This window comes from Alnus glutinosa, chromosome 14, assembly GCF_958979055.1.
Source record: "Alnus glutinosa chromosome 14, dhAlnGlut1.1, whole genome shotgun sequence".
Lineage (NCBI taxonomy): Eukaryota > Viridiplantae > Streptophyta > Magnoliopsida > Fagales > Betulaceae > Alnus > Alnus glutinosa.
In genome coordinates, this window is record NC_084899.1 from 15,857,237 (window position 1) to 16,001,415 (window position 144,179).

Below are 144,179 nucleotides of genomic sequence, written 5' to 3' on the forward strand. Positions count from 1 at the left end.
TGTCTCTATCACTAGGATGGTAATCATAAATTTTTTCCCTTAAGCAATGATCGATTGGTAGATTTGCTAAATCTACCTCAATATGAACTCGTTTAGAATTTGATTGTAGCTCAATTAAATTATTGTTCTCCATAATCTCAGGCAACTACAATTATATACTTTATACAATTAATATATGAAACAAAAACTATATATATTCATAAACAATTAAATATAAAAACAATTACATTAAAAAAAAAAAAAGAAAAAAAAAAAGCAATCTAAATATAAAAGAACAATAAATTGAAAAGAACAATTCAAAAATAAAAGCTTAAATCTTAATCAAAATGAAAGTTTATTACATACTAGTAGGATGATACTGAAAGGCTGGATTTTGTTTAGAAATTAATTTGATCAGTTGAAATTTGAAGGTTTATTTGAATGGTTGAATGCTTTGAGTTGGAAGAAATACCTAAGAACAAATCGTACATAGCAAATTCTTCTACTTCTCTGATCTCAGACTTTAGTGATTTGTAAAATAACACTCGAATCTGAAAGGAATAGGAAAACAAAAAAAAAAAATAACACTTGTGTTAAGTTGAACCCAAAGCTCGAAGCCTCGAAGTCTAAAAAATTCTGACTAAGATTTGACATTATGATTGAATGACACACGCACACGGCTCTAAACTCACTCAAGTCAAGATAACCCGAGATGACACACTATCACACACGCACACTGACTGAGATTTTTTTTCCAAGCCACAAGATATCATGTACGGCAGCTGGCATGCATGTTCCTTGTAGGCTATAGCTATAGAGTTGTAGGCTCGGTTTGAACTTTGGCAAGCAACTTTCATTAAACTCATTTGGCTTTTTTCACATCAAGCCACGACTTGTCAAGACTCAAGTTAGTCAAAACTCAAGACTAACTTTATAGGTTGATAACATGCAGGGCAACAGGTGTCGTGTGGCAGCTAGCTGGGCACTAGGCTGAACCTAGGCTAAGGCCACTTATTTCTTCATTCTTCTCTTGGTCTAACATGTGCCAACTCTCATCTGGACTCAAGTCATCCAACTTTTAAACAGTGCGTTTTGGAGAAAGAAAAAAAAAAATAGTTGCCATGTCTTCCACCTTCGTCCCTTCTTCAACCTCTGAACTCTTGAACTCTGTAATTTTATTTTTTTTTTGACCTAGTAGAAATGAGAAACTTCTATGACAGACAGAAGGGAAAAAAAAAAAAAAAAAAAAAAAAAAAAAAAAAAAGAAAAAGAAAAAAACAACCACGACAAAGGGTAGGTGGGGGGGCATTCCAAGGGTATAAGAAAAAAATTGGCTACATCTTTCCTTCATAATATGATTTGAGTGTAATGCTCTATATATAGAGCTTTACAGATGTTTGAATAATTTCAAAGGTTAAATACTTTTTTGCCCCTTGTGGTTTAACGACTCTATTTTTTGCCCATGTACTTCATTTTGTATCGTAGATGGAACCTCATTTATGGCTAAAGATGGAGATGGTACCTCCATCCAGCTTCCGTACAAAAATAGATGAAAATCCATGTCACATGCCTTAAAAAAATTGAAACGTATCCCTATGCATAATTAAAAAAAAACTCAAAAATTAAAAATTAAAAACTTTAAAAAATAAAAAATAAAAGAAAAATAGGGGTGGCTGAGCCACTCCATGACCGATCTGGGGGTGGCCAAACCCTAATAAGAGTTTTTTTTTTTTTTTTTTTTCATTTTGGGCTACCACCTCCAAGAGCCATGGGGGTGGTTCGGCCATTGCTAGATGGTCCGATCTACGATGGCCGAACCCAACCCCAGGCCAAACAGGGGCAGCCGAGCCACCCCTAAGGCTCTTGGGGGTGGTTTCGACCAACCCCATTTTACTTTTAAGGGTGGCCGAACCACCCCCCTTGGCAGGTCATGGAGCCACCCCTCTTTAGTTTCTTTTTTTTTTTTTTCAAAAAGTTTGTTTTTTATTTTTTTTAAAGTTTTTATTATTTTTAACTTTTTAGTTTTTTTTTTTAATTATACATAGGGACAAGTGTCGATTTTTTAAGGCCTATGATGTGGACTTCCATCAATTTTTGGACAGAGGTACCATATCTGTTTTTAGGCATAAATGAGGTACCATATACGATACAAAATGAACCACAGTGGACAAAAAATAAAATAGTTAAACCACAGGGGGGTCAGACGTATTTAACCATAATTTCAAATACAAATCAAATCCCTTAATTTCAGATAATTAAATTATGTAAATCCCTTAATTTATGGGATACAAATCAACAATTATCTCAAAGGATTTGTAGCCTTTAACATGCCCCCGCAAGTTGAAAGGTCTGTTATCTAGAACATTGAATGACTACTATGGCCTGAGTTGGAATATCAGTTGCTATGACAGGAACTTTGACTTCGCAACTTTGGCAGGCATCGGTTACTTTGTCCAGAATTTGGACTTCGGCGACTGTTTGGCCAGCATCGACTACTTTGGCAGAAATTTGAACACCGACTTAATTTGGCCAAAACGGGGCCAACTATGGGCCTAAAATAGGCTATATGGGCCACACATATGCCTTTTCTGCTTTTTTTTCCAACCAATTTTTTTTTTCTTTTTGGTTTCTTTATTTTCCTTCTTCTTTTTTTCTTTTTCTTCTTCTGCCTCTCTCTCTCTCTCTCTCTCTCTCTCCATCTTTTTCTCTCCAGATTTACAATGGAAGAGAATGGCATAACCTTTTCCATGTCATACCTCTTGTTTCCACCACTGAAATGCAAAGATCTTTCATAATCAAAGCTTCAACATTTATTGGTGGGAAAGGCAAGATCCAAGAATGCCACACAGTGTGAGGACTAACAAGATGTGGAGTTGTTTTCACCCGCAACCCAATACTTTTGGACATCAAACAATTTCTTCTTCGACTAATGAGAATGAATAGAAAACGAGCACCATCGGAGAATAATCACAGTAGGCTAAAAATGGACTTTTATAGATAGTTTTTTCCTCAGATACCAAAAGAAAATTAGAAACAAAATGATGAGAGGAGAAAATAAAGAACATTAAAAAAATAAATAAAATCCACGGGATTGCAAACTAGAATATCCTATAGCTCTGATACCATATTAAACCACCACTTATCCCAAAAGCTTAAGCTGATAGGAGAGGTAAATTTAATCACTTAATCAATACTTCAACATGTTAGTTTTTGGCCTCATTTTGTGTTTGGACAAAAATACTTGTTTGTAAAAGATGCTTCACAGGGATTCAACTATTCAGAAGTGCTTCAGAGTCAGAAGATTTCCGGTTCCCTGTCAGCCGTCCGGACGATGTGTCATCCCGTCCGGACGCCCATCTATCACTGTTCCATCCGTCCGGACGACATGCCATACCGTCCGGACGCCAGACAGACCAAACATCATTCGTTCGGACGACGTACATTTCCGTCCAGACCATCCAGTGTGTCGAGAAGGTTCTATCCAACTTGCATCCGTCCAGACGTCTCAGCAGCCCGTTAGGACGCCTCTCTGTACTCGAACAGTTTCAGATTCTTTCCAAGTTCCAATAAAGGGAAGATCAATCAACCGTCCGGATGATGTGGTATCCCGTCCGGACGTGCGTCTCCATAAGGCAAGAATCGCAATTCAAATACACCCGTCCGGACGTCAGACAGCCTTGGTCCGGACGGGCGTTCATCAAAGAAGGAAATTGCCGATTCGACTTCAACCATCCGGACGACTGCCTATCATGGTTCGGACGCGCGCACATCAGTTATGAAAATTGCGTGTTGAAGATCAGCCGTCCGGACGTTCATCCCCCATGGTCCGGACGCGCGAAGCCTTATATGGAAAATACTTGTAGCGGACGTACAACCGTCCGGACGACTGTGTCTTCCGTCCGGACGCGGCTCTTAAACAGGAAAGATTTTTAGCGAAATTTTTGGAAAATCCTGTCGCACAGTTGCCCGTCTGGACAGCCATGACCACCGTCCGGACGGCACCCGCATATATTTCAACAGTCGCCCATTCTACACCTTAGCCTATAAATAGAGGCCCCTAGGCATTGAGAACTGCAAGAATTCGGCATTGAATTCCATTAGAGCTCAGAGAAGTATTAGCTGTTCAAGTTTCCTCTGAAGCCATTACAAGTGTGCTGTTGCTGCGCTACATCTGAAGACCCCTTTAGGTAGGTGACCTGGTTGGGAAGCATTCGTGTTGGGTTACACGTCAGAGAACAAGGTACTACCACTGCATCGGGTACATGTGAGTGTTACTATCTTGTATCTAGCTTCATCTTCTGAATAGTGGAATTCCTGGGTTTGGCTGCCCCGGAGTGGTTTTTCTCTTGATTGAGTTTCCACTTCGTCAACAAAAATCTGTGTGTTATTTTTATTTCCGCATTGATATTTTTGTTGAACACTTTGCACACACTTGCATTTTATTTAGAAGTCATTTTCAATTTTCAATTGGTATCAGAGCAGGCACACTCCGTTGAAAGGATTTATTTCCTGAGTGTGATCTTCATCTCTTGTGACTTCTATTTTTTTTATTACACCTTCTATCATGGATTTCTCTCAGTTATCTGAATAAAATCATGATATTGAGCTCTCTAAAGTTTTTGCTAAAATAGATAAAATTGTTTCTCCAAAAGAGCTCAAAAAGGTGAAGTAAGAAAAAGAGTCTTTGATTGTTCAGTTATCTGAATCACATGCTTTGATTGACTCTTTGAGATCTGAGAATACCATGCTATTTAACATTATTGATACACTTGAGAATAAATTAAAAGAATCTGAGGACCTCTTGAATAAATTCTCAAGTGATAATTTGAAAAGCATGCTTTGTATTCATTCAGATATTTCTAACAAGCCTGCTTCAATTGTTGATGATATGAGTACGTCTACTTCACATGCTTCTGATTCTGAAATAGATTCTATTGATATTAAACCTGTGATAGTAGATACAGCTTGTTTAGAAAATTCTTGCTTAACTAATCATGTGATGCCAAAATCCAAAGATACAGGTACACAAGCTCATGGTAAGTTTGTCCCTACTTGTCATAATTGTGGGAAGATTGGTCATATTAGGCCAAATTGTTATTTGTTGAAATCCCACAGGCCTTGGATTAAGCAGGATGATCTGAGGAAAAGTGAAGTTGAAGATTCTTCCTCAGCAAAATATGTCCTTCCGCATAGGAGACATATAAAAAGTAAGGGCAATGTTATTTGTAAGAATGCTAACTATAATTCTGCAGAGAATGTCAAGAAGCATTCAAGAAAAAGAAGCTTGCCCACCTGCCATCACTGCAGCATCACTGGTCACATCCGACTCAAGTGTCCACAGCTCCAGGCTCAAAAGCCAAAGAAGCTGCCAACAAGAGCTACATCAGGCACTCTACCTCCTACGACACTTCAGGCTTCACGGCATCAGCAGCAGTTTGTTCTTGCCTATCAAAGTGGCAAATCAAAGAAGAACAAACCAAGGCTCTACAAGAGAAAACCGTAGAAGCCCACTAGCAACAATGGCTATGAAGGATTGCTGAGCCTGATGCAAGATATGCTAAGGAGTATGGCCAATATGGACATGACCCGCAAACCATCTCCACGGGTTAAGCAGGAATGGGTCAAGAAAGATGAGACCATTCACCCCATGAGGGGGAATGAACGCACCTAGCAGGAGAATGTGTTCATGCCTAGGATTCGGTTCCTAATCCTAAGGCATCAGGTTTGGTTGCTTGCACTTTTACTTGTTATATTTGTGTGCTTACTATGCAATCGAGGAACCAGTTTGTTATGCCCCCTATTCTCTTGAGAGAGCATTGTAGGTACTTGTTGGGGAAGACAGAAAAAGCAGGTCGAGCGACTGTTTCTCTATATTGGCATCATCAGGTTTGGTCTTGCCTTGCATATGATGTCTTTTCCATATTGTATTTTTTTTTTTAAGTTAAAAAAAAAAAATTTGGGGAGAATTTGCAGGATATTTTTTCTCTTGGCATATCAGATAATTGCATGTATTTTCTCCTGATTTCTCAATTCTTTGGGTATTAATTTATTTTGCTTAGATATAATTGAGAGTTTCTGACTATAATTTGCCAAGTGTTTTCCTGTATATGCAAAAATTGGATAGCTTCTTTTCTCATGCGATGAAAAATGTGCACTATCCACGACTCCCCTAAAGGTACATCTTTTCTTCTTTGACTTTTTGTTTCTAGAAATTCTGGATAAGAGAAGAGGTTTTTGATAAGATGGCCAAATTGACCACATGCTAGTTGAACCTAGAACCTAAAAACTCTAGCATTCCCTTTAGACATGACAGACAATTGTGCAATCGACTTTACAAATTTGCTTGAAATTCTTTCCTGAATAGGGCCGCATCCGGACGGTATTGCCTTAGCGTCCGGACGGTTGCACTTCTGCTGCACACAATTTCCATATTAAGGCCTGAGCGTCCAGACCATGGAGTCTGACTTCCGGACGGTTGAACTCTTCTGCACGACTTGCCTTATCAAGGATAGTGTCCAGACGGAATAGCCATGTCGTCTGGATGGTTGCAGCTGTTGTCCCATATCTGTGTTTTGGAAAGAAATCTTTTAACTTGTTGAACACCGAAAGGTGTTCGGACGTGTTGCTGAAACGTCCGGACGGATGCAACCGAGAATAGTTCGAAGCTTCTGGACATAGAAGGACGTCCGGACGGAAAGTTCTTGTCGTCCGGACGGATGATGCTTTGATAGATGAGCGTCAGGACGGAATACCACATCGTCTGGACGCATGCAAGGGAACTGAGCTACACTGTTTTGAATTTTGCACAAAGTCTTCTTGAAGCTCATAACTGAAGTGTAGACTCTGAATAATACATCATCCCTATATAATAAGCATCATTACATAGAAGTGATTTTGTCCAACAGAATGCAACCAATTACAAACTAACAAACTCCCCCTTTGGCCATTTTGGGACACAAATCACTTGACCGGTTAAAAATACAATCCCGGTCCAAATAAAAAAAATACTTCCCCTTTTTGTCTCAAAAGGACAAAAGGTAAAACAGAGTATAAAAAACCACAAAATAATTACTCCCCCTCAATGTCTCAGCAGGACAAGGGTAAACAGAGTAAATAAAACCAATCCCATAAACAATTCTAAAAACCAAAGAAACTGTTAAAAAAAATCATGAGAAAAACATATTGCTGAAAAGGGAAAGAAAAACAACAAGGTTAGTTCCTTCACAAGTAGAGCAGCACACGCATGTATCCAATTCTGAGAAATCAGCCAAATAGCATGTCAGAGTTACACAAACATAGAGTTGAGATACAAGAAATGGATAAGCAAAAATTTCCCTGCAAACAGAATAATTAATATAGCTTGCTCAACTCATGTAATGTGTGTGTGTGTGTGAAGGCTTTCTCAATAAGGTTTTGAAGTTCACTGATATGACTTAAAGCAACTGAATTTTCTAAACAAGAGAGAAAATTAATGAAGATCAGTCAAAAATCAAACCTCATTTTACTAGGGCCTAGCAACCCTTATCTGATACGCTCCCCCTAAGATGCAGCACCTAATTATTTTACTTGCACTATGAACAACAAGATAAAATTTTTACTTGCACCATGAAGGACAAGATATAAAGCTGTTTTAGCACAGAAGCAGTGAATTTATGCATACAACAAAGAACTCAGAAGTATAACTGCTTGTTTCTTTTTGGTTCTGCAACCTAGAGAGAATGCTAGAATTTTTAGGCTGTAGGTTCAACTAGCATGTTGGTCAATTTGACCATCTTAACAAAAAAAAAAAAAAAAATCTCTCTTATCAGAATTTCCAGGAACAAGAAGTTAGAGAAAAAAAAAAAAAAAAGGATGTACCTTAGGAGAGCCTTGGATAGTGCATAAAATCATCACATGAGGACAGCAACTATCAAGCACAAAAAGTGAGCAGGAAAACTTTGCAAATGTCAGACTTATGATCTCAACCACATGTGAGCATAATTCATCAAAGCATAATGAACCACTAAAACAGAATAAGAGACATGAGATAGCTGACAAATTTGAAAAAGAACAACCCTGCTACCAAACTCCCCAAAATATTTATTATTATTATTATTATTAAAACATCATGCTTTCAGATGACAAGACTTAAGAAACACAAAGAAGTCTAATCCTAGTATGGAAAAAACATGTCTAGGACATGTCACAAACACCAATGGCTTTTCGAAGAGACTCAAACCTGCTACCATCCAGAGGTTTGGTAAGAATGTTAGCCAATTGGTTATTAGAGGGAATGAAGGAGAGAGATACTACCTGGGATTCCACAAGATCACGTAAGAAGTGATGTCTGATGTCAATGTGCTTGGTCCGAGAGTACTGAACAGGATTCTTGGAAATATTTATGGCACTAGTATTATCATAATTGATAATCATGGAATCCTGAGTGAATCCATAATCAAATAGCAGCTTCTTCATCCACAGCAATTGGGTACAATAGCTTCCTGCAGCAATATACTCAGCCTCAGTAGTGGAGAGGAAAATCGAAGATTGTTTCCTACTCATCCAAGCCACAAGATTATTTCCCAATAGAAGCATCCTCCCGAGGTGCTTTTTCTATCATTAGCATTGTCAGCCCAGTCTACATCAAAGTAACCTGCAACAATAAGATTTGTTTCCCTGGAATACCAGATGCCATAGAGAATAGTATCATTTACATACTTGATGATACGCTTGACTACAATGAAGTGAGATTCTTTAGGATTTGCCTGAAAATGAGCACAAATTCCCACACTGAAGGCGATATCTGGTCGACTGGCTGTGAGGTAGAGAAGACTCCTTATCATACTTCTATAGACAGTAGGATCAACTGGTTTCCTTGTAAGATTAATGCTTATCTTGACACTTGTGCTCATGGGAGTACGGGCATGACTCTTCCCATCTAGGCCGAAACATTTAACCAGATCCTTAGCATACTTGGATTGAGAAATGAAGATGCCTTCAGAAGTTTGTTTGACTTGAAGACCCAGAAAGTAGTTCAACTCACCAATCATGCTTATCTCTAATTCCTGCTTCATCTCTTTAGAAAATTCATGGGCTAGGGAATCTAGAGTAGCTCCAAATATGATATCATTAACATAGATTTGAGCAATGAGCTTGTGTGTACCTTGATTTCTGACGAACAAGGTCCAATCAGCCTGTCCCCTTGTAAACCCCTTAGCCAAATGATGTGGTTAGATGATCATACCACGCTTGATGAGCCTGCTTAAGACCATACAGAGCTTTCTTTAGCTTGTAGACATGATGGGGATGATAAGGATCTTGAAATCCTTTTGGCTGTTCTACATAAACTTCTTCCTGAATAATGCCGTTCAAAAAGGCACTCTTTACATCCATCTGATAAAGCTTAAATCCAAGATGGCAAGCGATGGAGAGAAGAATTCTGATGGATTCTAACCTGGCAACCGAATCAAAGGTTTCATCAAAGTCTATCCCCTCAATCTGTGTGTACCCTTGAGCAACAAGGCGTGCCTTATTCCTGACCACTGTACCATGATCATCTGATTTGTTCTTGAAAATCCATTTGGTGCCAATGATGTTATGATCAGTAGGTCTGGGAACCAGAGTTCATACATCATTTCTGGTAAACTGATGTAACTCATCATGCATGGCAGAGACCCAACTTTCATCTCGTATGGCTTCGTAAACTTTCTTAGGCTCTGTCTGTACAAGGTAGCAGCTGTAGGATACTTGATTAGCTACTTCACTCGAGGGTTAGATCACTCTGTTTCTTAGCCGACACCCTTCTTCAAGAGTCCCAATGAGCTGCAGAGGGGGATGATTATGCTTTACCCATGACCGCTTATGAGGATTTATTGGAATATCCTCATCTTCAGAAGCACTGATAGTAGTATCAGAAGTTGTAGGAACAGGAAGAGATTTAGCAGCTGGAGACATACCTGAGGTTTCTTGAGGTGAAGTAGAAGGCTTGATCATGTCAGTTGGAGGAATAGGCAGCTCTGTAGGAATGGGCTAAATTTCCTCCCCCTTGCTAGATGCCTCAATTTCTTCATCATCAATGATCACATTGATTGACTCCATTACAGTTTCTGTTCTTTTATTAAAAACCATGTATGCATGACTGTTGGTGGAGTACCCCAAGAATATACCTTCATCACTTTTGGGATCAAATTTTCCAAGATTTTCCCTATCTCGAAGAATATAGCATTTACTTCCAAAAGTTCTGAAGTACTTAACTGTGGGCTTCTTTCCTCACCAAATCTCATAGGGAGTCTTGTTTGTTTCAGGCCTCAAGTAGACTCTGTTGATAATATGGCAAGCAGTTTTGACAGCTTCTCCCCAAAAATGTTGAGCAAGATTTTTTGAGTGGATCATTACACAAGCCATCTCTTGAATCACCATGTTCTTCCTTTCTACAACCCCATTCTGTTGATGAGTGATAGGGGATGAAAATTCCTACTGGATCCCATACGAAAGGAAAAACTCTTCAAACTTGGCATTCTCAAATTCTCTTCCATGATCACTGCGGATTCTCATTCTGTGGCAGTTTTGCTCAATTTGAATTTTCTTGAATAACTGTTGAGCTGCATCAAAAGCATCAAACTTTTCCCAGAGAAGAATAGCCCATGTGTATCGAGAAAAGTCATATACCACTACCAATATATACTTCCTTCCACCTAGACTAGCAGTTCTACTGGGACCCATGAGATCCATATGCAGCAATTCTAAATTTCTAGAAGTGAGAATACCTGAAGTCTTCTTATGAGCCGTTCGAGTCTGCTTCCCTAGGTGACATGGACCATAAACTCATTTCCCAGTTTTCTCTATTTTAGGAAGATCTTTGAAAATTTCTTTGCTAGCTATCTTCAGCATATCTGTGAAATTCAAGTGCCCCAACCTTTAATGCCATAATTCACTGTCATCTACAGTTGCCTTATTGCAGATAATTTGAGGATCTCAAGTGAGACCAGGGAGGCCATAGCAATTGTCAGCAGTCCTTTCTCCTCTCATTAGCCACTTGTCATTACTATCAAAGATATTACACTCCTTTTTGGAGAATTGAACCACCAAATCATTGTCACAGAATTGGCTGATGCTGAGAAGATTTGCCTTGAGTCCTTCCACATACAAGGCTTCCTGAGATGCTCCGAGTCCTGGAATGTCGATGATCCCTTTTCCAATTACCTTGGATTGACTTCCATCTTCATAGGTGATTCTTCCTCCTTTGCCCATCTGAACTTCTTTTAATAGAGTCTTATCACATGTCATGTGTTTAGAGCAGTCACTATCCAAATACCACAAACAAGTATCAAGAATTTTTAAGGCAGTATGAGCAACTAAACACGGGTTGTCCTCTTTCTTAACCCAGACTTGTTTGGAAGTTTTCTCCTTATTATTAGTCAAGACAGATTTCTTTTCATTAGGAGTGAGGCTTCCTATCTTTTCACTATTGAGTTTAACCTGATCACTTAAATTCTTGACTTGGTTCTCAAAACCTGGTTCACCTTCCCTAGGTACATGCAATTTATCCCAAGGTTTCTGAGAACGAATCTGAAAGCAATTAGGGCGGATATGACCACTAATGCCACAATGATGACAAGTAGGGATAGAATTGAAGTTTTTATCACTAGCCCCTTTATCCCCACAAGTAGACTGAGTATGATTATGAGACATGCTAGGTTTAATAAACATAGTTCTATGAGTAGACATATCATGTGAAACAGAAGCAATATTATCAATACTCAAGCCAGAATTAAAAAGTTTATCCAAAGGAAGTTTTGAATTCATTAGATCATCTTCTAAAGACTTAATTTTTTCAATAAACACATCTTTTCCAACTTCAAAATTTTTAAGTCTTTGTAAGTGATCAATGCTAGATTTTTTGAAATCTTCAAATTGTTTAAACAATTCGACACACATCCTTTGGAGTTCACCTTTTTCCATCAAATCAAAATTGACAGACATGATAAAAAATAAAAGTCAAACAAAATAACACTCAAGAAATTAATTTTCAGAGTGTACTAAACTCTTATACCAAATGAAAAATAAAGATGACATCTATTTTACCAAGTGTGTGATAGTGTGCAACAAAATATTTATATTGCAGAATTTAAATGATACAAATATTTTGTTGACAAAGTGGAAACTCAATTAAGAGAAAAATCAATCCGGTGCAGCCAAACCCAGAATATCCACTATTCAGAAGACAAAGCTAGTTACAAAGTAGTAGCACTCACATACCCTTATGCAGTGGTTATACCTTGAACTCTGTCGTGTAACCCAACACGAACGCTTCCCAACCAAGTCACCTATTTGAAAGGGTCTTCAATGGAATCCTTTGCCTTAGGGCCAACCCCTAAGATAGACTTCAGTTTCAGCACAGCAATAGCACTTGGCAACGGCTTGAGAGTGAGTGGATCAGCACAATAACTCCTAAAATATTCTCTCTAAGCACTATGGAAATCATTACCGAATTCTTACAAATTACATGCCTACAGGCCTCTATTTATAGGCTACAGAAACCTAAATTGCGTCTGATACGATTTTCCTAGGCGGCATCCGAACAGTAGCTAAGGGTGTCCAGACGAACAATTGTGCAATCAGCTTTCCAAATTTGCTTGAAATTCTTTCCTGAATAGGGTCGCATCCGGACGGTGTTGCCCTAGCGTCAGGACGGTTGCACTTCTGCTGCACACAATTTCCATATTAAGGCCTGAGCCTCCGGACCATGGAGTCTGACTTCCAGATGGTTGAACTTCTTCTGCCTGACTTGCCTTATCAAGGATAGTGTCTGGAAGGAATAGCCACGTCATCCGAACTGTTGCAACTGTCTTCCCATATCTGTGCTTTTGAAAGAAATCTTTTAACTTGTCGAATACTGAAAGGCATCTAGACGTGTTGCTGAAACGTCCGAACGGATGCAACCGAGAACAGTTCGAAGCTTTTGGACACAGAGGGACGTCTAGAAAAAAAGTTCTCGTCATCCGGATGGATGATGCTTTGACAGATGAGCGTCCAGACGAAATACCACATCGTCTGAACGGATGCAAGGGAACTGAACTACACTGTTTTGAATCTTGCACAGAGTCTTCTTGAAGCTCACAACTGAAGTGTAGACTCTAAATAAAATATCATCCCTGTATAATAAGCATCATTACATAGAAGTGATTTTGTCCAACAAATGCAGCCAATCACAAACTAACACTTTTAATAGGTGAGGCCCAACACGTGGAATATAATTGAAATGTGTTGAATGACGGAGTCAAGATTCAAAATCAAAACCTTTGGCTCTGATACCATGTAGAAACTAATAATAAACTAAAGAGAGATAAAGGAAAGAGAGAGAATACAGAGATTAAGGTGGTTCGGCCTATGGCCTACATTCACACATTAAAGCTTTATAGGCTACATCTTTTCTTCGTAATAGGATTTGAGTACAATGCTTTATTTATCAAAACCGACACTGATTCCTTGCCCAATCTTTTCTCCAGATGTATTTTTGCTAGGATCTTTTGGAGGGAATCTTTTTGGCCTCTTGACTCTTTAACCTAGTACCATCTCAGTTTGGTGGATTGGCTTAAGAGTATTCTTAGCCCTTCTATTTCTTTTGGAATTCCGTCCAAGGATTCTCATCTTTTTCATATTTTTGATGTTATGTTATGCGATCTCATTTGGTTTCACAAGAATAAGGCAGTGCATGATGGTGTGAAGCCTGATATTTTGGTTGTGGCTAGCTCTATTAAGAAGCTGTTTTTTGGAACACTTCACTGCATGGAACTCCCTCTCCTCTTCTGTGATCGAGAAATGGTCTCCTCCTATGGATGGATAGTTCAAAATTAATTTTGATACAGTTATTAGGGAGTCCTTCTCAGCTTAAGTTGTCGTGTGCCATGATTCCAATGGTATTATCATCAAAGCTTCTTCTTAGATTAGCCGTCCTTATGACCCTAACTATGGGGAGGCCTTGCTTTGCTTGCCGCCTCCTTGCTTGTCTCTCTCGATATTGTCCAAGATTGGAAAATTGTTGATTTGATTTTAGATTCCATCTCCATTATTCCAACATCTTCCACTTGAAAAGCTAACAAAAATCCATAAAAGTCCTAACTTCTTGTTAGGAAATAACTTCTATTTCCAAGACCCGTGAGATGCGACAATGAAGAAAGCAGAATGCAAGATAAACTTGCAATCACGAAAGAACACAATATTTATGTGGTTCACCGCTAAGGGCTACGTCCACAAAGTTGCATCAGATTTCACTATAATGGAGAAAATAATACAAGAGACTTTTAAAATCTAGAGACATTGATTAAACTATTAAACTCTCAAAATCCTCTATAGAAAACCTAGAAAATACCTATTTGTGTTTCCACAATTTTCTCATCCCAACAGAGTCTCATAACAGGTCTTTAAATAGAAAACCAAAGTTTTCATGCGGCTATGTCAGGACGCCCCTAGGGTTCCGTAGCTTACTACCTCGCGTGTCTGGACACACCATCACATTGTCTGGACAGACACCAAAAAAGTCACTCTCTGAACTCCCGTCCAGATAGGCTGTTTACCCTATTTGGATGGGCTCTAAAAAATGCAACCCATGGAGTTCATGTCCGGCCAAAGTGTGATGCTTATTTGGACCAGGCTCCACTACATAATAATATCCCACTTGGAGACTCGCCCAACCACCAACATCATGCTTCACATTCCTCCATACATTAGGCACTGTTGCTACAACTCTTCCTCATGTCCTCATCCTCGAAGACCACTAAAGATGCGCACAACTTCAATTTCTCAATAGTTACACCTTTTGTCAACATGTTTGCCGAATTCTTAGTTCCATGAATCTTCTTAAGGATCAATTATTAACTTTCTAAAAGAGAGCAAATGAAGTGATACCTTAAATGAATGTGCTTCGTTCTTGAATGATATGCCGAGTTCTTCGCAAGAAAGATGGCACTATGTCTATCATTGTGTAGAACGTCATTCTTATCCTTCTTATCCAACTCATCTAGGAAACCCTGTAGCCAAACTATCTCCGTTTTGGCTTTTGGCACGACTACATATTCAGCTTATGTTGTGAAAAGAGCAACAATTTTTTGCAACTTTGAAGCCCAACACACAGCAGTACCACCCAAGGTATTTACAAACCCAAATAGTACTTTTCCTGCTATCAACATCCACATAACCCTACAGCTTCAAATTTGTTCTTGTGAAGCAAAAGGATATATCTGAAGTGCCTTTCAGATATCTCAAAATGCACTTGATTGCTTCCCAATGTTGCTTAACTAGATTACGAATGTATTTGCTCACTACTCCCATTGCATGCGCAATGTCCAGTCTTGTACACATCATGGTGTACATCATACTACCGATAGCTGAGGCGTAAGGTACATTGATCATGTAGATCTTCTTCCAATCTATCTTTGGTGACTGATCCTTGGTTTGTCTAAAATGACTTCCCAAGGGTGTACTCATCGATTTAGCTCTATCCATGCTAAATCTATTGAGAACTTTCTACACATACTATGCCTGTGAAAGCTTCATCTTACCATTGGCCTTGTCTCTGATGATTCTCATACCCAGGATTTGTTTAGCAGCTCTCAAATCCTTCATTGAAAACTGATTTTTTGATAGTTATTTCTTCACATTGTTAATCTCCCCAATATTGGACCCTACAACGAGCATATCACCCATAACAAAAGTAGGATAATATAAGAGTTCTCAAAACTCTTAACATAGCAGTAGTGATTTGCACTGCACCTCGTAAACCTGATATTGCACATGAAGCTGTCAAACTTCTTGTACCATTGTCATTGAGCTTGTTTCAGGCCATATAAGCTCCTCCTCAGTTTGCACACCAGATTCTTCTTTCCCTAAACTACGACTCCCTGCGGCTGACACATGTAAATATCTTCCTCCAACTCACCATGAAGGAATGCAGTCTTCACATCTAGCTGCTCAAGATGTCGATCTTCTACTACCACAATTCCCAGTACTATTCTGATTGTTGTCATCTTTACAATTGGGTAAAATATATCTGTACAATCAATACCTTCATTCTGTTGAAAGCCCTTGACAACCAATCTTGCCTTGTAGCACGTGCTACCATCATGTTCACCCTTTATTTTGCACACCCATTTATTATGCAAAGCCTTCTTACCCGTTGGTAGCTCGGTTAGCTCCCATGTTTGGTTAGTCATCAATGAGTCCATTTCATCCTTCATGGCTAACTCCCACTTAGTTAAATTTTCAACCTACAAGGCTTTATCATAAGTCTCTGGCTCACTATCATCAATCAACAGAATATAGAACAATGAGGATGAATAACCATGTGGAGGTTTGATGTTTTTGGAAGACCTTCTAAAAGCAGTTGTAGGTGTCCCTTCTTTTGTTAGTGGATTTGCAGTTTCCTCAGCTTCTTGATCCCTATTATGTACTGTGTCTTCAGAGATCTCATCTAAGTTGACAAACTCAGACATCTCATGGTCTAGCTCTGTAACCACATGTTTTGCACCTTACTTGTCCTTGTACATAGCCTGCTCATTAAAAGTAACATTCCTACTTCTAATGATTTTCCGGTTTTGATCATCCCAAAACCTATATCCAAAGGCCTCATCTCCACAACCAATGAAATAACATTTTATGGACTTAGCATCTAGTTTGTTACGAGCATCAAAACTAATGTACACATACGATACGCAACCAAAAACTCTCAAATAATAAAGGTTTACCTCATTTCCGCTCCAAACTTCTTCAGGTAATTTGTGGCTCAAAGGAATGGATGGTCCCTTATTTATCAAGTAAACTGCAATCCTTACTGTTAGTATTTTTATTGGCTACATTCTGGATAAAACAAAAACACTTTATGTAATGGTTGCGTTTTAACAGGATAGTCGGTTTTTCAATCTTCATGTATTCGGACAATGGTTTTCAAATCAGAATCTCCATATATTCAGACATCTACTGTTCACAAGCTTCTAGAAGTTATCCATGAAGAGTCCTTTGCAAAAACCAAGACAAATCAGCCGGTTCCTATGCAACTGTCCGGACGGGCCTTTGAAGGAGTACGGACTCCCCGCAGTGTCCTACAGATAAACATTGAAGACGTCCGGACGTCAGAGCAACACCGTCCGGACGCTCGGTCAATCAGTATTCAACAAGGAGTCTGTTTTCATAAGTTGACATTGTTTGGGAAGTCTCTGCAATCCGTCCGGACAACTCGGCAACATGTTCGAACAATGTCCTGTATTTGCAAACCGTCCGAACGACTCAGCAATACGTCCCGACAATATCCAATAGTTCAGATAACTCCAAAATTCCGTTCGTACGCAGAAATGTTTTTAGCGAAGACCGTCCGAGTGTTAGGTCAAGCCATCCGGACGCAAACCTGATAAAGATAGAATTACGTTGTTTCTGAAGGATATCGCAGAAATCCGTCTGGACGCTCGACAGACAGAGTCCGATTTTCAGCAGTTTTTGAGGTCTCTTAAAGCCTATAAATAGGGGGCTCTAGGTCTGTATTTTGTATAGAATTTGGTGGTGAATTCCATAGTGCTTTGAGAGAGTGTTTAGGGAGAATCGAAGATCTGCTAACTCTCAAGCTGGTGCCAATGTGTGCTCAAGTGTTCGTGTGAAGTTTATCTTAGGGGTCGGCCCTAAGGTAAATGAATCCATCAAAAACCCATTCAGGTGGAAGATCTGGTTGGGAAGCGTTCGTGTTGGACTACTACACGTCAAAGTTAAAGGTATGACTACTGTATAGGGTTATGTGAGTACGAGTGTCTTGTAACTAGGTTTGTTTTTGGATAATGGATTTCCTGGGTTTGGCTGCCCCGGAGTAGTTTTTTTCTCTTCATAGAGTTTCCACTTCGTAACAAATATCTTGTCTCATTTAAATTCCGCATTTAAGATATTTGTTTGCACACAAACACACACACTTGGTTTGTTTAAGAAGTCAATAAATTATTTTCAATTGGTATCAGAGTCTGGTACACTCTGTTTTAGATTTATTTCTTGAGTGTATCCTGTTGACTTCTGTTTTTGATTATTATGTCTCAAAATCTTAATTCAGTTCCGCCCATTGATGGGACGAACTATGGCTATTGGAAAGCCCGCATGCGCTTCTTTTTAAAATCAATTGACGTCTAGAAAATTGTTGAAACTGGTTGGATTAAACGAGAAGAAGCAGACGAAATTACTGTTACACAAACAAGCGCAAGACTTTCCAATGATAAAGCCATCCATGCACTATGTCAAGCACTTTCACCATCTGAATTCGCGAGAATTTCAAATTGTGAAATTGCTAAAGATGCATGGCAAATTCTAGAAACAACATATGAATGTACAAAACTTGTAAAATCTGCCAAACTTCAAATGTTGATTTCTAAATTTGAAGAAATTAAGATGCTAGAAGATGAGACATTCAGAGAGTTCTACACTAAGATTAGCGACCTAAGAAACTCGATGGTGAGTCTTAGGAAGCAAATCTCGGATGTAAAACTCATCTGAAAGATACTAAGATCTTTGCCTGAGCGTTTCAGGATTAAGGTGACAACAATAAAAAAAAAGATCTAGAGGAAATGAAGATTGAAGAGCTGGTAGGATCTCTTCAGACATACGAATATTCCTTACCTCCGGTCAGAAAGGCAAAGACAATTGCCCTCAAGGCATCTAAGGCATCAAAGAAGAAATCCGTAGTCTCATCTGACGAAGACTCCGATGTTGATGAATGAAAAACTAAATGGACTTCTAATTTTAACAAGTGTGTATGAACAGTGTGCAACAAAATATTAAATGCGGAATTAAAGGAGACAAATATTTTGTCGACAAAGTGGAAACTCAATTAAGAGAAAACCACTCCGGGGCAGCCAAACCTAGGATATCCACTATTCAAAATACAAAGCTAGTTACAAAGTAGTAGCACTCACATACCCCTGATGCAGTGGTCGTACCTTGAACTCTAACGTGTAACCCAACACGAACGCCTCCCAACCAGGTCTCCTACCTTAAGGGGTCTTCAATAGAATCTTTTACCTTAAGGCCAACCCCTAAGATAGACTTCACAGCTGATCAAATCACACACTAGCAAAGCTAGAGAGCTAGCAGATCTTCAATATCTCCTTAAACACTCTCTCTAAGCTGTAAGAAATTCACTACCGAATTCTGTGTTGAATGCATGCCTAGAACCCTATATTTATAGGCTTTAGAAGCTCTAAATCAGGTCAAAAATGGATTATGTGGCATGCACATCCGGACGGGAGCCTTGGCCATCCGGACGGGCAACTTTTTCCTTGTCCGAAAAGTAATTCTGGAATTTTCACAAGGCCGTCCGGACGCCTGATTTTTCCGTCCGGACGTTAATACTTGCCATCTGGATGGTCAATTTACAGCATTTTTTGTTATCTTTCCAACGACGCCAATTTCGTCCCAATCCGATATTTGAGTAAAAGGTTATGATCAAAATACCGGAGGGTGTCCGGACGGCTTGACCGAGCGTCCGAACAGTCAACTGCAACCACCTTTCCAAAATAGCATTGAAAGCTTCCATAACAAGGCCGCATCCGGACGGTGTTGCCCTAGCGTCTGGACGGTTGCACTTCAACGGCACGTAATTACCATAATAAGGCTTTGGAGCGTCCAGACCCTGAAGGCTGACGTTCGGACAGTTGAACTGGTGCACGCAATTTCCATATATGAAGCTTGATCGTCTGGAACATGAAGACTGATGTCCAGACAGTTGAACTTTATATGTACGACTTGCCTTATGGAGGACATCGTCCGGACGGGATCACACATCATCCGGATGGTAGCAGTCGTCTTCCCATAACTGTGTCTTGAGTCAGAAACCCTAATGCTTGTCAAACACTGATTGGCGTCCGAACGGATGCGCTGGAACACTGGGATCTTCTCGAACTTTGAAGAGCATCCGGACGATTTGCCATTACGTCTGGACGGATACAATCTTGAACTGTTCGAAGCTTCTAGACACTGATGGGCGTCCGAACGGAAAGATCTCGTAGTCCGGACGGATGTTGCCGACTGATGATCGTCTGGACGAAATACTTTGTCGTCCGGACAGCTGACAAGGAACCAAAATAAACTTCCTTGAAAACTTCACAGAATCTTCTTGAAGAACATAGCTGAAGAGTAGACTCTAGATAAAGCAGCATCCCTGTGAAAGCAGCAACATTACATAGAAATGATTTTATCCAACAGAATGCAGCCAACACAAAAACTAACAATGAAGATGTAGTGGCTATGTTAGCCAAGAACTTCGAACGGTTTATGAAGAATAATAAATTCAAAAGGAAGTTCTCTAACAAATTAAGAAAGGCTCCTCATATAGCTGATACAGAAGAAACAGAGAAGAAAGATCCGAGGGGTCCTCAGTGCTTCGAATGTTCTGGCTTTGGGCACATCAGGACTGAATGTGCAAATCTGAAGAAACAAATAGGGAAAGCCTTCAATGCAACTCTCAGCGATGAGTCTGAGAAAGAAGAAGAAACTCCTGAGGAAGAAAAATTCCTAGCATTCGTAACCCCACACGAAGATAAGGAGGATTCTTAGTCCTACTACTCTAAGAATAGTGAAGAGGAATATATGCAGTCAGCCTATCAACTTCAATATGTAGAATTTTTGAAGCTAAGGGAAAAATACAAGCAACAGGTTCTAGAATTGAACAGCCTCAGAACTGAAAAAACCTCCATGCTCATAAAGATTAATGATTTAGAAGAGAGGCTACTAGAGACACAGTTACACCTGGAAAGAGTCTCAGACGAGAAGATAACTCACATGCTCTCCATTCAGAAGTGCCCAACTGACAAGATCGAACTCGGGTATGTTCCTACTTCTGATACTCCTTTTACCTCCAAGACCATTTTCGTGAGGCCAGTTATTCCTGAATCTTCACCTCCAAGAATGGATAAGGGAAAAGCAGTTATGGAAGGAGAAGTTCCTTTCAACCTTCAACCTCTGGTCAAGCTTCCTATTAGGAGAAAGTCTCTCACATGCCATCACTGTAGAGAGCCAGGGCACATCAGACCTAACTGCCCACATTGGAAATTTCAAAGGAAGAAAAAGTGGCATGCTCCTAAAACTCCCATGTGTCACCAATGTGGAGTTAGTAGCCATGTCAGATCTAAGTGTTCTCCACCTAAGTCACCCAGGCAGCATAGATCTCCGCCCAGAAACCATACTCCAAGGCATCAGCAGTTGCAGATGTAGCGCCCCAGATTTTAAGACATAAATTATAATGTTTTAATAAGGAAAAAGAATAACTACGATTATTTATGAAAATAAATGTGTATTTTTGTTTGTAGAAATGTTTATAGTTACCATTTGATAAAAACTCAAAACAGACCTTAAACTTTGGAATAACGGAAACAGGGTCAAACGAACTCCGTTTTGGTCGATTTAAAATTCTGAACGCTCATCTTGAAGTCCTCTAGCTACCCTCCAAATTTCATAATTTTTGGACTTTATTTGGTACCCGAAAACATCCGTCAAAAACACAACCCCTGTTCTGGACGGAAATTCACATTATTCATTATTGGGCCATCTTTGAACTTAACCCAACCCATTCCAATTGCTATCCACAAATCCAACCCATCTATCACATGTTATCTTCCTATGATCATGATGATTACATGAGTCACCACCCAACTCAACATGTGAAAGACCTATTTTTATACCATAAGAATACCATTAATAAATGTGTGTTTAATCATTTTAGTTGGATGATTAAATATGATAGTGGAAGATATAATGATTCAACACCTAGTGCAACATTCCACTACATTTATTCCCTCCTCCTCTCATGATGAAAGAATAAAAGATGTCTAGAATAGAATCTAGAGCAATCATAAAATGAAAGTAGTCTAAACAATATCTTGTTTTAACTTGTCAAAGTAAACCAGAAACTTTGATTGACCAAAACTCAGTCATAACGAACTCGGATTGAGTTGGACCAAAAAGAGAAAGTGTTCGTCTTGACGTCATGTATCTACCCTCAAAATTTCACAGCGATCGGAGTAGTTTTGACCATCAAAACGTTGCTTGGAGTAGGCTGGTCTCTATTTGGACGAAAATTTATATAGCATTACTTAATACTTCCTTTGATTGTCAACTCATCACCCACTTCTCCTAATTTGTGCACTATCTCCCTAGTGGCCAAGCCATCATGAATGAGAGAGAGAGAGTTGGCTTAAATTTCATTTTCTTTAATGATAATGCAAATGCACTACCTTAGTGATGATGAAACCCACTTGCATTGGATGCACCAATTCTCATCCATTGGATCAAAACCTATCTACTTGATCCTAACCATTCATTCTCCTATAAATAAGCATGCAAGGCTCCTTGTTTTCCACACTCCTTCCTTCTTCTCTCTTCTCCCTTCTCCTGCTTTGTTGTTCTTCCTTTACTCTCTTTTAATCAAGAGACGTAGAGATACTGAACAAGAGAGTGTGAGACCGTGAGATTGAGAGAATTACAAGGGAGAAAATCATGAGAGTAGGAAAAAAAAAATACAGAAAGAAACCCATCTCCGGCGACTTTTCCGGCGAACTTTCCGGCGACTTCCCGGTGATTTTTCCGGCGATTTTCCCGTGACCGAACTCACCGTTTTCACTGAATTTTCTAGTGAAAATTCTTAGTTAATAAACTAAGAAAATATACAAAGAGGATTAAGCTCGATCCCGATATTATGGGAAATCCAAGTAAGGGAACCCTTTGCCCCTTCTCAAATTATTATATTATTTTAATTATTTCCTCTATTTGCAAAATTTCGAATTTATTATTTTGATTTGGTATTTCAAATTATTAAATTATTATTTATAAAGGATTTTGTTGGTTTTGATATAAAATTTTTGAGTATAAAAATGATATTCTTGAAATCGTGATTTTAAGTAAAAACCCTCCAACACGTTGCCCTATATATATACTAGTAAAGAATGAGAAAGTTTTTGTGAGAAGTTATACAAGAAAAGAATGAGAAAGTTTTGGGAGAAAACTCTTTGAGTTATATATAAAGGAGAAATATTTTTGAAAAGGGCACGTGTGTGGAGGAGATTATATTTTGAGGCCTAGACCCGCAGAGATTCGAGACCCTTCAAGATTTAGCTCGGTACCGTAGCTCGAGATGGAAGCGCACCCGCTGGTTCGCTTAGTGACAGCGGTATCTGTCTCTATGTCAGTCTAAGTGCACTTCAATTAATTAGCTGATGGGGGTGGGGCCTGTGGCCACAGGTAAACCGCGTTACTCACCCAAGGTCAACGCATCGACCGCGCAACCCTACTTACACAGGGCGTAATAGTGTATTGGCATATATTATGACTAATGATTATTTCAAATATATATATATATATTATTTTGTGTATAAAAATGGAGTTTTTGACAAATGTTTTGGAGATTTATAAAAGGGAGTTTTTACACAAATGTTTTGGAGATATTTAAAAGGAGTTTTTGACAATTGTTTGAAGATTTTCAAAAGAATTTAACTCAACTGTTTTATGGTTGAGGATTCCTTACTGAACATGTTTTTTTGTGCTCACCCCTTATTTTGTTTTTGTTTTCAGGTTATGAACAGAGAGACGTAGGTGGCCGGGATGGGATCTAGGAATGCATTAGGACATTTCATTTATATTACCCCATAATTTTCAGTTATTGTATTTTTACAATTAAATGACCGTTTCCGCATTTATTAAAAACTCTGAGATTTTGAAACCACTATTATTTTTATTTATTTAAATCAGCATACTAGTTAAGATATTTGGCAGACCTTACGAATCTTTGCAGTTTAAAGAGAAAAGTGACGAACCTAACCCATAGCGGTTTGGGGGCGTTACAGCAGAAGCCTACTCAGGTGAAAAAGACTTGGGTCCCCAAGAAAACTACAGGAAAGGAAATCTCCAGTGAAGGAACATCTTCCACCAGTACTTTCATGCAAGATTTGGTCAGATTTCTGACTTTACAACTTCAGAAGGAAGGATAGGACAAGGATGAGAACACTCACTCCCCGAGGGGGAACAAACCTACCTAGTAGGTAAGGTCACACATGCCTAGGATTTTGGTTCCTAAATCCTAGAGCATGACAGGTACACTTGCATAGTTTACTTTATTTGATCATATAAAAAATACTTTACATGTTGTGGAACCATCTTTTCTATCCCTATATTCCCTCTTGGGTTGCCTTGAGGAAACTCTGCAGGTATTAAATAGAGATGATAGTAAAAGCACGTCGAGCGGTTGTTTTTCTATCTTATTACTCTCAAACCTCTCCCTGAGGCAGGTTTGTTTGTACCATACATGCGTGGTCAACACTACTCTCTTTATTTTGAAAGCATGTTTGTTTTTTTTTTTCTTTTTTTTCTTTTTTTTTTTTTTTAGAAAAAAAGGGGTTAAACAGATGCCGAAATTTATTGTTTTATAACTTCCAAATATCTTATGTATGTTTAACTAATGTCTCAGTTTCTGATGCATTTATTCATTTGCCTTTATATAACTGAGAGTTTTTTTTTTTTTTTTCTGCGAAGTTTTCCAGTGGCATCCATTCTAGATAGTTGTTTTTCTCTTGCAATGAAAAATGTGCACTATCCAAGGCTCCCCTAAGGTATTTGTGTCTCTCCTCTGACTTTTAGCTTCTGACCTTTTAAATGGGAGATATTTTGTTTTGCCAAGATTGTCAAATTGACCAATTCGCTAGTTGAACCTAGAACCCATAAATTTTGGCATTCTTTCTAGGTTGCAGCACTAAGAGATAAAAGGCATTCAAAACTGATTACAAATGGATAAATAAAAAGATCCACTGCTTATGCTAAATCTGTTCTTGATCTTGTCCCTAAAGAAACAGTCAGTGACCTCATCATTGCGGAAATAGACGGTCACTAAAGGACATAGTAAAAGAAAAGTGATGCAGCTTAGGGGGAGTGTATCAGATGAGGGTAATTAGGCCCTAGCATAATAAGGTTTGACTTTTGACTGATCTAAACATTGATTTCTCTCCTTTAAAAAATCCGGGTGTTTTAAGTCATATCAGCATACTTCATACCTTATTGAGAAAGCCTTCACACTCACACGCATTTCTTGAGTTAAGTTTACTATTGAAATGTTCTTCCGCAGGGAAATTATTGTGGTGTTTAAAACATAACTCTCAATTATATCTTGGACGTTTTTTTTTAAATGCTAATTGAACTAAGATATCAGTGTTATATACATGCATGCTCTGGAAATTATTTGGGAAATATTTTTATGCTCTTTTTCCTCTCTTTTTCAAAATTTTTTTGTGTGAAGCGTCTAGACGATGTGTTGAGACGTCCGGATGGTTATCTTGTATGTCCGGACGGTAATTATGGTTGTCCGGACGATACAGTTGTTTCTTCCGGACGCTCATGGTTCTTGTCCGGACGGCCGTGTTTTGCGATCTCTTACGTGGCACCACGTCCGGACGTCACTTATGTTCCGTGCAGAAGGTGAACCCTGTAGGGTTAAATCGCTTTCTCCCCGCGCCGCAGCCCACTTTTTCGCCTCTTTTGGTTAGTTTTTGTTGTCTTGTGCATTTTCTCAGTGTTTTTTATGCATAGTTCTCACGTGCACGTGTCATCTTTGGATTTTATCTCCACCCCAGGTATATTCTTGTACTCTTTTACTAATTTATTTTAATCTTTCTTGATTAAAATAGGTTGTTTTTGGAGTTTCTACTATTTTGAGTTTAATATATATTATTCCTCAAAATTGCTATTACTTGGGTTGAGATTTGGTTATTTGGTTCTCCAAAATGTTTGGCTTGTGTTTTCTTGATGTTGTAAATTTTTGGATAGTCCAATTTACAGCCGTTATAATGCCCAATTTTTTTTTTGGACTAACATTAATTAATGCTTTCATGGATTTGTGTCTGGGATTTTTTTTGTTTATTCAGAAATCAAGTCTTCAGACGGTTCTCCTCCCCGAACCAGACAAAGAATTAAGGAATCAATTACTGACCGATTGCATCGTATGCAATCACGATAGGTCCTATCTGAGCGGAATCTTCTCTGCGCAGATCTGAAAGACCCCGTTCTGCTTCCTATTGCTGAGATGCTCATGGAGAACAACTGGGAGTACCTTTACAATTGTACTTGCGAGGTCTTTCCCAGACTGGTGCGGGAATTTTATGGCCATATGATCGTCACTCAGGATGATGATCATGGACTGATTATGTAGACTATGGTCAGAGGCCAGACTATTCTGATAGACCCCCAGCTTATCAGTTCTGTGATCGGGGTCCCTGTTTTGCCAGTCTCTGGAGCTCCGTTTCCGGATGAGGCTCCCAGCATTGATTTTCTTCATGACTTCTTTGGGACGAGACCACAGCGTGAGGACAAGTCCCACTCCCAGATCAACATCGATGCCTTCACTCCTATGTACCGATTTTTAGCAAAAATTGTGGTGACAAACATCTGGCCTCAAGCTTGGAAAAGTGAGCTTACCCTCAAGAAGGCCACCCTTCTATATGCCATTGTGATGCGGACTCCTTTTTGCCTGTGCAAGCATATCTTGCACACTATGCTCGAGGTTCGTGATGAAAAGAACACGAGTTTGTCGTTTGGGTGTCTGATCACTCAAATCTGCCTTCAGGTTGTGCCAGACATTTCAGACTCGGAGCCTCGCTCACGGATTCCAGATCCCCTTGGCATACAGACTCTCATAAAGTCTAATGCCCAGTTGCAGCACGAGGCTCAAGGCGCTGTTCCTCATCCTCCACCAGATCTCCCCACAGCAGCCGCATCATCATCATCTCAGGTTGTGCCTCCCTCGTTTGACAATGAGGCTGCTTTTGCACAGCTCATGACTTCCATGTCTGCTCTTCAGCGGGAAGTCAATCTTATCGGGGAGCGTATCGAGCAAAGCCACATCGACATCAAAGAATGCCTGAAATATCATCATCCCAAGCTGAATGATGATGATGATTGAGTGTTTATTTTTTTTTTTTTTGTTCTTGTCTTATTTTCCGAACAATTTTAATTTTATGTTGACACTTTGTGTACAGCTTAAACACTTATGGTTTTAATTTCATACTCTGTTTACCCTTTGTCATTGTGTGACAAAAATGGGGAGTATTTTTTTTTTATTGTTTTTGGTGTTTAAGATCGGAAATATATTTCCAAACCGATCAATTATTTGTCCCAGAATGGCCAAATGGGGAGTTTGTTAGTATTTTTATTGGCTACATTCTGAATAAAACAAAAACACTTTATGTAATGGTTGCGTTTTAACAGGACAGTCGGTTTTTCAATCTTCATGTATTCGGACAACTGTTTTCAAATCAGAATCTTCATATATTCAGACCTCTACTGTTCACAAGCTTCTAGAAGTTATCCATGAAGAGTCCTTTGCAAAAACCAAGACAAATCAGCCGATTCTTGTTCAACCGTCTAGACGGGCCTTTGAAGGCGTCCGGCCGCCCCGCAGTGTCCTACAGATAAACATTGAAGACGTCCTGACATCAAAGCAACACCATCCGAACCCTCGGTCAATCAGTATTCTACAAAGAGTCAGTTTTCAGAAGTCGACACTGTTTGGGAAGTCTCTGCAATCCGTCCGGACGACTCGGCATCACGTCCGGACGATATCCTGTATTTGCAGACCGTCCGAATGACTCAGCTATACGTCCGAACGATATCCAGTAGTTCAGATAACTCCAAAATTCCGTTTGTACGTGAAAGGTTTTAGCGAAGACTGTCCAGACGCTCGGTCAAGCCGTCCGGACGCAAATCTGATAAGGATAGAATTGCGCTGTTTCTTAAGGATATCGCAGAAACCCGTCTGGACGTGGTAAACTTCCGTCCGGATGGTCGACAGTCAGAGTCCGTTTCTCAGCAGATTTATGGTTTCTTTAAGCCTATAAATAGGGGGCTCTAGGTTTGTGTTTTGTACAGAATTCGGTGGTGAATTCCATAGGGCTTTGAGAGGGTGTTTAGGGAGATATTGAAGATCTGCTAGCTCTCAAGCCGGTGCCAGTGTGTGCTCAAGTGTTCGTGTGAAGTCTATCTTAGGGGTTGGCCCTAAGGTAAAGGAATCCATCAAAAACCCTTTTAGGTGGAAGATCTGGTTGGGAAACGTTCGTGTTGGGCTACACGTCAGAGTTAAAGGTATGACTACTGCATAGGGTTATGTGAGTACGAGTGTCTTGTAACTAGCTTTGTTTTTGGATAGCGGATTTCCTGGGTTTGGCTGCCCCAGAGTGGTTTTTTCTCTTCATAGAGTTTCCACTTCGTTGCAAATATCTTGTCTCTTTTAAATTCTGCATTTAAGATATTTGTTTGCACACAAACACACACACTTGGTTTGTTTAAGAAGTCAATAAATTATTTTCAAGCCGGTTCCTGTGCAACAGTCCGGACGGGCCTTTGAAGGCGTCCGGACGCCTTGCACTGTCCTACAGATAAACATTGAAGACATTCGGACGTCAGAGCAACACCGTCCGGACGCTCGGTCAATCAGTATTCAACAAGGATTCTGTTTTTAGAAGTCGACACTGTTTGGGAAGTCTCTGCAATCCGTCCGGACAGCTCGGCAACACGTCCGGACAGCTCGGCAACACGTCCGAACGATGTCCTGTATTTACAGACCGTCCAGACGATATCCAGTAGTTCAGATAACTCCATAATTCCGTTCGTATGCGGAAAGGCTTTTATCGAAGACCGTCTGGACGCTCGGTCAAGCCATCCGAACGCAAACCTGATAAGGATAGAATTGCGCTGTTTCTAAAGGATATCACAGAAATCCGTCCAAACATGGCAAACTTCGGTCTGGACGCTCGACAAACAGAGTCCGATTTTCAGCAGTTTTTGAGGTCTCTTAAAGCCTATAAATAGGGGGCTCTAGGTCTGTGTATTGTATAGAATTCGGTGGTGAATTCTATAGTGCTTTGAGAGGGTGTTCAGAGTTAAAGGTATGACTACTGCATAGGGTTATGTAAGTACGAGTGTCTTGTAACTAGCTTTGTTTCTGGATAGTGGATTTCCTGGGTTTGACTGCCCCAGAGTGGTTTTTTCTCTTCATAGAGTTTCCACTTCGTAACAAATATCTTGTCTCATTTAAATTCCACATTTAAGATATTTGTTTGCACACAAACACACACACTTGGTTTGTTTAAGAAGTCAATAAATTATTTTCACTTACTACATCAGCCCGAAAAGTTTTTGGTAGCCCAACTAGGGGTGAGCATGGGGCGGGGGGGCAGATTTCCGCCTTTTTCGCCCCCGCCCCGCATCCCTGCGGGTTGACAATTTTCAACCCGCAATCCGCATACTTTTAGGGGAACCCGTATGGGGCGGGTTCATGCGGGGAGGGGGTGACGTGGGGCGGGGGTGCGGGTTTGAAGTTCAGCCGGCTGCCGTAGGTAGAAGGAGAGCTCTTCATGGCTGGGAGAGATGGAGTGAAAAGAACCAATGAGATTCAACACCATACTCTGTTTTGCCTCTATTTCTTTTTGTTATTTCCTCTGTTTCTTCACATCCGCTTATCTCTCATTGACACTAGCTTCAAAAGAATCAAAACAATGGGTACCCAATTCACAGAAATGACGAACCCAGAAAAAAAAAAAAAAAAAAAAAAAAAAAAAAAAAAAAAAAAAAAAATCTATGAAAACACATACATGAACCTTCCCTCCACCATAAAACAAATCTATGAAAAAGGCTTGCCGAGATTGATGAGTGGGGAAGCCAAATATCGCAAATCTACCCAAATACGCATATCCTCCTCTGCTTGAGTCTGCACAGTTGGCAATGATTTTGGGGAAGAGGTGTGTGGCGTGTGCCTAGGGTTACCAGGTTAGGGGTTTTTTAATTTGTTTTTTTTTTTTTTTTTTTTTTTTTTGTTTAAGCGGGGAGGGGCAGGGCGGGTCCCCGGGGTTTTTTAAAACCTCAACCCGTAACCCTCCCCGCCCCGCACGGGTTGGACAAAATCCAACCCGTACCCACATAAAAACCCTCCAAAACTGCTATATTTGGGGCGGGGCGGGGAGTGCGGGTTGGGGCGGGTTTGCGGGGTTTTGCTCACCCCTAAGCCCAAAATGCAACCCCATACTTCTAGCATGCTCATTTAGGGTCCCGTTAATGCATTCAATCGCACCATTCTGCTATGGTGTCCAAGGGATAGTCTTCTCCACCCTAATCCCATTGGTAGCACAAAACAATTTGAATCCCCCATTTTTCGTATTCTCCTCCATTATCTGACCTCATACACTTCAGCTTCAAGCCCATTTCTGTCTCTACCATGGCCTTCCACTTCTTAAAAGTTTCAAATGTATCAGATTTACTTTTCAAGAAATAGACTTATACCTTTTTGCTTGAATCATCAATAAAAGTGATGTAATACCGCGAGCCTCCAAGAGATGCAACTGAGAAGGGACCTCACAAGTTTGTGTGTACCAGCTCCAACTTCCAAGCTTGGGTGTTCTGCCAACCGTCGTGAAACTGACCTTTTTCTGCTTTTCGAGAATGCAGCCTTCACACAAGTCAGATTCAACTGACTTCAATTCTAGTAGTTTCCTCTTGAACAAAAGTACCTTCATCCACTTCTTGCTTATATGACCAAGCCTAAGATGCCACAATTTTGAATTGACACTAGCATCTCCAACAGTAACTGTATCTCTAATATTTGTAGTCATATAAAGAGTACCTATTTTATATCAATGAGCCAAAATATTGGCTCCAATGTTAGCCTCCTTCCACTTACTGATGTGGAAGTTAATGGAATGCCCTTCATGATCCAACTGTCCCACTGAAATCATATTCTTCACCAGTTTTGGAACATGTCTGACTTCTTGCAGATTCCATACCAAGTCATTGTAGACTCTAAAGCGAACATCACCCATGCCCACAATATCCAACGTCGATCCATCGGCAAAGTACACCTTCTTGAAATCTCCAGCAACATTGTTTTCGAGAATTTCATGGACTGTGGTGGTATGAAAGGAAGCTCTTGAGTCCAAAACCCAAGAGTTAAGAGGATTGTCGACAGAAAGAAGTAGGGCATCATACACATCTTCTGTTAGCATGTTTGCAGAGTCTTTCTAAGTCTTCTTCCTTGGTTCCTTGCAATTTTTCTTAAACTGACCAATCTTGCCATAGTTCTAGCATTCTGGTTGTTTATCAGATCTTGATTTACTTCTACCTTTTATGGATCTTTATCTGCCTCAACCAAAGTTTCTATATTGTCCTCTACCCCTTGTCTCTAGGTTTAAGGCAAAGCTAGAACTTAAGGCCTCGCCATAATCCCTTATGCGCACCTCCTCACTTAGAATCAAATCCCAAATATCCCCATATTTGAGTTTACTCTTCCCTGCAAAATTGCTGACAACCATTCTCGTGGCTTCCCAACTGTTTGGCAAAGATGCTAAAACAATCAATGCGCGGATCTCATCATCAAAATCATTTTCCACGGAAGACAATTGATTTGTGATTGTATTGAACTCGTTCAAATGCTGTGCTATTAGAGTACCCTCCATCGTCTTCAAATTGAACAACTTCTTCATCAAATGCACATTGTTGTTAGTAGACAGTTTTTTATACATACCTGACAAAGCCACCATTAGACCAGCCGTGGTCTTCTTCTTCACAACGTTGTATGCAATTGTTTTTGATAGTGTCAACGGGACAACGCCCAGCACCCGTCGATCAAGCAGGGCCTATTCATCATCCTCCATACTGTTAGGTTGTTCTCCTAGAAGAGGCAAATGTAGTTTTCTCCCATAGAGATAATCTTCAATCTGCATATTCCAATACCCGAATTCTGTGCCAGTTTTTCGATTCCATTCTTTCCTTTTTCTCTTGCCATCGCTCCCACTCGAACCAAAAGCTCTGATACTAGTTGTTAGGAAATAACTCCTATTTTCAAGACCTGTGAGATGCGACAAAGAAGAAAGTAAAAATGAAAGATAAACATGCAATCACAAAAAGAACATAGAATTTACATGGTTCACCGCTAAGGATTACATCCACAGAGTTGCAACAGATTTCACTATGATGGAGAAAATAATACAAGAGACTTTTACAATCCAGAGACATTGATTAAATTATTCAACTCTCAAACTCTTTTATAGAAAACTTCTATAGAAAACTTAGTAAAGACCTCTCTGCGTTTCCACAATTTTCTCATCCCAACATAGTCTCATAATAGGTCCTTAAATAGAAAACTGGATTTTTCAGCCGGTTGTGTCCGGATGCCCCTAGGGTTTCGTAGCTTAATGCCCGCCTATTCGGACAGTGCAATGGTGGTCCAGACACACCATCGCACTGTCCGGACTAACACCAAAAAAGTCACTTCCAAGAACTCTCGTCTAGACAGGCTTTAAAAACGTAGCCCCTAGAGTTCCTGTCTAGACATGGTGTGCTGCCTGTCCGGACCAATCTCCACTATATAACAGATCTTTGTCTGTCATGTGGTTTATTGGGCCGCGAGTACATCTTACTCCAACTGCATTCCCACTTATTTATCTTTTCATCTCTCTTCCCCTATTTAAAGTGGAAAAGTTCTACAGGCTGTGCTTATCTTTGTCTCTTGGTTCTCCCTGTTCTCTTTGTTTCGTTGTTAAATGTGCTTTAAAAAAAAATTCATATCCGTTATGAGCCTGGATATTTGATAGTGGAATTTGTAATGACATAATGATAAAAGACAATAAAAGATAATAATTTGGCAATTCGAGGAGTCAATCCCTCCTTTTCACTCAAACACACGGTAAGAGATGAACCTTTGGATAATTTAATGGTTACCCTCATTAATAATCAAAGCTGAATTTAAATACAAAGACAAGCTAAAATAAACAACTACCCACTGAACCCATACTACAAGATAACTACCCACTAATTAAGCTATTAACCCACTAATGAAATGCACACAATTAACTAACCCACTACTAACATAACTGACCCACTTACTAACATAGAAACATGGACCCACTAACTATTCTAGAGTTGCAGCACACTTAAACCACTAAGTCCACTACTGTCTTGCACTCGTAGCTAGCTTCAGCCACGGTCCTTCAAGAATCCCACTTCCACGCATGTCTTCCGCACAAAGCCACCACACACGTCTTATGCCGCGCCCCTAATAATAAGGCTCATAGCATTATCAAAGACATTTGATGAACTAGTTTTGACCCCAATATTAATACCCACTTTTCAAATTAAACGCACCGTTTCTCTTCTCTTAGACGCTTGTACTGTTGTACCAGATAAAATCCTAACATTTTCTCTTCTATTTTCCCACCCAGGAAACTGCAAGAACAGCAAGAAAATTGAGAAGAGAGGGAGAGGGAGAGAGAGAGAGAGAGAGAGAGAGAAGAGACCCACATTTTTCATGGTAGAATATGAAACCCCACCTCTCAAATGCCACCGATTCCATTAGACTACCAAAACCCTTATACCCCTCTAAAACCCTTCTCGCCCACTCCCCATATTTCTTATCCTATCACTCACCTTGTAAAACCCATGTTCTTAGAACCAAATTACGCTCCAAGAATCTCTCAGTCCTTTTGGGTAAGCACAGGAAGCTCAGAATAAGTGCTTGTAGCGCTTCAGGTTCGGGTTCGGACTCAGTTGTAGCATCCACGAAGGCAGAGGAAGACGCTGAGTCCGCTCAGCTGTTCGAGGTTTTGTTATTAATTTTTTTTTTACTTTTTTAGTTAATTTGTCCTTTGGTTACCGAGAAAATGGGGGAAAAAAAAGGAAAAAAAGAAAGCGAAAAGTGTTTTAGTTTTTGTCATTTGCTTTTTCTTGCTTTTCTGGGGTTATTGAGTGATGGGAAAATTACTAACACCAAGCTAAGTACCATTAGGCTTTGCTGAACTGATTGGGTTATGAAATTTAGTGTTTTTTTTTCTAGTAAATGACTTTTACTGCGTTTGTGTCTGATTACGTAACGACGTCTTTGCTTGGTCACCAGTAAAAACTGATATCATTTGGATTGGCAAATTTATGACTCTTTGATAAAATATCCTATGTGAAGGGTGTATGACTATGCCGATTTATTGAAGTCAAATCTTGATATATGTAAGGTCCAATTTATGATAATGGGTCTTATTCAAGAGTCTTTTCTGTGAGTCTATGGTGCACTTTCGGGTATAAATGTAAAAAATGGCATGGGTTTAGAATGCCATCAAATTCAGCAGTTTAGAGCGAGATGAAGTTTTGTTGATCTTTAATATGCCAAGTTATTAATACATAGTGTGATAGAGCCTGTGGATTGTCAGAGTTTGTCATGCAAAAGGAAATATTGGTTTTAATGCATGTCATCTCTCTCCAATACTGCAACCTTTTAATGTCTCTAATTTTGGTCAGTTACTGTGTCCATTTGGCTATGTTTGTATCAATGCAAAGAGGATGGCAAAAAATGGGTGAATCATATTCATTTCTTCATTATTAGCTTTTTATAGCATGTTAATTTGGGGAAAATAATAATTTCAAAATTTGTAGTCCCTGCCATTTCTTAGTTTATAGTTTGAGAGAAATCTTGAGACTCATTTGGCTATATGTGTAACTCATTTGGATTTCTTAGTTTCTAAAACTTTTTAGTTTTGGTAATGTTTCAGAAATTGAAGGATGCAGAGAGACAACGGATAAATAACCTGGAAGAACTTGAGACCAAGGCCAATATGCAGCTAGAGAGGCAGCTTGTCATGGCTTCATATTGGAGCAGGGCCTTGTTGACTATGCGCGGGAAGTTGAAAGGAACTGAGTGGGATCCTGAGAACTCACACAAGATTGACTTTAGTGATTTTTGGAGACTTCTTAACTCAAACAACGTCCAGTTTGTGGAGTATTCAAATTATGGTCAAACAATGTCAGGTTGCAAGTTATTTCTAAAGTGCATTTATTCCTTACATTTAGGGTCCGTTTTGTTTAGCTGTTTCAAAACGTGTGGTTTGAAAAATAGCAATTTCAAGACGCAATTAATAAAAACACAAATTTTAAAAGCGTAGTCAAGCATTTGGTAAAATCATGGTTCGGCCTTTAAAATCGCGATTCGGCCTTTAAAATCTTGTGTTTTTAAAGATGTACCCCCTTTCCTACTATTTGAAAACGTGGATTTTTCCATGTATTCAGACAGTCACTTTTTTCAAACACAATTCCAAATTGTTTAAAGACGCACTTTTGATTTGCGAAATCGTAGGTATAAACAGACTCTTAATCTTAGGTTCTTTTGCTGGTCATTTTATGGGTAATACTTTGCTACTTGAGAGCTTTGTTCTTATGGTTGTTGGCTTACAAAGTTTTGCAAGCTTCTCGCAATAGTTTGGTGATTAAACTTGTAAAAGGTCATGATCCATAATTCGTGTTATTTTGGAATGTAGTAGTGGGTTCAAGGTGGGGGTAAAAGCACAAGAATATCAATTTCAAAATACTATTAGGTAGAAAGCATCTATAGGCTGCATTTGTTAGTGTGCATTTGTACATGTATCTATCTACTCTTTGTAAATATTACCCATATTTATGAATAATTCATTTGGGTTCATAAATGGTTGTATCGGATGTAAGCATAAGAGAAACTCAACTCAACTCTACTCAATTCAACTCAACTAAGTGTTAATCCCAACTAATAGGGCTAGTTAAAAACCAAATCACTAATAAAAACAATCTGGCAGTGGCTATAGTGAGTAGTGGGATTTTTATATTTGAGTGTGTTCAAGAATGCTATGAATTCTTTGCAGAGGGTTTATATAACTATTTGAGGAAGAATGTGCCTAAAAAATGCCTCTGGTTATGCTTTCATTAATTTTGATCTGTGGGTTGGGCATGGAGTCTTCCTGATTAAAGAGTTGCTTCAACCAGATGATTGCTTTACAGATGAAGTTACGTAGGTAGGATTAACTGGATAAATTTATTTCAGAGAAGTTCAGTGGCATACTTGTTCTTTTTAGCTAAGTGGTCCAGCTGGTCAATTTGAAGCATGTGAGTCTGACTCTGTACATCAAGTTGTAGTTCGTAGAGAACAATGGAATAAGAAGACATAGCAACCTATAAATAAATGAACTGTAGCTGGGGTAACAACTAGAATGAATTAGCAGGTTAAAGTTATGGAGAAGACCAAATCATCTGGTAGTACTTAGACTTGTCAAAGATGAGCTACGCAGTCTTTGGAATAGTGCCATTGATTTTTGAAACTTCAAATTCAGGATCAGTCTTTTTCATATAGTTTCCATAAATGCCACCACATCCAAAATTTCATGTTTCCTTTTCCTTTTGGTTATTTGATGTGCATGGGACCTATTCATTTGTATGCCTTAAAGTTCTAGCGCCCATACCAATTTTACTTCAGAAGTTCAATTGCATTAGCTAAGTGGTACATTTGATCTAAATGTATGTTGATATATAGTGTTCTCTGAGCAGTTCATTTGTTGTTACAGTGTTTTGGCTAGCTCAACCTCTAGAAACATATATGTTATTATGTTATTCTTCTGTCTCTAATGATAACTTAAATTCCAGCAGATTGCCTAGAACTTAGTTGCCAGTCATGTGTCATCTTTGTTTCTTTGAAATCCTCCACTAATAATTTACCTGTTTCGACAGTGATTCTACCATACTACAAAGATGGAAAAATGGAAGGAACAGAAGGGAATTCAAAGAAAGATATTGTTTTTCGGCGTCATGTGGTGGACCGTATGCCAATTGATTGTTGGAATGATGTTTGGCACAAGTTGCATCAGCAAATAGTAAATGTTGATGTTTTTCATGTGGACACAGTACCAGCAGAAGTTTACTCAACTGTTGCAACCACAGTCATATGGTCTATGAGGCTTGCCCTATCAATCGCATTATATCTCTGGATTGATAGCATAATGAGACCAATTTATGCAAGGTTAATACCTTGTGATTTGGGAACTCCTAGCAAAAAAACCAGGCAGCCACTCAAACGCCGGGCACTTGGATCATTAGGCAAGAGTCGGTAAGTGCAAGTGATTTCTTGGTAACTTGGTTGTTGCATACTTAGTTTTTCTTCATTTCATATATGAGTAGCTGGTTGGCATTATTTATTTTTGCCTATTGTTGCCATATATTTATAAGTATGGAAAATTTGATTGCCCTTTCCAATAATGCCAAATGGTATTTTTCTTTTCTTGTTTTACCCTTCAAAAAATTTTGATTTCAAAAGCTTTAAAGAAGCCCCCATAATACTACTATTTGATTCATTAGTATCGCTTCTTAATTGTTCTTATTCTTTTATGAGGTTTACCAATCGTCTTTCACCTGTCAGCTTCATTTATGTTTGAGACCTTCATATTCCATGCACTATATTTTTCTCTCTTAACCATGCATAGTAGTTCAATAGAATACTATCTTTAATGTACTCAAGAGTTGTTGAGAAATGGTTATGCATGTTCCTTAGTTACATCCGCACTAATAATTTCAGAATCATTTGTTTGCTTTGTAGCATCAAATTAGTTGCTTAATTGCAACTGTTTGTCAAAAGCAAAAGCTTTGGACAAAATTGAAATTGAACATGGATGTTTTTTGGGTTTTGGGGGGGGGGGGGGGGGGGGGGGGGTTGTTTATTCTTGAAGTCTACAAAATAAATTTGTAGCGGTGAATTGGTTAAAATTAGTTTCATATTTTAGGAATTGAAGGAAGAGGTGGCTCAGCCCAAATTTCCTTCTGAGACAGCCCAAATTTCTAAAGGAAAAGCCCCACTGGGTTTTCCCATCTAAAAGCCCAAGCTTGTTGTCAAAGCTAAAGCTGGATCACACCTAAGGCCCATTCCGACCCCCCTGTTTTCTCTGCATGCTGGTGCTTCTACGTCCGCAGCACAACAGGTGCTTAAAGACTTGGATTCCGGCGTCTCTGCTCTTGGTTCTGGTACAGGTCATTCCAGCCGTGTCTATCAACGTCGGAAGTCTGGAATTTCTAAGGCTGTTTGGACAAGAAAACAGGGGCAGCTCCCTGTTGTGGGTCTGAGCTTGAGGTGTGAGAAACCAGAAAATACTCTTCGGCTGAATCTCCCTGAGGTGGTGTCGTGTGGCAGAGAAGGAGAAGGTGCGGCAGTAGCTTTACAGGTGGACGGTGGCTCTTTTAATATTAACAAAACTACCGAAGTGGGGGAGCAGGATTCGGGAGTCTTGCTGGATCATCTGGTTACCAGCTGCGCATGTAATGTGATGGATTTTCCTGCTGTGGGTTCAAGTTCAGTGACTAAGATGCAGGAAAAAGATAATATGCAGTTGGTGATATGTGAACCTGTTTTAGTGGGAAATCAAGTGGAGAGCTGCCTTCGGGAAGATACAGGTGTAACTGATGAGGGAGAAGCTCTCTTTGACCGTGGTGCACAGGGTTTTAGAAGCGGCCTCCTGTTAGAACTTAAAGTAAATAATTCTAAGGAGGAGGGGGAGAGTGGTGCACCGCTGAAAATCACTCCTTTGGCAGCAAAAGGGGGAGAAAAGCACAGGGTATCACCTAGATGGGTGGTGGAAAAAGTTATGAGTTGTTATCAATCTATCGGGTTATCTTGCGAAGGGTTTGAGGACAGAATGCTAGCTATATTTGAGGAGATAGAAGCTGCTGGAGACAGATCCTTGGCCAGTCCTAAGACTTTGTATCCGTCTAATCAAGGGGCAAAAGGGCAGAGAGAATTAAACAGGTTGGCTTGGTCCATTAATTATGAGAAGAAATGGGTTCAATCGGCTAGAGGTCGCACTAAGGGTAGGGGTTCATCTTGCATTTATGAAGGCCTAAATTACTTTCGTGGAATGTTAGAGGGCTTAATGAGATGGATAAAAGACTGGAAATTAGAGGACTTCTAAGAGATTGGAGGGCGGATATTGTTTGTTTGGTGGAGACTAAGCTGGCAGTAATGTCAAGGGAGGTGGTGCGGAGCTTATGGGGTTGTAATTAGGTTGATTGGTGTTATTTGGGAGCCAATGGAGCGTCGGGTGGGATTTTACTAATGTGGGATATAAGGGTGGTGGAGAAATTGGAGGTATGTATAGGTAGATATACGGTTGCTTGTTCTTTCCGTAACATTGGCGATAATGATTCTTGGGCATTTGGGGGGGTTTTTGGCCCGAATGATGACAGGGATAGGAGGGATTTGTGGGTTGAGTTAGATGGATTGATGAGTTGGGATTTGCCGTGGTGTATTGGGGGAGATTTTAATGTGGTTCGCTATCCTAGTGAGAGGTCGGGCAATGCCAGTTTCTCAGCTGCCATGGAAGAATTTTTAGACTTTATTTTCATGCATAATTTGGTGGACCTACCTCTTCAAGATGGCCAATTTACATGGTCTAATAATCATACATGGTCTAGAATTGATAGATTCTTAGTTTCTGTGGAGTGGGAGGAACGCTTTCCTGAAGTAACACAAAGGAGACTACCAAGACTTCTTTCCGATCACTTCCCTTTGTTTTTGGATTGTGGGGCACCAAGAGGAGGAAAAAAGTATTTTAAATTTGAGAACATGTGGCTGAAATATGAGGATTTTGTTGAGCAGATCAAAAAGTGGTGGTCGTCTTATGAGTGTTCGGGATTACCAAGTCACATTTTGGCGTTTAAATTGAAGGACTTGAAGACAGATTTGAAGAATTGGAATGCTGAAGTGTTCGGTGATGTAGAGAAGAAGAAGAAAGAATTACTGGAGGGTATTCGTGAGCTGGATTTAGTTGATGAAGGCCGAGGCCTAGAGGAGGAAGAGAAGGTTCGCAAGATAGATATGCCAAGAGAGCTGGAGAAAACTCTTCTTTTTGAGGAAATAATATGGAGACAGAAATCTAGAGCTTTGTGGTTGAAGGAGGGGGACAAGAACACAAATTTTTTTCATAGGATGGCCAACTCGCGTCGTAAATTTATCAAGTGGATTCTCTAAGCATAAATGGTGAAATCTCCAGGAATCCAGGGGAGATTCAGGAGCATATAGTTCAATTTTATAAAAACTTGTATTTTGAGAATTGTTCTTGGCGGCCAAGGGTCGAGGGCCTTTCTTTTCTTTCAATTGATGCAGATGAGAGTAGTTGGCTAGAAAGAGAGTTTGAGGAGGAGGTATGGGATGTCATCAGAGACTTCAATGGAGATAAGGCACCGGGCCCCGACGGCTTCACTATGGCTTTCTTTCAGAAGTGTTGGGATATTCTAAAACATGACATTATGGCTGTTTTTGCAGATTTTCACTCTCGAGGCAAGTTTGAAAAGAGCTTCAATGCTACTTTTGTCTCTCTAATTCCAAAGAAGACTGATGTCTTGGATGTGAGAGACTTTCGGCCTATCAGTCTAATTGGGGGAATTTACAAGATTATTTCCAAAGTCCTTGCGAACAGGTTTAAATCAGTTTTGGGCAAGATTATTTCAAACACTCAAAATGTGTTCATAGGTGGTCGACAAATCTTGGATTCAGTGCTTATTGCTAATGAATGTGTGGATAGTCAAATTCGTTCGGGGGAATCTGGGTTGCTTTGTAAGTTGGATTTGGAAAAGGCTTATGATCACGTGAATTGGGATTTCTTGCTTTACTTACCTACAACGATGTGGCTTTGGGGAGAAATGGAGGGCTTGGAAGAGTACTTTGAAAGATAGGGAGCTGAGATTTATTGTTTAAGTACAGCCTACCATTATGCTTCTCTTTGTATCTTGATTTCCTTGGGATGCTTTGTTACTCTAAGCCATGGGTCAAGCCCACAAAATTTATTTTTCTTTTAACTGAGAATCTAGGTATTGATAAGATGTCGAACATGGAAATATTACATTCCAGATTTTGTAGATCCTTATTGTTGTGTCTTTGCAAACTGGACTTCAAGTTGTTGTACCATTCTTCAAAAAGCTTTTCAGTTTCATGTAGCAAAGGGTATTTCTTTAATAAGTCACTGCCTTGTGGGCATGGGAGTTCTTGCAATTAGATAATGAAAACTTTACCTAAGTATTATTTTTTGTTTGATAAGCGACAACCATACATATTCATGTTTGTGAACGTAATGGAGAAATGATTATTGCAACAGAACACCATGGATCTAATTTTCAGCTACCTTTCTACCAGGGCAAAATTTATATCAGCAGAAGAATCTACAGGTGTTACATTTGATGATTTTGCTGGCCAGGAATATATAAAGAGGGAACTGCAGGAGATTGTGCGAATTTTAAAAAATGATGAAGAGTTCCAAGACAAGGGCATCTATAGCCCAAAAGGTGTACTTCTCTATGGACCTCCTGGAACCGGTAAAACTCTGTTGGCTAAAGCTATTGCTGGTGAAGCAGGACTTCCTTTCTTTGCTGCAAATGGCACTGATTTTGTCGAGGTGAGGCCTGATTTTTCTTAACATCAAGGGTTTTATAAACTGGACCACCATAGCTCTTCCTGGACAACTATCATAGCCTCGAATAATAAAAACCATGTTTGGAAATCTTATCAAAATAAAATCATTTCATTTATATGCCATAGCTTCTTACTTCATTCCAGTCACAGGTCTTTTCAATAGAATATAGTGGCTGAAAGTATGCAACCATCAATGCGGATGATCCTATAAGCATGATGCTTGGACTCACAACCGGCATCAAAGTATTTCAGTAAAGTCTTATCAAAAAGTATTTCAGTAAAGCAGTAGTTAACAGAAACTTTTCAAAGTAAAACTTGATTTCAAAGCCAAGAACATGATCAACAAGAGATCTAGGTCTTCCTCATCTGAACAGGCAATAATTAGTTTTAAAATAGCATTCATAAAAAAAAAAAATTAGTTTTAAAATAGTATGAAAATAAATACACATATACCAATATGTCTGTCAGCTTAAGTGTATATTTGTCATATTGAGGATGTTAGAAGCTGACATGAATTGAATTATAAGTTTAAAAATTATGAAAGTTAACAGGAAACTGCAATTATTTCTTTCTTCATTTTCTTAATCTTTTCTCCAATCTGCTAAGCATTTTTGAGCAAACAATGATAAATGATGTTGATTACAATTTTCACATTCCACCTTGGTGGCACAATTTAAACTTATCTGACAAAAAGGCATAACTTGAACTAGATATTGTGGGTTTACTTATTTTGGGAAAAGTTCTTATCAAAAAAAAAAAAACTTATTTTGGGAAAAGTTACTTATAAAAAAAAACTTATTTTGCGAAAGAACAATGTTTTCCTGTAGACTAGGTTGGAGGAATTTCCTCCAATCCTGTCTATTAAGCTAACATGTCTCAGAAGCGGATGCCTAAACTTTGTTCAAACCATTTTTCCATCCTCCTTGATTGTGGAGGAATTCAAAGCGGTGGAAGATATTTCAAGTTGAAGAATATGTGGTTGAAGGCAGAAGGCTTTGTGGGCAGAGTAAAACGGTGGTGGTCTTCCTATCATTTCCAAGGCTCCCAAAGCATTGTTTTGGCTCACAAACTTAAGGCCTTGAAAGCTGACCTAAAAGTCTGGAATGAGCAGGTGTTTTGCAATGTGGAGAATCAGAAAAAGAATCTCTTGGAGGAGTTAAATGTTCTTGATGGTTCAGAGGAAGAGAGAAGGTTATGTGACGAAGAGAAACCGAGGAAAGACATAGTTAGTGGTGAGTTGGAGAGGGCAACCTTGTTGGAGGAAAAAGTTGAGTGCACTGAGTTTTTCCATCAAGTGGTTAACTCGAATAGGGGAAACAATTCCATTGAATCACTGTTAGTTAATGGATCAGTGTCTTTTGATCAATTTGAGATCAGGGAACACATTGTGCTTTCCTATAATTGTTTGTCTTTAGAACAGTTTAGTTGGTGGCCCAAGCTAGATGGCCTTGCTTTTGACTCCATTGTTGAGGAAGAGGCCAATTGGTTAGAGAGACAGTTTGAGAATCTGAGGTGTTGGACATGGTGAAAGGTATGAATAGTGATAGGGCGCTGGACCGTAATGGTTTTACTATGGCCTTCTTCCAAGCATGTTAGAATGTGATTAAAGATGATGTCATGAGGGTTTTCCTTGATTTTCATGCTAGATGTAAGTTTGAAAAAGCCTTAATTCTACTTTTATTGCTCTCATTCTGAAAAAGCCCGAAGCGGTTGATGTTAAAGATTTTAGACCTATCAGTCTTGTGAGTGGGATTTATAAGATTATTGCCAAAGTTGTAGCCAACAGATTGGAAAGGGTTGTAGAGAAGATTATTTCAAAGCTATAGAATGCGTTCGTCAGTGGTAGGCATATTCTAGACGCCGTCCTCATTGCTAATGAATGCTTGGATAACATGATCAGATCTGGTGCTCTTGGTGTACTTTGCAAACTTGATATTGAGAAGGCCTAAGATCATGTCAATTGGGAGTTTATTTTGTACTTGTTGGGGAGATGTGCTTTTAGGGAGAAATGGTGTAATTGGATAACACATTGAATTTCTTAGGTGTGCTTTTCTATTTTGGTGAATGGTACCCCTTCCGGTTTCTTCAATAGCTCCCGTTGTTTGAGACAAGGGGGATCCTCTATTTCCTATGTTCTTTGTCATTGTTTTGTGAGAGATCCATGACTACAATTGGTTGATTGGTGTTGATTAGCATCCTAAATTGTAGTCATGGAGAGTTGGTGTTTTGTGGAGGCTAAAACTTTTGTGTTATCGGTGGTAGAAGGAGTCTCGGTGGTTAGAGTGGAAGAAAGGAGGAGTTTCTCTTGGTTGGTTTTTTGGGGGGCTCAGAGCTTTGATTGGTTGGTTTCAACGATGGAGAACACGCTGAGGTTTCTGGGGGATAAGGATTTTGTCAAGTCATTCAGGGAGGGGTCGAAGGTTCTCATTGTTAGGAGAGGTGGTAATCTAGTCGGTAGATTCCTTGAGGTGCAAGTCTACATAGTGGGTGGCTGGAGAGGGATAATTTTGATTCCCGAGGGTCGTGAAGGGTGGGGCTGGAGCCTTTTTGTCGTTGAGTTGGGTAAGGTTCTTGCTTTTTTCGAAGATTCAGTAAGGCTTGGGTTTGTTTATCTGTCTTCGGCTTTAAAGGAGTCTGGGAAATTGGTTGAGACAGGGCTGGTTCAGTGTTTTGCAATCATCGGACGGGCGGAGTCTTTTGTCAAAGTTGTTGCACCATCTTATGCGGTGGCCCTACGTCCAGCGACCGAACTCTCAGAGCTGGAGAAGAAGACGACGCAGTTAGGGGAACCTCTGGGTAGGACTGCTGTGCTACAGAGACTGTGATGGGTCTATCTTCGTCTCACGCACAGCATGGCTCTGCTTTTCGAGGCAAGCTTGCTTGCCATTTTGGTGATAATCTCATGGGAGAGAGTAAGTTGACAAGAAATAGGGTGTCTCATACTCTTCTTTGGGAGTGGAAGTGCCAGCTCGCCAAATTGAAGGATGAAGTGTACCGAGCTCTGATTAGTGTCTTTGAAGGGCTTGAAATGTGTGGGCCTTGCTTTAAGCCCAAAGTTGCTAGGCGTAAGAAGAGGAGGAAGCGCTGGGCTCAGTAGTTTTTTTCAAAGTCCAACTTACACGTCCTGAAGTCTGGAGATTCTGCATTGCCGGTTATACTTCCGGTGAAATGTTTGGCTCCGGCGATGGGGTCTGGCAATGTTGGGACTGTTGGGTAGTCTCCGGCAAAGCTAGAGGACGCTGGTGGTTCGGTTCTGCCTCCTTCCCTTGCTGTTCCTATTTCGCCATACTCTTCTCCTCTTACGGAATTGTTTTCAGGGTTAGTTCCTTCCGGTGTTCGGATTGTTGGGTCGCCTCCGGCCAAGACAGAGGACGTCGGTGGCGCGGTTCCACCTTCTTCCTCTGTTGTCCCTTTTCCGGCGAGTTCTTATCCTCAGCCAAAGATGGATTCTGGGTTAGTTCCTGCCGATTTTCAACCTCTGCCGGAGACAGCCTTGGGCTCGGTAGCGTCTTTGGTTTCTGCTGATAAAGCTTCGGTGGTTTCTGGTGAAGCTGTGACTGTTTGGGCTGGGTTGGACTCTCCGGGTGCCTTTCCCGATGGTGCTGTGCCGAGTGCCGTGTTGCCTATACCCATTTTCAGTCCTCAGAGCCCTCCAGAGGACTCTTTGGTGGCTGTGCCGTTTACTCACACATCCCTCGAATTTTCTGAGTTGGGGCAAAGGAGTTGTATGGAATTGGATTTGTTTCTGGAGGAGGAACCTATTCCTTTGTCTTGCTGTCCAGCAGACAAGTTTGGGGGTAGTCTGGGAAGCGGTATTCAGATTGGGTTTTGCATTTGGTTCAGGAGTTCAATCATTTGGTGGGGCTTTGTGCGATGGTTTCAAAGGACGAATTTCAGCCTTGTTTGAGGATATTGTAGCTAGAAATGATGAGAAGGAAGAGGGTCCTAGCTTGAAATTGGGCAATAAAGGTACGAGGGAAGTGAACAGGTTAGCTTGTTCTATTAATTATGACGCACACTGTGGCAGCGCTTCTCGTGGCAGGAGCAAGGGGAGGGTGCATAGAGGTCTGTTTTGAAGCCTGAAATTCTTTCTTGGAATGTTAAGGGGTTGAATGAGGGTGGTAAGCGTTTGAGAGTTAGAAACCTCATTAGGCAATGGAAGGCGGATATTATTTGCTTACAAGAAACTAAATTGGAGATTATTTCTAACAACATTGTGAGGAGCATGTGGGTATGTGAATTTGTTGATTGGTCTTATTTAGCCTCTTGTGGGGCTTCTTGTGGCATTCTGCTTATGTGGGACATGAGGCTTGTAGAAAAGATTGAAGAGTACGTGGGAGAGTTTGTTCTTGCCTGCTCTTTTAGAAGCGTAGCTGATGACTTTTCTTGGGCCTTCGCGGGGTCCTTGTAACGACGCTACTAGAAGGTCTCTCTAGGTTGAGTTGGCTGGCCTTACTTCTTGGTGGGAGCTGCCTTGGTGCATTGGGGGCGATTTTTTTTTTGATAAGCAAGTAGTGAATTTTATAAAAAGCGAAAAGGCGCCTCTAAGCATATAGGAAGTATACAAAAGCACACCAAAACAGGAAAAAGAGGGGAAGGGGAAAAAACATCCGAAAAACCCAAACAGAAGGAAACCCAAAAAACCCCTACAAAACCAGCCCACAAAACCCCAAGACTAATACATCACATTAGGCTGCTTAGCCTAGCCCCTACTAGAACCAAAACCTCTAGCATCATAATTAATCGAGCACTCTAAGTTCTTCACTTCACGACTCCCTTTAAACTTAGAAGCGGAAACTGAAGCCTCTAGACGATGCTCCGCATCAATTAGAGTCATGAAGTCTAAAAAGCCCTTCACATTCCCCTCGTGGGAGACCCCTAAAGTATTAACACAGAAGCTAAGATCAATCGCTGCCCCGGGAGGATCACCAATCTCTTCAAAACCACCTCCCCGCGAAGATTTACCCACCTCTGAGAAAGACATTAAAGGCGGGCACCCAAGCACAGACTGGACCGAAGAGAGTGGAACCACTCCCACTTCTGACGGAGGAAGAGCCACGCCGCTTGGGAGAAGGAAGCCACGCCGAAGGGGCTGATAGCCCTCGTCTTGAGCAGCCGAAGACTTTGCAGGAGCTGACAAGGGCTTGGAGACAAACCCACAAAGCGGCTTGGAAAGCTCCTTAGGAGCACTGAAAGTCTCAAGAGCCTCTTCAAGCAGATGCTTATCCAATTTGCCAACCTTGTTCTTCCGAGAGTATGTAAGCACCGACTTGGATTTCGACGGGTAAATAGGCGCGCCAGACTCTGACATCACAAGGAGGGAGAAACGCAGCCTTTCACCTAGAGCATCCGCGCCTGAAGAGCAATCGCCGAGAGCTGGATGAAACCCAAAGAGAGCTGGAGAAGGAGCCATCTCAGACGAAGGCGACAAAGGAGGTTCCCCACCCAGAGCTGACCTCACCAAAGCAGAGACACCAAAGCCCTCGGAAACAGAAGTAACGGCCGACGACGACACGTTAGAAGCTTCAAAACTGGACGGAGAAGATGACTTTTCCCCGAGAATCTCCGTGGCAGAAAAAACCGGAGGAAAGGGATAAGAGCGCTCTTTTAACTCCGGAAGAGAGGCTGAAGAAAAACCCACAACTTCCGGCGCCGGGGCACCCAAGCCCGAAGGAACAGAACCCATACCCGCGTCAAAACCATGAACCAGAGTTAACCCGCATTTCTTAGCCTTCTTAAAGTAATCCACTCTTCTAAGACCCGACTTACTGGTCTTTTTAGAAAAAGACCTACAGCCCACCCTTCTAGACCTAGCCCTAAAATGCATTTTGCCCAACCCAAGGCAACAATTAGTCCTGCCCATGCTCTGCTTCAGCCCATTAGAGGAAACCCAGCCCAAATGAGACCTATGGGCACAAGCCCAAAGAAGCCACTTTTCACAAATATCAAGAAGCTTCCTGAATATCCCCAACTCTTGCACTGCAACGTCACCTGTAGCCTTAGCAGCATCGACTGCATCCCTCTTCTTGGAACACGCAAGAAGGTCTTTACCCAGAGGACTGGGAGAGGAACTCTCCAGAGCACAGTAGTCGCCGCAAGGCCTTTACCCAGAGGACCGAAGGATGACCTTTCCAAATCGTAACAATCCACCGCCTGCCGGAAGGGCTGCCGCTCCCGATCCGGCGAATAGATCTTCTCCACCTCGCACCAGACCGCCGCCGCCTTCTGAACCAGAGGCTGGCCAACACCCGGCGAGCCCACCACCTCTGCGAACGACAAAACACCCGCGGCCTTGACCAAACTCTTCCCCACCGGGACGCCACTAAAAGAAGACGACACCACCGAGGTACCAAAGAAAGCCAACACTTACTCAACTCCCCGGAAACTCGCCCCCAACCCCGCCCGTCACGGCCTTCAGGGAAAACAATCATCCCTCTTCGACCACCCACAGCGTACACCGCCACCTCCAAGAACCGGCTGGAGCTATTCCCACCTCTCCGAACGATGGTCACCTTTGAGCCCTCTCTGAAAGATTTAACAAAAATTTCGAGACCCGGGTTTTGCATCACCTCTTCCACCATCGACAGTAACCAAGCAACGCATCCCGAGCCCAACTGAATCCACCCTGAGAATCCTTTCCTCTTCTCCGCCACCCTCAGCTCAAATGACCCTTCCACCACCGAGAAGATGAAGGACTTAGCCTCCACAAAGAACTGGTTCTCCATGCCCTACCTCACACGACAACCCTCGAAGGGGTTCGCAACAGCCCACCGCCACGCCTCACATGGCTGAAATCCAGAGAGCCGACGTTCTAAAACAAAGACCTTTGAAGGTATTGTGAATAGGGTAAGGAAGAAGCTCGATGGGTGGAAAGAAAGGTTTTTGTCTCAAGTAGGGAAGGAAATACTTTTGAAGGCAGTTTTATCAGATTAATACCATACGATGACACTTATGGGATGGCTAACACCAAAACGCCATCACAAAAAATCTATGTCGTATAATGCATAGACAACACAAAGGGTAGGCTCTTCCAGATGGTAATATTAAAAGATTGGGGGCGATTTCAACGTCACTCGTTTTCCAATCGAGAGATGTTCGCCTTAGTGTCGCTATGTTGGAATTTTTTGACTTTATTTCTGAGTAGGGTCCTATGGATCTTCCCTTAGTAGGAGGGTCGTTTACGTGGTCTAATAATCAGGATATCTCCTTTTGGTCTCGTTTGTCAATTTGGACTGAATTATAAATGGAATATTAGCGAAAGCAAGAGAGAGAAAAGAGACATAAATTTATGTGGTTCGGTCTATGACCTACGTCCACAGGGTAAAGCTTAAAAGGTTACATTGTACTCATTAACTTGTTTATCTACAATACAAATGTCCCTATTTATAAGGTTTAGAGTAAATACTAATATGGTATCCAAATCCCCATGATTTGATTACAATTAACCCGTAAATAGAGAATATTACAATATCAACCAAATAAGGAATATACGGAAAATATATTATATTTTTCATATATTCTAACATTGCCCATCAAACTCAAGATGGAAGATTCTGAACGGGAACTTCTCCCCCTAAAACCGAAGACCAGTGATGAAGTCTGACAGGCGTTGACTTTGCCTGAAACTGAAAAATGAAAGATCTTTTTCTTTCTTCTCTTGTTTCTCAATCTTCTGCTTCTTCTTCTTCTTCTTCCTTCTTTTTTTTTTTTTTTTTTTTTTTTTTTTTTTTAAATAAACGAAAACTTTGAACGGGAACTACTCCCCCTGAAAACCTTGAACGAGAATACTCCCCCTGAAAACCTGAACAGGGATACTCCCCCTGAAAACCTTGAACGGGAATACTCCCCCTGAAAATCTTGAATCACCGATCAGAACCGGCCGCTCACACAGCCAAAAGACTCCAACCTACTACCTAGAACCGGCCGCTCACATAGCCAAAAAACTCCAACCTACTACCCAGAACCGGCCGTTCACACAGCCAAAAGGGGACTTCCTCATTCGGAACCTGCCCACCAAAAACACCAAAATCGGCCGCACCACAAGACCGCACCAAACGTCACGTCTTGTACATGCATTTATGGTAAGGGACTTCTTTATTCGGAACCTGTCCACGCCAACCACGTTCACCGTACCACAGACGCGGCTTCAACCGCACCACGTGTAGTCACAGCAAATCACAGCACCCACTACACCAACGCCGCACCCAGAACACTCGCTACCTTTCCACGCGAGTACCACACCACAAAGCACCACAGCCGAACATTAACAAAACCCCATAGGATGGAACATCAACAGCACCACCCATTGCCTGATTCACCCCACAGCCAGCACCAAAATGCACCCCACAACACAGGATCTCGAGACTGCTCTTCTCATTGCTGGCTTCAACCTGGACGAGCCCAACATTGACCTTCAACTGAACAGGATCTCCACGCTCACCAGAAATTCACGGTAAGCCACTCCAGAAATTCACGACACCCACGAGAATAACATGCCAAACAGAAATTCTCATAGGAATTCACTACAAACTCCTTCAAAGAAACACAAAACCCGACCCCCCCCCCCCCCCCCCCCCCCCCCCCCCTTTTTTTTTTGGTACTGGGGGATCTCTCTAAACAAAACCCAGAAACCAACTGCACCAAAACGCCACAAACAATTGCCGGTAGCCAAATCTTCAAAAAAAAAAAAAAATTGCCCAGAACCAGAGATCTGACCAGATTCGGCCAACAGCACCGACAACACCCCACAACCTCTGATTGACAACCATTAGAACCAACCCAACAGAATTGCCGATGAGAACCGCTGAACACCAGATCCCAGCAGCCACACCACAGACCGCTGGAAAAGCTGCCGGAAAGACGCCAAGACTGCACAGAACCGTCAGAAACGCTCCTGTCCACCAAACCTCAAAAAGAATGTGCACACCGAACAGCAACTGAACACTAGAAATCCATGCTCTACTAGAATACACCAAAGGAAAACACACCAAATCAACGCCGACAGCCACTAGAAAGAATAACACGCCGACACCGAACATAATAACCTTGCTGTCGACGCCAAAGCACAAGACTGCCGAATGGTTGGCTCACCGCACCAACCAGAATCTATACTGAGAGCTTCTACCGAGGGTTGTTAGACTGGAGCTCCGAGAGATCACGTCTCTCTCCAGGATCGCAGCACCAGAATCACACAGCCCAGAATACCACACTTGAGAAGAATGCCAGATCAGATCACCGAAAAAATACTAGACTGGAAATTCGCAATAGAAACTGTTGTTACCCACAAAAAATACAAATAGCTCTCTGATCACGAACTGCATCTTCAAAGTCCACGTTCCCCCAGTTCATGCTTTGCCTACTCAGTCGAACACCCCCGATCACAGACAGAAAGCCCACCAGAAATATCAACGCTTCCCTTGAAGTTGCCGACGACCCAAAAAAATTTACCCAAAAAAGACCAAAAAAAAATTGCACCCCACAGGATCCTTAATCGCACCCTTCCAAAAAAAATTGCGTCAACACGTTGAACAGGATTCTCCAGAATCCCACCACACGTCGCATGCTAATACCCACTAAACCACACGTCCCACAGAGATACACCGACCACCCACAACACCTAGAAAATTGAAAAAAAACTAGAAGAACCCTGATTTAGATGATTTTGGCTCTGATACCATGTCAATTTGGACTGAATAATAAATGGAATATTAGCGGGAGCAAGAGAGAGAGAAGAGACAGAATTTACGTGGTTTGGTTTATGACCTATGTCCACAGGGTAAAGCCCAAAGAGCTACATTGTGTTCATTAACTTGTTTGTCTACAATACAAAGGTCCTTATTTATAGGGTTTAGAGTAAATACTAATGTGGTAACCAAATTGCGATGATTTGATTACAATTAACCCGTAAATAGAGAATATTACAATATCAACCAAATAAGGAATATACGAAAAATATATTATATTTTCCATATATTCTAATATCGTCTTAATAGGTTCCTTGTTTCTCCAGATTGGGAAATCAAGTTTTCAGGTTTTCTCCAAAAAAGGCTTCTTAGATTGTGCTCTGATCACTTCCTTATTCTCCTTGATTGTGGGGGTTATTCATTGGGGTTTTCGTCCGTTCATGTTTGAGAATATGTTGTTAAAGGCTGATGGGTTTGTGAAAAGGGTGGGACTTTGATGGTCGTCTTATCACTTTCAAGGTTCTCCTAGCTTCATCTTTGCTCAAAAGCTTAAGGCCTTAAAGCTTGATCTTAAGAAGTGGAACAAGCAGGAGTTTGGTAACGTGGAGTTTATTAAAAAAGCTCTTATGGAAGAGTTGAGTGCTCTTGACAGATTAGAGGAGGTTCGTGTTTAACTTCTGAAGAGAAGGAGAGGAAATGTTTGGTTATTAGAGATTTGGAGAATTCTATTCTTCAGGAGGAGATTAGTTGGAGACAAAAGTCAAGGGTTCTTTGGCTTAAAGAGGGCGATAAATGCACTAAATTTTTTCATCGGGTAGCCAACTCGAACAGGAGGTTCAATGCCATCTAGTCTCTCTCTATCAACAACTCTGTTTCTTCTGATCAGCCAATTATCAAGGATTATGCTTCTCAGTTCTATGAGACCTTATTTGCTGAACCGTATAGTTGGCGGCCTAGATTGGATGACCTCGCTTTCGACTCTTTGGATGCGGTTGAGGCCTCTTCGTTAGAACTTCCTTTTGAGGAGAGAGAGGTTTTAGAGGTGGTTAAAGGCATGAACAAAGATAAGGCTCTAGGTCCAGATGGGTTCTCTATTGCGTTCTTCCAAGACTGTTGGGATGTGATCAAGGCTGATATTATGGGGGTCTTTCAAGACTTTCAAGCTCATAGCAAGTTTGTCAAAAGCCTTAATGCCACTTTTATTGCTCTAATTCCGAAGAAGTCTGGGGCTTTGGATCTTTAAGATTTTTGGCCTATTAGTTTCGTAAGCAGAGTTTACAAGATCGCTGCTAAAGTTTTTGCGAACAGACTGAGAAAGGTTGTGATGAAGATTATCTCAAAATCTCAAAATGCTTTTGTGAAAGGTAGGCAAATCTTTGATTCAGTTCTTATAGCAAATGAGTGCTTGGATAGTCATCTCAAATCTAGTGAACCAGGGTTGCTTTGCAAGCTGGATATTGAGAAGGCTTATGATCATGTTCTTATCAAAAAAAAGAAGGCTTATGATCATGTCAACTGGTATTCCTTGTATATGCTGAGAAGATGTGGTTTTGGGGGAGAAATGGTGTTCTTGGATAGTGCATTGCATCTCTTCGGTGTGCTTCTCTGTCTTGGTGAGCAGCACTCTGTCTAGTTTCTTTAGTAGCTCTCACGGGCTTAGACAGGGTGATCCTCTGTCTCCTCTTTGTCATTGTTATGGAGGCTCTAAGTAAGTTACTCATTGCTACTGTCCATAGAGGTCTTCTTTTAGGTTTCTCTATGGGTTCTAGTCGCTCTGAGGTGGTTAACATTTCACATCTATTGTTTGCAGACGATACTTTGGTTTTTTTTGTGGGGCTATCTTGACCAGCTTCGTTTTCTTCACATGTTGTTCTTGTACCTCGAAGCTGTTTCAGGTTTGAAGATTAACTTGGCTAAGTCTGTCTTGGTTCCAGTGCGCTATGTGGATAATGTGGATGGTTTGGCTAGCATCTTGGGGGGTGGAGTTTGTTTCGTATCATACTAGATTTATTTTAGGACATGAGTCCAGGATCAGATTTTGGCATGATGTGTGGTGTGGAGAGATGACCCTCAAGGAAGCTTTCTTGGTTTTATATGGCATTGCCCGTGACAAGGATGCGCTTATTGTAGCTCACTTGCTTTCGGGGAATGGTTCCCTTTTTCAGTGGGACGTCAGCTTTATTCGAGCAGCCTGCAGCTGGGAGGTGGAAATCTTGGCTTCCTTCTTCACCTTGCTGTACTCCATTAGAGTAAGTGAAGGGGAAGACAAGCTTTGGTGGACTCCTTCTCACAAAGGGAAGTTTGATGTTAGTTTTTTCTATAAGGTCTTTGCTTGCAAAGAGGAAGCTTCTTTCCCTAGGAGAAGTATTTGGTGGACCAAGGTTCCCTTGAAAGTGGCTTTTTTTGCTTGGTTGGTGGCGCTAGGGAAGATCTTTACCTTGGATAATCTTAGAAAGAGGCATGTCATTGTGATTGATAGGTGTTGTTTGTGCAAAATGAATGGAGAGTTTGTGGACCACCTTCTTCTTCATTGTGAGATTGCTCGTGCCTTATGAAATGCCATTTTCAGCCGCTTCAGTTTGTCTTGGGTTATGCCTCTTTGGGTGATCGATTTATTTGCTTGCTGGTAGACGGGTGGTCGCTCTTGGAGTGTTGTAGTGTGGAAGATGGTTCATTCTTGCCTTTTTTGGTTCCTGTGGAAGGAACGGAATGATAGAAACTTCGAGGACAAAGAAAGGACAATTGAGGAGTTTAGAACTTCCTTTTTTTAATTCTTTGTTCTCGTAGATTGCTGCGTTCCTAGCTCCTTTAGTGATTACCTTTCATGATTTTCTTGTTCTTTTTTCTTCTCTGCCCTAGTCGCTTTTCTTGTATGCTCCCTGTGTACTTGTCTGCATTTTGTATTTTTTAATGATATTTATCTTACTTATCAAAAAAAGAAGTTACGGAGGCTCTTAGTAAAATGATTTTTGCTACTGTTAATGGGGGCTTTCTTTTTTGGTTTTTCTGTGGGGTCTAGGAACTCTGATGTGCTTCATATCTTTCATCTCCGGTTTGCATATGACACTTTGATTTTTTGCGGGATTGTGCGCCTTATTCTTACGCTTTGAAGCTGTATCTGATTTGAAAGTAAATCTGGCCAAATTAAAGTTGGTTCACGTGGGTAATATCCATAATGTTGATAGGTTGGTTAGTATTCTGGGTTGTGGGGTATCTTATTTGCCTTTAAAGTATCTTGGCCTTCCTTTGGGAGCTTATTTTAAGGCCAAGTCGATATGGGAGGGTGTTATTGAGAAGATTGAGTGTCGTTTGGCAGGGTGGAAAATGATGTACTTGTTTGAGGGTGGAAGGATTACTTTAATCAAAAGTACCCTCTTCAATTGCTGGTGTTGCCAATCGCATAGAAAAGCTACAACGAGATTTCTTGTGGATTGTACTATGGGATGAGTTCAAATTTCACCTGGTTGGTCCAAAGTTTGTTCTCTAATTTCCAAGGGAGGTTGGGGGTCTAAAACTTGCTTTTGTTCGACCGTGTTCTTTTGGGGAAGTGGCTTTGGCGCTTTGGGCATGAGAGAGATTCCTTATGGAGAATCGTAGTGGACACTAAGTTTGGTAGTTCGTCTGGGGGGGGGGGGGGTTTATCAAGAGGGGCTTGGGTAAGTTTTCTGGTCATTCCAAATTTGAGGTGAGTGATGGTTCCAAGATTAAATTTTGGCATGACTTGTGGTGTGGGGATTAGACACTGAAGGAATCTTTTCCGGTTTTGTATAGTATTGCCCGCACAAAATATGCTTTAGTAGCAGATTGCTTGGAGTTATTAATGGTTCGCATCAGTGGAATATAAGCTTTATTAAAGCGGTTCATGATTGGGAAGTGGATCTCCTTACTTCGTTTTTCTATTTGTTGTATTCTCTTAAATTGAGATAGGGAGGTGAAGACAAGCTACATGAGCTCCTTCCAAGTGAGGGGATGTTTGATGTAAGATCTTTCTATAACGTCCTTGTACCTCATGAGAGCACCCCTTTCCCTTGGAAGATTATTTGGTGGCATAAGGTTCCTTTGAGATGCGTATTTTGCTTGGACAACCGCCTTAGGGAAAATTCTAACTATGGATAACCGAAGGAAACGAAATGTCATTGTGGTTGGCTGGTGTTGTATGGGCAAAAGTAGTGGGGGTGACTATGGATCATCTTCTTCTTAATTGTGAGATCGCAAGTGCTTTGTGGAGTGCTATCTTCAGTCGTCTTGGGTTAGCCTGGGTCATGTCTAGAAGAATAGTATGTTGAAGATGGGTGAGGGGTAGTCCTCAGAGTGTAGTTGTGTAGAAGTTTGTTCCTGCTTGCCTTTCGTGGTGTGTTGCAGGGAAAGAAATTATAGATATTTTGAAGATTGCGAGAGGACGTTGGCGGATCTAAAGTCTTTCTTCTTCAAAACTCTTTACTTTTAGACAGCTGCATTAGATTTTTATATGCCCATTTTTCATGATTTTCTCAACTTTCTTTTTTTTTTTTTTTTTTTCTTTCTAGTTAGGTGTTTCTCTTGTATATTCCCTAAGTACTTGGGTTAAGCCTTTTGTGCTTTTAGTGATATTTCGTTTACTTATAAAAAAAGTTAAACTGACAAGTATTCAAAATGCATGTGAGAATGACACGCTCTGTGAAAAATGTATGTGTCATTTTTGTCATTTAGCTTGTAAAAGTCCTAAAGGATGAAATGAACCAAATAAAGCTTGAAAAAGGGAAAAATTGTGGGGGACTTGGTGTCAGAGTCGGTCCTCATGGTTGATCCAGCGGGCCAGTGGTTTTGTACTGTTTTTGAAAAGGAACTGCCATTGAGGATTATCATATCATTTTAGGCAATGTTTCACAGTCGAACCGGTCTGACCAGCTGGTCTGGTCCATTTCTAAAACAGTAGGCATATACTTTTGAGTCTCATCTTAAGTTGTTAGTCTGCAATGCTCCAAAATATATCCTATGTTGCTTTTGATTGGTTGATATTCTTCTCAATTAAACATAATTTGCCTTCCTCCATTTGTTAGGTTTTGCTTCAGTCTTCTGTATATTATTGCCATCCTTAAGAGCCTTCGCGTAAACCATTTGACCAGCGACATTGCAACAGTCGTCTCATTCTCTTTTTATTTTTGTTGGATGATGGTCAATGAAATAATTTGTTTACGTATACCTCTGCATTTACCTACTTGGATACTAACTGCTGTCATCATTTTTATTTTGGTTCAAGCCATTTTGGACTATTGGAATTTAAAGGAGAGCTGGCTGACTGAATAGCTTTTTCCAGATGTTTGTAGGTGTGGCAGCATCTCGTGTTAAGGATCTTTTTGCTAGTGCCAGATCATTTGCACCTTCCATTATTTTTATTGATGAGATAGATGCTATTGGTAGCAAGCGTGGTGGGCCTGACATCGGTGGGGTAAGATAATTTAACCCCATGATTTATAATTATGTACTTTTAAGTACATGGTTACTGATATCATGACTTTGCGGTGGTTTTTTGTTTCATGTTTTCTATAAATGCTATTTCAACTATTAAACTAAATGTAGACTTGCTTATGTGATATATTTTCTTTACATTTTTATTTTATATGCATAATCTTCTTTGTTCTTACAATTGTGGGGAATGGTTGGGCTTGAGACATGTTTATTATTGAAAATGGTATTGTAACATTTTTTACAGGACTTATCTCTTGTATCTAAGAAAGATCATTTCTCCCTGGAGTCTAGAAGCAAAAATGTCCTTTAAGATATAACAAGTACCATCTCCCCCTCTCCCTTTTTCCTCCCCCTACTAGCGGTGACGCGTGTAGGCGCGTCCCGCTAGAGCTTGATTCTGGTTCATTTTTGCTGGGTGCAACAGATTGGTTTTCTCTGATTTCTCCTTTTCCGAGCTCGCCTGGTTTTGGTTTTTGGCTGGTGCCGCTAAGGGGCTGTTTTCATGGGTATGTCTCCATGGTGTTTCTTCTTGTAGCTCTTCAGACTTGGCAAAGATGGATCATTGCTTCTCTTGAAGCTAATTGTTTCTCCTCTTCAGTGAAGGCAGAAACGTCTGAACTTCGCTTGGAGTAGAGGAGGAAGGGGTTTTGTGGGTTCATTTTTTTGGGTCTCCAAGGTTCAACATGGTTGATGGCCACTGTTGAGGAGGCTTTGAAGGCTCTAGTGAAGGACTTCGTCAAGTATTTCCGGGAGGATGTCAAAGCCTTGATGGTCCGAGGGGGTGGTAACAAGGCCGGCCACTACCTAGAGGTGGTAGCCTATGTTGAGGGTGGTCAAAAAGGGGCTATTTGGCTCCCTAAAGGCCGTGAAGGTTGGGGCTAGTCTTGGGTTGTGGGTGAGTTGCGGAAGATGCGTACTTTTCTCGGAGCAAAGGCTTGGTCGCTGGTTTCTGAGACGTCTACATCGGAGGAGATACAGAAGGGGGGTGTTTCATCCAGTCGTCTGGGTGGGGTTTCTACATCCTTTGCGGACGTGGTTCAGGGGGAAGCTTTTTTCATGTCAAGCATCCTGGGCGGCGGGGTTCGGAGTTAAGAGCTATGTGGGTTGGATTTGCTTTCGGAGGCGTGGTGTAGGGTGGTCGAAGACGGGAGAATGGCAATGAATTGCTATGATTTAGAGGAGCAACTGCACGGGTCGATGGAGAAGAATTCGAATCTAGTTTGCTTCCATGGCGGTGGTGAGGCTAGGAAGAAGAAGAAGTTAGGGCATTATTGTTTGTGGAAGAAGCTTCTTTAGTGGCTTTGGGTTGCGTTGGACCGGGTTTCAGTTTTTGGGTTCAAGAGTGCTGGGCTGGGTCTGAAGCCGAAACAAGGCAATCTGGCTGGGATTAAGGCCATGGTGAAGAATATTTCTGCAGGCCCCGGGTCTTCTAACACCCCCCCCCAGCGGTCACCAGAAGTACTGTCTTCGGCGCTGGCACTAGTAAATAATGTTGTTGGGCATTTTTCTTTGGGTGCCTCTTCTTCGGCTATTGCTTGCTCGGTTTTTCAGTCCTCCGACGTGCTGCCTCTACAAGTATCCTCTTCTTCTTAGTCTTGCATCACCTCCTTTTAGTCTTTTTCAGGGGCGGCTGAGTTGGGAAAGAGGTTGTGTTCCTCTTCTCCTGTGTTGTCGAACTTTAAGCCGTTCCAGAAATATTACCGGAAGGCTAGGGAAGCTAGAGAAGTGCAGATGGACGAGAATCTTTTTGCTGATTCTATGGAAGCTTTGAGACCAGCTCAAGGGCCGGGGTTTCTATCTCTGCTTCCGAGTGATCTAGCTGAGAAAGTAGCTGTTGTGCTTCTAGTGCAGGATAAGGGTAAGTCTCCCTCTCCGGTGAGGGGTTTTCTTTGGTGGGGATTTCTCAACCTGAGCCTGGTTGTCACTCATAAAGTGTCGGTCGTATCTGCGTTGACTCCGGTTGTTAAGGAAGGTGCGTCGACTCCGGGTTCTCCTACCGCCATTAAGGGAGAGGATTTCAGGGTGAATGGTTCAACCCAATCTCAAAAGTGGTCAGTAGGTTTTGGTCCATCTAGGGAGGTGGTTGCATGGGAACAGGGCAACAAGGTTTAGGATGGGGAGGATGGCGACTCTCCTTACCCTTTAGGTGTTTTACCTCCCGATTTGGCCTTTGATTGGGAATTGGATAGTGATGAGGATATGGATCCGTCATTGGCAATTTTGGAAGCTATTGAAGAGGACTTTCATCAGGGAGTTAGGGCAGTGCGTCCAAAGACCTAAGGTAAGAGAGAAGTTTTGAATCTGTTAAGCTCCATCAACTATGGTGATTCTAGCGCGTCCTCCTGGCGTAAGAAAGGTAAGGCACACATGGTGTAGGGTTGGGGTCTTCCAATGGTTTTGGGTTTGAGGGCTTGGGTTTTTTAGGGTTGTTGGGTTTTTTTTCTTGTTGTAGGCTGCTTTGGCAATTCTTGTGTACTTAAGGGCGCTTTACGCTTTTATAAGAAAACCTTTATTGCTTTAAAAAAAAAAAAAAAAAAAAAAAAAACATTTTACAGTTAATCTTTGGGCCCTTGGAGGGCCTGATTTGCATACACAATATATAATGTACTGGAATTTTAAACCATAATTACACTTTTAGCTGTTGATATCTAGGCCTATGGATAGCCTGATCCACATCTGCAATATATTTAATTTTAATGGAAATTGTAGATCATATGAGTTATATATGTTTTAGGGGTGTTCATTGGTTATGCCAAAGAAGGTGGTTGACGTTTGTTTTAGCTGGAAAGAAGGTGATAGAACTAAAAACCATTATGCTCAAAGCTCTTTATGTTTGGATGGCCGCCAACAACTGTTCTCGTTTCTTTAATTTGTTAGAATTTCTTGATGTGTTCTTCTTTTCTTATTTGGGTGTTTCTTTTGTATATTTTTTATGTACATTGGTTACACCCCTCTGCACTTCTTTATGTGATTGGATTACTTGTAAAAACAAAGGGGTCAAATCTATATAAAGCCTTACATGGATTTATGAGGCTACAAAATTAGGCATCCTGATGGAGAGGAAGATGAGAATGGGAAGGAGAGAAGTGTGGGTGGGAGATTTTGGTCCTCAAACTACCAAAATCTTGGGAGTAATTTTTTTTTTGAAAATTCCCCCATAAAGTTATCGAGTTCCTTAAAGTTTCTTGCAAATCTGTTCTTTTGATCGCAGTTCTTAGACCTGGTCTAATAAACAACAGAGAGTAGAATCTGAAAAGGGAGGGAGGGAGGGAGACATGTCTCAATACTCAAAATGCCCAATATATCATTGATAAGAATCCCATTTTTTCAGTACATTGAGCACATGTGTATTAGGACTATCATTCTAGTAGTATTAGAACTCCCTAAATTTGAATAGTAAACTAAATGCCTAATGAAACACAAATAAATACTAACTTGGACTCAGAAAAAAAAAAAAAAGGGTCGAGACACTTTGAAACTACTAGAAAATCCTAGACTCAACCCAATCAGCAAAATACCCTTGATTTCTTGGAATTTCAAAAAATTACAGATCTACTCCTCATTACAAATCTAAGCATAACTAATGAAATAACTACCCAAATTAAGAACTGATTTCTCCCCACAAGAAAAGCTCTTAGGTTGCAAAACCTGAAAATCACTCTGAAAAATAGCAAAGTTGAGGAAAGACAGTTATTTGATGAGTTGAATGTTCTTGATGGTTTTGAGGAAGAGAGATTGTTATGTGATGAAGAGAAGTTGAGAAAAGACATAGTTATTGGCGATTTGGAGAGGGTAAGATTGTTGGAGGAGATGAGTTGGAGGCAAAAGCCGAGTAAGCTTTGGCTTGGGGTGGGGGGGACAAATGTACAAAGTTTCTCCATGGAGTGGCTAACTCAAATAGTAGAAATAACTCCATTTAGTCGTCGTTGGTAAATGTATTAGTTTCCTCTTCTCAAACTGAGATACAAGAACTCATTGTGCTTTCCTATAATAGATTGTTTACCGAACAATTTCGTTTGCGACCAAGCTTGATAGCCTTACTTTTGACTCTATTGATGAGGAAGAGGCCTCTTGGTTAAAGAGACCATTTGAGGAGAGTGAGATGTTGGAGGTTGTGAAAGGTGTCGGACCTTGATAGTTTTACTATGGCTTTCTTTCAAGCGTGTTGAGATGTGTTTAAAGAAGATGTTACGCGGGTGTTCCATGATTTTCTTACTAGAAATAAGTTTGAAAAAAGCCTTAATGCTACTTTTCTTGCTCTCATTCCGAAGAAACTTGGGGTCGTTGATGTTAATGATTTTAGACTGATCAGTCTTGTGAGTGGGGTTTATAAGATTATTGCCAAAGTCTTAGCCAATAGATTGAAAAGGATTAAGAGAAGATTATTTCAAAGCCCCAAAATGCGTTTGTCAAAGGTAGGAAAATTCTAGACTTTGTTTTTATAGCTAATGAATGCATGGATAGTAGGATCAGATATGTTGAACTAGGTATGCTTTGCAAACTGGATATTGAGAAGATCTTTATGATCATGTCAATTGGAAGTTCTTATTGTATTTATTGAGGAAGTGTGGTTTTGGGGAGAAATGATGTAATTAGATAGCGTATTGTATTTCTTTGGTGCGCTTTTAGGTTTTGGTGAATGAAACTTGTTCCCTTTTTTTTAATAGCTCCCGTGGTCTGAGACAGGGAGATCCTATATCTCCTCTGCTATTTGTTATTGTAATGGAGGCTCTTAGTAAAATGATAACTACTACTGTAGATGGGGGCTTTCTTTCAGACTTTTTTGTGGGGTCTAGGGACACCTGTGCACTTTTCACATCTCTCATATCACTGGTGCGCTTCATATCAGTGGCTCATATCATTTCAGACTTTGAAGTTAATCATAGTGGCACACGATTGGGAAGGGGATGCTTTTGCTTCATATTTTAATTTGTTGTATTCTTTTAGATTGAAACAGGGAGACAAGCTACGCTAGGTCCAAGAGAAAGATGTTTGATGTTAGATCTTTCTATAACATCCTTGTACCTCATGAGAGCGCTCCTTTTCCTTTCGATGAGTATTTGGCGGCGTAATGTCTTGGCATAATGTCCTCTTGATAGTGGCATTTTTTGCTTGGACAGCTTCCATAGGGAAGATCTTCACCATGGAAACCTAAGGAAATGGTGTGTAATTGTGGTTAACTGGTGTTGTATGTGTAAGAGGTGTGGGGAGACTGTGGATCATTTTCTTCTCCATTGTGAGATTGCTAGTGCTTTGTGGTATGCTATCTTCAGTCATCTTGGGTTATGCCTAGAAGAATCGTAGACCTTTTCGTTTGTTGAAGAAGGGTGGGAGGCAATCCTCATAGTGCAGCTGTGGAAGATTATTCCGTCTTGCCTTTTATGGTGCCTTTGGAGGGGAAAAAAATGATAGAAGTTTTGAAGATTGCGAGAGGATGGCGGTGGACCTAAAATCTTTCTTTTCAAAACTCTTTTACCACAGGATAAATGCCTTAGATCTTAATTTACTAAGTTTTCATGATTTTCTTGAATTGTTTTCTTTTTCTAGCTAAGTGTTTTTCTTGTATACTCCCTTGTGTATTTGGGTTGCGTTTTTTGTACTTTTGAAGGATATTTTGATTACTTGTAAAAAAAAAAAAAAAAAAATGGCAATTTGACTCTTACTCAATGGCTACATCACTATGAAGCTATGTTGACTAGAGATATCCAAATGTGATTTTTGTGGATGCTATAGCATTCGAACTTTAGAATATGCACACGGTTTTGCATATGCTAGCTTATGTTTTTCACACGAGCAGAATATGTATACCAGTAAAAAGCTCCAGACTGCCTTCACATCCTTGCTTGTGTAATTGCTTATATATAGGGTGGTGCAGAAAGGGAGCAAGGTCTGCTTCAAATACTGACTGAATTGGATGGATTTAAAGTTTCCACATCACAGGTATGCTTTTTATCCTCTCCTGGAATGGAAATAAGAGATTATCTGGTTTGACTGCCATACTTGGCCTTTTCAGGTGCTGGTCATAGGCGCAACAAATAGACTGGATATTCTTGATCCTGCTCTCCTGAGGAAGGGTCGTTTTGACAAGATCATAAGAGTTGGTTTGCCATCGAAAGATGGTAGATTGGCCATATTAAAGGTATTTTGCTTCATGTGTTTATCATTATCCCATTCCTTGCTGCTTTTCTTACCTGTTTTGAGTGTTTCCCATGGCTAAAGCAAAGAACACAGCTGTTGCAAAAACCGGAATTTTAAACACAAAAGAAAACAAAAGGAGAAAATCATTCTAGCTTTCTTTAGATTCCCACAGGAGTGTTGTCAATCCCATCCCATAACTGTCTGTACCAGCCAGTTTTATACTGTTTATAAGAAAACTATCTAAGATTTCCTTGTATCAGCAACAGCTCGTTACTACCTTAAACTCTATTATATATATATATGAGCTTGTAAATATAAATAAGTGAAGAATAAAATTGGTATATAAAAAGCATACGATCAAAAAGGCCTTGATCTATGAGGATGACTTGATAAACTTTCTTGTTTTATATGTTTGAAAGTTCAACTTTTACACTTATAAAAAAAAAAAAAGAGTTATCTTTTATGAGTGTAATTTTACCACTGGTTTCAGTTATTTTTGTATGTAATAGTTTAACAAATAAGAATTATTTTATGCTGTCAAACCCGGAATGGTTCACTAGTATGGTCCGGTGCCCAGTATATCACGAGCCAATAGATAAATCAAGATGCTGTCTGCTACAGTATTGACAACATTGTCTCAAAGTCCTTTGTGGAAATTTAATTTTTCTAATCTTTGTTTGTGTGAAACAGGTGCATGCTAGAAATAAGTATTTTCGTTCCGAGGAAGAGAAGGAGGCTCTCCTTAAGGAAATTGCAGAGCTTACAGAAGATTTTACTGGGGCAGAGTTGCAGAATATACTGTAATTAATTCTTACTCCATTTATCCTTTGTCAACTCAACATCAGAAGTTAGAGCTTGATATTTTCTTCCATTGAATGACAGGAACGAAGCTGGAATTTTGACTGCCCGGAAGGATTTAGACAACATTGGACGAGAAGAGCTGCTAGAGGCTTTGAAAAGGGTCTGTTGTGTGCCTTTCCTTCCCTCTTTTTATTACTGGGAATTAAGCTCTTTTCCTTACATGTGTAATCAGTGTTGAGTTTGGAATAATGCATTCTCATTTTCAGTCCACTGTATATTGAACAATTTGCAGCAAAAGGGCACATTTGAAACAGGCCAAGAAGATAGTAAAGAAATTCCAGATGAATTAAAATTGAGATTGGCATACAGAGAAGCAGCAGTTTCTGTTCTTGCATGCTATTTCCCAGATCCCTACCGCCCTTTCACCAAGGTCAATTGTCATGTTATCTCATTTGGTCCAACATATTTTCCTTGCCTGGAAACTTGGTAAACTCATGCTTGTACATAGCTTTTGCAGACAGATATAAAATCCATCCATAGCCGGCCAAATATGCAGTATACTGAAAATCCAGGAAGAGTTTTCTCCAGAAAGTCAGATTATGTGAACTCAATTGTGCGTGCATGTGCTCGTAAGTTATGAAAGTTTTCCAAATAATCTTTGATAGCTTCCTGGAGCTTTTGTTTTTCTGGCGTATTATTTCTGTGTTTTTGTTTAGAATCTGATGCACGCTTTTCACTTTTATGTAATAGAATACATAGATGTAGTCCCTTGAGAATCTTTAGCCGAGTTCCAAGAAGATCGAACTTGTATTGGACAGATAAATCCATTCCTTTAACTATGTTTCCAGAAGCTATAAATCTTTGGCAATTTGTTGATTGTCAATTTTCTGCATGAAATATCCCTTTTGGGTTTCAATGCATATGAGGCTTTCAAATACAGTACTATGTTTCTATGTGATTTAAGCAATCCTGATTAGTGAGTAATGGTGCTTTGCCGAATATGTTATTCTTGTGTTTTTTTCTATTTTGTTTTCTGGTAAATGCGAGTATTTCTCACTGTTGCCCCAATTTGTAGCAAGAGTCATTGAGGAGGAGATGTTTGGCGTTGACAACATGTGCTGGATCTCTGCAAAGGCTACATTAGAAGCTTCAAAGCTTGCAGAATTCTTGATCCTGCAGACAGGAATGACAGCATTTGGGAAGGCATACTACAGGATTCAAGGTGATCTTGTGCCAAATGTATGTTTGAGGAATCCGGCTCATAAAGTTCCAATTTTATATGCATTAATTTTGAACAAGAGATTTTCTGAACTGCTTGTATATAGTTCTGTAACTTGTAATTATGATAACAGCTGGCAGCCAAGCTTGAAGCACTTAGAGATGAATACATGCGTTATGCCATGGACAAATGCTCATCAATATTGAGAGAATATCATTCAGCTGTAGAGACAATCACAGGTCATGTTAGTTTTTGATTCATTTATTTTTTAAAGTGGGCAATCCCTTGTGTTTGGTTGTCAGTTGAACTGTGGTCATCTTAGTTTTAGAGCTTAAATGTTCGAGTGGAATTTCAATTCGTTGTTATAAATCCACATTATAAACAATTTGCATTTACATATAGTTGATATTGACAAAAGTTTTGAGGACTATGAGAGATCGTCGGCGGAGCTTGAGTCTTGTTTCTTTTTTACTCTTTTTACTTGGACAGCGGCATTTGTAGCTCCTTGGGAGCTTAGTTTTCATAATTTTCTTATTATCTTCTCTCCTCCTACCTAGGTGTTTTCTTCTGTATACTCCCTATATACTTGAGTAGCGCTTTTCACTTTTAATGATAATTCGGTTACTTTTAATAAAAAAAAAAATATGTAGTCGATATTGACATGCTGCACACTTTCATGTTGGGCAGATATTTTACTTGAGAAGGGAGAGATTACAGCTGCAGAAATTTGGGACATATATAATGAGGCTCCACGAATACCACAGGTATTTCTTCAATTTAGGAAAAGATTGATGACTTCCCTTTATGTACTGTGGTTGTCATTGGATCTAATTAAAATTTCTGTTTATTAGATGTGGTGTGTTTTCAGTTCCAGAGGGAAATTTATTCTTTGAAAAAAGTATACATACCTCCCTCAAACTAATTCTCAATTTGCAATGTGCCTCCCGAACTAAAGATTGCATCAATGTTCGCCTGAAACTACCAAAAAGTTACAGTGTACCACTTTTGTCCCGCAAAAAGACAAAAATCCCTTAAATTATTTTTTTTCAGTGAGACAAAAATGCCCCTAGAAATTTGGAAAAAAAGAAGGAAAAAGAAAAAGCTGTGGGTCTTGTGATAGACCCATGGTGGCTGTGGGTCTGTCACTACTTTTTTTTTTAAAAAAAAAAAACTATTAAGGATATTTTTGTCATTTGAGAGACATTGTAAAGTTTTGGTAGTTTAGAGGGACATTGGTGCAATCTTTAGTTCAGGGGACATTGGAAATTGAGTGTTAGTTTTGAGGGGGTGTGTGCTTTTCCTTCAATCTTTTTTGTTGATAGGAGATAAGTCAAATGTTATTCCATCGTATAAGTAGTGAGTTTATGAGCATGTTTGGCAACCATTTCTCCTAAAAAAGTCAACTCCAAAACATTATAATTTTTTATCATTTTTTATATCACATCAATCATTTTTTTATTACTATTCAAATAAAAAAACCTCCTACACTTTTTCTATAAAGCAATCTCAAACTTTTTTATACTTTATATCACATCAATAACTTCTTACTACTATTCAAATATAAATTCCACAACATAGCCATTTACCAAACACACCCTATGTTTTTTTTTTTTTGTTTTTTGTTTTTTGTTTTTTGTTTTTGTTTTTGTTTTTTTTTTTTTTGTTTTTTTTTTTTTTTTTGTTTTTTTTTTTTTTTTTTTTATGTTTATGCTTATTGCTGCCACATCTATTTTATACTACTTTGTGGTGCTCTTTATTGTTAATCGCTGTTTGTCTTGCTTTTTAGCTTTTGCTTTATTTGTTTGTTTTATATTTTGAGACAGATTTGGGGTGCTATAGGGGCAGATTTGGGTGTTTTTCAGGGAGGGTTTTGACGGGGGCTTCAACTGTTTTTTGGGATTTGAGTTTCATGTGGGTTTTGGGTGTTATGAGTGCTTTCTGGTTGGGAGGGCTTGATGGGTTCTTTCGCTGTTTTGGGGTTTTGGGTTTGTAAGAGCTCTATTATATACTGCCTGTGTACGTAGGGGTGTCTTACGCTTTTTTAATAAATTACAACCTTACTTATCAAAAAAAATATATTCTGAGACAGCTGACAAATCAAAAAAATAAAAAATTCTGATACAGCTGACTAGTTCACCACTCAAATTATAATTGATCTTTTGTTGGTTGATTCAAATTCTGTGTCTGTGTGTTTACTCTTATGAAAAAGAGTGTAAGAGTTTCTCCCACATACAATTTCCGAAGAAAAACCAGTCTTTCTCTTCTTGTGGTGTTCAATGCACATTACTTACTAAAAGGAAAAAAAGGTCTTCAATGCATGAAGACAAGTCTAGGCAATCGCCCTTACCATGCACCTTCCTTACTTGTTTGCTGTTCATTTTCCATATGTTACGTGGAAGTTTTACATGTCTACATTGTGTTCCAACCGGACATGTTAAGTAGCATAAGTACTTAGTCACACTTTTTTTCTTTCTTTCTTTCTTTTACGTAAGAATTCATTAAATAGTACTTTAGTACACAGCTTGTGTACTTTAGTTCCTCCTTGTTTATTTTTCCATGAAATCTTATTTACTTATCAAAAAACTTATTGAAAGGATGCCAAGGGAGCAAAATCCAAGTGCACAAAAAGTATACAGGACCTCAAACACATCAAAACAAAAGCAGAAAGCATGTTTTATGAAATTTAACTATACAGTACTTTCACAAAAATAAGTCAAATTTTTTTTATTTGTAGTCACGTTTGTATAACGAAATGACAAAATGAGCAATCACATGAAAAAGTTACAGAGTGGATTATAAAGAAATTGAGGTCATTTCCATTTATAGGTATAAAGAAAAAAAAATTTGTTGCCCACAATTCCCAGTTCCATTGAAGCTCTGGGTATGGATGTCTTAGTCTCTTCAGACCAATCTGTAATCAAGGACCATGTTGTGCAATATTATGATATATTTTTTTCATAGCTGTTCAGCTAGCGGCCTAAGCTGGATGGCCTTGCTTTGACTCCATATCTATGGTAGATGCATTGGGATTAGAGAGCCCGTTTGAGGAAGTTGAGATTTTTGAGGTGGTGAAATGTATGAATAGTGATAAGGCGCCAGGGCCTTATGGTTTTTCTATGGCTTTTTTCTGAGCTTGCTGGGAAGTGCTCAAGGCTGACATTATGGGGATGTTCCATGATTTTCCTGCTAGTAGTAAGTTTGAAAAAAGTCTTAATGCCACATTCATTGCTCTTATTCTAAAGAGATCCGAGGCTATTTTATTTTTGATAAGTAAATGCAAATTCTATAAATATCAGTGTAAGGCGCCCCTAGTACACATGAAGTATACCAGAAACAAACACCTCAACACCGACCCACCCCAAACAACATCCCACAAAACACACCAAACCCCTGAGCCCCTAAAGCTCTCAACCCACAAGCTTATCCTCCCGAATATGCTTCTCATCAAGGGCAGAGAGGAAAGCCACAATCTTATCCTCTTGCCCCTTGGACCTGAACCCTACCTTGGAACATAACAAAGACCACTTCAAAGGAGAGAAGGCGGACACCACCCGCAAACTCAACCAATCTTTCCATGAAACTACCATCCAGCACCGAAGGAGCATCAAGCAGCGAACTAGAGAAGTGGGACGACTTAGAATCACCGCGATCTGCTAGAAAAGGAGAGGACGAGCTCGACTTGAGAAACCCCCGCCTGAGAAAGCCCACATAATCATGCTCACTGGTGTGCAAATTTTAAAACTCGCAAGCGCACGAATCGTTTGCAATATAGTGTATGTGCAAGTGCGAGATCGTATCCACAGGGAATTGCGTTGCAAAAATTAATTTCTATTTAAACTAACTCTATTTTAACCTAGTTCCGAATTTGGTGAATAATCGAAAAATAAAATAAAATAAAGGGAAAAGAAAAGAGAAATGTACTAAGGTTTTAGAATCCACACCCACCTAATCACAACAACATATTCTCAAGTTTGTAAATACACATCCGAAGTTGTCACTTTACAAATCTTTTGTGTATTCTACTATGCTTCAAAAATTAATTAAATCATTCAATGAATCCGTTCTTTTGCACAAATCACAAAAGATATCCGGTTTTTAACCAAATCATCAAATGTATCCGTAGAACGAAACACAATGAATATCCAATATTTTGATAAACGAAAAATCCAAGCAATCAATTAAATGAGACTATTCTCAAATCATCACTTGTATCCGGAAATCACAAGAGATACCCAAGTATTCATCTCAACAATTGAAAAGAAGTAGAATATTGGAAATATTAAATCTAATTAAATCAGATGGTATACACTCACATGAAAATATAATTGCTCTTCAAAGGTGAGGTTTCATCCTCAACCTTAGTTGAGAATATTAGCTACTCATGGACAAAAATAACTACAACTTAAAACATTAAATTAAAAGCATAAAAATCAAAGAGTTACAAAAGGAAAGAACTAAGCTACAAGAAGAAGAGAAGCAAGAAGTTATGTACAAAGAGGCTCATGCCTCTCCTCCCCCCTTTGATTTTCAGCCTTGGTCTCCTTTTATAGCCAAGTGGTTTGTGTGGAATGGGTGAGTGGGTGTTATTTTATGTATGAGTGGAGAGATGAGTGATGAGTGTTTTATGGAAAGATGCTTCTTTATGTTGAGTGGGGAGATGAGTGATGAGTGTTTTATGGAATGATGTTGAGTGGAAAAAAAAAGGTGATTAAGTGGCTGAGAATGTGGAGAAAAACGTGTATTGGCTCTAGCTTTGGGGAGATAAGGAATGAGGCAAAAGAAAAATATTAAGAGAGATGGTTCCGGATTTTCGGGATGATCCGACGACTGAAATTCAAACAGCCATATCTTTTTCCACGCATCTCCAAATTGGCTGAAACTTGTTGCGTTGGAAAGCTGACATCTTGAACTTCAATTTAGACCTAAGAAACTCCCAAAACGGATATCTTTTGGTCCTGTTATGATCAGTCTAAATGTAGTGGTCTGCTGCATCCGAATTTCCTTGTATTTTGCTTGAATTGTATCATTTCTCTCTTATTGTCCTACAAAATATAAAAAACACTAAAACTAACCAAAGCATTAGAAAATAACAAAGCTAAAGGTTTAACTAATGTAAATTAAGGGGTCCAAATATACACTTTTTGGCACTCATCACTCACCTTGACTCACAACCAACTTCGGCTTCCTCATGTCCTTGCATTTGCACTTATACTGAATCAGACTCTTAGGCGCTGAATCTTCCAAGGATAATATTGGATGAACCCTACCATCCAGCGACCCACCTAAAGCGAAGATTGAGAAAGAGAAAACCCTGAACCAACAAAACCAGCACCCAGAACTAGCCCTGCTTCCTTCCTCTTCCACCACCCAGCTTCAACGTTTTCCAACGCCATAGCCTCCTGAGCTGCGGGAGGGGGCATACCCGTAAGGCCAAGAGTATCTGACAACCACTCTTTAGCGGCGACACTGACAACCACCTTCGAACCTCTCTTAGCCTTGGACTTGCGAAGTAGAAATTCAAAGGATTAGACGTCGCCAACCCACGCCCCAAGTCCACATGACCATGTACTTGGGAGTTAATCACCGTTTGATTAGCGAGAATCTCCTCCTGAACAACTGTCGAGGAAGCCACAAAAGTAACTGGAAAATGAATAAGAAGAGAATCGCTGCCCGAACCCGAACCTGGATCCGAAACCGCACGTGTACCTGGACCCAAACCAGACTCCGAAACTATAGAAGTGAGCTCACGCCACGTAGTTACAAACCCTCTAGCCTTCTTCAAGATCGGCTTAAACCCAACCTGAGCACTCCTGACACCTAGAGAGAGTTTGGGCTTCAAGCCTAGCCCAAAGAACTGGGCCACGGTTGCTGAAACCCAATCCAAGTTTGACCTGAGGAGCCCGAGAAGCTTTTTCCAAAATCTAGGATACTCTAGCTTCATCTTCATAACCTTGCCTTCACCATGACTTTGGATCTGCTGTTTTTTAACTTTCTTCTCCATTAACCCTGGTTACTTCTCCTCCAAGTCAAAGCAGTTCACCGCCACTCTCACATCCTCTTTGTCTCTAAACAGCGACACCGGTAGTAGATCCAACTTGCGCATCTCCGCCTTCGGCAACGATGTAGCGAGATCTTAATAGGAGAACCAACCGCCCCATGCACCACCTCCTTGTAAGACAAAATCACCCCACCCTTCTCGAGGCTAACCCCAAAAGAAAGCTCACCAGAGGAATTTTGCAAATCCTTCCCCTCCGAAGAACCCTCTGCAACCACTATCAACCCAGGAGCTGATTCTAGAAACGCTACCATCTTGCTAAGCTCACCAGCAACTCGCCTCCAACCCCGCCCTTCTCGGTCCTCATAGAGCTAAATAAACCCTTTCCGGCCACCAACTGCAAAAGAGGCCACCTCCAGAAACCTACCGGCCTGATTTTCACCTCTCCAAACAATCAGCACCTTCGAATCCTCCCAAAAAGACTTAACAAAGTCCTTAACCCCTGGCGAATTCAGCGCCTCCTTCACCGTGGCCACCAACCAAGCGAAACACAGTGAGCCCAGAACCACCACCCCTAAGAAAGACTTCCTTTCCTCAAAACGAAGCTTTGATATTCCAAACTTCACCGAAAAAAAGAAATCTTTAGCTTTCACGACAAATCTGCACTCATGACTAGCCTCAAGTGTCAAGATCCAAAAAACCGCATCATGGAGGACGATCCCAGAACTCCATAACCTCAAGCCAGTGGGAAAGAATCAAGCCTAGCTACACAAAGAAAGAGAGGAAGAGAGATGATGGCGATCTGAGGCTGAAAGCTAGCGGGACGCGCCTACACGCGCCACTGCTAGCGGAGGGAGGGAGAGAGGGAGTAAGGAATCCTAAAGACTTTCGGCCTATTAGTCTTGTGAGTGGAGTCTATAAGATTATTGCCAAAGTTCTTGCCAATAGGTTAAGAAGGGTTGTGGAGAAGATTATTTCGAAATCTCAGAATACTTTTGTTCGAGGTAGGCAAATACTTGATTCCATTCTCATTGCAAAAGAATGTCTAGATAATTTGAATAAATTTACTTATCAAATAAAATAATGTCTAGATAGTAGAATTAGATCAAGTGAGCCAAGGTTGCTTTGCAAACTAGACATTGAGAAGGCTTATGATCATGTCAATTGGGATTTCTTACTTGTTGCAGAGGAGTGGTTTCAAGGAGAAATGGTGCTCTTGGACAGTGCGTTGTGATTCTTCGGCGCTTTTTTCCGTTTTGGTGAATGGAAGTCCATTCGGTTTCTTTAATAGCTCTAGTGGTTTAAGGCAAGGTGATCCTTTGTCGCCATTTCTCTTTGTTATTGGGATGGAGGCTTTGAATAGAATGCTTTCCGCCACTGTTAATGTGGGCCTTCTCTCAGGATTTTTTGTGGGGTCTAGTGACTCTGGTGTGGTTGATATCTTACATTTGTTTTTTGCAAATGACGTCTTGGTTTTTTGTGAAGCTAAGCCTAATCATCTTTGCTTTTTGCATGCTTTATTTTTATGCTTTGAAGTTGTCTCCTGTTTGAAGATAAATCTAGCTAAGTCGGAATTGGTTATAGTGGGTAACGTGGAGAATGTGGTTTGAGTTGGTGGGCATATGGGCTGCAGTGTTTCTTCTTTGCCTTTGAAGTATTTGAGGCTAGCATATGATTATTGCGGAAAGAAAAACAATAACCATTTCTTTATTTAGAAATTCTTCTCTCTTTAAAATTCAGGTATTAATTCATGGTTTGATATTCGGTGACTAGTAGCAGGTAGTGAGTAAAATTTGGATAATTGTTTATATTTTTTTTGGTGGAAAAAGTTGAGGATAACAACCATGATTTCAGCCTAAAATTAGGGACATATGCACAAAAATTATATTTTTATATCGTTTTAAGATCCTACATAAATAACCTTGCATTGAGGACCATGCCTATCCCTAAACACTTGACCCAGCCACCAAGAGGACCACTGTTCCCTCCTTAATCCACCATGTTACAAGGTTATAGACGGATATGCATCAAATAACATGATTGTAGTTCTTTTTGGAATACTTGTAAAAAAAAAAAAAAAACAGTTCTTTTCGGATTAGGGCAATGATATTACCCAGAGAAATGATTGCTGCTTCCATTTGCATATTTATTCTTTAGGACTACTGTCGAACATCTGCAATAGTTGCTATGGCCATAATGCATATTATATTTTCTGTCGGTGTCAAATGATGTGAAAGTTCCGAGGCCATAACCCCTTTTCTCCGAATTCAGCCAGCTGTGAATCAGGTAGATGAATATGGAGCCCTAGTTTATGCTGGACGATGGGGAATCCATGGGATCACACTTCCTGGAAGAGTTACATTTTCACCTGGCAATGCTGGATTTTCAACCTTTGGTGCACCCCGCCCAATGGAGGTATGTGAAAAAGTATTACTGTTGATCTCTCCTATGCCTTCATACGTCATCATACTGCAAAATAATTCTTTCTTTCCCATTCTTTTGCACAGACCCAAATCATAAGTGATGAAACTTGGAAGCTAATAGATGGTATATGGGATAAAAGGGTTGAGGAAATAAGAACTGAAGCTTCCATGGATGTTGAAGAAGACAAAGAAAAACCACAACTTTTGATTGCCAGCCATTTCCTCTGAAGGTACATCATGTTTTTCTTCCTGGTTTGTATGCAGCTTCTTCTCATGCAAATTTTACTTTTGTTAATTATTATCCCCCGTCTCAATTATCTTGTTTTCCTCCCTGGGGTGTCCGTGTTCCAAATATCCACTTTCTAAAAGTGGAACTTCTTACTTGTTTAACTTCCTATATTATCCCTATCTTCTCTTAAAAGATAAATGAATTTGCCACACAAATTAAGTAAACGATATTTTACGAAAATCCCTATATTTTTGCATCTTTATTAATAAACGTGTCATTTCTAACCAAGACATAAATTGGATGGAGCAAGTATTTTTACTTTTTTTTTTTGTTAAAGAATTCCGAGAGGGAGGGAGGGAGAAAGGGGGGTTTGCAATACCACATTTTTATTTTTGAGTTACTCTGTAGGCAAGGGGCAGCTACCACCTACTAGGGCGTAAAAGAGCCACATACTCTTTTTCCTTAGGACTTTTTTTTTAATTTTTTTATTATTATTATTTTAATAAGTAATAAAGTAATATAAAAAAATAAAAAAGCATAAGGCGCTCCCAAGTACACAAAAACAGCCAAAGCAGCCCACAAAAAGAAAGAGACCCAACAAACGCTCAAATACCAAAAGCTCTCAAACCCAAAACCTCAAGAAGTACTCCTCGCTACAACATGTGAGCCTTGCCTTTCTTATGCCGAGTGGATGCGCTTGCATTACCGTAGTTAATGGAGCTTACCCAATTCAAAATCTCCCTCCTACCTTTGCTCTTCGGGCACGCAACCGTAACTTCCCAAAGAAAGTCCTCTTCAAATGCATCCAGAATTGCCAAGGACGGATCCTCGTCCTCAACACTATCCAACTCCCAATCCAAAGCCATGTTGGGAGGAAGAACACCCAAAGGATAAGGGGAACCTACACCCTCCCCATCCCAAATCTTATCATCCTGCTCCTGCTCCCACACAACTACCTTCCCAGACAGACTGAAACCTATTGGCTACTTCTGAGATTGGAACAAGCCATTCACCCTGAAATCATCACCCTTTCAACGGTTGGAGTGACGCAACCACCCAAGGGGGAGGGAATCCCTACCACTCCATCTTCCTTTACATCCAAAGTCGATGGCGACACGACCGACTCTAAAAGCAAGGTATGAGGAGTAAAAACTTTCACAACCGGGCTCAAATGAGAAACCCCCTGCCGAAGGAAACCCTTCCTTGAAGTAGATGGTTTAACAATGTCCTTCACAGAATCTGCCACTCCTGTAGAATCCATCACTGGAAGCACTGCAGCTGCTTCCTCAGCTAAAAAATTGATAGGCAACCTCATTGCTACCACAGAATCTGCAAATAAATTCTCATTAAATGCATTGATCTACCCTCTATTGCCTTCCGGTAGTACTTTTGGAATGGCTTAGATACCATCGGAACTGCTTTGACATGGAGAGTTATTGAAATAACCAAATCCAATAACAGTGCTTACTGGTGCCAGAGAAGTCCCCTCAGACCTTTGAGAAGCATCCAGAGACACCAAAGACAACACCTCCGATGTCGGCAGGGGAGGGGAAAGACGAACTGTGAAACTACAGGATTCTCAAGCTCCTGTGAAAGCTAAACAACAACCTTCGACGCAGACAACTCAGCGGAAAGAGAATCGACTGCTAGATCATAAACACACCCACCGACGAAAAACTGTTGAACTGCAAAGCCCTTGGAAGTCAACAGACCCAAATCCGCCCCAGAAACAGCCTCCGAAATCGTCTCAGGCTAAACAAGACTCAAACCGGATCCAACGCCTAGAGATCCAAGATCTGATTCCTTCAAAGAGAACCCAAACCCTGTAGGATCCAACCTCTTCCCTATGGTCTTAGGCCCAGTCTGGCTGCTGCGAGTGGGCTTCAGACCCAACCCAACACGCTTGAACCCGGAAGCTGAAGTTGGCTCCAACGCGATTCAAAGCCACTCTAGAATCTTCTTCCACAAGCAAAAAAACTCTAATTTCTTCTTCCTAGACTCGCACCAAGCAGGCAGACTTGCTTCTTCTTCTTCTCCAACAACCCAGACGTCTGCTCCTCCAAAACAAAGCAGTTCACCACCATTCTCCCGTCTACAACATCCCTACACCCCATCGCCAGAAGCAAATCCAAACCATAAAGCTCTACCTTCAGAACCAGCGACCCAGGAGCCTTGACAACCTCTCCACGAACCACCTCCGAGAAAGACGGAGAAGCCCCACACAAACAACCAGACGAAACACCCCACTTCCGTTTCCCCTTCAGGGAAGGCGCCTAAGAAACCAACGACCGACGCTTAGCTTTGAGAAACGTCAGCAACTACCGCAGCTCACCCACCACCCGAGACCAGCCCCAACCTTACGGCCTTCAGGGAGCCAAATAGCCCCTTTGCGACCACCCTCTGTCTAGGCAACCCCCTCAAGGTAACGGCAGGCCATGTTCCACTCCCACAAACCATCAAGACTTTCACATCTTCACGGTAGGATGAGACGAAATCCTTCTTCACTGGAGCCTTCAACGCCTCCTCAACCATGGCCATCAACCACGCTGAGCACTGAAAACCCAAAAAAGATACCCACAAAACCCCTTCCTCATTTCCTCCAAACGAAGCTTGGACGCATGTAACTTCTCTGAAAAGGAGAAAATTTTGGCTTCCACAGATAAACGACTATCCATCTCAACCTTGTCTATTGAGCCTCAAAGAAGAAGAATAAACGCGGAGTAGCCCCTGGGAGAGGACGAAACAACCAGAATACTCACCCCAGAAAAGCTCCATTGGAAGTTCCGAATAACCCTAGCAGAATAACCAGATTATAGATCTTAATCATCAGAGTAATGCATGGACCTTATGATTGAGTGACCTTTTCTTTTACTCTCTGAATTGTCTTCGTAAATCTCGTACTGCTTTGTTACGTTGATGCAGTTCGAAACAGTTGCATGTCAATTTTATTGCACGCTTTCCCGCAAACCAAATTTTTATGGAGATAACAACTTGCTTTTACTTCGCTTTACATTTCCACCTCTTTCACTTTGGCTTCCTCACTCCTTAAGGTAGAATTAAGAGCATTTATTCCACAGCACAGAATACAGATACCAACTTAAATAGCCTTGGCACTGGGTTAAAAATTTGTATTGGTGTTTAGTATGGCCTATATATATCATGCATGGCATATAAAGGAAAGTCAACTCGCAATGTCTAAGTACCTTCCATTCTTTTGTTTAATATTTTTGTGATGAATATCCTCTTTACTATCTTTTCAACCTTGAGTACATTCGTTTACACTTCCTCCGTGCCTATTCAACCATACAATGGACCTTTAGTTTGCCAAAATATTCTTCTCCAAGAAATTTGCGGGTATGTTTGGTAACATTTTTTAGAGCACTTAGTTTTTAAAAACACATTCGGAAAGCATTAACCTTTGGTTAAGTGTTTTTAGACGCTCTTTCACGAGAAGTGTTTTCTCCTATGAGAAGTCTTCTGTAACAGTGTTTGGTTGTCTGATAATGTTTGACCATTTGAAGAAACATTATAACCCCTTTCTCTCCTTGCAAACCAGAGTCAATAAGATCAGCCATTGCATAACCTGTGTAGCCCGTATCGTGGCAAGGTAATCTAGCCACGGCAGCTGGGCCTTACCCAGTCACTGTAGTTGGGGCCATTTTTTTAATAATTTATTCAATATTCTTTTCTTTTCCTTTTTTTTTTTTTTTTTCTTTTTTTGTATTTATTTCCTTTTTCCAATTTTTTCAATTTTTTTTTTTATTTTTTTTTATAGGTCTTTAATGTCAAAATAGGGTAAAGTACAAAAGGCTCTTGTACCATATTGGCCCTATACGCCAACAATGGTTTTTCACCTTTCGAATAATATAACAAACATGTTTTCAACCCTAATAACCAAAAACATTTTTTTTCTTTTTTTGAATTCAAAATAGAAAACACTTTTTTGAACCAAAAAAAAAACACTGGAGTTTCTTTGAAATACAAAGCTGTTGCAGCACAATGCTTTAAGATTTTCAAATATGTTGGAATATAACTATGGCTTGGATTTATTGCTTGCTTTGGATAGGATGAATTGGTGATTTAAGAGGCTATACTATAGCATAGGTTGGCAGCTTCTGCTGTGATCAAAGGGTGAGCAGCCTACATCACTCCAATTGAGGTAGTTGGCACTGCCTTTCCTCATACTCTCTTTTCCTTTATTCTTTTTTTCGTTCTTTTTTTTTAATCCCTAAATTGGTATATCTAGTTTAAGCTAATGAAACTTCTGTATACTAAGAGTTCTGAGCCTCTGCTGTTGATGGGCAGTGTTTGGCTGGTGTTTTTGGTATGCCAGACCTGGGAAGGTGTTCAAGTTTGATTCATCTTCAAAGATTCGAGCTAGAGGTAGTGGTGGAATTCTCTAAGATCCTGTTTTTTGGCTGATGAGTTTGAAGAGAACAAGTTTATATATGATATCAAGGGAAAAACATCTATTTCAGCAATTACTATTTAACTAGTATTTTTTTAGTCTTTTTTTGCAAATTTTGGTGTTTGTAAAAGATAAGCACCATATTATTTTACGTCGAAAATAATTTCCGATGGGTTATAATCTACGAGGTAGTATGAAATCAACGGCACACAGAACACGTTGTATATTCTTTTTTTATTCAGGTGGCTGCGCTGGCTCCAATACCAAAAGGATATGTGGGTGTAAATGCATCTCCAGCACCACATTGCGGCGCGTTGACTAGGACTTTTTGCCGTTCTCTTACCGTCGACTAGGTCTTTTTGAAGCATTACCCCTAACTAATGACACGCGTGTATGGCCTTTTTCTAAAACATGGGTCGTAAGTTATATATATATATATATGGTGACACCCTTTTCCAAAACTCATCATTCTCGGACCTGGGGGCTCGGACAGTTCTTGGGTGTGCCTGGATTGGCCGCTCGTTGGCTTAACTATGATTGGTAAAGGCAAATATTTGGGAGAGAAGAAAAGCCAAAGAGGTGCGGCGGCTAGGGGAGAAAGCGATTTTTAACCCTGTGGGGTGCCCGTCCAGACGTATCACTAACCCGTCTGGATGCGCGTTGCCACATAAGCATGCGACAAGGCCATGTGCGTCCGGATGTGTTGCCAAACTGTCTGGCCGTCTGAGCTGCACCCGTCTGGACGCAAGGAGAGACCGTCCGGACGCTTCACACTGAAAAACAGAAACTGAAGGAAAATTTGCAGAAAAAAATATTTTCCCTAATATCAATCAAAAATATGCCGAGATATGAAAGAGAGTTAAAAGTTCAATCAGTACAAAAATTTCCTGTAAATAGAAAATTTTTACATAGATTACTCCACTTATGCAATGTATTTTTACATAGATTACTCCAAAATTTTTACATAGAGTGTGTGTGTGTGTGTGTGTGTGTGTGAAGTCAAACTTCATTATTTATTAGAGCTTAGCCACCCTCATCTAATACACTCCCCATAAGATGTAGCATCTAATTATTTTACTTGTACCATGAAGGACAAGATATAAAGCAAATTCAACACAGAAGCAGTGAATATATGCATATAATCAGGAATTCAGAAGAATAACTACTTGTTTCTTTTTAGTGCTGCAACCTAGAGAGAATGCTAGAATTTTTATGTGTGTGTGTGTGTGTGTGTGTGGTATAAAGTTCACTGATATGACTTAAAGCAACCGGATTTTCTAAACAAGAGAGAAAATCAATGAAAGATCAGTCAAAAGTCAAACTTCATTATTTATTAGACCTTAGCCACCCTCATCTAATACACTCCCCTAAGATGTAGCATCTAATTGTTTTACTTGTACTATGAAGGACAAGATATAAAGCAAATTCAACACAGAAGCAGTGAATATATGCATATAATCAGGAATTCAGAAGAATAACTACTTGTTTCTTTTTGGTGCTGCAACCTAGAGAGAATGCTAGAATTTTTAGGTTCTAAGTTCAACTAGCATATTGGACAATTTGACCATCTTATAAAAAAAATATATCTCTCATCAGAATTTCTAGAAACAAAAAGTCAAAGAGAAAATATATATATATATATATATACACACCTTAAGGGAACCTTGAATAGTGCACATTTTCATCGCATGATGAAAGTAACTATCTAGTATTTAGATGCACAAGAAAAAATTGGCAGATATTTAGGCATAAACTCTCAATCATATAAGCATAATCAATTAATGCGCAATGAACTGAGATATCAGGCAAAAATACATACAATATTTGACATGCCAAGAAAAGAAAAAATAAAATTCTTTGCATTTTCACCCCTAAATTTATTATTATTAATTATTAAAAACAATAAACACATGCTATATGGAGGAAAAAAAAAATCATAAGACTAGCATGTAAGGCAAGATCAAACTTGTGAATGATCAAAATTATCAATACAGAAAACCAATCGCCCGAGATACTTTGTCTGCCTTCCCTAAATAGTACCTGCAAAGTTCTCACAAGAGAAATATGGGGCAAAAACAGTGGTTCCTAAATTGCAAAGCAAATAGAAGATATAACAAGTAGAAAATCATGCAATGCAATCAAACATGATGCTCTAGGATTAGGAACCATATCCTAGGCATGAATATCCTCACCAACTAGGTGAGTCCATTCCCCCTTAAGGAGTGAATATCTTCCTTCTTCCTGACCCATGTCTGCCTTCCTATTGGTGGTTGTTGACAGATCTTCATCTGATAATCTATCTATTGTATCATGCTCTGCATCCAAATAGGTAGCTCCTTGCAGTATTGATCATCCTCCACCTTTTGCGGCCTTTTGAAGTGCTTGGATTTGTTAGTCTTGGATTTGCCATTTTGCTTGGCAGGAACAAATCTCTCCTGAGACTGCTGATGCTAAGGAGCCTAGCGTCGTGGGGCATGATGCCTTGGGGCTTGATGCTTTGGAGCTTGATTCCAGGGAACCTGATGAGGAGCCTGATGCTTCAGAGCTTGATTCCATGGTGTTTGATACTGGCTTAGAGGTCTTGCGCCGAAATTTGCTTGTCTTGGCACTTCTTTCTTGACCTTTGCTCTCTAAGCCTTGAGAATGGAGCATTGGGGTCGGACATGCCCGCTTAATCCACAGTGATGGCATATGGCCGATGTTCTAATAGTAGGGAGCTTCTGAGTGACCGGTAGATCTCCAATGATTATGTCATTCCCTTTGCCCACAACAGTGGGTGGAGGCTCGAGGACTGTGGGCTTAACAAATACAGTCTTAGAAGTAGAAGGAATGTCAAAGGGAGGAGCTACATTCCCGAGTCCAGTCTTGTCTGTTGGGCTCTCCTGGATTGATAGCATATGAGTCAGCTTCTCATCGGTGACCCTCTCCAATTGTAGCTGTGTCTCCAGTAGCTTCTCCTCTTGCCCCTGTATCTTGAGCAGTAGTGAGATTTTCTCTGTCTGAGCGCTATTCAGGTCATGAATGTGCTGCTTGCGAGCCTCCCTCAGCTTCTCGAACTCTACATAGAGGATTTTATAAGCCTCCTTAAGTTCTTCCCTGTCTTCATCACTGTGCTCTGAGTAGTAAGAACCCTTCTCTTCTACTTGTGGAGCCACAAAGGCTAGAAATTTCTCTTGCTCAGGAGCTTCTTCTTCTTCGGACTCATCATTGAGAGTTGCATTGTATGCCTTCCCTTTTCCCTACTTGAGGTTCCCACAGTCAGCCCGTATATGCCCAAACCCTGAGCATTGAAAACATCTTGGGCCTCTTGGGTCTTTCTTCTCATCTTCCTCAGGTTCAGACTCTCTGGGGGCCTTCTTCATTCTTTCGGAAAACTTTTTCTTGATCCGATCATTCCTCATTAATCTTCCAAAATTTTTGGCCAGCATTGCCACATCTTTTTCTTCATCCTCAAAGTCGTTTTCAGATGAGACTTTGACTTTCTTCTTGGAACCTTTAAGGGCAATGGTCTTCACCTTTTTGACCCGAGGCAGGGACGACTCATAAGTTTGAAGAGATCCCACAAACTCTTCAATCTTCATCTCTTCCAAGTCTTTGCTTTCTTCAATTGTAGTCACCTTGATTCTAAACCCTCAGGTAAAGATCTTAGAATTTTACGGATGAATTTTACATCCAAGATGGTTTTCCCAAGACTCACCATTGAGTTTCTTTGGTTGCTCATTTTGTAGTAAAACTCTCCGAATGTCTCATCTTCTAACATATTAATTTCTTCAAATCTAAAAATCAACATTTGAAGTTTGGCAGATTTAACAAGTTTGGTGCCTTCATATGTTGTTTCTAAGATTTGTCATACTTCTTTAGCGGATTCACTATTTGAGATTCTAGCGAATTCAGACGGTGAAAGCGCTTGACATAGAGCATGGAGGGCTTTATCATTGAATAGTCGTGCGTTTTTATCAGTGACTGATTCAGGAGTTGCATCCGCTGGCTTAGTCCAACTAGTTTCGACAATTTTCCAACAGTCAATGGATTTTAAAAAGAATCGCATATGAGCTTTCCAATAGCCATAGTTCGTACCATCAAAAGCAGTAACATTATTATGATTTTGAGACATTTGAATTAAAACTAGAAGTCAATAGGAAAGATAACATTCAAGAATTGAATCTAAATAGAGTGTACCAAGCTCTGATACCAATTGAAAATTAATACGACTCCTAATTTACCAAGTGTGTGTAACAAAAAATCACAATGCGAAAATTAAATAAACAGATATTTTGTTGACGAAGTGGAAACTCAATTAAGAGAAAAAACACTCCGGGGTAGCCAAACCCAGGATATTCACTATTCAGAAGACAAAGCTAGTACATAGACAGTAACACTCACATACCCAATGCAGCGATCGTATCTAGCACTCTGACGTGTAACCCAACACGAACGCTTCCCAACCAAGTCACCTACTTGAAGGGATCTTCAATGGAATCCTTTACCTTAGGGTCAACCCCTAAGATAGACTTCCGTTCAGCACAGCAACAGCACTTGGCAACGGCTTGAGAGTGAGCAGATCAACACAATAACTTCTAAAATAAACTCTCTAAGCACTACAGAATTCACTACCGAATTCATGCAAAATACATGCCTAAGGGTCTCTATTTATAGGCCACAGAAACCTAAATCGCGTCTGATATGATTTTGTTAGGCAGCGTTCGGACGATAGCTAAGGGCGTCCAGACGGACAACTGTGCGATCAGCTTTCCAAATTCGCGTGAAATTCTTTCTTGAATAGAGCTGCGTCCGGACGGTTGCACTTCAGCTGCACGCAATTTCCATATTAAGGCTTGAGTGTCCGGACCATGGAAATTGACGTCTGGACGGTTGAACTTCTGTGGCACACAATTTTCATATTAAGACTTGCGCGTTTGGACCATGGAAACTATGTCCGGACGGTTGAACTTTGTATGCACAACTTGCCTTATCAAGGATAGCGTCCGAAAGGGAACACACATCATCCGGACGGTTGCAGCTATTTTTCCATATCTATGTTTTGGAAAGAAATCTTTTGACTTGTCGAACAATGAAAGGCGTCTGGGTGTGTTGCTAAGACGTCCGGACGGATGCAACCTGGAGTAGTTCGAAGCTTCTCGACACAGAGGAAGGTCCGGACGGAAAGTTCTCGTCGTCCGGATGGATGATGCTTTGATAGTTGAGCATCCGGACGGAAAATCACGTTGTCTGGACGGATGCAAGGGATCCGATTTCTCTGACTTGGAATCTGTGTTGAATCTTCTAGAAGTATAACTCTGAATAAGAAGACTCTGAAAATAACTGAATCCTTGTTTAAAAACATCATGACATAGAGGTGATTTTATCTAACAGAATGCAGCCAATTATAAACTAACAACAATGATAGAATCCATGCTGCTTTGTCTATGAGGTAACCCCAAAACAAAATCCATGCTAAGGTCGAGCCATGGGCCATCAGGCACAAGTAATGGGGTGTATAAACCAACATTTGTGCGGGCTCCCTTAGACCTTTGGCAAATAAAACATCATTCCACGTAACGTGCTACATCATTAGTTAGCTTGGGCCAATAATAGTCTGATGAGACCAAAGTCAAAGTTTTCTTTCTCCCAAACTGACCTTCTCCATGCAACTCTCGTATTATCTGTTCCCTCAATGAATTATCTGGAATGCATAGTTGTAAACCACAGAACGGATAACCATTAAGAATAACATAATCATTGCGCTTACTTACAGACACCTCAGCAAACATCTTCCTGAATGAAGGATATGTTGTATACAACTCTCGGAAAGTGTCAAAACCCACAACTTTGGTATGTATAGTAGTAAGAAGTGCAACCCGCTTACTCAAGGCATCAACAACTTTATTCAATGTCCCAGATTGGTGCCGTAAGGAAAAAGTGAATTCCTAAATGTAGACAACCCATTTGGCATGTATGCGGTTGAGCTTCTGCTGGCCATTGATATACTTGAGGGCCTCATGATCAGTGATAAGGATGAACTCATTTTGCACTAGGTAGGGATGCAAGTGCTTCAAAGACTGTAAAATGGAGTAGAACTCCAAATCATAGGTGGAATAGTTCTTCTTTCACCCTGAACACTTCTCACTGAAAAAGGCAATTGGACTCCCCTCTTGGCTTAGGACACCGCCAATACCAATGCCCGATGCATCACAATTGACTTCGAAAATCTTCTTGAAGTATGGAAGAGTGAGAACAAGTGCTTTTGTCATCTTTCGCTTCACCAGTTGAAAACTTTTATCGGCTTCTTCAGTCCAATGGAAAGTTCGAGCCTTTAAGCACTATGTGATTGGTGCAATCAATGCATTGAAATTTCAGTTGAACCGTCGGTAGAATGACGCCAATCCGTGGAAGGACATCATGTATACTCTTGGGTGTTGGCCCATCTAGAATTGATGTCACCTTAGACTAATCTACATGAATGCCATTAGTAGACACAACAAAACCAAGAAAAGTAACATAGGTAGTAAGAAATGAACACTTTTTCCGATTGACATATAAACACTCTTTTCGTAATGTTTCGAAAACGTCTCTGAGATGTTCTAGGTGCGTCTCATGCGAGGGGATATAGATGAGGATATCGTCAAAGTACACAACAACGGACTTTCCCATGTAAAGCCGCAACACCTGATGCATGAACCGCTTGAACGTGCTAGGTGTGTTGGATATCCCAAAAGGCATGACCATCCACTCGTACAACCCATGATGCATTCTGAATACCGTTTTCCACTCATCTCCAAGCCTAATTCTTATCTGGTGATACCCGCTCGTAAGGTCAATTTTGGAAAAAAAAAAAAAAACAAAACAAAACTTAGAACCTGCTAATTGATCCAGCACATCGTCTAAACAGGGAATCAAAAATCTATACTTTACCGTGATTCGATTGATGGCTCTGTTATCAACACACATGCGCCACGATCCATCCTTCTTCGAAACTAAGAGAGCAGGAACTGCACATGGAATCATGCTCTCTCGAATGTAACCCCTTTTTAGCAACTCTACCACTTGGCGTTGCAACTCTTCAGATCCTCAGACTGAGGCGATAAGTTGGTCGATTCAGCAAGCTTGACCCTGGCACAAATTCGATGTGGTGCTGTATATCTCTTATGGGTGGCAAACCAAGGGGTAGTTCCTTTAGCATCAAATCAACAAACTCAGCCAATACCTCTCGTAACTCCACTGACACGTCATCATCTATTTTGGAACCCTTTTCACATGTCATCAAGGTGTACACAACACCCTTTTCTTCTATTTCCTTCAGGAACCGAGACATTGACAAGAGATTAACACCCTTCTCAATCACTGGTATAGGGATGAGTCCTTCTCGCCGAGGTGCTAACACCACCTTCTTTCCCTTGATGCTCAAAGTATAGGTATTTTGCCGCCCATCATGGACAACGCCTCGATCATACTGCAAAGGCCTACCTAGTAATAAATGGCATGCATCCATACACACTACATCGCACTATGCATTATCGAAATAATTCTTTCCAATTGAAAAATAAACCAAACACCTCTTATCTACTGTTACCTCACTTCCCTTTTTCAACCAGGACAATTTGTATGGTTTTAGATGGCGATCAGTCTTCAACAGAAGCTTCTTAACTGCATCCTCTGACCCCACATTCTCGCAACAACCATTGTCAATAATAACCTTGCAAACATGTCGTGCCCATCTCCATACAAAATCTCCTTTTCATTGCTATCATAAAATATAAGATCTCCGATGTTGATTTCTTCTACTGTTTCATCTTCAATTAAGAGATTCTTAACCGTTTTGCTTGCAGGCTTTCGACAATCGATCGCTCGATGACCGGGCTCCCCACATTTGAAACAGCGAATGTTGGAGTTGGAACTCTGGCCTTGCATAGGTTGAGGATTAGGACGAGGTTCTTGAGGACGAACTCCTCGTGTATTCTAATTTCCTCTTGGTGCAGATCTGGTATTGCTTCTGGTTTGCTACTTTTCTACAGTCAAGGCACGCTGGTAGGCTTCAAAAACCTTCCAGAGGGAGTGGAGACTAAGGACGTCTTGTAGGGATTGCCGCAAACCACCCAAGTATTGTGCCACCAACTGCTCTTCGGTCTATGACAAGTCGTTTCGAGCAACCAATTGGTAGAACTCTTCGGTGTAATCATCAACAGATTTCGCACCTTGTCTCAGCATATGAAGCCATTGAATCGTCTGGGTGTATACAAAGGGTAAAAAGTGCCCCTTCATCTTCTTCTTCATATTCTCCCAATCACAGATCCTTGGCTTGCCTTGTCTATCCCGTGATCGCTTCAATTGCTCCCACCAAGCGAATGAACGACCATTTAGCCTGATGGCGACAAGCTTCACCTTTATGCGATCTTGAACTTCCTTATAATTAAAGATCCGCTCTACTTCGTGTAGCCAATCAATGAAGCCTTTGGCTTGTAGAGTGCCAGAAAATTCTAAAAGCTCAACTTTGAAGCCTAAGTCTTCATATCGATGTTCCCGACCACGCTGTTCCCGACCTAGAACAGGATTATGATACGGGTTCTCAAAGCTGGAATCTGAATCGCGATCATCCATCTCGCGATCTTTTTCCAAGTTTTGCGCCGCTAGACTCTGGGTTAACTCTACCACCTGCCTCTGCAAATCTTCAATCGTCATGTTTTGTACATCACGTTTATGGTAGGGGACTTCCTCATTTGGAACCTGTCCACGCCGACCACGACCACCAGCCATGAAAGCTGATGAAAAGTTCACCCCAAGAAGACGCTTAAGCTCTGATACCAACTGACGCCGGGCAGAACTAAGATTGTTCTGATAGCATATGATAGCAGCAGAAACTATGAATTGAATATAGAAAAGGGAATTCAAGAAGAGAGAAAATAACAGATAACCCCTAATTGCCGCAAATAAGCAAACAGAGAAATAACTCAGAAAGACTTAAAATTTAATTGATACTTCAAAACTTGATTGAAAAATAACAAAGACTAGATGTCTTTATATAGGCTAAGTACCTCTTAATTTAACAAGGAAAATGAAAAGAAATCCTAATTGGGAAAGAAATTCGAAATCTTAATGGAAAAGGAAAAACCTAATCCTTATTTGAAAAGAAAAACTAAAACACACATGCATAAAATAAAAAAACTCAATCCTTATTTGAAAAAGAAAACTAAAGCACACATGTATAAAATAAATAAACCCTAAAGTCAATCTTCTCTGGCATCAATGGAACATAGAAGTGGTTCGGCCACCCCTATTTTGCTATTTGTGGGTGGCCGAACCACCCCCAAAGGCTATGGGAGGGGTTCAGTCATCCCCAAACCGGCCACCCCCATTTTGCCCAAAGGGGTGGCTCCTCATTTTTATTTTTATTTTCATTTTTTAAAGCTTTTATTTTAATTTAAGTTTTTATTATTTTCAGTTTTTTTATTTTTATTTTTTTATTTTTTAATTAGGCATAGAGGTATTGACGTAAACTTCCGTCAATTTTTAAATGGGAAGTTGGGCAAAGGTACCATCTACGATACAAAATGAACCACAAGAATCAAAAAATAAAGTCTTTAAAGAACAATGGGCAAAAACGTATATAACTCTATAAATTATTTTAAAACACGGTTTTCATATACGAAAGTAGTAAGAAACAACAATAGGAAGTAGACTGTCTACAGTCTAGACTCTGAATAGGAGAAGGTTGGTATCAATGTCCTCCGGAAGCCTACCCCGAGAAGGGAACTTGGGAAGCAGACTAGCAATGTACTTTGCCGCTTCTAAATAAGCTCTGTATTTACTTATCTTCTTTATTTGTTCAGCCCCTCCATCGCCGGAAGCTTTAGAATTGTCATCTTCTAAGTTTACTGCATGCATGGAATTGGCCAACGGTAAGACGTGAATTCGAACGTTGCAATTGTTTTCCTTCCCGAGTAGCTCCTTCAGTGCCTTCTTCTTAAAACCCCAGCTTCCTGTTCTCCAATTGAAGCGGTACAAAGGAAGGAACCGTTGCCCATAAATAGCTACAAATTCCACTGCAGCTAAAATAAACTCAAACTCCTCCTCCGACATGTAGTAGGGAAAGCTGATCCTAGTCCATCCGGGTTTTGTTCCAACATAGCCCTATAAATTAAAGGTAAGGAAAATCCTGCTCAAAGTCATGATAATTTTTATAGTTTCGTGGCTGGATTTAGAGATTATTTACCTTTAAAATAGCAGATCTGAAGGCAAGTGAATGGGCGTCATCGACATTAAGCAGGGCTTGACCATAGGGTCCAGCACAAGCGCACCCACCTCGAGCCTGGATGCCAAACAGGTCATTCAAGAGTGATGCAACAAATGGTCCATGAAGAGGCATGTCTCTCTTGTTCCCAGTCTCTTCCCACATGTTAAGCGCCCCCCTTACCTCTCTGCCATTTTCTTTGGGGTCAGCCAAGGAGGAATTTGAAGTACTGTAAATGAGGAAAGAAATGATAGCTTGTCGCTTGGTGCTTGTATTTCCTAGAATCCAAATGTTCTCATTTGGGAGAAGCCTCTGAAGCGCTCTCTGTATGTAGGCTTGCTCCTGTTTCTCAATCACTTGGTAATCAATGTATTCCTTTACCCAGAAAGCCAATGCTGCTCTAACTGTCTGGATTATTTGAGGAGTGCCACCATTTTCCCTTTCTTCGATGTCCTCCAAGTATAGTGTGTCCTGCAATTGACATGAAGTTTTATCAACATTTTCTGCTTAGAACTTTTTGGCAATTTTACTGGAATTGTTCATGGGTTGGTTAAGGGGTGTGCTATTTCAGTTTGGAGTTGATTTTAAGGAGACAGAATTATCCAAATTACCTTTTCATTGAAGCCGTTGACATAATTAACAGTTCCACCTCCACAAGTTGATGGTGGAGAAGATTTTAGCAGATAGAGTGCATTGCTCATCAGAAGAATGCCGGGCGATCCGGGGCCACCAAGAAACTTATGTGGGCTAAGGAAAATGGCATCATAGCCATCGATCTCCCCAGACCTCATGTCAATCTCCACGTAAGGACCGCTAAACACATTAAAATTTCAGGACAAAGAAAATTAGCACCTTAATTCCATAATATCAGAAACTTATGCTCCATTTGTTTCGGCGTAAAATGGTTTCTGAAAAATAATTTCGGCATTTTCCGGAGTTTTGTGGGGGCAAAGATAATAGTTAATGGAAAAATTATTTCCGTTTGACCAAAAATGCTTAGTTAATTTCATAAAATGATTTACATTTTTTAAAAGAGTAAATCATTTTTTTCCAAATGGCAGACGCAGTCGACCTTCACGCTCAAATAGTCAACCATCGCTAGATTTCGGTATCGATTGGTGTCGGAATCTAGAAATTTCTGCCAAAATACAACGACGTTTGGCCTCTGTCACCGGATTCTGGCCAATACAGCCGAAAACCGGCCGAATCTGGCAAATCTGTAGGATTCCGGCTAGTAAAGTCGGAGTCTGGCCTGATCTGGCCACGATCCTGCTAGGACAACCAGAGTCTAACCAGATCTAGCCGAAATCTGGCCAGATTCCGGCCATACAGTCGGAGTCTGGCCATGTTAGGCTAGATTCTGGCGAATTTGGCCGAAATCTAGCTCACCGAAATCTGACGACGGCGACCAAACGTTGCCGAATTCCATTTTTGGCTTGCACAAAAAAATTTCCAGCGGTGAAAAATGGAATCTGGCAACGTTGTCGCCGTCACCGGAATCAAGCCTAATACAACCGGATTCCGGCTATACTGGCCGGAATCTTGCCTAATACGGTCGGACTCTGGCTGTATGGCCGTAATCTGGCCGAACGCTAACTGTCCTGGCAAGATCCCAGCCAGATCCGACCGGAATCTGGCCTAATACGACTGGTCTCCAGCTGTATGGCCGAAATCTGGCCAAATTCGGCTGGAATCTTGCCAAATTTCAACCAGATCTAGCCAGACTCCAGCTATCCTAGCAAGATCCCGACCAGAATCTGGCCTAATACGGCTGGACTCCAGCCGTATGGCCGGAATTTGGACAGATCCGGCTGGACTCCGGCTTTACTAGCCGGAATCCAGCCGGTTTGGCCAAATTCGGTTGAACTCCAACTGTATTGGCAAAATTAGCCGGAATTTGGTCGGCCAAAATTCGGCGACAGCGACCAGACATCACCGGATTCCGGCAAAAATTTTCAAATTTTGGCATTGATCAATTCCGAAATCTAGCATTGGTCGACTGTTTGAGCGTGAAGGTTGACTGCATTGTTTAAAAGAGAGTCAACTGCGTCTGCTGTCTGGAGAAAATGATTTAAATCATTTTTTGGAATTAACTGAGCATTTTTTGTCAAACGGAATCATTTTCCGGTTAACTATTATTTTCGCTCCCACCAAACACCAGAAAATGTCGAAATGATTTTCTAAAACCATTTTATGCCGAAACAAACAAAGCATTCGTTGAAAATATTTTACGACGGAAATTATTTTACGTCGAAACAAACGGAATATAATAGCGAAATTAGCAACTTTTTTACGTACCTTGCTGCAAAATCAAAGCATACAAAGCCCCCATGTTGGTGAAGAAGTTTAGCAATTGCTCGTGTATCCGAATAAATTCCAGTCACGTTGCTACAAGCCGAAAAAGAACCCAAAATAGGCCTGTTTTCATTTTTGAATGATTCGAGTTGTAGCCGTAGAGCCTCCATGTCTAATAAACCATCGTCATCCAAACCAATCTCAACAACTTCAGCCAAGCTCTGCCGCCATGAAAGGAGGTTTGAGTGGTGTTCAAAAGGCCCAACAAAAACCACCCACCTTTCTTCCTTAGTGAGGCATTTTAGTACCCTGTCTCTCAAAATTGATGGCACGGCAATGCCCATTACTTCTTGAAGCCTTTTGATAGCTGCAGTGGAGCCAGAGCCGCAGAACAAGAGGGCATCATCTTCTCCACCACCCAAGCATTTCTTGATGTACTTGGATGCTTCATGCACCATTTTTGTGGTCCGGTGCCCCACGTAACTGTCACAAGTGTGGGTGTTCCCTATATATTCAGAGTGAAGTGCTCAAAAGTTGAAAAATATCTGACCAAATATATAAAACAAAAATTAATCGATAATGCTTGAAAATCATGAATCATTTTCTTTGACAGTTGGTTGGGGGCAAGAATATATTCTATAACCTTCAACTAGCCTTTGTTCTACAAATTCTACAATGAATGTAATCGTACGCTTACCATAGATGATAAAATTTGAGTAGCTTACCATAAAAGGGAAGAACATTGTCGGTGATAAAATTTTCTATATATCGAAGAGACCGGCCAGAGGCAGTGTGATCCGCATAGGTGAGTCTTCTTTTCCCGGAAGGAGAATCGATTTCTGCGTCGCCGCCAATGATTTGAGAGCGCAGCCAAGACAGTTTTTCCTCCGCGGAGTAGTCCAACGGGACACCCATTTCTAGCGTCCCGGAGGATTCAGCGCGATGGCAATGGTCATCGGAAGGTTGAGAAATGCATGGTTCGCTACGGTTTTGGCTGACTTTTTGAGCACAAACAGCCTCTCTCAACATGAGTTGCTCCAAATCCAACACGGGTTGCTCCAAATCCAACATGGGTTGCTCCAATTCCATGTTCTAAGAAAGTTAAATAAAAGATAAAGAATATTTGAAGATCGAAGAAGAAGAAGAAGAAGGAGGGTTGCAAGGAAGAGATGGATGGTATTTTGAAAAGAATGGAGAACGATTTCTTATGGGTTAACGTTATATAATATATATTTATAATGTAGTAGGGGAATTATCAAATCAACGGCACATAGCACACGTAATATATTTTTTTATTTATACAGGTGGCGCCGACTCTGCGAACGGCGAAGATATGTATTTTTGACTTTTTGCCGCCGTTTCCATGCCGTTGGCTCGAGGACGTTGTTTGTAATCAGCCTTCAATTCCAAACACCAACGAAGGTGGTGGTCTAAGCCTTCGTATTAGTTCCTGATGGAAAATTTCAGGATAGAATTTTGTAATTGAAAGCGCTTTCAATTATTTTTATACTATTAATTAGCAGGGGTATCGTTAGTGTCGGTCAAGCTATGACTCGACTAACTCGAGAGAGAGCTTTTGCAATTTCTCATCGTCTGGGTTCTTTTTGTCAACGGTTCTCAGTTAACAGACATGCAGGTGTTACTATAGACACACCCAAATAGAATAGTCACTCTACTGTATGATTATCATACAATTGAAATGATGTGTTAGTAAAGATCGATCATCCATTGTTTTTTTCTTTTTACAAGCCATTGCTAATTCAAAAATTGTTTTCACTATTACGTCAACTTAGTCGTATGACAGTCGTATAATAGTGTAATAAATAGCATTACTCTTGAAAATATATATATATATATATTAGACTCTTGTACAATTATTATATACAACGTGACAGTAAAAATTAGCATTTTAATAAGCTTTTTTTTTTTTGCCTTACAAGTGCTGATCCAATAGTTATTTTTATTGTCACGTCATCTAGTTGTACAAAAGTCTACTAAATAGCATTACTAAAAAAACAAAAACATAAGATGTCGCTTTTGTTGCCCAAAATGCTGTCCCAAATTACTGGTACGTAGGACAATCGGTCGTGATCTGCAAAGAAGGATAATGATCCTCTACAATTATTTGTCCGAAATTCAGATAATTCGGATAGGTGATATTGTGAGAGACTACTTATGAGACCCACCTAACCAGATAAGTGATTGGACAATCCAATTTTTATATGGTCAGGTGGGTCTCATAAATAGTCTATCACAATCACTTGTCTAAATTTTCTTAAATTCAAACAAATAATTATAAATACTCTAATCCTGCAATAAAAGACAGGAAAAAACCCTAATATACAGGCTCGTTTCATTAAAACTTAATTTTTTAATAAAAAAAGCCCGGTGGACAAATCATTTTCCCAAAGGAAAACGAGAAGGACTTGTCGAATGCTGTCACCTTCTCTTAAAGCTTTGACAAAGAAGGATGAGCAAAAAAGGCAATCCCTACGGTATGCAAATCCATATGTTGAGAATTGGGACTCTACGATTAGAAATTAAAATTTAAACTACTAAGGGTTTATTTGGTAAAAAATTCAAAAAGTATTTTTTTCACCTTTTTTTTTTTTTTCTAATAAAATAAAAGGTCAAAAAGCACTTTTAAAAAAAGCTTGAAAAAAAGCTTTTCTTCCAAAGCTCTTTATAGATATAAAGCTTTATCTTCCAATACAATCTCAAACATGCTCTATTTCTCATATTGTCCAGTCTCCTTTAATTAGGCCATAAAATGTGAATTAGGACTCTTATTTTTCTTTGTTACGCTGACCGGATCGGGATCAAGTGCAACGAGGCTGCGCCATTGCATGTACAATCTGCAGTCTCACCGTGTAATAAGCAACTTCAATGCACCCAATCCCCATCTTACGGTGCAATCCCCATCCTACGTTAGAAAAACACAAACGTGAGCAGGCGGTAAGAAGGATACCATTTCAACAGAAGAGCAGGCCTGTGATTCTAAGATTTGCATGATCTCCAATGTCAATGATGAATCTGTGCTCCAAAGCTAGTCTGTCTTGCAGGACTCCTCTGCCAATGTTCTGTGGTGTAATTCCCCAAATTCTGCACAAGGACCTCAATTTTTCATGATTTTATTGAGGTTTACAAATTAATTGGCAATATTAAAAGGGTCGATTTATGAACCCCGTAAATGTAATAGTCATCAATATTAAAAAGGCCAGAGCATATATTAGAGCCAAACTCAATAAGCCTAAAGTTTAAGTCATATATATATATATATATATATATATATATATATTAGGAAAAACTTTATGTAACCCTCTTGAACTTTCATCACTTTTGCATTTTATCCTCTAAAATTTAAAAACTCTCAATTTAATATATTAAACTTTCAATTTATTGCAATCTCACCAAAATTAAATGAAATTTCTCCTATATATTAAGGGAAAAAAAAAATTAAATTCAGGGGCCACCCAATCCCTAAGATAAAAGTATCTTACCATCTTAATGTTAGGAAGTAAAATCTTTTATCTTGATTATTGTTTTTTCTAAAATATTTTATATTTTATAATCTCATTAACAAATAGTTTAATAAGATATAATAAAAAAAAAACTAAGAAAAAATAAAATTCTTTCAAAATAACAACTATTAAAATAAATAAATAAATCAAACTATTTAACTACAAAAATTTAAAAAAAAAATCAGAATTTAGAGAATTTAAAGAACAATCATTTATCGGAACAATTTAGAGACCACAATCTACAGACTAATAATATAATCCTAGCATCTAGGGGGGAAGAAGAAGATTGAAGTGGATAAAGACGGATAGGGGCGGGCCCCACGGACAAAGATGGCGTTTTGCACTTTCCAACACTCAGCGTTTGAAAGCATTTGAATCACTAGGACCCACATACATATAGAACCAGGGGCAGAGCTACCCCTGGCCTTGGGGTGCAAGGCCAGGGGTCTCCCCAAAAAAAAAAAAAAAAAAAAAAAAATTCCTAAAAAAAAGTTAGTTAATTAATTTTAGAGGTAATTACCTTTTCCTCCATGAACTACCAGCCAATGTCATTTTGCCCCCACGAACTACCACTTCGACCAAAAGAGAGCATCAAACTCCCATTTTTATACACTTTGCCCCTTTCCATCAGGAATTCCGTTAATTTTGGATGGAATATGTCAGTTTTTACCATTAATTTTGACTTAAAGACCAAAATACCCTCTACAGTAATTAATAAAAAAATATTAAAATTAATATATTTAAAAAAAAAAAAAAAACCAAAAACCTGGAGGAAAAGGGGTGGCCGCACGGCTTCCCCAGAACCTGGGGGGGCCGCGCGGCCACCCTAGGTCATTTCTAGGGTGGCCGCGCGGCCACCCAGCTTTCAGGGTGGGCCGCGAGCCACCCCAGACGTGGCTCCGGCCACCTCTGGGGTGGCTCGCGGCCCACCCCGGCCTAAGGGGTGGCCGCACAGCCTCCCCAGAACCTGGGGGGGCTGCGCGGCCACCCTAGGTCATTTCTAGGGTGGCCGCGCGGCCACACAGCTTTCGGGGTGGGCCGCGAGCCACCCTAGAGGTGGCCGGAGCCACCTCTGGGGTGGCTCGCGGCCCACCCCAGCCGAAGGGGTGGCCGCAAGCCACCTCTGGGGGTGGCTCGCAGGCCACCCGGCCACCTCAGGGGTGGCGGCAGCCACCCCTTTTCCTTCAGTCTTTTTTTTTAAAAAAAAATGAGGGTATTTAAGTCATTTTTTAAAATTGAGTTAGGGCATTTACGTCTTTGCATGAATTAGACTGACAGAAGGGGGCAAAGTGTGTAAAAATTGTAGTTTGATGCTCTCTTTTGGTCGAAGTGGTAGTTCATGGAGGTAAAATGACACAGGCCGGTAGTTCATGGGGGGAAAAGGTAATTACCCCTTAATTTTACCTTTAAATTTTGTTATTTTTATAGTTTTGGCTCTTCCAAAAAAAAAATTTTCAATTTGGCCCCCCAAATCTTGAATCCTAGCTCCGCCCCTGTATAAAACCACATGCATGAGTCTCACACCCCATGTATCTTAATGTAGAATTAATGTAGAGTAATGTTAAGTAAAAAAATCATCTTTCAACATTGAATTGGTTTAGATAAAAGTACCTTCGAAGGGTTTAACTTTTGAAAGCCTTTGGACCATGAAAGGGCCATTGTATCATTAATACCATTGAATCTCATTTTTTTTATTATTCTTATTGTTTGCTGGTATTGTAACGGACTTAATTTAACTCCAAAGTCACAAAAAAAAATTCAATCATCCTATTCCCAATTCCATCCATCGAGTATATTAGGCAAAAACTATTCTCAATTTTATTTTGACCTTTCATTTGAAATGGGTAATATTTATTTTATTAAATTATATGAAGAGGATCTATTCCTTAATGTGAGGTTGAGAGCATTATCTCTCTCCTATTACCGAGAATTCAGACTAAAGCCTTAAAACATTTAACTGTTGGATCTTGAGCCATTTGATCTAAGCCATACGATCAATATGAGTTGAGTGGTTGAGACTTTAGACTTTTGATACGAGGGCATTAACTCTCGGATGACAACTTTTCTAGAACTTCAAGAATGAAAAGACTAGAGACTCTTCTAAGACTCTATATATATATATATATATATATATATATATATATATATGAACGAACTTATCAAGCTGAGACAGGTTTTCACAAGCTTTGTTTATAAGCATACTCCGAATCAAGCCAAGTATTGGCATGTTCCGCTCGTTTAATATACGAGCTTAAAAATATGTTCAAACTCTGTTATAAAAGTAAGTTTGTAATTTTTTTATTTTTTATTTTTTTTTTTGGCATAACTTGTGCATAAACTTTTGTGAAGTTATACGAAGAAGAAGGTATATCATTAGTTTGTTTGAGAAAAAATTATTTACTGAGAAAAAATATAATACTATTTTATTAATTCGTTTCCAAAGAAAAAAATAATCTCGACCCCACCCACTTGACAGATACTGCCACAACGAAACTTAGCTTTAAGGAGCCACCAAGAGGAGTCCAAGTTACAAATTTTAATTTGGGGAAAACTTCACCTACTCTTTTCGAATTGTTACAGGTTTTTCAATGTTGCTATACAATTATCAAAAGTTACAATATTGGTGTTTAATGTTTATGCCCCCTTCAATCCCCAATTCCGTTAAGATTTTCGTTAACTACTAACATAATTTTAAAAAATGAAAAAAATTCCCCTCATTTATAAAGTTAAAAAGAAAAACATAGAAAAGAAGAAAAACTAATAATAAAAATAAAAGAAAAATACTGTAGATCTGGTTACCCATTGCTAGTCGTGGGTTTGGTGACCCACGACCAAGTTGTGGGTCCGCCCACTTTTTTTGTTGATTTTTAATTTTTAATTAATAATAAATTTATATTTTTATAAATTTTATAAGAGTATAAGAGACATTTCACTTGTAGGTGTTTAAGCTAGCGAAAAATCCTAATGGAACTGAAACATCGAATACCCATATTGCAACTTTTGATAATTTGATGATGATATTACAATACTCGTAACAGTTTCAAAGGATGAGTGAAATTTTTCCTTTCATTTGACATTGAGCATAGAACTTCGAGCTCTCTGCATAGAGAATAAGATCATCTCCATTTCATTTAATGAGATCCTATTCCGATTCCTCCAATTGAATGGCGTGGAAAAAAAAAACCTTCACATTGAATTTTTCTTTTTTCTATTACTGAGAATGCTCTACCCCTCTCTATTTTTCTCAGCATCTACCTCTCACTCATTTATTTGATAAATGCTTTTCGAGTTCAAGCCAAGCTCGAACCCCTTGAGAAAAAAACGGGCCGAGCTCGGACGTATGATTTGAAAATTTAATCGAGCTCAAGCCGAGCTCGAACTCGTATAAAATTTGTCAATCCGAGTTCGAACATGCGAAGCTCGGCTCAGCTCGACTCATATACATCCTTAATCGACAATATAAGGATTAACCTACAACCCTAACAGACATAAGCGATAATTAAATTACACTCAATCCTAATTAAAGAGTGGGATATTACATGACCCACCCGAGGATAGGGGATCCCCTGCGACCTACATACCCCAATGCGGGAGAAGGTGGGTTGCAAGGGACCCCACACCCATTCAAATATGGTTGTAGGGGTGGGGGTTCCCTAGGATCCAACCTTTCCCACGTTGGCGTGGGTCACAAAGGGGACCGCCCTTCCTCCACAGTGGTCACGGAGGTTGGGGAGTCCTCTGTGATCCATTCCAACATGGAAGAAGATGGATCCTGGGGGATTTTGCCACCCCATGGCCACCTTTGTAAGGGTGGGAGTGGGTCGCTAGAAAATCTAACCACTACCCACGGAGGGGATTTTCTCTCATTGCCACTCCATTTTTTTCTTTTCTTTTATTTTAAGAGATATGTCAATATGAAAAGAATATACATATCGGAATTGATAAGCCTTATGTGGCTTTTTGTAGACATGACAAAAACTTTGTTAGTCTTTTTTAACATTAGATTGATGGAATGATCACATTTTGATAGCTGTGAAAACCATGTGTACCAAATTTATCATTTTGTCAAAAGCTAGTAAGCTTTTTTGATAAATTAGAAAACCATATGGATCAAGTTTATATTTAATCCCATTATCATTTGTAGGGGGTTTCACATTCATAAGGATTAAGTGATATTTTATCTTCTAATAAAAAAGAGAAGTGAAATTGTGTTGGTGCAACTAACCACATACGGACACATTGACCGAGAATACCTGCAATAAAGATGGAGGTAAGCAAGGGTGCTTGCTGGGTGTACTGACGGATATTACTCTAATACTTAAGTCAGACAGGGTTTGTGAAGAAGGATATGGAGAGTAGAAAACGTGGCACGGCAAAAATAGATCTCTTACCTGTCATGACTGCTCTCTTATTATACTGGATATGGATCCTTCACCTGCGTTACCGTCTAACTAGGTTGCACCCTTTGGTTGGGTATGCTCTAGCTCTACAGAGCATCTCATCCACATCGTGTAATGTTGTTCGTCGGTGCACATCGCTTGGCAATAAGACATCCCAAGAGGCCTTTTGCGTCCTAAGGTCTCAAGGGCCCAATGGGCTTTAGTAACTTGATAAGCCAAATTGTAATCATTCTCGCGCAATGACAAAAATCAAAAAGTTAAAATATATGACCAAGAGAGCAACTTATGTCCAGTCACAACAGAAAACAAGGGCTTTATGCCCACCAATAAGAGGTTGACACATCAGCCTGGAAAAGAAAAGCAAGTGTTGGCAAAACACTAGATCTAATCCTTTTTTCACTCTTTTAGTCTGAAAAAAAAAAAAAAAAAAAAAAAAAAAAAAAAAAAAAAAATCTCAACCAGTGCAGCCACGGCCCACCCCAAACGCTTCCACCATCTCTTTCAGCCGCCGTCACCATCTCTCCCTCCACGCCCAATCAAATCTCCTCCCTATGATTCCTTCCCTCTTTCTCCCGATTCAATACCATCACCAAACTCGCCCTAAAATGTGACCTCATCTTACTCAAATGTTGCAACCTCAAGCGCCTCAACCGTGGTTGAAACCATAGAGAGAGAGAGAGAGAGAGAGAGAGAGAGAGAGAGACCCACGCCATGAGAGAGAGAGAGAAGGGTTGAACTTACCGGTGGAGGAGCTGATTTCTAGATCAATGGCCACCTCTAGATCATCTTCGCCCACCCCAGACACCGCCTCCCACTCTAGACGCCACCGCCGATTCCACCGCTCCTCCACCGGTAAGTTCAACCCATCTCTCTCTCTCATAGCGTGAGTCTCTCTCTCTATGGTTTTGGGTGCTTCCTTGTTTACTACCGGAGAGAGAGAGAGAGAGAGAGAGAGAGAGAGAGAGAGAGATGTTGAAGTTACAGGTGAAGGAGCGGCGGAACTGGTGGCAATGTCCGGCGTGGGGAAGTGGCGACAGCGTCTAGGGTGGGCGGTGGCTGGGAGGGTTTTTTTTTTTTTTTTTTTTTTTTAGACTAAAAGAGTGAAAAAAGGTTAGATCCATTGTTTTGCTATTACTTGTTTTTCTTGTTTGATTCTGAGGTGTCAATTTCTCATTGGAGCGCAAAAAAAAATCTTGGTTTTTGCCAATACCTTATAGAAGTTATACTCTATGAGCAAACATGGCCACTTTTGAGACTTGGTTTTAGAAAGTTTTGCAATAAAGAGATGCTACACATACATCTCTTGTCTAATTTTTACTTATTTCTTTTGTAAATCATCATTGAATCTGTGAGATCACATGTTGGTTCCACGTGGCTTCACCTATTCAATGTTTGATTTGCTCATTTATTGTATGCAAATGGGGAAAAGATAGAAACTAAACATCTATCTTTATAATATAAAAGCCCCAAGCCACAAACTATTTTTAAAATTTTTTAAAAAATACTTCTGTAATTCTTTTAAAATTAAAGTTTTACTTTTTTTTTTTTCTTTTTTTTGTCTCCCCTTAATTAGTTCGGCCCCTGATTTTACCTTTTATAAAATTTTATACCATTTTTCAAGAAATGGCCATAAAAGTTCTGTCCAAAAATAAGGAAAGCATCATAGGGGGAGAGAGAGAGAGAGAGAGAGAGAGAGAGAGAGAGTGGAGTGGGAAAAATATAATATTTTGTCCAATTCAAAATCTAGAAACTTATACTTACAAAAATAAAAAATTAATAAATAAAAATCTAGATACTTGTCATTGTCAAAGTTGAAAGAATAAGGGGGGCCGCACGTAGTGGCAGGTGGCAACATCCTAATTAATTTGACTTATCAAATCATACACAGTTGGATGGGAAAGACTATTTTTTATCTTTTATTTTCTCTTTGCTGTTTGTATTTGATCCCCATGTTCTTTTCTGTATTGGAGAGGGAAAGAGGGATTGTGTATAGTTTTGTATTTGAATAATCTCATTGGAAGACAACCATCATCACCAAGGAAGATCATGCAGTACTCTTTCGTAAGCCTAACCTTTTTGACTTGTATTCAAAGCATACACATGTTGTTGACCTACTCAAATGTAATCAAATACCAGGGTCTTTCGCATCTCTAGTATTTCCTTACAAATTCAATTAAAGCTTGATTAATTGGGCCCCAATAACTCCAATTCTCCAATCCCTCTCTTCTTCTTCTTTTTCACTTTTCTCAAAAAAAAAAAAAGTTAAATCCAAAACATTCTAATTTTTTTTTTTCACTTTTTATATCACATTAATAATTTTTTATCATTATTAAAATAAAAAAAACTCAGTACAAAACAAAACTTTTTACTTTTCTATAAAACTATTTCAAACTTATTTATACTTTATATTACATCAATCACTTCTTACTACTACTCCAACAAAAACTCCGCAACACAAATACTTGCCAAACAACCTAGGACCATCTAGAAAAAATGCATTTAGTGTGCTAAGGTCAAAGGACCCACGACCATTTATAGTGGGCATTTTGTGTTGGGCTTACTATAATCGTACATTTTTCATAATTTGGCCGGTGTCAATTCCAAACCGGTCTAGTCGGAACGAAATCTGTGACATGTCGAATTCATTGATTCAGAAATCTCTGTCTCTCACTCGTTGGCCTTTTGTTGTAATTCTTTGAATCTAACTCCTAAAGTTCACATTACATTTTCACCTTTTCGTTGGCCCTCTTTTTGTCCCCCACACCCCTCTCTTTTATCGGGCATGCGTCGCACTCATTGTTCCCATGCGTGTAATATCCGAGACATTATTTAATAATTAGAGTATAAAATTTGAGTAAATGATTAATTAAAATTATTTTAGTATTATTAAAAATGCAATTGAATATTTTTAAAGTCTAAATAAAATAAAAAATAGAAATAATAGAAAAGAAATTAGAAATAAAAAATAAATATAAAAGAAATTAAAGAATAAATTAAATTAAATTAAATTAAATTAAAGAAATAAAATTAAAAAGAAATGAAATAGAATATATATATATATATATATATATATATATAGCGTGGGGCGCAGACACTCAAATGGCCACTTGGCCATTTAATAAAGAAATGGCCAAATGGCCATCAAATAAAATTATATATAAATATATAAAAGAAGGCAAAGTGGAGCGGGGACAAAAAGGCTCCCGAGAGCTTTCTCTTTATAAGAGAAGCAGAAAAATAAAATAAAAGAAAGCAAAAGAGAGAGTCTTTTTGTAGAAAAATTGTGATCTACGAAGATTTAACGGTCCAATCTTCGATCCGTCTTCGGAAACGTGATCCTTGCATTTGGATCTACGTTTCCACCGATCGTTTTGAGGTAAAACATTAAACTCATGATTTCGTAATTTTAGGTTAAAATATTGAAATGTGAGTTTAATCTAGTATTTTCTTTAAGTAATGGGTTACTTGAAACTTGCTTTAAGACTATCCAAACCATGGGTTTTGGTTTGGTGAATTTTGGTGAGTTTCCTTAAACCCTAACTTTTGGGTTATGTATTTTAATTGCGATTTCTTGTGTCTAATCCTAAGTAAATCTTATGGGTTAGTGTTATTAGTGTTTAAATAGCAATATTATGTTATGCGTTAGTAAAATAAATTATGGTTTAAGTTTGGAAACTCTAATTTGATGGGTTAAATTAATTTAGAGTTTTTAAGTGTTTAAAACCTAGATTGTTAATTTGTGGATTGATTGTGGTTATAGTGATGATTAATCCCAAAGTAGCTATGGGTTTTGTGAAAAATAAGTATTTATGAATTAGGTTCTAATATTAGTAAAGATAAATAATTATGGGTATTTAGCTTAAATAGTATTTGCGAAGTTCACCATAAGATTTTCTTATGGGTTAATGTTATTTTAAATGAGTTAATGATTTAAGTTAATAAGTTAATAATTATTGTAAAAGATTAATGAAAATAATATTAGAGTTAATGATATTGAGAAAATGTTAGTGAAAAATAATCTAGAGATTAGTGAATATAATTTTAGGGCTAATATTATTATAAGTGTTAGTGAAAATAATTTACGGGTTTGTAAAATTAATTGCTGGTTAGTAATTAATTAAATAGTAATTTTGATATCTAATCCTTAGTAAATACTTCGCGTTAGTATTGTTTGAGTTTTAGATAGTGTCTAAGATTTAGAGGTAGACGTTTGGAACCCTTAAAAATATTATGGGTTTTCCAACGGTTTAGCCTTGAGCGATTCAAGTGCTAATTAGGGTGTTAATTATTTAAAGTACTAAATAGTACAATGTGTTATTTCACAGTGATACATTGCAAGGTGGTGTCTAGGAGACCTAGTGCTTAATATCAGCACAGCCAAGGTGAGTATTCTACTCACTGAGAAACTACTATTTTCATATATTATAGAATTACAAAATATATGTGGTTTATAAATCCGAACCGACTGTATGTTGACAATATGTTTTGAATGTTTTAAATAGTTTCAATTATGTTGAAGTATCAATGATGTTTATGAGAAATGACATGCGACTGAAAAGTGTGATTTGAACTGATTTGAAGGATTTGTTGTGAGTTGTTGGGATTTAAATTACAGAAATATTAGTAGAAGAATTGATGTGTTAAATTGTTTATGGATTTACATTGGAAGCATGAGTTTAAAGCATGTTCATGAAATTAGAAAGTATATGTATATTGTTTTGAGGCATGAGCATATGAATGCTAAACGTGCATCGAAGTGAGGTTTATAGCCCACGGGAAACTATACTTGGGTTAATTCCCATGAGGCTTGGATTAATTTCCATGAGGTTTAGATTAATTTTCATGAGGAACTTGGGTTAATTCCCATGAGGCATGGATTTATTTCCATGAGGAAACTTGCATGAGCATGTATAGCATTGTTTTTATGAGTGTGGTGTTTTTACATTATGAGTAGTTTTGCTAGACGTATTATTATACATAAGAGTCTCAATGGAAAAGAGCTTATGTATATTTTTATCGGATGGTTGCATGATTTAAATGTCATTTTTTTCTATAATAGAACTTCTACGTATAATCTTAGCTGCCTAGTATGTTTAAATGTTTTCTAGTAGTCGGTGTCCGCTATATCAGCTATGGGGGTTTTCAAACAAAAGCTTATAAAATTAGCGGCTGTTATAGTGTACGCATGACTAGGAATGAAAAGTTGGTTCTTTGCGAAAACTCAGTGAATAGTATACCTATGAGGTCTTAGTGTATTTATTTATGCTAAGGCGGTGGGCTCATAATTCCAACTGTACGGATGCGGCAACCCCCGCAACCGTGCAGACATTGATGCTTTGGTTGCAGGTCCTGCGGATATAGATATTGACTCGTCCACCTAGCGTATGGGATATTATGATTGGAGCACATCGCGACAGTCATTAGTCACGGACTCATGGGTAGTCCGCATTTTGGGTATTTTATCTATGGCTCGTGTCCTACGTGGCACATGTATTTGTTGAGCCTATATTTTAGAATGTAATTAGTGTAATATGTTATATAAGCCTTAAATAGATAGATTTGTAAATGGCTCTTGTTGTAATTAACTATTGTATATTAAATGTATTTCCGCTTATGATATGTGTTCTGCTGCACATTGATTACTATATTCCGCTGTTAAATGTAACTCTGATTATCAGGTACATGTTATGGGACATGTGTCATATGTTGGCTGAGCGACATGTAGTCGTGCCACTGTTAAGATCCGTTTGTACGTTTCCAAAAAAAAAAAAAAAAAAAACGGGTCATCACAATGCGCCCTTTACTCTGACCATCCCCTAGTTGGAGTTGTAAATCTATAGGTTTGTTAGTGGTCCTTTTCTTTCTTTCTTTTTTTTCCATATAAATCCGTTGGTTAATGTGTTTTATATGGATTTTTTTATTTTTTAATAATTTGAAAAGTATTATCACGTGATATAAAAGTGTTTTTGTGTTGGAATTATTTATTAATATTTTTTGTTTTGAAAAGAGAAAACAAAAGACAGAAATTTTCTCAAATAGTGAATAAAAGCAATTTAAGATCTCTTGCTAGTACTACATGCGTAACTCCAAGACAGTCCTAGAAGTAGAGGGAATGTCAAAGGGAGGAGCTACATTCCTGAGTCCAGTCTTGTCTGATGGGCTCTCCTGGATTGATAGCATATAAGTCAGCTTCTCATCGGTGACCCTCTCCAATTGTAGATGTGTCTCCAGTAGCTTCTCTTCTTGCCCCTGTATCTTGAGCAGTAGTGAGCTTTTCTTTGTCTGTAAGCTATTCAGGTCATGAATGTGCTGCTTGCGAGCCTCCCTCAGCTTCTTGAACTCCACATAGAGAATTTTATAAGCCTCCTTAAGTTCTTCCCTGTCTTCATCATTGTGCTCTGAGTAGTAAGAACCCTCCTCTTCTACTTGTAGAGCCACAAAGGCTAGAAATTTCTCTTGCGCAGGAGCTTTTTCTTCTTCGGACTCATCACTGAGAGTTGCATTGTATGCCTTCCCTTTTCCCTACTTGAGGTTCCCACAGTCAGCCCGTATATGCCCAAACCCTGAGCATTCAAAACATCTTGGGCCTCTGGGGTCTTTCTTCTCAGCTTCCTCAGGTTTAGACTCTCTGGGGGCCTTCTTCATTCTTTCGGAAAACTTTTACTTGATCCGATCATTCCTCATTAATCTTCCAAAAATTTTGGCCAACATTGCCACAGCTTTTTCTTCATCCTTAAAGTCGTTTTCAAATGAGACTTCGACTTTCTTCTTGAAACCTTTAAGGGCAATGGTCTTCACCTTTTTGACCGGAGGCGGAGACAACTCATAAGTTTGAAGAGATCCCACAAACTCTTCAATCTTCATCTCTTCCAAGTCTTTGCTTTCTTCAATTGTAGTCACCTTGATTCTGAAACGCTCAGGTAAAGATCTTAGAATTTTACGGATGAGTTTTACATCCAAGATGGTTTTCCTAAGACTCACTATTGAGTTTCTTAGGTTGCTCATTTTGGAGTAAAACTCTCCGAATGTCTCATCTTCTAACATATTAATTTCTTCAAATCTAAAAATCAACATTTGAAGTTTGGCAGATTTAACAAGTTTGGTGCCTTCATATGTTGTTTCTAAGATTTTTCATACTTCTTTAGCGGATTCACTATTTGAGATTCTAGCGAATTCAGACGGTGAAAGCGCTTGACATAGAGCATGGAGGGCTTTATCATTAAATAGTCGTGCGTTTTTATCAGTGATTGATTCAGGAGTTGCATCCGCTGGCTTAGTCCAACTAATTTCAACAATTTTCCAACAGTCAATGGATTTAAAAAAGAATCGCATATGAGCTTTCCAATAGCCATAGTTCGTACCATCAAAAGAATTAACATTATTAAGATTTTGAGACATTTGAATTAAAACTAGAAGTCAATAGGAAAGAGAACACTCAAGAACTGAATCTAAATAGAGTGTATCAAGCTCTGATACCAATTAAAAATTAATATGACTCCTAATTCACCAAGTGTGTGCAACAAAAAATCACAATGCGAAAATTAAAGAAACAAATATTTTGTTGACGAAGTGGAAACTCAATTAAGAGAAAAACACTCCGGAGTAGCAAAACCCAGGATATTCACTATTCAGAAGACAAAGCTAGTACATAGACAGTAACACTCACATACCCAATGCAGTGATCGTATCTAGCACTCTGACGTGTAACCCAACACGAACGCTTCTCTACCAAGTCACCTACTTGAAGGGGTCTTCAATGGAATCATTTACCTTCGGGCCAACCCCTAAGATAGACTTCCGTTCAGCACAGCAACAGCACTTGGCAACGTCTTGAGAGTGAGCGGATCAGCACAATAACTTCTAGAATAAACTCTCTAAGCACTACCGAATTCATTCAAAATACATGCCTAAGGGTCTCTATTTATAGGTCACAGAAACCTAAATCGCGTCTGATATGATTTTGTTAGGTGGCGTCCGAACGGTAGCTAAGGGCGTCCAGACGGACAACTGTGCGATCAACTTTCCAAATTCGCTTGAAATTCTTTCTTGAATAGAGCTGCGTCCGGACGGTTGCATTTCAGCTGCACGCAATTTCCATATTAAGGCTTGGAGTGTCCGGACCATGGAGACTGACGTCTGGACGGTTGAACTTCTGTGGCACACAATTTCCACATTAAGACTTGCGTGTTCGGACCATAGAAACTAACGTCCGGACAGTTGAACTTTGTATGCACAACTTGCCTTATCAAGGATAGCGTCCGGAAGGGAACACACATCGTCCGGACGGTTGCAGTTGTTTTCCCATATCTGTGTTTTGGAAAGAAATCTTTTGACTTGTCGAACACTAAAAGGCGTCTGGCTGTGTTGCTAAGACGTCAGGACAGATGCAACCTGGAGTAGTTCGAAGCTTCCCGACACAGAGGAAGGTCCGAACGGAAAGTTCTCGTCGTCCGGACGAATGATGCTTTGACAGTTGAGCGTCCAGACGAAAAATCACGTCGTCTGGACGGATGCAAAGGATCCGATTTCTCTGACTTGGAATCTGTACAGAATCTTCTAGAAGTATAACTCTGAATAAGAAGACTCTGAAAATAATTGAATCCTTGTTTAAAAGCATCATGACATAGAAGTGATTTTATCTAACAGAATGCAGCCAATTATAAACTAACAACAATGATAGAATCCATGCTGCTTTGTCTATGAAGTAACCCCAAAACAAAATCCATGCTAAGGTCGAGCCATGGGCCATCAGGCACAGGTAATGGGGTGTATAAACCAGCATTTGTGAGGGCACCCTTAGACCTTTGGCAAATAAAACATCATTCCACATAACGTGCCACATCATTAGTTAGCATGGGCCAATAATAGTCTGATGAGACCAAACCAAAGTTTTCTTTCTCCCAAAGTGACCTTCTCCATGCAACTCTCATATTATCTGTTCCCTTAATGAATTATCTGGAATACATAGTTGTAAACCACAGAACGGATAACCATTAAGAATAACATAATCATTGCGCTTACTTACGGACACCTCAGCAAACATCTTCCTGAATGAAGGATATGTTGTATACAGCTCTCGAAAAGTGTCAAAACCCACAACTTTGGTATGTATAGTAGTAAAAAGTGCAACCCGCCTACTCAAGGCATCAACAACTTTATTCAATGTCCCAGATTGGTGCCGTAAGGAAAAAGTGAATTCCTAAAGGTAGGCAACCCATTTGGCATGTATGCGGTTGAGCTTCTGCTGGCCATTGATATACTTGAGGGCCTCGTGATCAGTGATAAGGATGAACTCCTTTGGACTAGGTAGGGATGCAAGTGCTTCAAAGACTATAAAATGGCATAGAACTCCAAATCATAGGTGGAATAGTTCTTCTTTCACCCTGAACACTTCTCACTGAAAAAGGCGATTGGACTCGCCTCTTGGCTTAGGACACCGCCAATACCAACGCCAGATGCATCACAATTGACTTCGAAAATCTTCTCGAAGTATGGAAGAGTGAGAACAAGTGCTTTTGTCATCTTTTGCTTCAACAGTTGAAAACTTGTATCGGCTTCTTCAGTCCAATGGAAAGTTCGAGCCTTTAAGCACTATGTGATTGGTGCAATCAATGCACTGAAATTTCAGATGAACCGTCGGTAGATTGACGCCAATCCGTGGAAGGACATCATGTATACTTTTGGGTATTGGCCCCTCTAGAATTGATGTCACCTTAGACTGATATACATGAATGCCATCAGTAGACACAACAAAACCAAGAAAAGTAACATAGGTAGTAAGAAATGAACACTTTTTCCGATTGACATATAAACACTCTTTTCGTAGTGTTTCGAAAACATCTCTGAGATGTTCTAGGTGCGTCTCATGCGAGGGGCTATAGATGAGGATATCGTCAAAGTACACAACAACGGACTTTCCCATGTAAGGCCGCAACACCTGATGCATGAACCGCATGAACGTGCTAGGTGTGTTGGATATCCCAAAAGGCATGACCATCCACTCGTACAACCCATGATGCGTTCTGAATGTCGTTTTCCACTCGTCTCCAAGTCTAATTCTTATCTTGTGATACCCGCTCGTAAGGTCAATTTTGAAAAAAAAAAAAAAAAAAAAAACTTAGAACCTGCTAACTGTTCCAGTACGTTGTCTAAACAGGGAATAAAAAATCTATACTTTACCGTGATTCGATTGATGGCTCTGCTATCAACACACATGCGCCACGATCCATCCTTTTTCGAAACTAAAAGAGCGAGAACTGCACATGGACTCATGCTCTCTCGACTGTAACCCATTTTTAGCAACTCTGTCACTTGGCGTTGCAACTCTTTAGATCCTCATGGGTGTACACAACGCTATATCTCTCATGGGTGGCAAACCAAGGGGTAGTTCCTCTGGCATCAAATCAGCAAACTCAGCCAAAACCTCTCGTAACACCACTGACACGTCATCATCTATTATGGAACCCTTTTCACATGTCATAAAGGTGTACACAACGCCCTCCTCTTCTATTTTCTTCAGGAACCGAGACATTGACAAGAGATTAACGCCCTTCTCAATCACTGGTATAGGGATGAGTCCTTCTCGCCGAGGTGCTAACACCACCTTCTTTCCCTTGATGCTCAAAGTATAGGTATTTTGCTGCCCATCATGGACAACGCCTCGATCATACTGCCAAGGCCTACCTAGTAATAAATGGCATGCATCCATAGACACTACATCGCACTATGCATTATCGAAATATTTCTTTCCAATTGAAAAAGAAACCAAACACCTCTTATCTACTGTTACCTCACTTCCCTTTTTCAACCAGGACAATTTGTATGGTTTTAGATGGCAATCAGTCTTCAACAGAAGCTTCTTAACTTCATCCTATGACACCACATTCTCGCAACTACCATTGTCAACAATAACCTTGCAAACATGTTCCACGACCATGCATGTGGTATGAAAAATATTGGTTCTTCACCAATCTTCTTCAAAGTCATCTTTTGGAGCAAGCAAACTTTTTCTGACAACAAGAGTCTCGTGCCCATCTCCATACAAAATCTCGTCTTTATTGCTATCATAAAATACAAGATCTCTGATGTTGATTTCTTCTACTGTTTCATCTTCAATTGAGAGATTCTTACCCGTTTTGCTTGCAGGCTTTCGACAATCGATCGCTCGATGACCGGGCTCCCCACATCTAAAACAGCGAATGTTGGAGTTGGAACTCTGGCCTTGCATAGGTTGAGGATTAGGACAAGGTTCTTGAGGATGAACTCCTCGTGTATTCTGATCTCCTCTTGGTGTAGATCTGGTATTGCTTCAAGTTTGCTGCTTTTCTACAGTCAAGGCACGCTGGTAGGCTTCAAAAACCGTCCAGAGGGAGTGGAGACTAAGGACGTCTTGTAGGGATTGCCGCAAACCACCCAAGTATTGTGCCACCAACTGCTCTTCGGTCTATGACAAGTCGTTTCGAGCAACCAATTGGTAGAACTCTTCGGTGTAATCATCAACAGATTTCGCACCTTGTCTCAGCATATGAAGCCATTGAATCGTTTGGGTGTATCCAAAGGGTAAAAAGTGTCCCTTCATCTTCTTCTTCATTTTCTCCCAATCACAGATCTTTGGCTTACCTTGTCTATCCCGTAATCTCTTCAATTGCTCCCACCAAGCGAATGCACGACCATTTAGCTTGATGGCGACAAGCTTCATCTTTATGCGATCAAGAACTTCCTTATAATCAAAGATCCGCTCTACTTCGTGTAGCCAATCAATGAAGCCTTCGGCTTGTAGAGTGCCAGAAAATTCTAAAAGCTCAACTTTGAAGCCTAAGTCTTCATATCGGTGTTCCCAACCACGCTGTTCCCGACCCAGTATAGGATTATGATACGGGTTCTCAAAGCTGGAATCTGAATCGCGATCATCCATCTCGCGATCTTTTTCCAAGTTTTGCGCCGCTAGACTCTGGGTTAACTCTACCACCTGCCTCTACAAGTCTTCAATCGTCACGTTTTGTACATCACGTTTATGGTAGGAGACTTCCTCATTTGGAACCTGTCCACGCCGACCACGACCACCAGCCATGCAAGCTGATGAAAAGTTCACCCCAAGAAGACGCTTAAGCTCTGATACCAACTGACGCCGGGCAGAACTAAGATTGTTCTGATAGCATATGATAGCAGCAGAAACTATGAATTGAATATAGAAAAGGGAATTCAAGAAGAGAGAAAATAACAGATAACCCCTAATTGCCGCAAATAAGCAAACAGAGAAATAACTCAGAAAGACTTAAAATTTAATTGATACTTCAAAACTTGATTGAAAAATAACAAAGACTAGATGTCTTTATATAGGTTAGGTACCTCTTAATTTAACAAGGAAAATGAAAAGAAATCCTAATTGGGAAAGAAATTTGAAATCTTAATGAAAAGGGAAAAACCTAATCCTTATTTGAAAAGGAAAACTAAAACACACATGCATAAAATAAAAAAACTCAATCCTCATTTGAAAAAGAAAACTAAAAAAGCACACATGTATAAAATAAATCCACCCTAAATTCAATCTAGCTTCTCCTGCATCAATGGACCACGGAAGTGGTTCGACCACCCCCAGACCGACCGGTCTAGGTGGCTCTTGGGGGTGATTTCGGTCACCCCTATTTTGCACTTTGTGGGTGGCCGAACCACCCCCAAAGGCCATGGGAGTGGCTCAGTCATCCCCAAACCGGATACCCCCATTTTACCCAAAGGGGTGGCTCCTCATATTTTTTTTTTTTCATTTTTTAAAGCTTTTATTTTAATTTAAGTTTTTATTATTTTCAGTTTTTTTATTTTTATTTTTTTAATTTTTAATTAGGCATAGAGGTATTGACGTAGACTTCCGTCAATTTTTAAATAGGAAGTTGGGCAGAGGTACCATCTACAATATAAAATGAACCACAAAAATCAAAAAATAAAGTCTTTAAACAACGTTGGGCCAAAACGTATATGACTCTATAAATTATTTTAAAACACGGTTTTCATATACAAAAGTAGTAAGAAACAACAATAGGAAGTATACTGTCTAGAGTCTAGACTCTGAATAGGAGAAGGTTGGTATCAATGTCCTCCGGAAGCCTACCCCGAGAAGGGAACTTGGGAAGCAGACTGGCAATGTACTTTGCCGCTTCTAAATAAGCTCTGTATTTACTCATCTTCTTAATTTGTTCAGCCCCTCCATCGCCGGAAGCTTTAGAATTGTCATCTTCTATGTTTACTGCATGCATGGAATTGGCCAACGGTAAGACGTGAATTCGAACGTTGCAATTGTTTTCCTTCCCGAGTAGCTCCTTCAGTGCCTTCTTCTTAAAACCCCAGCTTCCTGTTCTCCAATTGAAGCGGTACAAAGGAAGGAACCGTTGCCCATAAATAGCTACAAATTCCACTGCAGCTAAAATAAACTCAAACTCCTCCTCCGACATGTAGTAGGGAAAGCTGATCCTAGTCCATCCGGGTTTTGTTCCAACGTAGCCCTATAAATTAAAGGTAAGGAAAATCCTGCTCAAAATCATGATACTTTTTAGAGTTTCGCAGCAGGATTTAGAGATTATTTACCTTTAAAATAGCAGCTCTGAAGGCAAGTGAATGGGTGTCATCTACATTAAGCAGGGCTTGACCATAGGGTCCAGCACAAGCGCACCCACCTCGAGCCTGGATGCCAAAAAGGTCATTCAAGAGTGATGCAACAAATGGTCCATGAAGAGGCATGTCTCTCTTGTTCCCAGTCTCTTCCCACATGTTAAGCGCCCCCCTTACCTCTCTGCCATTTTCTTTGGGGTCAGCCAAGGAGGAATTTGAAGTACTGTAAATGAGGAAAGAAATGATAGCTTGTCGCTTGGTGCTTGTATTTCCTAGAATCCAAATGTTCTCATTTGGGAGAAGCCTCTGAAGCGCTCTCTGTATGTAGGCTTGCTCCTGTTTCTCAATCACTTGGTAATCAATGTATTCCTTTACCCAGAAAGCCAATGCTGCTCTAACTGTCTGGATTATTTGAGGAGTGCCACCATTTTCCCTTTCTTCGATGTCCTCCAAGTATAGTGTGTCCTGCAATTGACATGAAGTTTTATCAACATTTTCTGCTTAGAACTTTTTGGCAATTTCACTGGAATTGTTCATGGGTTGGTTAAGGGGTGTGCTATTTCAGTTTGGAGTTGATTTTAAGGAGACAGAATTATCCAAATTACCTTTTCATTTAAGCCGTTGACATAATTAACAGTTCCACCTCCACAAGTTGATGGTGGAGAAGATTTTAGCAGATAGAGTGCATTGCTCATCAGAAGAATGCCGGGCGATCCGGGGCCACCAAGAAACTTATGTGGGCTAAGGAAAATGGCGTCATAGCCATCTATCTCCCCAGACCTCATGTCAATCTCCACGTAAGGACCGCTAAACACATTAAAATTTCAGGACAAAGAAAATTAGCACCTTAATTCCATAAGATCAGAAACTTATGCCCCGTTTGTTTCGGCGTAAAATGGTTTCTGAAAAATAATTTCGACATTTTCTGGTGTTTTGTGGGGGCAAAGATAATAGTCAACGGAAAAATTATTTCCGTTTGACCAAAAATACTTAGTTAATTTCATAAAATGATTTACTTTTTTTAAAAATGTAAATCATTTTTTCCAAATGGCAGACGCAGTCGACTTTCACGCTAAAACAGTCATCCATCGCCAGATTTCAATATCGATTGGTGTCGGAATCTAGAAATTTCTGCAAGAATACAACGACGTTTGGCCTCTGTCACCGGATTCTGGCCAATACAGCCGAAGTCCGGCCGAATCTAGCAAATCTGTAGGATTCCGGCTAGTAAAGTCGGAGTCCGGCCTGATCTGGCCAAGATCCTGCTAGGACAACCAGAGTCTAACCAAATCTAGCCGAAATCTGGCCAGATTCTGGCCATACAGCCGGAGGCTGGCCATGTTAGGCTAGATTCTGGCGAATTTGGCCAAAATCTGGCTCACCGAAATCTGACGACGGCGACCAAACGTTGCCGAATTCCATTTTTGGTTTGCACGAAAAAAATTTCCAGCGGTGAAAAATGGAATATGGCAACGTTGTCGCCGTCACCGGAATCAAGCCTAATACAACCGGATTCCGGCTGTACTGGCCTGAATTTGGCCTAATACGGTCGGACTCCGGCTGTATGGTCGTAATCTGGCTGAACTCTAATTGTCCCGGCAAGATCCCAGCCAGATCCGCCCGGAATCTGGCCTAATACGACTGGTCTCCGGCTGTATGGCCGAAATCTGGCCAAATTCGACCGGAATCTTGCCAAATTTCAACCAGATCTAGCCGGACTCCAACTGTCCTAGCAAGATCCCGACCAAAATCTGGCCTAATACGGCTGGACTCCAGCCGTATGGCCGAAATTTGGACAGCTCCGGCTGGACTCCGGCTTTACTGGCTGGAATCCAGCCGGTTTGGCCAGATTCGGTTGAACTTCGACTTTATTGGCAAAATTAGCCGGAATTTGGTCGGCCAAAATTCGGCAACAGCGGCCAGACATCACCGGATTCTGGCAAAACTTTTCAAATTATGGCATCGATCAATTCCGAAATCTAGCATTGATCGACTATTTGAGCGTGAAGGTTGACTGCATTGTTTAAAAGAGAGTCGACTGCGTCTGCTGTCTGGAAAAAATGATTTAAATCATTTTTTGGAACTAACTGAGCATTTTTTGTCAAACGGAATCATTTTCCAATTAACTATTATTTTTGCCCTCACCAAACATCAGAAAATGTCGAAATCATTTTCTAAAACTATTTTATGCCGAAACAAACAAAGTATTCGTTGAAAATATTTTACAACGAAAATTGATTTACATCGAAAAAAAAGGGAATATAATAGCGAAATTAGCAACTTTTTTATGTACCTTGCTGCAAAATCAAAGCATACAAAGCCTCCATGTTGGTGAAGAAGTTTAGCAATTGCTCGTGTATCCGAATAAATTCCAGTCACGTTGCTACAAGCCGAAAAAGAACCCAAAATAGGCCTGTTTTCATTTTTGTATGATTCGAGTTGTAGCCGTAGAGCCTCCATGTCTAATAAACCATCGTCATCCAAACCAATCTCAACAACTTCAGCCAAGCTCTGCCGCCATGAAAGAAGGTTTGAGTGGTGTTCAAAAGGCCCAACAAAAACCACCCACCTTTCTTCCTTAGTGAGGCATTTTAGTACCCTGTCTCTCAAAATTGATGGCACGCCAATGCCCATTACTTCTTGAAGCCTTTTGATAGCTGCAGTGGAGCCAGAGCCGCAGAACAAGAGGGCATCATCTTCTCCACCACCCAAGCATTTCTTGATGTACTTGGATGCTTCATGCACCATTTTTGTGGTCCGGTGCCCCACGTAACTGTCACAAGTGTGGGTGTTCCCTATATATTCAGAGTGAAGTGCTCAAAAGTTGAAAAATATCTGACCAAATATATAAAACAAAAATTAATCGATAATGCTTGAAAATCATGAATCATTTTCTTTGACAGTTGGTTGGAGGCAAGAATATTTCAAGTCAAACATGAGTAAAGTAGTAGAGTCCCCACTTCATTATATATTATTTTCTCAGTCTGATGCAACGTAACTCTCCCATCCAAGAAATAATAATAACCCTCAACTACCCTTTGTACTACAAATTCTACAATGAATGTAATCGTACGCGTACCATAAAAGGGAAGAACATTGTCGGTGATAAAATTTTCTATATATCGAAGAGACCGGCCAGAGGCAGTGTGATCCGCATAGGTGAGTCTTCTTTTCCCGGAAGGAGAATCGATTTCTGCGTCGCCGCCAATGATTTGAGAGCGCAGCCAAGATAGTTTTTCCTCCGCCGAGTAGTTCAACGGGACACCCATTTCTAGCGTCCCGGAGGATTCAGAGCGATGGCAATGGTCATCGGAAGGTTGAGAAATGCATGGTTCGCTACGGTTTTGGCTGACTTTTTGAGCACAAACAGCCTCTCTCAACATGAGTTGCTCCAAATCCAACACGGGTTGCTCCAAATCCAACATGGGTTGCTCCAATTCCATGTTCTAAGAAAGTTAAATAAAAGATAAAGAATATTTGAAGATCGAAGAAGAAGAAGGAGGGTTGCAAGGAAGAGATGGATGGTATTTTGAAAAGAATGGAGAACGATTTCGTATGGGTTAACGTTATGTAATATATATTTATAATGTAGTAGGGGAATTATCAAATCAACAGCACATAGCACACGTAATATATTTTTTTATTTATCTATTCAGGTGGCGCCGCTACTGCGAACGGCCAAGATATGTATTTTGACTTATTGCCGCCGTTTTCATGCCGTTGGCTGAGGACGTGATTTGTTATCAGCCTTCAAGAGGTACCGTCCCCTGTTACTCCCTTTTCCTTAAAAAAAATTTGTTTTTTATTTAAAAATTGTCTCTCATATGTTTTAATAAAAATTAATTTTTTTAATATCGATGGGTGCTTAAACCGTCCCAAGCAATCATTTTCCCAGCCTTCAATTCCAAACACCACCGAAGGTGATTGTCTAAGAAAATGATTGGTGGGGGACAGTTTGCCGTCCCCCACCCGTCATTTTTTATTAAAATTATAATTTTTACTAAACAAGTGACCACTGATGTCTGATGTTGTCTAGGAAAATGATTAGAACAGTTTGACGTCCTCACCCGACATTTTTTATTAAAATAATATTTTTTAATAAAAAAGTAATCTTTTTTAATAAAAAACATTTTTTTAATAAAAGATAACGGACAGGAGACAGTTGACTTCGGTGGTCACTATTTTAATAAAAAATAATAGACAGGAGACGGTTTACCGTCCCAATGAATCACTTCTTGGTTGTCTAAGCCTTCGTATTAATTCCTGATGGAACATTTCAGGATAGAACTTTGGAATTGAAAGCGCTTTCAATTATTTTTTAAGTTAAATATCTCGTTGGTACTTGAATTTTTGTTTGGGTGTTGAATTTTTGAAATCAGAATTAATTGAATTCTTATTCTATTTGCGAATTTCAAGATTTAACTTTTAGAAAAAGTTGAATAAAATATAATTCATTTTTGAAAAAAGTAAAATCAGAATCATATACTATTTCCAAAATTCTGTATCTAAACAAAGTGTTTTTAAATTTAAAATCTCAGTTTTGTTTTGTATCATAAGTGGTACCTAAATTAAAGATAAAAACTCATTTGGTACCTCTGTTAGATTTTTCGTCTAAATTTTAACAGCTCGTCACGTCGGTTGACACGTGGTAAAAAAAAAAAAAAAAAAAAAAAAAAAAAAAAAAAAATATTTAAAAAAAAATTAAAAAAAAAAAAATTAAAAAATAAAAAGAAGAAGAAGAAGGGTGGCTTAGCTATCCCTCTTCTCTTTTCTTTTCTTTTTTTCAATTTTTTTTTTTTATATATATAATGTCACATGTCAACCTCAGCAATTAGCACGTGGTGAACCGTTAAAATTTGAACGGAAAATTTAAAAGAGGTACCAAATAGATTTTTATCCCTAATTCAGGTACCACCTATGACACAAAACAAAACTGAGGTACTAAATTTAAAAACACTTAAAATTCAAGTACTAATGAGGTATTTAACCCTTATTTTTATACTATTAGCTGGGGTATCATTAGTGTCAAGATTGTCATTAGCGAGGCTGGTCAAGCTATGACTCTATTGACTTGAGGGAGCGCTTGTAATTTCTCACCGTCTAGGCCTTTCTTGTCATCAGTTCCTAGTTAACAAACAGGTACTACTATAAACACGCTCAGATAGAGTAGTCACTCTGTTATATGATTATCATACAATTGAAATGACGTGTTAGTGAAGATCATCTATTGTTTTTTTCTTTTTATAAGCCATTACTAATCCAAAGACTGATTTTCTATTATGTCAACTTAGTCATATGACAGTCGTATAATAGTGTACTAAATAGCATTACTCTTAAAAAAAAAAAAAAAAAAAAATCTGTTTAGCAGACTCTTGTACAATTGTTATACACAACGTGACAGTAAAAATTAGCATTTTGATAAGCAATTTTTTTTTTTGCCTTACAAGTGCTGATCTAATAGTTATTTTTATTGTCAAGTTATCTAGTTGTACAAAAGTCTACTAAATAGCATTACTAAAAAAACAAAAACATTAGATGTCGCTTTTGTTGCCCAAAATGCTTTCCCCTAATTACTAGTAGGACAATCGGTCGTGATTTGCAAAGAAGGATAATGATTCTCTATAATTATTTGTTTGAAATCTAAACAATTCAGACAGGTGATATTGTGAGAGATTATTTATGAGACTCACCTGATCAGATAAGTGGTTGAACAGTTCAATTTTTATATGGTCAAGTGGGTCTCATAAGTAATCTCTCACAATTACTTTTTTAAATTATCTAAAATTCAAATAAATAACTAAAAAGAGTAATGCTACACATCATCCCCTTATCCTCCTTTTGTCCTCTCAAATTTGATGTGGCTCTTAAAATCACCATTGAATTTATGATAAATCATTATTGAATTTTGATCTAATGGTAATTTTAAGAGCCACATCAATTTTAAAATGATAAAAGGTGAACAAGAGAATGATGGGTAGCATTACTCAACTATAAAGAGTCTGATCCTGCAAAAATTGACAAAGAAAAGTGCCGTGATATACGAGGGACGAAACCGTCACCCAGCATGCTGCTTTTATTAAAACTTAATTTTTTAATAAAAAAAGCCCGGTGGACAAATCATTTTCCCAAAGCAAAACAAGAAAGGACTGGTCGAATGATGTCACCTTCTCTTAAAGCTTTGACAAAGAAGGATGAGCCAAAAAGGCAATCCCCACGGTATGCAAATCCATATGTTGAGAATTGGGACTGTACGATTAGAAATTAAACTACTAAATAAGTGAAGCTCAGCGTTTGAAAGCATTTGGATCACACGATGGTGCTCTAAGCACCGACAGGACTTGTTATTTTTTCATTACATTATTTTATATTAATTTTATAATAAGATATATAAGATGTGAGATGTATGTATATAAGATTCACATATATAAAATTTATATAAATGAGTATCGCACTCTATTTATCTTAATGTAGAGTTGATGTAGAGTAATGTAACGTAGAAAAATTATTTTTCAGCATTTAATTGGTTTTGACTTTTGAAAGCCTTTGACCACGAATGGGCCCTTGTATAGTTAATACCATTGAATCTCATTCTTTTTTTATCATTATTATTGTTTGCTGGTATTGTAATGGACTTAATTTAACTCCAAAGTCACAACAAAATTCAATCATCCTATTTCCCAATTCCATCCATCTGAGTATATTAGGCAAAAACTATGGGAATAGTATTCTCAATTTTATTTTGACCTTTCATTTGAAATGGGTAATATTTATTTTATTAAATTATATGAAGAGGATCTATTCCTTAATGTGAGGTTGAGAGCATTATCTCTCTCCTATTACCGAGAATTCAGACTAAAGCCTTCAAACATTTAACCGTTGGATCTTGAGCCATTTGATCTAAGCCATACGATCAATAGGAGTTGAGTGGTTGAGACTTTAGACTTTTGATACGAGTGCATTAACTCTCGGATGACAACTTTTTTAGAACTTTAAGAATGAAAAGACTAGAGACTCTTTTAAGACTATATATATATATGAACGAACTTATCAAGCTGAGTCAGGTTTTCACGAGCTTTGTTTATAAGCCTACTCTGAATCAAGCCAAGTATTGGCATGTTCAGCTCGTTTAATATACGAGCTTAAAAATATGTTCAAACTCTGTTCATTTAATAAACAACCGATCTCGAGTCAAGTTAATCCGACCCGAGTTCCAACATATTCACGAGTAGTTCTGTTCACTTACAGCTCTAATGTCGATAAATACCAATACACATGAATAAAGTATCACGGATAGCGGTGGAGGCATGGGAGAGAAGGGGCATGGCCTCGACTAAGGCCTTAAAAAAGATTTGGCCCTCCCAAAAAATTCTTGGCCTCATAAAAAAATAAAAATAAAAATAAAAATTACACGAACGTATTAAGCCTAAACCCAAACTAACCAACCCCCAACTTTTCTTTTTAAAATCTATATGGTGGTTTAGTCCCCCAAAAATAATTATATAAAAATTGTCTCTCACAACATAATCATGAAATAAAAAAGTACATGAAATTTTTATTTTTTAAGCACAAACCCAAAAGCTCATCATCTAGCCACCAAAATTTTCAAGGAAAAAAATTCATATGATGGCCCGCACCCCTAAAAATAATAGAATTATTTAGAATGGTTTCTTAAAACTTGACATGATACATTTTCACTCTATTTTCACCGAGAAATGATTGAGGGGAGACCTTTAACCGTCCCCTCTCACTCTCTTTTGAATAAAATTAATTTTTTTATTAAAAATAGGGTGAAGGGAGATGGTTAAAGGTCTCCTAAATCATTTCTCCTTTTCACCTACCCATTGCTTAAGAGCTCCCTTCGCTCTTCGGCAATTTGACTCTTTCTTTTCTTTTTAGCTTTTTTCTCTTCGATTCTTGAACGGCCACTTTTTATATGCAAAAAATGCAAAAGCCTAAAAGATACGTATTATAGAAGATTAAAGCTTGAGGGAACTCAATATTTGATAAACCATCTTCCTCTTCTACTTCTAATCTTTTTCTTATTTATCTTCCTCTTCTTTTCTTAGTTAATCTCATTATATTATGTTACTTTGACCAGGGTATAGGTAGAGTTAGCTACTATAGTTGGTAGCCTTGTGTAGCCAAATACTCCCGTAGATGAAGTTGTTTGTCTTCTTCTTCTTCTTCTTCTTTCTTTTTTTTTTTATTTTTTTTTATTTATGTTATGTGGGTAATATGATTTTTTTTAAAAGCACTTTTATTTTGATTGTTGATGTAATAATTTTGCTGTTTTTCTTGATCTTTTTTTGGTTACTAAAGAATTGGTTATTTGTTTCATTGTTTGTCAAATAAAAATTCTGATATCGAAGTAAGTTTGTAATTTTTTTTTATTTTTTTAATTTTTTTTTTGCATAACTTGTGCATAAACTTTTGTGAAGTTATACGAAGAATAGGGTATATCATTAATTTGTTTGAGAAAAAATTATTTACTAAGAAAAAATATAATATTATTTTATTAATTCATTTCCGAAGAAAAGAAAATCTCAACTCCACCCACTTGACAGATACTGCCACAACGAAACTTAGCTTTAAGGAGCCACCAAGAGGAGTCCAAGTTACAAATTTTAATTTGGGAAAAACTTCACTTACTCCTTTCAAATTGTTACAGGTTTTTTAATGTTGCTATACAATTATCAAAAGTTATAATATGGGTGTTTAATGTTTCTGCCCTTTTCAATCCCCAATTCCGTTAAGATTTTCGTTAACTACTAACATAATTTTAAAAAATGAAAAAAATTCCCCTCATTTATAAAGTTAAAAAGAAAAACATAGAAAAGAAGAAAAACTAATAATAAAAATAAAAGAAAAATACTGTAGATCTGGTTACCCATTGCTAGTCGTGGGTTTGGTGACCCACAACCAAGTTGTGGGTCCGCCCCCTTTTTTTGTTGTTTTTTAATTTTTAATTAATAATAAATTTATATTTTTATAAATTTTATAAGAGTATAAGAGACATTTCACTTGTAGGTGTTTGAGCTAGCGAAAAATCCTAACGGAACTGAAACATCGAATACCCATATTGCAACTTTTGATAATTTGATGATGATATTACAATACTCTTAACAGTTTCAAAGGATGAGTGAAATTTTTCCTTTCATTTGACATTGAGCATAGAACTTCGAGCTCTTTGCATAGGGAATAAGATCATCTCCATTTCATTTAATGAGATCCTATTCCTATTCCTCCAATTGAATGGCGTGGAAAAAAAAAAACCTTCACATTGAATTTTTCTTTTTTCTATTATTGAGAATGCTCTACCCCTCTCTATTTTTCTCAGCGTCTACCTCTCACTCATTTATTTGATAAATGCTTTTCGAGTTCAAGCCAAGCTCGAACCCCTTGAGAAAAAAAGGGCCGAGCTCGAACGTATGATTTGAAAATTTAATCGTGCTCAAGCCGAGCTCGAACTCGTATAAAATTTGTCAATCCGAGTTCGAACATGCGAAGCTCGGCTCAGCTCGACTCATATACATCCCTAATCAACAATATAAGGATTAACCTACAACCTTAACAGACATAAGCGATAATTAAATTACACTCAATCCTAATTAAAGAGTGGGGTATTACATGACCCACCCGCGGATAGGGGATCCCCTGCGACCTACATACCCCAATGCGGGAGAAGGTGGGTTGCAGGGGACCCCACACCCTTTCGAATATGGTTGTAGGGGTGGGGGTTCCCTAGGATCCAACATTTCCCACGTTGGCGTGGGTCACAAAGGGGACCGCCCTTCCTCCACAGTGGTCACGGAGGTTGGGGAGTCCTCTGTGATCCATTCCAACATGGAAGAAGATGGATCCTGGGGGATTTTGCCACCCCATGGCCACCTTTGTAAAGGTGGGAGTGGGTCGCTAGAAAATCTAACCACTACCCACAGAGGGGATTTTCTCTCATTGCCACTCCATTTTTTTCTTTTCTTTTATTTTAAGAGATATGTCAATATGAAAAGAATATACATGTCGGAATTGATAAGCCTTATGTGGCTTTTTGTAGACATGACAAAAACTTTGTTAGTCTTTTTTTACATTAGATTGATGGAATGATCACATTTTGATAGCTGTGAAAACCATGTGTACCAAATTTATCATTTTGTGAAAAGCTAGTAAGCCTTTTTGATAAATTAGAAAACCATATGGGCAAAAGAAAGAAACTAAACATTTATCTTTATAATATAAGAGCCCCAAGCCACAAACTATTTTTAAAAATTTTAAAAAAAATACTTCTTTAATTCTTTTAAAATTAAAGTTTTACCTTTTTTTTTTTCTTTTTTCTTTTTTTGTCTCCCCTTAATTAGTTCGCCCCTGATTTTACCTTTTATAAATTTTATACCATTTTTCAAGAAATGGCCATAAAAGTTCTGTCCAAAAATAAGGAAAGCATAAGAGGGGGAGAGAGAGAGAGGGGGAGAGTGGGCTTGTTTGGCAAAGACATGTACAGAACAGAACAGAATAGTGGGTTGTTAATTTTGGAATTAGTAAAAAGTAATAATGAGATATAAAATAAAATAAAAAATGTATAGAAAAGTGAAAAAGTTTTGGATTGTACTGAATAAAAAATTATTGATGTGATATAAAAAGTGAAAAAGTGGAAATGTTTTAATGTTGATTGATATTAAAAAATATGAAAAAGTGAAAAAATAATTATATGAACAATAACCCCACCATTCAGTATTGTTCCGTCACTTGGCAAACAACCCCATAATACTTTGTCCAATTCAAAATCTAGAAACTTATATACTTACAAAAATAAAAAATTAATAAATAAAAATCTAGATACTTGTCATTGTCAAAGTTGAAAGAACAAGGGGGGCCGCATGTAGTGGCAAGTGGCAACATCCTAATTAATTTGACTTATCAAATCATGCACAGTTGGATGGGAAAGACTATTTTTTATCTTTTATTTTCTCTTTGTTGTTTGAATTTGATCCCCATGTTTTTTTCTGTATTGGAGAGGGAAAGAGGGATTATGTATAGTTTTGTATTTGAATAATCTCATTGGAAGACAACCATCATCACCCAGGAAGATCATGCAGTACTCTTTCGTAAGCCTAACCTTTTTGACTTGTATTCAAAGCATACACATGTACTCAAATCAAATACCAGGGTCTTTCGCATCTCTAGTATGTCCTTACAAATTCAATTAAAGCTTGATTAATTGGGCCCCAATAACTCCAATTCTCCAATCCAAACGTGACCCGGCCTCCAAGTTCCTTCTTCTAAAATTAATATTAATTAATGTACCATTGGACATTTGGAACCATGTGTGCAATCAAGTGGTTGAGGCATAAATACATACGTACAAGAGCCCTAAGTAAAGTGAATTGCATTTGTTAGAGATATTGATATAGAAAAATGGTAGATTATGATGGATTATATAAATTAGCCCCCGGTGGTAACTGTTAGATTAGTTTTAGCTTACTGAACTCAAAAGCGCAAAGAATTAAAAAATAAAAAAAAAAATAAAAAATAAAAAACCCACTGAAAACCACTAAATATTTATAATTGAATTTCATTAAAAACCTCGAAAGCGTAAAAGGTTTTCAAAATAAATTGAGCATGTTTTTGAAAACTTGTCCTTACACCATGAATCAAACTAGTTCAATTTTATTTTATTTTTTTGTCAACCATCATATATATATATAGGAAAAAATACAATTTAGCCCTCCAAACTACCATCGATTCTTCGGATGGCACCTCAAACTACCAAAACTTGGATTCCGGCCCCCCAAATTACCTGACGCTTGTATTTTGGCCCCATCCGTCAGCTTCGACCGTCTAACTGGACGGAAACCGAGTCACGTGCGCGTCACGTGACTCATTTAACCAAAAAACCCGAGATTACCCCTCTCCCCACAGACTGAAATTCAGAAAATGGCCTTCTGTCCTTTAACTGAGAAAATCCAAAATAAAAATATGGTTTATTATACATAAATTACGATTATGCCATTCAGTAAAAATAAGATATTCAAATTTCAGATCCTAGGGTTTACTTCATTAGCTCACGCTGCTCACGCCTCACCTACGTTGGTCGACACTGTCGGAGGGGAGGAGACGAGCGATTCTCGAAGGGACTCGAGCGATTCTCGAAGGAACTCGGGCGATTCTCGAAGGGTGACTGTGGACGGGTGTTTCGTGCACGGAATCTCTTCCCCAGGAATATTGTATGTAAGTACCCACTACCTAAATGCCGACACCCAACACCCGACACCTTATTTATACTTCATAGAAAATGATGGGCATTTTGTTTGTTTATTGCAATCTTTATTCAAAATTTTGACTTGTTGGACCTACCACACTTTATGATTCTTGTTTGTATATTGGGAGCCGGCCCTTTTTGCATATGATTTGTTTGTTTAGCTGGTCCCATTTTTTAGTTGGTCCCATTTGAATTAAGAAAATGGTTTTTAGGGTTTAGTGGTCCCCTAAGAGACAGCCGTGGGTCAGTTGTATTATCCACTGTCCCCTTGTCCACACTTTCCTATCCCCTTGATTGAAAATTGAGTTTTGTAAATGCGAAAGTAATGGGTCAGTTGTTATGGGCTTGTGATTGAAAATGGAGCATGTTTGTACACACACGCGTTACAAACACTGTGAGCATGTCTAGGATACCTGATTTGAATTTTTTTACCAAAACAGTGAACACATGGGAAAAAACAGAAAAGAGGAAAAAAGACTTAGGAAAAAAAATCATAATAACTAAAATAATAATAACTCAATGTGTTTGATTTAAAATAGTTTGATAATCATAATAACTCAATGGGTGTTTAATAATCATAATAACTCAATGGGTGTCACTCACATGTGCACATCTTTTCACTTGATATTCAATTTGCTTGTTTCTTTATTTATTATGTTTTGTTGTGAAGATGGCTACACGAGAGTTCGTATTTGAGGTGCATTATGGAGGTCATATAGATAGGAGGTTCATGAATTCATATGTTGGGGGAGATGTTGATGTGTACACGGATGCCATTCAGCATGATAGGGTGTCGTTTTCAGTTGTAGAAGATATTGCTAAAAGCTATGGGTACAAATCTGAGGACTTGATTTATTACTTACTGCCGGGGTGTACTCTTCGAAATGGGTTGAACTTAATCACATCGAACTTTGATGTAAATGAAATGGTTTAAGCCTACTTGGGTCTACCAATTGTTGAGTTGTACATCAACTCATTTAGTGAGTCCATTCCTGACATTGATGAGGGTAATGATGAAGATAATAATGATAATGACAATGATGATGATGAGAGGGGGTATTCTAGGATCGAGCATGACGATCCATATTGGGAAAAGGTAAATGAACCGGATCTGTTTGTGGATAATGATGATGTTCATGGGCCATCTATGGGGAGGGGGGCATTAGAGAGGTTGGAGACATCGATGGGGAGGGTAGGGAGGAAAGTGATGGTGGGTGGAAGGTGAAGAGAGCGATGAAAGTGATGAGGGTGAAGAGGAAGGTGATGAAGACGAAGGTAGGTTAAGAGTCGACCATTCTAACAGTGGATCTGATTATGATGAAGATGCAAACTCAAACATGCCACGCAGTGGCATTCTTAGATCTCCTCCCAGAAATGATGATGAGTATGAGGTGACCTCCTAGAGTCAGAGGAGACATGTGACAGAGCCTTCTGAGTTCCAAACGGCTGACATGGGTAACACAGAGTTTGTGGTGGGTCAAAATTTTTCGTCAATCCAGGTTTTCAAAAATGCAGTTAGAGAGACTAATGTAAACATGGGGAAGAATGTAAAGTTTAAGAGGAATTACCTTGTGAAATGTATAGTGGTATGCAGGGATACGCATTGCAAATATAGGATTTATGGGCGCAAGTGCAAGGATGAGGAATCCTTTGAAGTTCGATCAGTTCAGTCCGTACACAATTGTAGGAGGAAACACAAGAATTCTATTTTGAAATCGTCTTGGATTGCGGATAAGTTGATTGAGAAGTTCAGAGCACAACCCACCATGCCTGTAAAGGCAATGGTAGAGACAGTGAAAGAAAGATGGGGTGTAGATGTGAAGGAGCATAGGTTGTATCGGGCTCGAAGACTTGCAAAAGACAAGATACGTGGCAAAGTGAACGACCAGTACAAGAAGTTGTGAGACTTTTGTGAGACAATCAAGAGAACAAATATTGGCAGTTGTGTAATGATGAAAATAGAGAGGCCATTACCCGATAAGCCCGCAAAATTTCAAAGGTTGTACTTCTCCTTAGCCACCATGAAAAACGGTTTTTTGCTGGTTGTAGGCCCATCATTAGGTTGGATGGGTGCTTCTTGAAAGGTCCGCATAAGGGCCAACTTTTGGCTGCCATTTCAAGGGATGCAAATAATCAGATGTATCCAGTGGCTTTTGCAGTGGTAGAAGCAGAAGTCAAAGACAGTTGGACTTGGTTTTTAGAGGCTTTGCTATCGGATCTTGGTGCCCCCCCCCCCCCCCCCCCCCGGCAAAAGGATGGACATTTATTTCTGATCGTCAGAAGGTAAAGTACCAATTACATATTCCTTTAATCAATCAATCAATTTTTTTTTTTTTTTTTTTTTTTTTTTTTTTTTTTTTTTTTTTTATGATACAATCAATGTTATGTCTGACATTTTAATTTTACTTTGTGCAAGGTCTGGTCCCGAGTTTGGAAGTGGTGGCTCCCGGTGCTGAGCATCGGATTTGTTGTAGACACTTGTACGCAAACTATAGAGATATAGGTCACAGAGGTTTGGCATTGAAGGAGAAGCTCTGGAGCGCGGCTGCCGCTTACACAGAGGCTGAGTGGTCTATAGAAATGGAGGAACTAAAGGGGATAAGCTCGGATGCGTATGATTACCTGTCCAAGATTGACCCAAGTACATGGTCAGGGGCTTGGTTCAGTACCTTCCCTAAGTGCGATTTAATTATGAACAACCTCTTAGAATGTTTCAATGCTTGGATTTTGAAACAACGTGACCTGCCAATAATACCGTTGATGGAAATGTTGAGAAAAAAATTGATGAAGAGATACCAAAAGAAGCGGGAAGGCATCATAAAAATGGATGGCAGGATTTGTCCAAAAATTTTGGAACGATTAGATGAACTCTCACGAGATGCTAGTCATTGCAATGGCGTGTATGCTGGGGATGGGTTTTTTGAAGTGACAAACAAGCAGAAACAACATGTGGTTTAATTGGTTAGAAGAACATGTGGGTGTAGACAATGGGACATGACGGGAATCTCATGTGCACATGCAATATGTGCAATATGGAAAGATAGTGCAGAACCTGTTGACTATGTTTCTGATTGGTATACTGTGGATATGCTTAAAAAGGCATATGAACATGTCGTGTATCCCATGCCTAGTGAAGAACAGTGGACTAAGACAAATGGCGTACATGTAGACCCACCAGTGGTTAGAATACAACCTGGAAGGCCGAGAGTAGTGAGGACCAGAGGACCAGAGGAGCCCAAAAATCAATACAGGATAAGGAAGGGTGGGGTTACTATGAGATGTTCCAGATGTAGGGGTACTGGACACAACCTAAGAACATGTCCCCGCATAAGAATAGAAGCAGTTAATTATAGAGGACCTCGTAGGAGTGAGGTAAATTCCTTTGACAGTTTTAGGGTTTATTTCTTGGTATTCAATGTGATGCTTAATCATTATGTTGACATTTGTTTTTTTAATGTGGTAGGTGCAATCTACTGAACCGAATCCTCATTCTACAGTTGACACTGAATCGAATCCCCAATCTATAGTTGATTCTGAACTGGTAACTTTCTCATGTCATAACTTTTCTATCATTTACATTACATTTGCCACTAACCCTCATAAGGTAAACATCCATTTTGTAGCCCTCAATTGCCCATCACACCTCACAAACCACTGTTGCATCGTCTAGAGAAAGGGGTAAGGGAAGGGGTAGGGGTACCAGCGGTAGGGGTAGAGGTAGAGGTCAGTCACAGCCACAGCCACATATTCTACCTCAGTCTCAGTGTCAGTCTCAACCTTTGGCCCAGCATCAGACTCAGCCTTTGCCTCATACCAATGATTGGGTGAGTACTAGAAACACCCATATTTTACGTGTTTATTTATTGTTAACCCCACCCAAACTTATTGTTAACTTATTGTCTTGACAGTGTCCAAGTACCGTCAACACAGTCCGGGGGTATGGACCGCATTCACAGTCACAGCCTCGGACCCATGCCAATGTTATTATGAGCATTCTTTTATAATAGAACTTTAAATTTTTATATTGTAGTATGTTCAACACTAATTACTGTGTCTCTACAGTCTCAAGAGACTATGAACACAGTAAGGATGTATGGACCCTCGTCAGTACAGCCGCATTCTCAGTCACAACCTCAGCCTCAGACAAATGCTTTTGTAAGCCCTCAATCCACCATTATTTTATATCTGTTGCTTTATGTAAGTTTTGGTATAACCTAATTAACAACATTTTGCAGTCTCATGGTAATGTCAACACAGTTAGATTATATGGACCCCCTACACCATCACAGTCACAGCCAACAACTATTGTGAGCAATCAAAACACTCGTTCTCTAAGTTTTGAATTTTATTTAAATTTTTAACTCGCATCACTGATTTAATTTAAATTTACAGTTTCAAGGTATTGTCAACACTGTTAGATTGTATGGACCCCCTACACCATCAGGGAACTCTCAGCCAGGAGGGTATACTCAGCCAACAGGGTCTTCTCAGCTAGGAGGATTTTCTCAGCCAATAGGGTCTTCATCAAAGCCTGTTACTAGAGGTCGAAAGATTGTTCCAACAGTGGAGAAGGCAATTGACGTACTTGAGGCTAATCAGAGAAAGAGGAAGAAGCCGGAATGGCAAAAATATTAGGGTGGTTGTGTTGTGCTAGTGATAAACAATTTATGGATGTGTTTGGATGTGTTATTGTGGAAATGTTTTGATAACAAGCAAGTGTTGTTTTGATGACTAAAGTGAAGGATATGTTTAGATGTAATTGATTAGACAAACATGTGTAATTATGTAATTGTGTTGATGACTTAGATGATGGATGCATTTGAACCTAATTTGATGAAAAGTAGGTGATGTTTTGAAAATTTAGGTGATGGATATGTTTGGACAAGCATGTGTTATTATGGAATTGCAAGGATGACTTGGATGATGCCTAAATATTTGGATGTAAGTAATTCGATGACAAACAGGTGTTGTTTTTATGACTTGGGCGATTGTTATGTTGGGTTGTAATGGATTAAAGATAGATATTGAGCACTTTTCATTAAGCAGGTGTTGTGTACACATTACACATTTGTACGAATTGAGCACTTTTCACTAAATTAAATACCCAACTCATGTTCTTGTCAATACATATAGCCAATGCTCAATCTCATTAATAACACCATGACAAAGAAACATACCTAACATTCAAAACAAAGAGGCATCCAAAATGATAATTTTATACATGCATAACATCCAAAATGAAAACATACAATTGAACATTTTTCACAACTGTCATTTTAACATCAACTTAGTACTTCTAGGTCCGCTATAATTAATAAAATAAAAGCCTAACACCAAAATGCCAACTAACAACGCAGTCCTAAACATCTTCCCGTTTTTTGGCCATTATTCTGGCCCAACCCTAACTCCCGGCATAGTTTATCGGCATGTTCCTTGCATTTTTTATCAATCAATTCATCGACTTTGTTCTTCTCAGCAAGCCTTCTCTCCTCCATTCCTCTCAAATATTTCATTAATCCCTCCTCGTATGCGGTCATTTTATTATCAGCCCAATCAAAATAATCACAATCACCGGCTTTTTGCATTAAAAAATCAAAAAATGTCATAAACTACTAACGATGAAAGCTACTTTCATGAAGAAATTACCTTATAGTTAATACATACGTACCACTTCCTACTGGGATTGGACGAGATCCAAGAGTACCTCACTCGTGCAGGTACTCCACATTTACATAATGACGGACCACTTGATAAGTCACTCGTTGTAGACATTTACGCGTGCCTACATTAGAAAGCACATGACAATCAAATCTTATATCACTCATAATAGAATTCTATAACATACCAAAAAATGGCTTGCATAATCTAACTAATTATCCATGTAATATATTGGCACAATAGCATATTACTCCATAGCTAGGTCAAGTTAGAGCAACCTAAATAGGAAGGCCCAAACTTAGAGCAACCTAAGTTTCGAATTTCCACCAAATACAATAATAGATCCATACAATTAAGATTATAAATTCAAGCAAAAAAAAAAAAAAAAACCAATATACCACAAAGCCTAAATACACTTCCTATTAAGGCATTTCATCGAACACCAACTCGGTAGTTCTTCTTCTATTGCAAAATATATCATTTAGGCATTTCATCAAACACCCACTGTGCACAGCACATGGTTTGCTCTAAATTTCATTCGGTTAACTACCCCTTAATCTTCAAGCTCATAAATTCAAGCAAAAAAAAAAAAACATTGCAAAATATACCATTTAGCCATTTCATCAAACACCCAATATGCACAGCACATGGTTTGCTCTAAATTTCATTCGGTTAACTACCCCTTAATCTTCAAGCACATAAATTCAAGCAAAAAAAATAAATAAACATTGCACAATATACCATTTAGGCATTTCATCAAGCACCCATTGCACAATATACCATTTAGGCATTTCATCAAGCACCCACTATGCATAGCACATGGTTTGCTCAAAATTTCATTCGGTTAAACCCACTTCTACAGAACAAAATCAAGATTGAATGGCTTACTGAGATTTCGGATGGGGTTACTGGGGATCTGGGGCCAATACGATTGCTAGATTTGCCGGCGGAGGATCAACTGGATGTTGGTAAGCCGAGCTCGTCTGGCTTTGTCGGCAGTGGAGAAAACGGATGCTGGAACGACGGGATCCGCCGAAAGCCGAGTTCGATCAGTAGCTGCTACCGCAAGTTCGATTTGGGACCTGCGATGTATCTGAGCCCTAACCCGTGCGACCTCCTCTCCTTTCCTCTCCTATATTGCGAAAATATTGGGAAAAAAAGACCAGACAATAGAGCTACAACGTTCGGAATTTCAGTCTGTGGGGAGAGGGGTAATCTCGGGTTTTTTGGTTAAATGAGTCACGTGACGCGCACGTGACTCGGTTTCCGTCCAGTTAGACGGTCGAAGCTGACAGATAGGGCCAAAATACAAGCGTCAGGTAATTTGGGGGGCCAGAATCCAAGCTTTGGTAGTTTGGGGTGCCATCCGGAGAATCGATGGTAGTTTGGGGGGCTAAATTGTATTTTTCCCTATATATATATATAAATATATAAGGGGAATTTAAATGTTATATATTATTAGAAACAATTTGCTCAGCATTTATAATTTCCGATAGGCAGTTCGGGTAAGAGTCAACCCATACTTGGTTTACCTGGTGGGAAACAACAAATTTAGCAAGTTGATGGGCTGCTTCATTCCCTCCTCACCTAATATGACTCACTGCCCAAGACTGAAACCCCATAAGAAACTCTCTAGCCTCAACAATAATACAACCAAATTTTTCTAACCCTTCGTCAACTCTACCCAGAGCCAGCGCCACCTCCTTCGCATCACCCTCTAAGCCATTCGATTGAAACCTCATATCACGTCCAAACTCGACGCCTTGTTGCGCATCATTGGCTTCCTCAGTGGCTGGATCTAAGACGTACCGTTGAACAGAGCACTTGGAGGCTAACTTTGACCATATGATCTCAAGCTATTATACCCACCCCATCAATTTTTTAGTCCAATCTACTGCTGTATCCCAATTCAACTTTATTTTTCCATGTGGCATGTAATGTCCTGCCTTTTACAAAAATGCGTAAGTGAAAATTTCGATTTCCACGTGACATTACGACGTCATTAGAGTTAAATGATTGGCAACGAAAATATATTTTTTTCTTTACAATGACACATCAGAGCTGACTAAATAACTTCAATATATAAAATAATAACATTTCGTTCTGATATTGTAATTACATTTAAAAATGATATCATACGTGCTACAGGCGGCACTAATATTACACAACCATATATTATTCTAATACAAACTAAAGGTCTCTTCCTTATACATAAACTAGCAGGTGCTCCCTTCATTCCTGTAAAAACTCGCATGTAATTGTGGTTAACACCACAATCTCATGTTGTGGTTGAGTAAGTCAACGGTCTTCAACCACATAGTGACACACTGATTTATCTAACAATATACAATGAATCCAAATGATAACAGTTATATCCACATACATACAATCATATCCACATACAATCATGCTCGTTCTTTTACTTTAACTCTTTACTATTCAAAGCCATATCTCTACTTATCATATTATTAGTGCCATATGTTACCACTAATTACTGAGTCATACCTCCTTTATTAGAACCATACTTCCCATATCGACTGTGTGCCTTGTACTCACCAGTCTACTACGAGAACTTGTGCTCTCACTGTGAGTCTTGTGCCCGCCAGCTTTGTTATTACTATTTTCTTATCTTATCTCACTATTACTCCTTCAACCTTTGGTTTATCCATCGGTCTTATCAGTGAATTGATACCTTGGTACTTAAACTTTCAGTTTATCTATTGGTCTAGTCAATTGCTTGACGCCTTGGTACCTAAACCTCAGTTTATCCATTGGTCTCCTCAATTCATTGAGGCCTTGGTACCTAAACCTCCAGTTTTTTTATTAACAGACTCATATCATACCACAGTATATTCATGCAAACAACATCATATACATAATTTCAACCAAAACATGTTAAACATATTAAATGCCAATCATTACGCATACAATTAAATAAAACAACAATCACTACATTGCTAAAGACTAAGCCACACGTATCATCCTCAGTGAGTAAGAAATACTCACAGTAGTTCTTCTGGTTTCAGGAAATGTTCACAGATATAATCACTGCAATATAATTTAATACAAACAATAGTGAATTAGCATAATTAACTAAAAATACATTTTAATCCTATTCTAATTTCTGATCTTTAAACCTTAATATAATTTTCACATATACAATTTGTCCAATTACATTTTATTACTAATCTTTTATGCGGACATTATCATGACATTTATTAAGGCATTTAAATATCTATTTATCCACATAGATCTCATAATACCCATTTTATAAAAATAGGTATAATAGTTAAAACTCACAATTTTTACAATAAGATTTCGTAACCCAAAATAATAGAACATTTTATTAAAATAATATTAAGGCAAGCGTTGTTTCAGTTATTTTAGCTGAAACAGTGAAATACCAAAATATATTTTAGTCCATATTTGTCTTATTTTTATGTCAAATAAACTTAATAAATACATTAATATAATTAACGAGTTTTATACTTTAAACACAAGTGAAATAAAATAACTTCGTACTTATTTCTTATTTTAATCTTATAAAAATTGGGCAGAGTAACGGTATTAATATATTAAATGCCTAGAATACTTAAAAGTATTTGGGTAGCGTAACGGCGCTTTTGTAAAATAATGTATTTTCACTCGGGCATCATAATGGCGTATTTTTATTTTTAATCACTCCGTTTTGAAAACCCTGTTTAAAATACAACTTAAAAACGTTAGATTACTTAACAAATGACTCATAAAATCACAATATTAAAACAAAACTTTAATTAATAACCAATTTTCTTTTTTCTTTTTCTTTATGTTCTTTTTTTTTTTTATTCTGTCTTCCTTTCTTCTTATTTTTCTTCTTCTTCTTCCTTCACAGCAGGTGAACCGAAAGAAGAAGAGACAGAGAGATGGAGAAGAAGGGAGAGAAAGAGACTTACCCACAGAAGAGAGAGAGCTTCTCTGATCTTTCTTTTGCCTTTCCTGCTGTTGGACAGAGAGAGAGAGAGAGAGAGAGAGAGATGAGAGAATTGAGAGAAACTGAGAGAGATTCGGGAGAGAATTAAGAAGAAGGATGAGCGTGAAGAGTGAAAGGAGTGGGTTATATTTTTACTGAAATGGACGGCCAAGATCACTCCAAAACGATCGCATCTAACGGCTGGGATGAAGATTCGGATAGATTTTGTATTAAATTCGAATTATAGGTGTTCGGTGCATGAATCTGCATTTGTGCAGAAAATCGATCGATCGCATTTTTACACTGTAGAAAAATCGATCAATCGCATTGAACAGTAAGTAAATCGATCGCATTTTTACACTATAAAATAACCGATCAATCTATTATACTCAGTCAGAATTCCATTTGTTTCAGCACCCACATAATTAAATCGCTCGATCGATTATAGACATTAAACAATCGTTCGATCGATTCTATAATCGATCAAACAACTTAGACTTAGTCTAATTTCTAATCAATTTTAACTCTTATACACTTATACATATATTTCAAATAAATATTTATACCTCTTAAATATTTATACCTATCTTGATGAATATTTATTCCACAAATATTCATATGTATGTTATTCCTATTATTAGGCCTTAAATCATATTTTAAGATATTTTATTCAATATCTTAAACTACGGGGTATTGCATGGCAGCTGTGATCATTGAGTTTAGTGTATGTGATAGGGTTGGCAATTCGGGTCGGCGGGTCCGGTTCGTGTCAACCCGGCTGACCCGAAAACACAATCGGGTTCGACACGAACCCAACCCGATTATTAATCAGGTCAGAAAATTGAACACGAACACAACCCGATATTGAACCGGGTTACACGACACGAACCCACAGACACATTTAGTTAACGCATGCTCATTGAGTCACTGGGTCACTGCACTTCTCACCGGCACCGCCTCACTCCACAGGCCACCGCCGAGACCCTCGTGAAGGGTGGGGTCGAGACCTACCTGATCGACCTCCCACTGGACATCATAGACCATCGAGTCACGAGGATGAAGATGATATCGCCGTCGAATGTAGCCGTGGACATCGGTCAAAGCCTGAAGCCCCACGAGTACCTCGGCATGGTGTGGCGTGAGGTCTTGGACGCGTACCTTCGGGACCGGGCCAAAGCGAGCGGTGTCGAGGTCATCAACGGGCTGTTTCTCAAAATGGACAAACCCAGCAACGGGGTGTCTCCGTACGTACTGCATTACACTGGGTAAGACGGAAAGGCCGGTTCGGTTGGGGAGAAGCGGACCTTGGCGCTCAAATCCCTAGCGCAAGATAAATCGTGAAGTGAAGGAGCGGTGCCGGTGTGGCGTGAAGAAGCCAGAAGATGAATGAAAAGTGATGCGGTGCGGCTAGGGTTTTCTAACTTTTCTCATTTCAGTTTTGCTTTTGCTGAAGCCTGAATTGCCGATTTGCCATTTTTTAGACTTGAAAAAAAAAATTAAAAATTAAACGTGTTATAATCGGGTTGACCCAATTATGAACCGAACCCGATTACCCCAAACCCAAACCTTATATTTTCGTGTCGTGCTTGTATCGGGTTCACGGGTCATGTCAAAAATTGACAACCCTAGTATGTGAGCTTGTACCTGAGAAGCCATGGTTGAATTCTGAGCTTGTGCCTGCTGGAAAATATCTGGGGATTCACTTGCACATTTTATCAAACAGGGAGGAGGCACAACAATTCCTTCGAAAACAAAATGGTTCCGGCGAAACCAAATCTGGTGGGCAACAATAGCAACGACTTCTAGATGCTCCCGCTCCAAACGCTAACCTAACCTACTGAAAATATTCAGAAAGTCAACGTCTTCATTTAGGCACTTGCGAATTCGTCTACTACAACTGGCCCAAATTGCTTGCGCTGCTTCACAACCCCATAAGGCATGGCCACTGGACTCAACCTCCCTTCCACACATAGGGCAGCTCGGATCGGCAACAATCTTACGCCGAAGTAGCTTTTCCTTAGTTTGTAAGATATCATTTCACGCCCTCCAAATAAATAGCTGGACTGCTCGAGGAATTTGCAGATGTCAAATAGTTTTCCAGGCTGGATTGAGTGAAGGATTCGTCGAGCAACTTTCGTGAAACTGGGCCTGGCGGTCTAGATCCAAGTGATAAGCACCTCCGCACGATGAACAGTCTGGTTGTTGAGCTAGCCCATATCAGCTTGTCTGGCATCAATCGAGGGCAGATGGCAATGCTGCAGATTTGTTCAACGGTCTCTGCTGGGAATATATGCTCTATTAACGGTATGTTCCGCCAATTTGCTTCCTGATTAATGATTGCAAATACTCTTGCCTCTTTATCCAGCATTTGAATTGGTGCTTGTATCATGTTTGTGTGGTTTCATGTAATACACTTGTCACCCCACTTGTCACCCCATATTCGTATCTTTGAGCCATCTCCAACCCTCCACATCAGCCCTTCTTGAAGTAGAGGCTTAGCATTCCATATGCTCCTACACGCATACGAAGGTCGTCTACCTAATGTGGAATCCAGGAAACTGCCCCCCAGATCTCCAGCCCTGCTTAGCGAGAAGTGACATATTAAAGCAATCCAAGTCTCTGTATCCTAAACCCCCTAGGTGTTGAGTGTTTGCTCCTCCCTAAACACTCCATGCCATCCATGCTATCTTATGATCGTTTTCCTTATAACCCCACCAAAACCGACTCATCATAGTGTTGATTTCACAGCTTAAGGTTTTTGGTAGCCGAAAGACACTCATAGTAAAAGTATGGATGGCTTCAATTACTACTTTGAGAAGAATCTCCTTGCCTGTATGCGACAATAACTTTTCCTTCCATCCATTTAATTGATTCCATATCCAGCCTTTGATGCTATTAAACGTTGAAACCTTAGATCGTCCAATGAGAGCGGGGAGCCCTAAGTATTTCTCGTATTGTTGAGTGGAACTTACTCCCGTCCCATTTAAAATGAGAGCTCGGTCCTCCTCCCGCGTGTTTCGGCTGAAAAATAGCGATGTCTTGTCACGGTTTATTTTCTACCCCGAAGCTGCCTCATAGAAGGCTAAAAGTGCTTGAATATTCCCCCACTCCCGGAGATTGGCTCGGCAAAAAAGGAGACTATCATCGGCAAAAAGGAGGTGGTTGATCCAAGTGCCCCCCCGGGTGATGGGAATACCGGTTATCCTTCCCTCTCTCGCAGCTTGGTGCATCATGGAACTCATTGCCTCTGCACAAAGGATGAAAAAATAAAGTGAGAGAGGGTCTCCTTGTCGAATGCCTCGTGTAGGAACAATGTGTCTGTGGGGTTGACCATTTATAAGAATGGAATATGTAACCGACCGGACACATGCCATGAGGAGTTGGATCCACCAATTAGCGAACCCTAATTTACGCAGCATAGCCTCCAAAAAATCCAATTCTAACCGATCGTGGGCCTTACTCATATCAAGTTTTAGGGCCATGAATCCTTCCTTACCCTTTAACCGTGTATCCATCGTATGTAGGGTTTCAAACGCCACCAGTATATTATCCGTAATTAACCAACCCGAAATAAATGCCCTTTGTTCCGGGGAGATAATGTGAAGCAAAACATGCTTTAACTGGTTTGCTAACACTTTGGAGATGAGCTTGTAGATCACATTTTCACAAGTTAATTGGCCTATTATCCGTCACTCGAGTGGGAGAGGTGACCTTAGTAATGAGACTTATGTTCATTGCATTTATTGCCGCATCAAATGGGCCCCCGTTTAGGAAATGGAGGATTGATCGTACCACCTCCTTACCTACTTTTCCCCATGATTTCTAGTAGAAGACTGCAGAATACCCATCCGGGCCAGGAGATTTCATGGGGTGCATCTGTGATAGGGCCAAACATATTTCCTCCTCCATGAAAGGCAGTAGTAGCCTGGAATTCATCTCCTCGTTTACCCGGCTTTCTATGTTTTCCAGACAGTGATCGATCCCTACAGGCCCTTGTGAGGTGAAATCGATGGTGGCCTGGCCATCCCCAATTCTCATCAGGGGTGGCCGTAGAGACGACTCCGGGTGTGGTTGCGAACTTTTTCAAAAAAAAATAAAAATAAAAATAAATAAATATATATATATATATTGTTTTTTCATTTTTTTTTATATAATTTGATTTTTTTTTAAAAAAAAAAAATAATAATAATTATAATGTAAGGTTTTTTAGTAATTTTGATTGGATTCCAATTAAAGTGTATCAGTTGTTACCAAATTAAAAATTAGGAATAATCATTCCATTCCACTCTCTTTTATTTATGGGAATAACTATTCATTTTTCCAATGAAATACCTATTCCGCAAACCAAATAAGGCATAAGTGTCGTCGACCAAGGATTGTCTATTGAATTTAACGATTTATCTCCAATAGTGTCGTTGGCTTCATTCCTTTAATGAGCAAGTCTCTTCAAGCTTGTGATTGACTTTCCTTAGATCACTAGCAACAACTTCTCTAAATCTTATTATATTTCCTAGATATAAGGAAAACTCTTAAAAATTCATTTGAATCAGATTTCCTTGTTGTTCTCTAAACTAAGGAAACCAAAAGTTATACCCTAAATTTAGGGAAACAAAAATAGTTCCCTTAACATTATTTTAATATAAAAAACTTTATATTTCCTCTCTTATTCATCTATCATTTATTTGAAACAATATTTAACTGATTTCTCTTTCTTATCTATTTCTCCTAGCATTTAATTTAAATTATATTTAAATGGTATAGAGAAAAGATAAGAGAAGCTATTGTACACTGTATTTAAATAAGGAAGCAAAAAAATGATTTAATTCCTTAAATTGAATAAAAGTTTAAGGAAAAATGCTACTAGTACTCTTAGAATGATGGTCACTAACAACTATCTTCCTTTTTCATAGTTCATTGTCTCGATTATTTGCCTTCCATAGTTCACTAACAGCTATATTCCTTTCTTTGGGCCCTTGGGCTAAGCCCATTAGGCCTTATTATAATCCAGTCATTCCATATTATAATCCTCATTCTTCCTTATATCGTTACTAGTGTGTGTAAAAGTACATTATTTTTTACTCTTAGAAAACCATGCGAAACGATTGAAGCAAATTTGATAGATAATAGCATAAGGCATGTTTGGGTAACAATTGTATTTTTTATTATTAAAACAAAACTTTAATAATAATTGTATTTTTTGTTTTTAAAACAAAACTTTAATAACAATTGTATTTTTTACTACTTACTCTACTTATACATATTATTCCTAATAAAACTAATAGGAAGCTAGAAAAGTATTATTTACGTATATTAATGATTTAAACAATACAAACAAAAAGAAAATTAAAAAAAAAATTAAAAAAATTGGAATTAACTAGATTCTGAATTGGAAGAGGTCGGGATCTATCTGCTTCGGAAGTCTACGCTGAGAAGGGAACTTGGGAAGCAAGCTGGCAATGTACTTTGCCGCTTCTAAATAAGCTCTGTATATACTCATCTTCTTTCTCTGTTCATCCCCTGCTTCGCCGGACGCTTTAGAATTGTCATCTTCTAAGCTCACTGCATGCATGGAGTTGGCCAACGGTAAGACGTGAACGTTGCAATTGTTTCCCTTCCTGTTCCTGAGTAGCTCCTTAAGTGCGCTCTTCCTAAAACTCCAGCTTCCTGTTCCAAAATTGTAGCGGTACAAAGGAAGGAACCGTTGCCCATAAATAGCCAAAAATTCCAGAGCAGCTAAAATATACTCAAACTCGTCCTCGGACATGTAGTAGGGAAAGCTGATCCTTGTCCATCCGGGTTTTGTTCCAACATAGCCCTATCAAAAGGTAAAGAAAATCTTGCTCAAAATGATCATAATTTTCATAGTTTCAAGGCAGGAAATAGAGAGTAATAGTATATATATTTACGTACCCTTGCAACAGCATCTCTGAAGGCAAGTAAATAGGTTTCATCGACATTGAGCAGGACGTGACCATAGGGTCCAGCACAGGCGCACCCACCTCGAGCCTGGATGCCAAACAGGTCATTCAAGAGTGATGCAACAAATGGTCCATGAAGAGGCTTGTCTCTCTTGTTCCCAGTCTCTCTGCTATTATCTTTGAGGCGAGCCAAGGAGGAATTCGAAGTACTGTAAATGAGGAAAGACATGATAGCTTGTCGCTTGGTGCTTGTATTTCCTAAAATCCAAATGTTCTGATTTGGGAGAAGCCTCTGGAGTGCTCTCTGTATGTAGGCTTGCTCCTGTTTTTCAATCACTTGGTAACCGATGTATTCCTTCACCCAGAAGGCCAATGCTGCTCTAATTGTCTGGATTATTTGAGGAGTCCCACCATTTTCCCTTTCTTCAATTTCCTCTTTATATACTGTGTGCTGCAATTGACAATATATATAGCAGCTAGATTAATTAACATGTGATACAGAGTTACTCATTGGCTCATGACATTTCCTCAGAATTTTCTGCTTGGATTCATTTTTTGCTCTTCTAAACCAGACTTTTCAAGAGATAACCTATTCTAATAGATTCATATCCATCACGGCTTCAAAATGTGTAATTATGTCAAAAAAATAAGCGAATATACATGTAAGCACATCCTCATTTCCATACATAAGTCACAATTTTTCAGTTTGGAGTTGATTTTATCCTACTCAATCATTGATCCAAAAAATGAGAATTGGGTCAACAGAATTATCCAAATATATAAGAGGCTCAAGGCTCAATTACCTTTTCATTTAAGCCATTGACATAATTAACGGTTCCACCTGCACAACTTGACGGTGGAAGTGATTTTAGCAGATAGAGGGCATTGCTCATCAGCAGAAGGCCGGGCGATCCGGGGCCACCAAGAAACTTATGTGGGCTAAGGAAGATGGCATCATAGCCATCCATCTCCCCGGGCCTCATGTCAATCTCCACGTAAGGACCGCTATATAAACACATTAAGAAATTACTGTATGGCCAAGAATGTTACGGCACAATATTATTGTCTGTTTTTAGTTTTTTCGAACTAGACTTTTCAAGAGATCATCTATACTAGTACTATTCTTACATCAGACGTTTAACTGCGTAGTTCTAATAGGTTCATGACCATTATATTTTTAAAACATGTTGTGACGTCAAAAATGATACGAATATACATATAATCACGTACATCCTCATTCCCATACACAGTACACAAGCGATGTGGTACGTACCTTGCTGCAAAATCAAAGCATGCAAAACCTCCATATTGGTGAAAAACTGTAGCAATTGCTCGTGTATCCGTATAAATTCCAGTGACGTTGCTACAAGCCGAAAAGGAACCCAAAATAGGGCGGTCCGGATGTTTATATTTATATGATTCAACGAGTAGCCGTAGAGCCTCTGTGTCTATCAAACCATTGCCATCCACACGAATCTCTACTAATTCAACCAAGCTATTCCGCCATGAAAGAAGGTTTGAGTGGTGCTCGTAAGGCCCAACAAAAACCAGCCACCTTTCTTCCTTGCTCAGCCATTTTATTGCCCTCTCCCTCAAAATTGGTGTCACGGCCACGCCCATTATTTCTTGAAGCTTTTTAATAGCTCCGGTCGACCCCGAGCCGCAGAACAGGATCACTTCATCTTCTCCACCTCCCAAGCATTTCTTCACGTACTTGGATGCTTCATGCACCAATTTTGTGTTCCGGTGCCCCACGTAACTGTCACTAGTGTGAGTGTTCCCTGTATATATATATATATATGCACAGGATTTTACAGAAAATTTTAATGGGTGAATTTGAAAAATAAATAAAAACTTGAAAAATAAATATACGAAATTGATACTTTTTAAAGTTTAAGCATATGATTACAAAAGTGATGAAAGATGAAGGGTGGTAAATGAAGTTTTCACCAAAAAAAAATTTGATTAGTCAATCAAGAATATTGTAAAGGACTTGATTAATAGATTACCATAAAAGGGAAGAACATTGTCGATGATCATATTTTCGATATATCGAAGAGGGCGACCGGAGGCGGTGTGATCGGCATAGGTGAGCCTTCTTTTCCCGAGAGGAGTATCGATTTCTGCGTCGCCACCAATGATTTGAGAGCGCAGCCAATATATTTTTTGCTCAGCGGAGTAGTTCCATGGCACACCCATTTCCGGTGTCCCTGAGGATTCATTTCTAGTGCTCTTGGGACTTGCTGATTTGCTGTGATTTTGGTTCTGCTTTTGAGCACTAACAGCCTCTCTCGTCATGATCAGTTGCTCCAAATCCAACATGGGTTGCTGCAATTCCATGTTCTAATTAAGAAGGTAAAGAAGAGAGAAAATAAGAGAGAAAAGATGAGGTTGAAGAAGAGAAGTCAAGAAGAGATGAATGGGTGGTATTTAAAAAAGAAAGTGAAAATTTTACTTAACACCCCTAATCTTTCATCACTTTTGTAATCATACTCTTAAACTTTAAAAAATATCAATTTAGTGTATCTAACTTTCAATTTTTTTCAATTCCAGCCCTCCGTTAGGATTTTCCGTTAAATCCTAACGGAGATGTGTCAAAATTCTCAAATTGCTCCTCTTTTTTAGGAAAAAAAAAAAAAAAAACAATTGCAAAGATTTAGGCGTTAGTCAAGATTTAACGAAATTTGCAAAAATAACTTCGCTGGAATTTTTGAAAAAAAATATATTATTTCTTCTTTTTTTTTTAAAAAAAAAAAAAAAAAAAAAAGGAGGGATATTTTAAAAAAAATTACGAGATTTAACGAAAATTCTTAACGAGTTGTTGAAATTGAAAAATAAAATAAAATTGAGAGATAAGTATACTAAATTAAGGATATGATTATAAAAGTAATGAAATATTAGAGGTAGTAAGTGAAATTTTTCTAAAAAGAAAAGAAAATGATTTCATGGTTTATAATAAGGGGGTACGTACGTGGTATGAATTCAAAGGCACGAGTGCTTTAATTAAAACAAAAATAATATAAAAATAAAAGCCAAGTTCATGATCAACAGGAGTTGGCGTTTACTTTCATTTTTCTGATAACATTTATACACCAAAACAATAAATTAATTAAGCATCATATCTAAGCAATCTAGCAAATTAATTAGCAAGTTGACTATCAATGTACGTGGACGGTTTGTGTTGAGGCCTGCCTAATAGTCAAATGTTACCGGATGAAATAGTTGACTCTATCTGTAATCCGGTCAAAGAAATACAATACAATTAGAATAGCTAAGAAATTAAAAGAAGATCGAGGAAGATCGATAAAGATGAATTAAGAAGAAGATTAAAAGTAGAAGAGGAAGATGATTTATCAAATGTTAAGTCTCTTTCAGGCTTTAGTCTTCTATAACATGTATATTTTAGGCATGCATTTTCATTTTTTGCTTGCAGTAAAAAGAGAAAAAGAAAATGAGGAAGGAAGATTTGAGAGGTCATTCTATATAATTTTATTTTTTCGGGTTCTAGACCGGCCATCGTATGGAATTTTTTTATTTTTCTTGAAACTTTTGGTGGCTAGCTCATGATCTTTTTGGTTTGTGCTTAAAAATTCCATAAAAAATTTTATTTCATGAGTTATGTTGTGAGAGATATTTTCTATATAATTATTTTGGAGACCGAATCACCATATAAAAGTCGGTCACATTAGGGTTATAGTTCAGTGTCTTAGTCTATTTAAGCATACCTTTCGATTGTAATAGCGAGATTATGATGAAAGAAGAAAAAAATTAGTGTTTAGCCTATTTAAGCCGTGTCAACTTGTCAAGGATCTTTACTTTTAATTCCCTGATATCTGAGTTTCTCCTAGCTAGTTTTTAAGAATGTTAATTTAATTAGACTCAAATTATGTTGTTGGAGGAATGTTTGATCGACATTATGGAGTATTTTAAAGAAGGTTGCCCAAGCCACTAACTAAGTTGGCATGCACCAATTGAGCACTTATTGGGTCACAACCACTAGAAGTGATGGGCTTAAATCATGGATATCCATCATCTACAACTTTTGAGGGCTCTCCATTCGTAAATGCAGAAGCTGCATCTAACTAACAGTTGTGCAGGGTTCTGGCTCCAATAGATGCGGCGACTTAGACCTTTGATTTGTGAAGTGACTGCGTCGTGTTCCACATCAGCGGCAGTCTCTGCGGCTACTTGGAGTCCAAAGAAAGGGGTGGTGCAACCATCCTCGAGGGGTAAGGAGGTGGTCGCAACACCCCTTAACAAGGGTGGAGCCAAGTTTTAAACTTTGAGGAGGCCAAATTGAGAAAAAAAAAAAAAAATTGGGGTGGGGGGGGGGGGGGGGGGGGAACCGTAGGCTATGTTTATGAGTTTGAACGGAATCAAGAATAAGACATTTAAGTGTGGGGCACAAAATTTAAAAAAACAAAAACAAAAATTTGGTGTAAAAATTTAGTTTTGGAGGGACATTTCATAGAAACCCATGAGTTTTAGGAGCAATTTTAAGATTTTGGGGGACATTAGTGTCCCCTCCCCCAAAGCAACACAGTTCCCCCCCTGAGTAAGACGTCTGGTCTAGCTAATGAATTGTCAGCCTTTGGTTCGTGAGAGGTGGTGGCTTAGCTGTTCGGCAACGACAAAAATGGCGAGAGAGAACGGGAGAATAGAGGTTCCATGTATTAATCTTTCTGAATTTTGACGGGTTTTAAAATTTTGAAAATATGAAAGCTCAACCGTTAGATGTAAAGAGCTGTCAAGATTTAACAATTTGAGAATGT

General features: G+C 39.3%; 4 protein-coding genes and 2 long non-coding RNA genes across 7 annotated transcripts; 3 read left to right on the forward strand and 3 right to left on the reverse strand.

Annotated features, from left to right (window-relative positions):
• Positions 1-22,331: 22,331 nt before the first annotated feature.
• On the forward strand, positions 22,332-23,695 carry LOC133856638 (uncharacterized). The gene is made up of 2 exons (XR_009898236.1): positions 22,332-22,685; positions 23,545-23,695. It is a non-coding gene; the product is annotated as an uncharacterized LOC133856638 (long non-coding RNA).
• Positions 23,696-33,005: 9,310 nt separating this feature from the next.
• On the forward strand, positions 33,006-77,783 carry LOC133857692 (probable inactive ATP-dependent zinc metalloprotease FTSHI 4, chloroplastic). Of its 2 annotated transcripts, XM_062292999.1 has the most exons (18): positions 33,012-33,599; positions 34,539-34,794; positions 36,517-36,892; positions 40,961-41,219; positions 56,216-56,347; positions 62,233-62,307; positions 62,381-62,506; positions 63,196-63,305; positions 63,388-63,466; positions 63,599-63,736; positions 63,824-63,935; positions 64,382-64,545; positions 64,659-64,764; positions 65,213-65,289; positions 72,792-72,935; positions 73,028-73,173; positions 77,239-77,331; positions 77,478-77,783. In XM_062292999.1, exons 1-16 carry the CDS (start codon positions 33,318-33,320, stop codon positions 73,169-73,171), a joined length of 2,580 nt encoding a protein of 859 aa, XP_062148983.1. In that variant the 5' UTR covers positions 33,012-33,317; the 3' UTR covers positions 73,172-73,173; positions 77,239-77,331; positions 77,478-77,783. The 2 variants fall into 2 exon arrangements, with proteins under 2 accessions (XP_062148984.1, XP_062148983.1); XM_062293000.1 differs by lacking the exons at positions 72,792-72,935; positions 73,028-73,173; positions 77,239-77,331; positions 77,478-77,783 and having other exon boundaries at positions 33,006-33,599; positions 64,382-64,528.
• A 9,383-nt stretch (positions 77,784-87,166) lies between these two features.
• LOC133856649 (uncharacterized) lies at positions 87,167-91,285 on the reverse strand. The gene is made up of 5 exons (XM_062291710.1): positions 90,826-91,285; positions 90,104-90,605; positions 88,417-88,618; positions 87,788-88,276; positions 87,167-87,705 (listed from the first exon to the last, which is right to left on the reverse strand). Exons 1-5 carry the CDS (start codon positions 91,187-91,189, stop codon positions 87,265-87,267), a joined length of 1,998 nt encoding a protein of 665 aa, XP_062147694.1. The 5' UTR covers positions 91,190-91,285; the 3' UTR covers positions 87,167-87,264.
• A 9,916-nt stretch (positions 91,286-101,201) lies between these two features.
• LOC133858005 (uncharacterized) lies at positions 101,202-103,640 on the forward strand. Its single transcript, XR_009898409.1, has 3 exons — positions 101,202-101,397; positions 102,347-102,403; positions 103,347-103,640. It is a non-coding gene; the product is annotated as an uncharacterized LOC133858005 (long non-coding RNA).
• A 7,311-nt stretch (positions 103,641-110,951) lies between these two features.
• On the reverse strand, positions 110,952-115,130 carry LOC133856668 (uncharacterized). Its single transcript, XM_062291726.1, has 5 exons — positions 114,703-115,130; positions 113,917-114,418; positions 112,229-112,430; positions 111,600-112,088; positions 110,952-111,517 (listed from the first exon to the last, which is right to left on the reverse strand). The coding sequence occupies exons 1-5, from the start codon at positions 115,064-115,066 to the stop codon at positions 111,077-111,079; spliced, it is 1,998 nt and encodes a 665-aa protein (XP_062147710.1). The 5' UTR covers positions 115,067-115,130; the 3' UTR covers positions 110,952-111,076.
• Positions 115,131-138,840: 23,710 nt separating this feature from the next.
• On the reverse strand, positions 138,841-141,791 carry LOC133857401 (uncharacterized). The gene is made up of 5 exons (XM_062292662.1): positions 141,417-141,791; positions 140,681-141,188; positions 140,211-140,412; positions 139,400-139,858; positions 138,841-139,304 (listed from the first exon to the last, which is right to left on the reverse strand). Exons 1-5 carry the CDS (start codon positions 141,745-141,747, stop codon positions 138,864-138,866), a joined length of 1,941 nt encoding a protein of 646 aa, XP_062148646.1. The 5' UTR covers positions 141,748-141,791; the 3' UTR covers positions 138,841-138,863.
• Between the last annotated feature and the right edge of the window lie 2,388 nt (positions 141,792-144,179).

Excerpts from the sequence above, each read along its gene's own strand:
- LOC133857401 (XM_062292662.1), bottom strand. The coding sequence starts at position 141,747 with ATGGAATTGCAGCAACCCATGTTGGATTTGGAGCAACTGATCATGACG. Across the intron at positions 141,189-141,416 it reads CAATGTTCTTCCCTTTTATG|GGAACACTCACACTAGTGAC; the intron begins GTAATCTATTAA and ends ATATATATACAG. Across the intron at positions 139,859-140,210 it reads TCAATGGCTTAAATGAAAAG|CACACAGTATATAAAGAGGA; the intron begins GTAATTGAGCCT and ends TGTCAATTGCAG.
- LOC133857692 (XM_062292999.1), top strand. The coding sequence starts at position 33,318 with ATGAAACCCCACCTCTCAAATGCCACCGATTCCATTAGACTACCAAAA. Across the intron at positions 41,220-56,215 it reads ATGGCACTGATTTTGTCGAG|ATGTTTGTAGGTGTGGCAGC; the intron begins GTGAGGCCTGAT and ends AGCTTTTTCCAG. Across the intron at positions 63,936-64,381 it reads AATTGTGCGTGCATGTGCTC|CAAGAGTCATTGAGGAGGAG; the intron begins GTAAGTTATGAA and ends CCCAATTTGTAG.
- LOC133856649 (XM_062291710.1), bottom strand. The coding sequence starts at position 91,189 with ATGGAATTGGAGCAACCCATGTTGGATTTGGAGCAACCCGTGTTGGAT. Across the intron at positions 88,619-90,103 it reads TGCTTTGATTTTGCAGCAAG|CGGTCCTTACGTGGAGATTG; the intron begins GTACGTAAAAAA and ends TAATGTGTTTAG. Across the intron at positions 88,277-88,416 it reads TCAACGGCTTCAATGAAAAG|GACACACTATACTTGGAGGA; the intron begins GTAATTTGGATA and ends TGTCAATTGCAG.
- LOC133856668 (XM_062291726.1), bottom strand. The coding sequence starts at position 115,066 with ATGGAATTGGAGCAACCCATGTTGGATTTGGAGCAACCCGTGTTGGAT. Across the intron at positions 114,419-114,702 it reads CAATGTTCTTCCCTTTTATG|GGAACACCCACACTTGTGAC; the intron begins GTACGCGTACGA and ends CTGAATATATAG. Across the intron at positions 111,518-111,599 it reads TCAGAGCTGCTATTTTAAAG|GGCTACGTTGGAACAAAACC; the intron begins GTAAATAATCTC and ends TTTAATTTATAG.